We start from the raw sequence: 113,318 nt of genomic DNA, 5'->3' as shown, positions 1-113,318 counted from the left end.
TATGTGATTTTAAATGGCTGCAAGTCAACACCAGTCCAATCCACTGGTTTTGGAAGGGAGAAGTGAAATCCAGCAGCAGGCCTGTTGCTGGTGACAGCTTGTGTGTGTTTGGTTTTGTTTCCAACTCAAGGCTCCCCCCAGCCTGGCTCAGCATCAGGAAAGTGGGACCCAGCATAAGCACAGGTCGGTTCTCCAGCTGGCAGGATGCAGGTGGTGACCAGCCTGCCCTCAAAGGTGGCCAAATAACTTTGCAAATGGCCTTGGGCCTTTACAGAGCTGAAAAGAGAAGATCAAATTGTTGCTGTAGGAAGGGTAAAGCAGAACTCCAAGTCCAGTGCTACAGTTTATCAATGAGCATAAAAGTTACTGTGGATAGAAATACTTCCAGCCTTAGGAAGATCCTGCCCCGGGATAACATGCTGAGATGCAACAGAGGATGGGATAGGCTGCAAGAAAACACTGCACTGACTGTATTTCTCATCTGGTACAACACAGAAGACTTTGCTCAGCAGGAAAGCAGCAGTTAAGCACACGGTGACAGGCAGCACTGTGTGCCAAGTCAGTACAACTTAGAAAAGCTGTCGATTTTTATCCTTACAGAGCATTCACAATGGCATTTTCCAACAGGAGAACATCACTGACAGCAACAGGACATGTAGTGAAACAGATCCCTCCAGCCTAAGCACTATGGACTCTCCTTCCTCCATTCAGATGCTAAGACTGACCTCAAGTGACCTCCTACAAATTCTGGTAGGGCCCAGGCTTGTGTAGACACGTTGATTGCATTTAATCCAATTATACTGAGAAAACGTGTATGATAGCTATGCAAACACACTTGAAGTTCCTGCTGGAACCATGCTGGAAAGAGACAAACACATGCTGGTGCTGTGCAAGCCACAGCCTGTGGCTGGAAGGAGTCAGGGAGAGGAGGAAAGGAGACAGGAAAATAATACGCAGGAAGTACTGAACAAGGACATGTGGTTGTACTTGTTTAATGTCAAAGGCTGTCCAGAGAAAAGAAACTCTCAGTGACCCATCAAAGAGGGAAAAACCCATCAAACCCTAAAACAAAGCCTTCCTCACCTTCAGTCTTACCTGGAAAATGATGTCGTGGCTTTTGTGCCTCCAGATTCCCCAGTATAGTAACACTGGAATGGAGGGCAGGGAAACTGAAGAAACTGCACAACCTTTCTCAAGCAACAACGAAACCTTGGTCTCCAGCACTCCACAGCTCTCCAAAATACCAGATCTAAGCACCCACTGTTAGCAAAGAAGGCATTGAGTGCACAGCAACCACAGCTATATTGCTTTGTAGTTTACCCGGCAAGCAAACAAAGCTGTCTCCTCCAATAGCAACCCTGATCATCTTCACTTCTAGCTTCCCCCAAAAACTAAGCACAGGCTGCTAGGGCTCAGCTGGATACCTTTAGTACAGAGACAAGAGATACCCAGGGTAAATGTAGGCAGCCTTGAGCCAGGTTTTGTGGGTGCATGTAAGGAGTCGTGCAGCGTGCATCACATTTTGGGACCCTGGCTCTCCCCAGGGCCGGGGACGCTGGGGCTGAAAGGCAAAAGCTTCCATCCTCCCACCAAGCAAGCAGAAGGTTTGCTCCTGCCACCAGCAAGGGGCTGGGAGGAGATAATGCAAGAGCCTTTTATTTTCAGTTTAGCAGAGGGAAAACAGCGTTCTCCCTGGGATCCGCACCAGGAACTCCTCCCGGCTGCTCTGCTTTCCAGCACTAACGGAACAGGAGCCATTTGGAGTTCCAAACAGGGATTTCAATACTCATTTCCCTCCCCATGTGCTTAAGACGAAGCAAAGCCCATTTTCACATTAAATACCAAAACACCTGCACCTAAACAAGAAGCGTTCAAGTCACTGTCAGTGACTGGAATGTGCTGGACAGTTTATACCTGGAATTGTTCTTTGGCTCTTTTTTCAGTTATATCCAGGAAACCCACCACAACCTGATTCTGTTCCTATACCACCACTGCCTGAAATCCTAACCCATGGTTCCTCAGACACAGTACAGTACTGGAGAAAAGGGAGGGTCTTAGTTTTCTATTGAGGATATGCTTCCGAATACAGCAGTCCTTCAGCTGAAATAGCATCCCCAAGTCCCACGGTCCGGACAGGATCTTTACACACCAAAACAGGAGTGAAATGGAAGGAGATGCCTTCTCGGTGCCAATGCACCACTGGCTCATCTGGATTTATAGAGATTTTGGAAGGTGCCTCTATCTGGGAGGTCACAAACTCCATAGGAGCTTTAAGAAAGACTTTGGTGGTGTCGATGGTTTCGGTGGCGCAGGCCTGAGTCCCTGCTGCTCGAGCTCCAGCAGCCACAGCAGCAGCCTGGTTGCCCCAGTACCCATCCACAGTGGCAAGGATGTGGTAGGCCAGGGTGTGGAAGTGGATCCGTGTGAGATCAGAGGCCCGCTCCGTGGTCTTCCCGTGCTCCTTCAGGATCCAGAAGAGGATGTCGCTGACAATACCCACGTCGGGAATGCCACTCCAGGAAGTGAGGGATGCGTGAGGACCAGAAGCAGCCTGCGTGAGGAACAGCAGCTCCTGTTCATTCAGCCCAATGGAGTTCACCAGGGGAAAGACCTGCTAACAGAAATACAGAAACAACAGTTCTTCCTCCAGAGGGACAGTCAGACTCTGGCCCTCTTCCTTCAGGGGGTTGTTTTTAGCAGTACCCCATCACTGGCTCTGTCACCAGTGCGCCCAGCAGAAAGAGCACCCTGTGTCCTGGAGAGATGCAGGCCACAACCACTGCACAAGCTGCCCCAGTCTGCAGTGTGCAAGAATGACTTAGCCAAGGAAACCTTTCAGAGTAAGGGGGCATGCTCATTTTGTGCCCTTTGAGAGCAAAGAGTAACAACACATGAAATGCACATGAAACACAGGATCCTAACAGTGAGATTAGCGTGTGTCAAACTAAACAAGGAGTCAGCAGGACCTACACGAAAGAAATCCTGCACAGAAACTGAGGGGGTTTTAAGTATTACCGACTCAGCTCAAAGTCACATCCTGGTTCCTTCTAGACAGCTGCAAGCCTGCTGGATCTAAACCAGCCAAAGGAAACGGTATCTGTGGAGTTGCCAGTATTGCTCCTGGGTCATCTTCTCACTGTGACTGCAAAACAGCCTGAGAAAGAGCAGAGCCCAGGTGCATTGTGCCTGTATAGAACCACAGACTGGTTTGGGTCAAAGGAACCTTAAAGCTGATCCAGTCCAGCCCCCTGCCATGGGCAGGGACACCCCACTAGAGCAGCTTGCTCCAAGCCCGTGTCCAACCTGGCCCTGAACACTGCCTGGGGCATCCCTGAACACTGCCAGGGATGGGGCAGCCACAGCTTCTCTGGGCAACTCTGGTAAGCTCAATCGAGAAAAGAGAAGCATTCAGAATGCCACAGCAGACATTAAACCCACGTTCTGCACTTACCTGACATGAACAGCCCTAATTTTAAGTTTTCATTTCTATATTTGTATACCAGTTTGTGCATTTTGACACTGAAGAAAAGGAAACTGATGAAAAGAGCACATCCTTTCGTTTTCCTTACCTGATGCATTATGTTGCTCATAAAATCTTGGTCGGTCATACTGGCCAGCTCCAGGTGTATGGGGATGTCAGTGGGGATGTCAGAGATGGAGGCCACAGCCTACAGCACACAGGGAAATAAAAACAACGACCCTATAATACAAATTAATGAATAAATGGAACAAAGGGGCTCTGCCTCAGAAATCACAGAATCATAGAATAGTTCGGGTTGGAAAGGACCTTAAGATCATGAAGTTCCAATCCCCCTGCCATGGGCAGGGACACCTCACACTAAACCATATCACCCAAGGCTTCATCCAACCTGGCCTTGAACACTGCCAGGGATGGAGCATTCACAACCTCCCTGGGCAACCCATTCCAGTGCCTCACCACCCTTACAGTAAAGAACTTCCTCCTTATATCCAATCTAAACTTCCCCTGTTTAAGTTTTAACCCATTACCCCTTGTCCTGTCACTACAGTCCCTAATGAAGAGTCCCTCCCCAGCATCCCTATAGGCCCCCTTCAGATACTGGAAGCTGCTATGAGGTCTCCACGCAGCCTTCTCTTCTCCAGGCTGAACAGACCCAACTTCCTCAGCCTGTCTTCATACAGGAGGTGCACCAGCCCCTGATCATCCTCATGGCCTCCTCTGGACTTGTTCCAACAGTTCCAGGTCCTTTTTATGTTGACACCAGAACTGCACACAATGCTCCAATAACCATCCTTGAATCCTCTTGTGTGTGGATTTCAACACAATTCCAAATGCCATGTCTGACAAGAATGTACTGAGGGCAAGAAATAAAAACAACTTCTAGTTGTCAGAATTCCAGAGCAGGAAGCCTGTGTCTAACCCTGATCTGCACCCAGCTCAGCTCCTGATGGACTAATTCAGACCCTCCCAAATCTGGAGCAGCTGATCCTAGAACAGAGAATAATAATGCTGGTGTATAGCATCAAGGGCACTGGGCTGTAAGAGAGGCAACGAGCTGTAAGGCAGAAGGAAACTTGTGTAGCTCCTCTGGGCTCAGATAATAAAGCTGCCTCTTGGATTATCTAACACAGATGCAGCTTAAAGAATGCAAATCTTGATTAGAACCTCGATCATCTTAGTAGCTGGGATAGGAAACACAATGTAATTTAACCACCAGTAAGTACGTCAACATACTCCAGCCAGAGAACCAGACCATACCTTTTATCCCCTAGACAGCCCGCTGGATTCAAGGATGGGTATTGGAGCATTGTGTGCAGTTCTGGTGTCAACATAAAAAGGACATGGAATTGTTGGAACAAGTCCAGAGAAGGGCCACGAGGATGATCAGAACCATCAGTGTTACAGGATTAGGCTTTTGCCATTCTGACAGTTCACATCCTTTTAGCATCCAACACTGAAAAGGTCTGTGGCAGATCTGTAGACACAGCCTGCTTTCAAGTTCCAACCTGGGAAAGGAGGACTCTGCCATGGAGCACTTCCTGGCCTGGAAGTTTAGGGAGACACTGCTATTGGAGCATCTCACCTCCATAAGTCGTCTCTGCCGCATCTCCTTGCTCTGGCCTTCCATCATGTGAAGTCCTGAGAGCACCACCAGGTCTGGCTGAAATTCATCCAGGCTGGACACAAACACTTCCAGCATGTTTAAGGCACCATTCGACAGGTCGTGGGAGAAGATGAAGCGGTTGGCATTGGGTGCTCTCACTCGTCCCCACTCTTCACCTGGCGTGAAACAAACAGGAGCAGGTTAACTCAGAAGAGAAGCAAATCAAACCATGTGACTGGAGATAGTTTTGGGGTACCCTGCTGGAACCAAAGGCATGGTGACACAACGTGACTGTGCCCATATGGCCGGCCATAGGAGAAACCTTCCTCTTGCCTTCATTCATTCTCTTCGCTCACTCCCTCTGCCTCATTTAGATGCTTTTTGGATCAGAAGGAAAATTCAATGCTTGGCTGGTTTTGCAAGCTTTGTGATGTTTTAATCAGTTTAGCATGAGATGAGGTGAGTGTCGCAGCCAGCTCAAGCCAAACACTAGGAGCGTGCAGGATGTGCAGAGGGAGGGGAAACCTTGCCCCTTTGGCAGCCACCCCGTGCTGGCTCGGCTCAAGCTGTCTCATGAAGACAGACCCTGGAAACTCATGGCTCTCACTGTACCCAACTGCACAGCTCCCAGAAACGATGTGAGAAGAGAGCCGCATCAGTGGTGGGTGTGTAAACAGGTTTATTCCAGGGCTCCATCTCTGGGACACTGAACCACGAGAAGTCAGGGTACCGACAGCGAGCCTCCAGAGGAAACAATTACACAAGCCATGGTCCAGCTGGGCAGCCCTCTGCCAGCTCTCCCCATCTGCTCAGGCAGTGCCTTGTGCCAGTTGTGATAACTGGTCAGAAAGAAATGTAAGGGAATAAAGAAATGCAGCTGGAACAGAAAGCTCCTGAGGCACAAGCGTTCTTGAGGCTGTTGTAGGTAGAACCTCTACCTCAGATCCAGCCTGCATACTTCTTCACTCACTCTCCCAGGCTGGGTACAGGTTATACTATGGAGAATACGACCAGCGTTTGTGGAAAAGCCACTAACCCAGCATCAACAGCCACGTGTGCTGTTTCCTCTTAAAGAAGAGTCTTGTCTCAAGGACACAGATCCACAGAGTCTCAGGAGAGCAGTTCTCCCATGAGAACAAAGATGCTGAGAAAAGGAGGCATCATATACTAATGTATCATCTAACCAGGAGCAAGATTTACTTAAAGATCAGAGTATTCTCCATTGGCTACGGAGCTACAGTACTTGTTGGTTGTAGTAACCTTGTTTCAGCCAGAGTGGATGCTCTGGGTGCTGCTCCAGCTTAGTTTTGCTGCTAAACAAGTTTAATTACGATGGCTCTTTTGCCTTCCCTCCTTGCCAAATACTCCCTCTTCTGTCACACCAATGGAAGTCTTCTTTACGCTGTATTTTGAGACAGAACCAGTGAAACCATTCAGAACAGCAAGAAAACACACTCGGATTTGGTTTAGCCTTTACATTAGGGCTACCCTGATTTTCACCTGCATGCGGTTAATGGTACCCTTCTGTTTTCAGGGAACATTACCTGACTGTCGTAGTGTTCGTACAGCTTTGGAATGACACCTGTCAGGTCTGAGTAGGCTATGCATTGCAACAAGATCAAAATCCACTTGGTTTCTTTAGGTTATAGTGTACAGAAGCAAAGAGATGTCAAGGCAGCAGCAGGAGTCTGTCCTTACATTCATCATAATGCAAAGGGAGGTTTCAAAAGACTTTTAGATGTCTGTACATGGTCCCGGAATTAAGTGATTCAAACCCCAACAGCTTTAGAGCCAGGAAGGTCTTTGTGATGCCTGGGGTTCCCATCTAACCTAACGTTCAGCCTTTGGCAAAGTACCTGCTTGATATTCCAAGATAAGATGGAATTCATCTCTTTCCTGCATGGATTCAGGTGGCACAACCACGTTGTCATCAAGTAGTTCATGGAGTTTAGGACCAACTGGGCCACAAAGGAGGATCTAGAAAACAAGAATGCTCAATGCAGGTTTCCCTGGCATGTCCCTTGCCACCACTGCCATGCATTTAAGCATCACCTAGACAAGTGAGTTAAAATAATAATAATTTAATTTAAAAAAATTAGCTATGCTTTTCAGCTTGGAAGACCAACCTAAGAAATAACAGCAACATGGAATCAGGGAATCCCAGCCTGGTTTGGGTTGGAAGGGAGCTTAAAGCTCACCCAGCTCCACCCCCTGCCCCGGGCAGGGACCCCTTCCACTAGAGCAGCTTGCTCCAAGCCCCTGTGTCCAACCTGGCCTTGAGCACTGCCAGGGATGGGGCAGCCACAGCTTCTCTGGGCACCCTGTGCCAGTGCCTCAGCACCCTCCCAGGGAAGAGCTTCTGCCTAAGAGCTCACCTCAGTCTCCCCTCAGGCAGGTTCAAGCCATTCCCCTTGGCCTGTCCCTGCAACCCCCAAGTCTACAGGGAAGCAATGGGAGCCTCATTACAGACAAGCAAACAGTGTGACAGTTTTGGGTACCTTCAGGTCTGGATTTGTTGCAAGCTTCTGACCGATGAGTGCAGCGTTTCCTCCCACGTACAGCTGTAAAACAAAGGGGCAGGTATGGGCACTCCCTCGCTTTGATAGCTTTAGACATGCTTAGTTCTTGGTATAGAGATTTTGGCATTACACAACAAAGCTCTTTGGGGCTGAAGGCCAAACAACCCTCTGTAAGTGCTCAGCGAGTGTGCTCTGACTCCTTTTCAATGCAAATCCTCACCTTCAGGTAACAGCCCTGTAAAACTCCATTGATTCACAACACAAACAGCCCTCACGTCTGTGCAGGCTCCCAGCTGGCAACTGGTGGGATTTTAGCAAGCATTTGAAAACTGCAGCAGTTGAGATCAGGGTGCCTGGGCCCACGTGGAGTTTCCTCAGGTAAGAAAGGTCAAACTTTCGAGTGAGAAAACTCCGGTGTGAGCTTTGAAAGCAAAGAATACAGATCAGCATGAGGATCACAGGCACTCGGAGGTGACAGGAAACAGGCTACAGGAGGCTACAGCTACTAATCAGGCCATTCCAGAAAGCCAGTGTAGCCAATGTGGGGAGAAACAAGGAGAGTCTTGACCATTAAAAGGCATTCAGAGTGATTCCCTATTTCCAGAATGGGAACTTTCCAGGTGGTGAACTGCACAGAAAGTGGCATTTAAGCAGCCTGTAGAAAGTAACACCAAGAGAGGGATCAGTAGACCCAGTATAAATTAAAGCAACGAAGCTTTGCTTTTGGAAAGGGAGACTTCAGAAATAGTATATTTAGTGCTTTTCATGAGTCCTAGAGAGAACTGAAATCCTGGGTTACACAGAGCTGAAGCTGATCGGAGCCTTTACAGCTCCTAATGCCTGGATCTATTTCCTGTCACATCATGACACGATGTCAGAGCCTCCTGGAGAGCATCACTGGCTCCCGCATCACTTTCTTACAGAAGCACCTTAGACTGACATTTCAGTCTGGGGAAAGCAAGCAGGGGACAGACCACTGAACCCCTCCTGTTGCAGCGGGTGCAGAGGTCTGCAGGAAGGCAGGAACGCACTCAAGCTGTACCATCGGTTTCCTTCCTAAATGCCTTTGTACCCTCGCTAGACAGAGCTCGGACGTCACCGCCGGGGCCCAAACCAAAGGTGCTCCTCAGAGCTCCTCCTCAGGCGGGACGCACCTGGGCCCCGGGGTGCTCGGAGGCCGTGCGGGCGATGCGCTGGAAGGACTCGGCGTCGCTGAAGAAGCGCTCGGCAGCCGCCCCCTTGTCCATGAAGTGAGCGAACGCCTCCCCCAGGTCCCGCCGGGAGCTCAGCACCGCGTGATTCTTCCCGTCCCCGGGCTCCACACCCAGCGCCTCCAACAGCTTCACACCGGACAGGACCACGTCCACGCAGGCATTGACGCTGCAAGACAGGAAAACGCAGCCTGGGCAAAGTGCACCCACCCCGCGGCACTCGGGAGGGGGTATGAGCAGAGCACCCCGCAGCCAGCAGTGTTTGCTGTTGGCAGCCCTCAACCTGAGGGGCAACCCAACCAACCACATGAAAAAGAAGCCCGCAAGGGCACGCAAACTTCCTGAACCTCTCTACTAAAGCGTTCTCTTTTTGACGTGGTTTTGTCGTGCTGCAGCACCACGGAGCACTGAAGGCTCTCTCACATCCTGCCAAGCCGTGCGGTCCAAAGGTGGGTGCATCTGGGACAGCATGCGTTGTACTTCATTTGCTGCCTGAGGCTTGCTCAGAACAAGAATAGCGGGTTTAATTCTTAAAGAAGCTTCTAAAATGTCACAAATCTTGGGTTTGAAATGTGCATGCAATTCCACACTGTTCAAAACAAAATGAAAGGACTGAAGGCTAGATCAGCCTCCTGAGTTTCAACTGCTCTAGACGATAAGCACGGCACCCCCCTACAAATACCCCTCACATAGGCTGGTGCTGTTTTTAACAGGTCTAGAGAGCTGTGTGTCAGTTAAACACCTGAAAAGTGCTGTGTCCAAAGGAACATCCTGAATCTCCATAACCAGCACAGCACCTTCCTTCAAACCATGCAGGCAGGAAACCAGTCCTGCAGCAGTCAGGGAGCAAGAACAACTGTTTCAGCAGATCTGGGCTTTACCTAAAGTCTAAGCGGTGCCTCCATTCTTCCAGTCCCCAGTTCTTATCAATTACATCAATTTAAACACAGTCTGATTCAGACCAGAGAAGCAGGAAGTTTCTGGGCTGGAACCAGGCTCCCCAGAAAAATGTTTATGAACACTTGTCCTTGTTTCTGCTCCTTGGTTTCAGAGAGATACCAGTATTATAGAATCACAGAGCGGTTTGGGTTGAAGGGACCTCAAAGCTCGTCCAGCTCCAACCCCCCTGCCACAGGCAGGGACCCCTTCCACTAGAGCAGCTTGCTCCAAGTGCCTGTGTCCAACCTGGCCTTGAACACTGCCAGGGATGGGGCAGCCACAGCTTCTCTGGGCACCCTGTGCCAGCGCCTCAGCACCCTCCCAGGGAAGAGCTTCTGCCTCAGAGCTCATCTCAGTCTCCCTCAGGCAGGTTAAAGCCATTCCCCTTGGCCTGTCCCTCCATCCCTTGTCGCAAGCCCCTCTCCAGGTTTCCTGCAGCCCCTTCAGCTCTCAGGAGCTGCTCTCAGGTCTCCCCTTCAGGAGCCTTCTCTTGTCCAGGCTGACCCAGCCCAGCTCTCTCAGCCTGGCTCCAGAGCAGAGCTGCTCCAGCCCTCGCAGCATCTCCATGGCCTCCTCTGGCCTCGCTCCAACAGCTCCACGTCCCTCTTGTGCTGCTGCCCCAGAGCTGGATCAGGGCTGCAGGGGGGTCTCAGAGCACAGCAGAGGGGCAGGATCCCCTCCCTGAGCTGCTGCTCACGCTCTGGGGGGTGCAGCCCAGCCCACGGGGGCGTCTGGGCTCAGACACACACTGAAGCCAGGTCATAGGGAGCTGCTCCTCACCCAACACCCCAAGTCCTCCTCAGGGCTGCTCCATCTGGTCTCCCCCAGCCTGTGCTTGTGCTGGGATTGCCTGACACAATACCAGCAGTTACTAAGCATCTTCCAGACGTGCGGTCCAGTGCAGTTTCTGCTCCTGTGCCCTGCGCTTCCCGGACAGGGATCCAAATGATGTATAGAAGTTTTGCAGGATCTCCGACTGCATCTATGCCCCCAGGCACCCCTGACGCCAGTGCCTGCTGATGTGTCAGTGTGAAACACGCAGCCATTTATGATCCCTCCTTGTCAGTGACCTTTCATGTGTGATCTGGGCCACAACACGAAGGCCACAACACACAAAATGAAGGACATTAAAACCCCTGCAGGTTTTTGTACCCGAGGTAACAGCTCAGAGGCCCTCTGTACCGTGCATCATCTCATACGCTATGGAGAGGAAAATCCCCTCTCCCGGTAAAGAATAGAAAACCAAAGAAAGAATGAGCTCAAGCAGCACTTTACCCCAAAGTCACTGCAAGAAAAGGCCAGCGATTTGATATTTTAATGAATCATTAAGGGGGCATCACCAAGTCAGGCTTCTTTAAGTGAGAGACCTCTAATCCTCTTCAACTGTCTTCTCTCTCCCTGCTGTTCCTCCGCTAACACCCTTCATGCTTGACTTATCTCCCTTAACAGCAGAGCTACGCCACTAAGGAGCCGTGTTTGCTGCTGAACCTTAAGGCCCCAAGTGTTTGTGCTGTGTGTATAAATCATACCCGTGTTCGACCGCTTCAAACCAGCAAAGAGAACAAGGATTAAAATGAAGATCCTCGGGTCTTTTCCAGCGAACAGGACTACGCGGAGCAGTGCAAAACCTGCTCTGTCCTGCATCGACCATGACACATGACAGACTCCAACTAAAGCTCTGCAGCCACGCCGCCATCGAGGCACACCACCTCCTCCAGCGCCTGAAGGCCCAATCTTCTGCTCAAAGCCAACGTATCCTGTCATGGCCTTGTGTTTGGGAAACAGTGAGTCAACGTTGCATGCAACGGTCAATGTGATATTCCCTAACTTCCCTGGTCCTCTTCCCACCTTAAAATGAGGATGGGGCACCCGCCACCTTCTCCTCTCCCTTCCCTCCTTTGCAGCCTGGCTCCATGAGCTCTCCCCTCTTACAAAGTCGTTATGAACTTGTCTCTCATATACACACACACACACGCACATACACACGTGCACACACACACACACATCCCCATACACACACACATACCCCCATACACATACACACGTGCACACACACACACATCCCCATACACACACACATACCCCCATACACACGCGCACACACACATACACCCATACACACACACATGCGCGCTCACACACACGCACACACATACACGCACCCATACACCCCCATACACACACCCCCATACACCCATACACCCACACCCCCATACACACCCCCACACACACCCCCCATACACACACACCCCCCCCCCACACGAGGGCACACACACACACACGGATGTACGACACCACAGCCCGCCCCGCCGCCAGGGGCGCCCTCCCCTGCCCGCCGCTCCCCTCCCCGCCGCCAGGGGCGCTCTCCCCCGGCCCCGCCGCGCTGCCCGCACCTACCCGACGGCGACGCGCGCCCACCCGCGGGCTGGGCGGACGATGGCCGCCTGCCAGGCCGACACCATGCGGCCCTCGAGCGAGCCGGCGCGCCGCAGCGTGCCCAGCAGCGAGGCGGAGAGGTGCCGCAGGGCCGGCGGGGACAGCTCGGGGCCCAGCAGGCAGAGGTAGCCCAGCGCCAGGGCCAGCAGGCCCACGCACACCGACCGGTGCCACATCGCGGCCTACCCGCCGCGCCTGAGGAGGGACGTGACCAGCCGGGGCCTCCTTACGCCGCCTCCGTAGCGCCCCGCCCCCGCCGGCCGCTGGCTGTTGTAGAGCCGCCTCGGGGATGGAGGCGGGATTTGCGCAACCAGCGTACCGTGCGGAGGTAACGGCGGTGCCGCCTGCGGAGCGGCGTACGGGAATCGGGCGGGAGGCGGAGGCTGCGCCAGCGCCTCGTGAGGTGAAATGGCGGGGTCCGCGGGTACCGCGGAGCCTCAGGTTCTGCTGGGGACGGAGCAGCCCCGGCGAACCCGGCAGCGGAGAGCCGGTGCTGGGCCGAGAGCCTTTCAGACTGGGCCAGCAGTGCGGAGGGAAAGCCTGTTAGGGCATCGTGCCGGCAGCCTCCCCTGTACTGGTACCAACACTCTCCCCTCGTTTGGCTTCTTCCTTGTGGTGCCCCTTTTCCTCTGTCCGTTGTCGCCCAGCATCTTTGTGGGTCTGTGTATTGTATTTCCATTCTGCCCCAAGCACAGCAGTGCCTCTGTCTGACCAGCTCGTGTTCAGCAAACCAGCCACTGACCTGAAGCTAATCAGTGGCCATAGTATATATTCTTCCTTCATAGTGTAGTTTCTGGCCTTGTTCTCTCTCATACCTTCTCCCAGGTTGACTTCATGGGCTCTCTAACCATGCTGCTCCTGAGGCAGGCTGTGCAGGCTGCAGCAGGAGAGCGCACCCTTTGCAGCCCATTGCAGAGGTGGTGTAGCAAGTCGAAAGGGAGGATTCCCTTTTTAATCAAAAGGAGTTTTTCTGGGCTTCTTTAGAAGTAATAGAAACATTACTTAAGGCTTCTGACAGGATCTGCAAGAGTTTGACAACTGCGCACCACAGTGCGTTGGCTGAGGCAGCTGATAATTTCCTTATGCAGTGCTGTGTTGTGAGTGATTGTCATCTCCTTTGACTCTGACAAAACAAACACTAAAGGAGATGGGTTGGCGGAAGGCTTTGTGTCGATGTTTTTCTGTCTGGGATGCAGGGTCAACAGCTGATGTACAGCAGCCGTTCTGGACTCATGTCTGCCCCTCGGGGGTTGTTTGGCTGCCCATCAGGTTCTGTCTCTTGCTGGTCCTTACCAAAGAGGGCTTCCTCATTTAGCTATGATTTTTCTGTTGTGTGAAGTTGCTCCTCAGGGCAAGTGAGGACTGAGGGTGCAGAGCGAGCAAGACAGGCCAGGCGATGGGTGCTGGAACTGCTGGGGAAGGAGAGAGGGGGAAGACCCCTTGTCACTAGCATTGGATAGTTTTTATAGGTACACAGACTGGTTTTATGGGTCTAAAGCATTATGATAATATAATGATCTTTAAGAACAGAATGCTTTAAAACAAAGTAGAGGCCTAGCCACCTTCCCTGTTCTTCAGGAAATCCTCAAACACTCCGTTCTCCCCAGATAACTCCGTGCCGAAGTGCCCTGTAAAGGAGTGATTATCTTCATCTCCTTTCAGACCAACATTCAGCCCACCAGAGTTAGTCTGTTAAGATGTAATCCCCTTTTTCCTTTGCTCAGGTGGTCTTTGAGTTTTGTCAGTAGGCTTTTTCATTTGAACAAATTTACTCTTTCTTTCCCTTCGGCACTTTTCCTGCTAACCTTTGATGTGTATGTGATTATGAAACCTCGCTCGCTTCTGTGCTCCAGCTCCCCTGGGGATAGGCCTGTGAGGCTCGCACAGTTATAAACAGCCCTCCCGTTCAAGCAGGCAATGCTATGCTGGTTGAGAACAGAGCAAATACCTGCCAGAGCCCCTCGCTGCTCACTGCAATCAGGTCTGCACCTGTGGGAATGGGTGTATTTATAGCCTTGTCACAGAACATCATAATCAGACATGCCCATAAGGCAGCCACGACACAGCGCCGTCGCAGCTCGGGGACCCCATTATTAGTACCATGTCATCAGAAGGTTAGGCTGCAAGCAGATAACCTAGCTAATACAGCAGTGCTTTGGGGAATTAAGCCATTTTGGGGTGATTAGTTTTTCACTTGATGCTAATTCAGTGTTCTGCATTGTTGCACTGAAGACTGAAGTTGTCCTTATTCCTGCCAGGACAGATAGAGTCTCCACATCAACAAAATTGAAGCTGCTCAGGAGGAACAACTGCTCTCCATAAACTGCTGGTGTTCAGTCTGCATGCACAGTTCTGTCAGAGGACTTGAATGGGACTGCAAGGGTAATTGAAAGATTTATGAGCCAACAGAAATAAAAGGCTGAAAAAAAGAAAAGAGGTTCCCTCGGAGAACATGTTTGGTTAAAGAGCCAAGCAACAGTTTCTCAGTTGACATTTGTTTTAAGCTGATGTAGATCTAGATTTGCCTCAAACAGCTGAATTAGCGGTAAAATGACAGCTGAGAAGTGGAATTGAGCTCCTTATTTCCTTCATCTGAGCCACCCAGGGCCCCACTAATTTTACTTAGAGGTAACAGAAACGGACACAGGGCTCTTGGATTCACAGGAGTTCACATGGGCTGAGTAAAAGGTATTAATTAAATACCTGTTTAATTATGGAAGTAGCAAGCTGCTTACTTCTGGTTCAGTGCTGTGTGTCATTTCAAAGATGCAACATGCTGGTTTCAAGGGGTTTTGCAGGAATATTTTTATTAGAAGCATAGCAAGAGCAAACTAAGAGTTAATGGGGTTTAGAATGCAAAGAGTTAAATCAAAACTTAAATGTCAACAGTTTTCCTTTGTTTCTTCTCCCTGGTTATATGAAGCCTTTTGTGTAAGAAATCCTTTTCTTGACACTGTTTCATGGTATGAGCTGCTTGTGACTGGGGTGGGGGGGGCGGGGGGGCACAGTGGGTTTAATCAGTCTTCAGTTATTGGAAATGGAGCTTGTTCCCTTCAGCAAAAAAGAAAAAAGGCGAAAAAAGACTTTGTCTGCAGGAGGCAGACAAGAGAGACGTTTCCAGCTTGTTTGAAATTCAGCTATGGAGAGTTGCTCACATGGCACATGCTCTCAGCAGCCGCTTGGAGCTAATAGATGTTTGTGTGGGAGCTTTTTAATGACCTCCCTGAGCTTGCTTTTCTGACCACAGGCTCTGGTTTGAGGAACAGGGGTTTGCCAGGAGCTGGTTAGGCAGGAAGCAAGAGGAAAGGGGATGAATATATGGGCAAGGGAGGGGTAGAAGCCAAAGCTTCCAGTTCCCAAAGGGGCTATGAAGACTTGTTTTTCTTAGTTGGAACTCATAAGCTTGAAGCAATTGTCTTTACTCCTTGGTAGGCTGAATTTACATACGCAAATGAGCTCATTCCCTTCGACCTACTTTGTCCAGCTTAAAGGGTAGAGGCCTGTGCCCAGGGTGGAAGGGGAGGGGTTTTCTCCAGCTATGAATTCCTTTATTGTTTCTGAGGTTGGCCATGCGTGTCTGCAGTGCTGGGATGGAATCTTTAGCTGTAGCTAATAAACATCAGGCAGTACTTGGGGTAGGATCTGCATTACAGATGCTTCACAGTCCTGTTACCTCTTGTCCCTCCAGCACTCCCATTATGTTGCTGCTTCTCTCTTGTTCCCTGGGCTTCATGAAGTCAGTTATTCCAGTTTTGTGTGCCCAGCTCACTCACCCATTTGTCATGCTAAAATCTCACAGCCTCCTGTCTTTGATCACAGGCCTCATTTGGTCTGAGTTGGAAACTGAAAGTGGGAACCGTGTATCAGTCCATATACATGAAATTAGTGTGTACATGTCTGCTGCTTTACATGTCTGTTGCTTCACCCATGATGTTTGTTGGGAGGCAGCAGCAGGATACAGGGGTGAGAGTGGTCGCTACCAGCATGTCTTCACTGGGGGAGGAGTGGGGAAAAGTGGAAGGTAGGCTTTTTGGATGAATCCTAATAAAGTCCTGGAAAATTCAGAAGATGAAAGTTTGTGCTGAGCCATGCAGATGAGCAGAGGAGCTTTGATTAAAATACAAACTCTGTGTTGTTTTCAGAAACTGGGCAACATTCCCCATCTGCGCTCTGCCAATATATCTCAGTCCTGGGCTTCAACACCCACTGCTGCTCTGCTCCATGAGACACCCATTCAGCTTGGCCAGCGTATCTTGATCTTGGGCTGTAACACCTCATGCTGTTCCAATTCTGGGCTCTTTTTGAGCAGAAAAGGCCACTTCTCTACTAAATTGTGCCAAATTGCTTAGTTTTGGCCACAGAACTCATTTTCACTTGTCACCTAATGGGATACCTAGAGACTTTCATCTAACACTGTCAGCAACAGAGGAAAAAGAACATGGCAATACGCAGCCCCCTGCTAAGTCCCCTAATTATATAGTGATGTGTTAATAACAAACACACTTTCATGTCTTGGCAGTTGCAAAACTCCTCAGTAGTGCAGTGCTTCAGAAGCAGAATCACACAGGAGAAATGCAAGTCCCAGTTTAAATTCCTTAATTAGGATCACCAGAGACTGTGCCCAGAATTGGAGTCTGGAAGAAGTGCCTGGTGCAAAGCTGTCACATGCCAGTTGTTGTTTGGATGTTCTGTAGAATCTGAACCACCACATCAGAGAGATTTGCTGTTGCAGAAGCATTTCTGCACAGAGAATCTCTTCTCCCACCCTGCCTCACGATTATAACTCTGCCTTCTTGGAGGCCTTGCCATCTCAATTTGTTCAGAGAACTCAGCAGTGGGAGGTGGTACAGCTTCCATCTTGGCTGAGACACCGCGGCTGGAGCTGGGAACATCCACACCCCAGATGATGGGTTTCTTTGAAGCTGAGCCAAGTTGCTGGATTTTGTAGTGCTGGTGGGTCAGAGCCTGGGGTGATCAACCTGGCTTCCAGCAGAATACACAGAACTGGGGCAAGTGGGAGCTACCACATGTGCCAGTGAATTTGAGTTCATGGCAGGGACTGCTGGAGCTCAGGAGCTAGTTTCTGGAGCAAGCAGTTCAGGTCAACAGGCATGGATGAAGCTGAAAGCTTGGAGGGGAAGAAGAGAGGTTGGGGAGTGGACAGCTTTGGTATGAAGATGGCTTGACTGCATTTCCATTCTTGCCCTTGTGAGACTTCAAGTCCAGCTGTACCAACAGCAATGCTGTCAGGTGCCAAGAGCTGCACAACAGGCAGGCTTGACCTCCTGTTTAGCTGTCAGGTTTGGCCCTGTACACCCTCACATGGGAGTTACTATATGTGTTACAGATGGTGGTGTGTCTATCTGGAGGAAAGGATGGGTATCTGTCTTAACATGATGGACAGAGCAGTGCTTTAGATGCTTCCCCATATTCTCAACTTTAGCAGGCTAGAAGATGAATGACAGATGTCCAATCTCATCTTTGGAAAGGGACTCTGGAACAAAGCTCTCAAAAATGTTCTTTAGTCCCCTAAATCCATCCAGTCTACATACTCCTTGGTGTTACGTGGATTTTATCTCCTAATACATACTTTGGATTCTTTAGCATAGAGGTTACTGTTTCCATTCACATCATTTCAGCATTAACAGCAGTGCCAGTGTCATTGGTATTGGTGTCTATTGAATCTGACTTCACTACTGTGATGCAAAGGGAGTGGCTAAAACTTCATCATGTACCTCAAGCTGACAAACTGGTGTAGTACAACCCCCTCAGCAAAATTGTGTGTCAGAATTGCAACACTTGTTTTTTCACTTGTGCAAGAACACCCCTAAAAGCTGGATCTCTGAACAGCCCTTGATCTGCAGCTCTTTAGGTAATTGAAGCCCTTGCTGTGGCAGAAGACTATGGAAGAAAGATTTAAGCAGGCCTGGAGAGACTAGAATAGAGAAGCCAAAGTGTTTGCTGACCTTTAGGCCTGTCCCTGTGCAGTGCTGAACATGGGGGCCCATGGAGGGTACTTTGCCAATGGTCAGGATAGCCTTAAGGTGGATTTCTGTGAGCATGAGGGAGGGAAAAGGCATAATCTCTGGCTGAAAGCCGTACAGCTTTACTAGGAAAAATACATATTGTATGAAAATGGCTTTTTTTTCTTTATGGTTTCCTGTTTCTGTCAGTGTGTATTATATCCACGTCTGAATAGCCACAGTCTGGATCTTGGGCACAGGAGATGTCTTTGTGGGGAGTGGTTCTCTCCTGCTGCCTCAGCTGCATTTTGCCATTTCAGTCACACACAGAGTTATGGAAGAATTGTGTCGGGTGGGGACAATGTAAGGTGATGGTTACATCAGCTGCTCATCCCTGTAGATCCTGCCTTGCAGCGTGCCCCTGGGTGGGCACTTTCCACAGAGTGTGCTTAATCAGAGCAGCCCTGGGGCCACCTTTGCTTCACCCACCTCAACCCCATCTCTTGTCTTCCTTAGCACCCTCCAGTAAGGTGAGCACAGACTATGCTGCAGCTTCAAAACAGCTCAAGGCTGTAGCAGGCAGGTGCAGAGTTCTGCTTTCTCCTGAGTGGCTGTTAGCTGAGTGATATGGTGTGCCTCGCACAATCCCATAAGGTGGGCAGATTCTAACGTGCTAACTGAAGCCGTGAGTCAGACTTTGCAATACATTTGTGTATTGGTTTACTCTCGTAGACAAGAGAGGCAGTTGTTTCGAAATCTCACTGGTGAGACTGCCAAAACTGTTTGTGTATTTCATAGTTCGTGTTGTAAACTACTGACATACGTTCTCACGTCATATATTAACCAACACAACTCATACATAGTGGTGCCTAGCAAAGATGTCTTCTGTGGATCTGCCTACAGAGGCTTTAACTGCAGAGCTGTCTTGGTCCAAGTTGTCCCAGGTATTTTCCTCCTGTGTGAATGGCAGGAGGCATAAACCATGGAGTGTTTGGTATAAAATGAAGCCAATGGTAGTAGTTGTGGCTGCACATGGAACCAGATTTGTCTTAATTGGCAGAAGCGGTCTCCAACCTCTTCCCCAAAGGGGCAATGAGCAGAGAACTAGAAAATTCTTTAGCAGAAACATGGCTGAGAAGAGTGGTCTACAGTCAGAACACTCTGCAAGTGTTCTGTGAAATGTTTTATAAAACAGAGGAGATGGGGACGCAAGGGGGTGGTGAAACTGGCTGTATGGGGAAGGGCTTGAGCAGGATTTCAAACGAAATATTTTATGCTCTACAAACAAAACTATGAATCACTGGAAATCACAGAAATCCAGAGCATAATCTGTTATAAATATTATTTGAGGTCTGGTTTTACTTATTTGAGTGTATAGATATTGCTGAGGCTCTGTGAGCATGAAATTCCTTTTTTTCTTTGTAGTTTTGTGGCACCTGTAAGTCTTGTGAGGATGTGTTGCCTCCAGGCTAGGCAATGTGTATGACAAGGAGAGGCAGCTAACCAAAAGAGATTGAACTGAAAACCAGGTAGGTTCCCAGGGAAATTGCTTTGTGGTCCTATCAGTAACATACCACATCAGGCTCCAGAGACTTCCTTTTGAATGTCTGCATCTGATTTATGCCATCTGTGAGCTCAGAGATTGTGCTTCATTAATACTGCAGGATTGAATGCTTCCCTGCAGTCTTTTCAGGCTAGTTTGGGTGATTGGGTGGTTGGTCTTACTGCACAAAGCAGGATGAGCAAGGCACATCCTGCTCATAGAAATGGCTGTTCTGCTCATAGTACTGATGGCCTGCAAGTAGTGCTCTGGAAGATGAGGTCCAGTATGCAAATGGGCTCACGAGAGAGAGGCTCTAAAAGCTTTTCCATGATGGATATACTGGGAAAGATTCTTTCTCCTTCACCTTTAGAGGAGTATAAAAGAAAACAGCTGATCCTTTTCTACCTCTGTTGCTTTCCAGATTTCAGAAATGGCTGTGGTGACGTTTCCCTTCTCACTAGTGGCCAAGACAGATTATCACATGTTGCTTTACTCTTTGCCACTCTACCTCTAGCTGAGACTTTGTGCATGCAGAAGACCTCACCAGCGAGTGACTACTCCATCTACTGTCTAGATGAGGTCATTCATCTCTGAAGGAAACACTAGACTTTTCAGTGATGCTCCTGAGGAAGTCAGCTGCTAAACCCTCTTTGACAGAACACTCACTTTAGCCAGGCACAGGCTTACAAGGACATAGATTTGGCTCCCCTTCAACCTCAAAAACTTTATAGTGTAGAAACTGTCCAGAAAAGAGCAACAAATGACTGTTGATCAGGACCTGCTTCTGTACAAAGAATTGAGTGGACAGGAACCCTTCATCCTTGAGCAGAGATGATCTAGAATGATGCTGGAGAGGGCTGTCAAGTCCTCTGTGTCCAGGGTATGACTGGTGAATGATGGCTCTCCTTTTCCCAGGCATCACACTGTTCGCTGCTGTCAGACGTGAGAAGTGGGCTGTGGGGGTCTAACATGCTATGTCTGTCTTATGTTCTGCTCTGGAGACAGAGGTGTTACAGAGAATCATTAGGGTTATGTTACATGGTGTTTAAGTGAAGTCCTAAGATGCCAAACAGGGAGGTGTGTGAGGAAACCCTTCCCAAAGAGAGCTCCCTTACAGAAAAGATGCTGGTAACTCTTTGGAGACTGCTACAGATTTAGCACTTAGCTGGTAGCTGAAGGTGAGAAGGGCGGATCTGGGCAGCTGCCAGAAGGGGCACAGCTAGGCACTGAGCAGCTCATGACCACGCTTACATTATCAAAGCAGAAGAGCCTGGCTGAGGCCTTGCTGCTGGATGAGGAGCAGCAGTCCCGGCAATGCTGGGCGTTCAGTGGTGGTGCGTGTTGCTGTCTCGTTGCATTCAGCTGGAGGCACGTGTGCTGGGGTGCCTCTCGGTGTGTGGCTCTGGAGCTTTTCTGCTGAGCACCTGCCCAGCATCCGTGACTCCTTGGATCTTAGCCATGGAAAACCAAAAGTGATTTGAGAGTTTTCACCGCAGCAGAGGTATCAAACAGACACCTGGCATGCAACACAAATGGAGCGGAATTCAGCCTGAAAATAGATCTGGCTTGTCCCTTGGCTGCTGGGCAAGGGAGCCTGTGGTGGGGCTTCTGCCTGCTCCCCAAGGGGGGGTTGATGGCTGTGTAGGTCAGCTCCAAACAAAAGGCAGAAGCAGATGTTTGGGTGTAAGAATAGTAAAAGATACGGGGTAACTTTACTAAAGTAGATTGAAAGCTGAGGCAGAGGCTTTTCTTTTTTCCACTCTGATTTGATCACGAGTCACAACTGAGTGAGCTCTTCTTTGTGGTACGACTGACAGATAATGGAGGGGGAGGTGAGACTGGCCTTGTTCTGAGTGTGAAACCCACGAAGGGATATGTTCTGTATGAATTAATTAATTTGGAGAAAATGAAGTTTAACTGTTTGTCAAAAGATTCATTGCCACCCACTTCCCAGCTGGTGCTCTGGTGCAGCTTAACTGTCAGATCCCCATCAGCCTTCAGCGTTCCTACTGAAATAGCAACTTGTGCCTGGCATGGCAGTGGGTGACAGTTGTGAGCCCCGTGCTGCTCATGGGTAACAGATAAGAGAGTAGCAGGAGAGGTAGGACTAAGCTCCTTTTGTAAGAGGAGGTGAGTGGTGCTGTCCTTCACCCTGAAGGAAGGATTTCCTGTTCAGGTTACTCAGTACATCAGCACCCACATTACTGGGTGCACAGGACTTGCTGTAGTACCCAAGGTTCTGCACACACGTGCCCAGACGTCTTCAAGACAGAAGCTGTAGCAGATCGTAATCACAAAGTTGTCAGTCTGCTGCAAGAGCTGGGGGAATAAAGCTAAAATGAAATCCCAGTTTGCTATAAGAGTGCGTGGCAAACGCGTGCTGGCTTCCAGAGCTTGGGATGTGACCATGGAAAGGTGCGTGCTGCCTACCCACTGGTAGTGAGCAGTTAGAGACTGTTGGGATGTGTAAACTCCAAATTCCTTCCAGATATTTACAAACCTTTAGTTAGCCCTACCAGAGAGGCAACTGTTCAGGGACATTTACATCCACGTGATGCACCTGGCCCAGAGCACAGTGCAGTGGTAGGAACTGAGATGTAACAGTGGCATCTCTTGCCAGTAAACGGAGTGTCTGGAGAGCAGTGGTTTTCCCATTCGTGCCACTGCTATCAACAGAGCAAAGATAACTCTAAATAGCACAGGACTGTTTAGCAATTGTGCTCTCATGTGAAAAGTTCAGGCTGTATTTCAGGGACAGGAGGTCACCTAAGAAGGAGATCAGATCCCCAAGGAGCAGTTGTCAAATGCCACTGTTAGTGCCCCCCAAATGCCTTCGGCTTATTTTCCTGAAATGCTGTGCTGCAGCTTGTATCTGCATGACAGGAACAAGACGTAAGTGGGCATGGTGGGGCCCCCAAGCAGCCCTGCAGGTCATAAATACAGCAAGGTAACAGGAAAATGAGATCTTTATCCTGGGTAGCAGAGAACACAGAAAAAGAGAGCATCAGCCAAACTGTGTGACCACTGTGGGTGCAGTCAGGAGGAATCTGAGACCAAACTGTGCAAGATAGAGTCACAGTTGTGAGTACTTGCTACTCTGTCAAGATTGAAGGGCACCAAAGAAGTCCCACTTGCTGCCTGCAGATACGTAAGATAGCACAGCCCCCTGAAAGGCTGACCTGGGAGTTGGGTGGCAGAAGACTCTTTGTGTCTTTGAGAAGGGGGAAGAGTTGGAAGGGCAAAGCAAGGAAAAGTTGCTGTGTATCTCAGGCAAGACTGATCTCAGCCCGGTGAATCTGTTCATCTCTTCAGCTGCCTAAAGCAGAAAATACTTTTTTAAGATTCCTTTTGTGAGTTCTATGCCTTTTGATTTCAGCTGCAATGTCACCCTGGAGGCATAAACTCTAAACTTGAGTACCTGGAGAGCTGGGGCTCTTCAAGTGTCCTTGTGGTACTGGGTTCGCTGCTTTGATGGAGAGGGTCCAGGGTAGGACCACAAAAATGATCAGAGGGATGAAGCACATCTCCTATGAGGAAAGGCTGAGAGAGTTTAGGCTTGTTCAGCCTGGAGAAGAGAAGGCTCCAGGAGGACCTTATTGTGGCCTTTCAGAACTTGAAAGGGGCGTATAAGAAAGACGGGGAGAGACTTTTTAGCAGGGCCTGTTGTGACAGGATGAGGGGTGGTGGTTTTAAACTAAAACATGGAGATTCAGGCTGGATTTGAGGAAGAAATTCTTTACACTGAGGGTGGTAAAATCCTGGCACAGGTTACCCAGAGAAATAGTGGATGCCCCATCCCTTGAGACATTCAAGGCTGGGCTAGATGCGGTTCTGGACAACCTGATCTAGTTTAAGATGTCCCTGCTCATTGCAGAGGGATTGGGCTAGATGAGCTTTGAAGATCCTTTCCAACCCAAACCAGTCTGTGATTCTATGGATCGGTCTGTGCTTGGGAGGGGAGCTGTGGGCAGCACAGGAAGAGATGGTTTTGAAGCCTGTCTGGATCAAAATGATTCAGGAGGTGGGTACACAGGTGATGGCCCTGCTGGGAGGGCTCTGTGAGAACAGGGTCACCGTCACCTGCCTGAAGTTCATGCCGTGGTAGTGCCAGTCCAGCAGCTGGGGTGACCACTGCTCCCTTAAACACCACACAAGAGACAAAGCGAACACCAGGGAGTGCTTGGGACTGTCACAGGTGGGCATGCCAGTGTTTGATGTCAGGGTATTTGTATACATTCAGTTGTAAGGTCAGGGCATGTGGACCTTGCCCATGTCTCCTTTGGGCAATATGGACTTGTCCTGTTCCTCAGAATTGAGCACCTAAAGGGGAATTTGCTCACTTTTTGGTATCTGCATGACCCAAAGCTGATGCTCACAGTGACATTCCCAATCTCCTGGTTTTGCTCAGCAGCACACAGGAGGAACCTTGGCCTATCAGCTGGGTGTAGAGTGTGGAATAGACAGCCCTATTGCAACCCCATGTAAGCCAGCTGCCTGTCACCACAGGGCTCATGCTCACCAACACCCAGCCTCCCACATAAAGGTTTTCACTGTGGCAGGGAAGGAAGGGATCTTCTCAAGCCTGGAGAAAATCCCTTTGGAACCAAAACAGCTGAGTCCAGGTGATGTGCAAGGCTGGTGTTGCAGGGAGTGGCTTGGCTGTGCTGGGAGTGTAACGGGGCACATCTGGAAGAACATACAGCGTGGTTTGAGAGATGTGAGCTGGTTTATGACCAGGGCAAGGCACAACAGGCCAGATGTTGTGAGTGTCCAGTGTGGGGACAGCAGGGCTGGGACATGGCACATTGCTGCTGCTGCTTTGTGCTCATAGGGAGCTCTGGGCTTCTCAATTCCTTCTGTGCCAAATTAAATATTCCAGTCAACCAAAAGGCCTTTTACTTAACTAGTAATTTCCTTTCCGAACTTTATTGCTGCAGCCATAGTGTGACATAGCCATATGCTGTGGGTGTAGCTGGGTCTGGCTCTGACGCTGATGCCTTCTGCAGTCCCTTGCACTGAGGAAGGGCAGAAATGTTTCTACTTTTCCAGTGTTTTGATGGCAGTCAGGAGACCTTTGTGTCCTGGGAATGCTGTTCCCCATGGAGGAAGGTTAACTGCTCCCACACACTGTCCTGCTGACAGCATGGAAGCCCTCAGCCAGGCTTGGCACCTCAGGCAGTGCTTGATATCCAGTCTCTTCTTTGTGTCTAATGAAGGGGCCAGAGCTCTTTCTGGATCTCTTGGGGGTCTGAATCAAGGGGACACCTCGTTTTCACCCACTTGGAAAGCAAAATATCAACTGTAGATGACTTTTATTTGTTCCATCTATGCACACATTGGTATTCATGAAGCTCCTTTGTTCATATCCTTGGCTCCCAGCACTAGGAGCGCTAACTTCCCCTTTAAAATGGTACCAATCCCAAGCCAACCAGACTCCCTACAGAGACAAAATTTGTCACCTCTTTGCCTGTGGCTTCGCAGATCTCTCATGTTCCTTCTCCTGAAGTGTGTTGGCTCCTGCGCCGATGGGTTGAAGGCGCTGGCACAGGGTGCCCAGAGAAGCTGTGGCTGCCCCATCCCTGGCAGTGTTCAAGGCCAGGTTGGACACAGGGGCTTGGAGCAAGCTGCTCTAGTGGAAGGGGTCCCTGCCCGTGGCAGGGCTTGGAGCTGGAGGAGCTTTAAGGTCCCTTCCAACCCAAACCAGGCTGGGATTCTATGCCAAACTTAGTCTTCGGCAAAGCCTCTGTGAACAGAGCTCACCTTTATGTGCCGTGCCCAGGGGCTGATAGAGAGCAGTAGGTAGGCAAAGATTTCTGCTTGCAAAATGCCACTGGCCTTGCCTCAAGCCATGCAGAGGTTACTGCTGCTTTGGGTGCTGCCCGTATGTACCTTGCGAAATGCCACCTCCGTGCGCTGGGCCGTGCCCGGCTGCCCGGTTGGAGGCTGGGACTGGCGGCACCCGGAACACCCCGAAAGCAGCGGGTTGCTGGGGCCGCACGTCCCCGGCGCCGGCAGCCGCGCCGCGCGGTTCTCCGGGCGGTCGGAGTGCGGTTGCCCGCGGGAGAGGGCGCTGCGGGGCTGCGCTGCTGCGCGGCAGCTCCTGCCCGCTCCTGCCTGCGCCCTGCCAGTCCCTGCCTGCTCCCCGCTGCTCCTGCCCTGCTCCCGCCCTGCTCCCTGCTTGCACCTGCCCTTCGCCTGCCTGCTCCCTGCCTGCTCCTGCGCTTCTCCTGCCCTGCTCCTGCCTGTTCCCTGCCTGCTCCTGCCCTGCTCCTGCCCGTTCCCTACCTGCCTCTGCCTGCTCCTGCCCTTCTCCTGTCTGCTCCCTACCTGCCTCTGTCTGCTCCTGCCCTTCTCCTGTCTGCTCCCTACCTGCCTCTGCCTGCTCCTGCCCTTCTCCTGTCTGCTCCCTACCTGCCTCTGCCTGCTCCTGCCCTTCTCCTGTCTGTTCCCTACCTGCCTCTGCCTGCTCCTGCCCTTCTCCTGTCTGTTCCCTACCTGCCTCTGTCTGCTCCTGCCCTTCTCCTGTCTGCTCCCTACCTGCCTCTGCCTGCTCCTGCCCTTCTCCTGTCTGCTCCCTACCTGCCTCTGCCTGCTCCTGCCCTTCTCCTGTCTGCTCCCTACCTGCCTCTGCCTGCTCCTGCCCTGCTCCCTGCCCGCTTCTGCCTCTCTGCCCACTCCCTGCCTGCTCCCTTCCCGCACCTGCCTGCTTCTGCCCGTACCTGCCCTGCATCTGCCTGTGCCTGCCTCCCAAGCTGCGGACAGTGCACTGCAGAGAAGCCAATGCAGGGAGGAAATGGGCAGTGGGGGATCCACCCCCAAGCAGAGACATTTCATTCCTTTGGAGGGGGGGAAAATGCTGGAAACTTTACCCAAAGCATCCTGAAGAGGGGAAGGAGCAGATCATTGCTACCTCCTTGTGAGAAACAAGGACCCTGTGATTACCAGACTATATTTAGTGTGGAAGCCTCCTTGCCTTGAAGGATGGTTTTGGTTCAGCTGCTGCTCACCAGAGAGGGTGAGGGGTTTTGTTGTGTACAATCACATATTTTTCCCTTCTTGTTCTGTTTTGATTGTGCTCCTAAAATCTCCAGTCCTGAGGTTGTCAGCAAGAAGGGATGTCAGAAATGGTCCAAATCTGCATCAGAAAAGGTGTGTCATGCCACAGGCACTTGTTCTGTTCCCATTTCCATGGAAACATGCTAGCATGGACTTTGGTGTCAGGCAGAGCAGCTTGGCCTTCCGGCCCGGCAGGACTCTCTCCGGGAGGAGCTGCTGGCAACAGCGCTCAGAAACATGGCTTGGTCTTGTCAGGCTTTTAAAGACCAGGTAACCTGGTCCTTCAGAATAACGCCAGATCTATCACACCAGAAACAACAGCTGGCACAAACATTTGACTCCCAACTTTCCCCTTCCCATCCTACCCTTCCACATCCCATTCCCCATCCAGTCCTGCTGAGAACACAGTGTACACCCCAGGCTGGGATTTTTAATTTCCTGGGGGGTGGAAGGGATGGAGAGCACATCTTGGGGCGAGTGACAGGCTTTTTTGTTCTGCGTCAGTCCTTTTATTAACCCCCTGCTAGATCATTCCCTCTCTCTGCTTAGCTGCCCCCGCTGCGTTAGTGATGAGAGTGTTTGTAACAGCAGGTCTGCCTTGGGAGATTATGGGGATCCTGTGGACAGGGAGCAGTGGGTTGGTCGGTGCTTGCACACAGATTGCTAGCTGCAGCTTTGCCTCCATCTGCCCTCTCTGCTAGCCTGGATACCTTTCATTATCTCTGCAGTGACAGCAGTGGCGTGTCTGGTCCCCCTGCAGCCACCCCGCATCTCCCTGGGGCTGGATGTGGTGTCCCAGCCGTGTGTTGTGAGCGGATAGGAAAGAGAGTCAGGCAGGAGCATCACCCGCTGTCCCCCGCTGTCCTCATCCCTTTTCTTTATCATTCATCTTAGGCAAAACAAGTGTTTCCACTCAGTAATCTTGTCTCTTTCCCTTTCTGTAGTTAGGGCCGCAGCTCCATAAAACATTTGTCCCATCCTGAGGAATTTATGGGAGCCATCTAGATCTTTCTGGGCTGTTGTTTCCTTTTCCTTTTGAATCACTCTGTTGGTGGTGGTTGATTATTCAACAGATTAATTTGGGATGCACACACAAGTTCTAATTAGGTGCAATTATTCACTTATTTCCTCCCCGCTTCCCTCCCACATTGCTAGAAATGAAAAGCTATCACCCTAATTCAATGTGCCCTGTGGTAACTATCCCCCAGGCCAATCCTGAACCTCTCAATCCACCATCAAATCAGCCACGATGAATTAAACGCAGTCCCACTTTCAGGGCTTTGATTCCTATCACCCCAGAACAGCTTCTTGAGTGTTATAATCCAGACATGGTTCTGATGCTGTCCTCAGGTGAAAGGGGGGGGCTGACTGGTACATCAAACCCCAGCTTTATTAAAAAGCCAAGTGATGAAGGAATTCCTGTTGTAAGTGATAAGTAGGTGGGACCAAGTTCTCCACTAGAGCCTGGCTGCTTCACATGGGGAAAGAACGCTGCTGAAATCCAAGATGGGAGCAAGGGGGTTACTCTGTGTGAGGAAGGGAAGCAGAGTTAGGCTCAGCATGCTCATTTGGTTGTGCTGTATGGGGGGGTGGGGGGGTGTTCTGTTCTTTTTTTGGACAGTGGTTGCCATTTGGGAACTCGATACAGTTCTGAATAGTAATGCAGTGTCCACAGGCTGTTCTGAGCTTCCTGCCCCTGGTCTGTGGTGGAGCATGCCTGAGCTCCAGAGATACTGTAAGAGAGCTCTTAAAACCAATGAAGTTGTTTTACTTGAGATTCTTCTGATGCTTTTGCTAACCCTGTATGCTGCGCAGGGAGTGGTAAAAGCACAGAGGGATGTTAGGCGAAGCTGTGCATTGGCAAAGAAAGGATCCGGGATTCAGTCCAGACTGGATCCTGCTCTTTGCTGTCTTCCTCAAACAGGAAAGCAGGTCACATGTGAAAGGAGTGATCTGAATCTGTTCCAGGTCTTTAAACCTGGACCCTTTCTGCTGATCCTGACCACATGTCCCAGCCAGCCAGCTCCCTCTCCTAGGACTTCTGCCTTCAATTCTTTTTAAACTCTGATTCAGTCAGGCTCTTTCTTTCCCTGATGCCTGTTCTTGCGCCTTCACCCTCAGGACTTCAAAAGCCTCAGATCCAGCATCTGGGAGTCTGAGGGCAGCTGCTATCTGCAAAGGGCAGGCAGCTCAGCAAATCTTCAGGCAATAACAGACAATGATTTCCGACTTCAAGCCACCTGGAATAAAGTGGAGCTGATGATGTTGCAGAGAGTCATGACCCCTGGACTGGGAACAGCAAATCTAACTCTGCTTGAGCTCTCCAGCCATCCTCAGTGTCCAGTTTCATCAGTGCAACTATCCGGGGGTTTCCAGGACATCTTCCAAGTGATAGATGTGGTTTCTGTTCTGCCCTTGTAGGACAAATGACTTCAGAGCCATAATCCAAGGGGAACAGGCAAGTTGTGTAGGTCAGCTCTGGGTTTGTGCTGCGTGTGTTAGAGGAGAGCAGTGTTTGTACAGCCCAAGCAGGAGCTGGGATGTTACACTTGGCCTTCCCAGCAAAACTTACACCTCAGCTGTACGTGATGGAGGGAGGAAGCAGCAGGTACGGGAAACCTCCCGCTCTGCCCGCTTCCCTGTGTGGTGAAGGCTGGAGCCCAGAGCTGCAGGAGCACTGCCCGAGGGAGCTGCAGAGCTGCCCACAGCCCCGCGGGGCCGGCTTGGCAGGCCTCCTTGGATTTGAAAGCTCATTCCAGTTCTGTGAGGCAAGTGGTGCTTCGTGCCTGCTGTCTGCACGGGGTTCTGCCATTTAAGCTGTACCAGCATGCCTGTTTGCATCCAGAAATGATGGAAGCTGCAACATTGGCTAGGCAAATTCTGGAAGTTTGATAGGACATTCAGTTAGGGGAGAGAAATGAGCCTGCCCCACTGGCAGAGCCCCCTGAGAGTTCCACAGTGCCTGAGCAGGGAGCAAAAACCAACATGTGGAACTCGCAAAATAAAGAACTGGTTGGGGTTTTGCTGCCTGGCTGCTTGCAAAACAGAATGAGACCAGGCTGTTAACTTTTTCTGCACTTTAAGTTTCAGCTTCTAGATAGCAAAATCTCTGTGATCAGAATGATTTTTAGGTACAGGCAAGCCAAAAAACGCCAATTTCTCTGCTACCCACCCTAGAAAACGGAGTGGTGGGTTTGTAATAGAGCAATAACACAGTGCCTTTGTGGGTGAAAACTGTTAGCCTTAGGCTCAGTGCAAGAGAGGAACAAAGGCTGCTCTGCTTTCAGCAGCCACTTGAGAAGTACACACCCCCCCCCCCCCATGGGGTGAAGGGCTCTGCCGTGAGTCCTTATTGCCTGTAGAAAAGAGCATTATACACACAATGTAGCTGAGCAAACGGGGATGTGTGCGGTGAGCGCCGGTGACATCACTGCCAGCCAGTCAGTGGGCTCCCTTTGTGTCTGCCTTTCTAATAGCAGCCACTTCATCAGAGTCATTTGCAGTAGGAATTTACTCACCTAGGAATGCCCGCAGCTGAGAGTGCCCAGCCGGCAGGCACTGCAGCGCCACACACCGGAGCTGTGCCCTGGGCCGCTGCACCTCCAGCGCTGGCTTCATGAGAGCTGTCTTCCATTGCAGATAATACAAGTGATTCCTGGAGTTAATTAATTACCCTGTAGTTGAGCACCCCTAAAGGTGCTCAGTGCTGCAGGCACCCAGAGCAGAGAACGGGCTCTGATGGCAAGCGTGGGCTCAGCAAACGTGGGCAGGGGGTGATGGATTCCCCGTGCTCTGCAGGGGTGTACAGGGACATGGGGACTGGTAAGGATTGGGCCTTTTAAAACTGGGGGGGGGGGTGGTTATCTGAATGAGGGGCAGGGAACCCAGCACTGCGGGGACAGAGGCACTGCAGTGGTGTGTTCCAAAGGTCTGAACACACACAGAGGTACGTGGTGGATATGGCCTCTGGCAGTTGTCACTCAGGTCAGCTCAGAGCATCCTGCTTTCCAGGCTGGGAGGTCTCCAAGCTCTGCTGTGATACCAAACATGGCATCCAGTCTGACATGAAATGAGTACTAGCTTAGTGAACACGTGTAAGGTTCAGGGGCCCTCAGATGCTGATGAGTGAGGACAGACCACACTAGAAAGGGAAACAGAGTCTGTAGGACCTCTCCCTGAATCATGAGAAAGTGCTGCTTAGAGCAAAGTCCCACAGTGCTGTGGGGCTGAGAAAGCCTTTGCACAGGAGAGGTGAGGGCTGCTTGTCCCACACAGGACATAGGAGGGGCTTCACCATGCCACTGTGCTGTGCAGGAGGCTCTTCCAAAGCCATCTTAGTCAGAGCTCTGCTGTTTGGGAAGAGCATCTAGGATGTATGCTTTGCAGGTACAAATTCCCCTCGTCAGGCTCTGCACAGACAATTCTGGACTTGAAAGCAGAGCACAGAGCCTCTGAACAGACCAAACCATGAAGGCAACCAAAATAAGAGAACACATCCACCCTGAGTAATGTGCTTTGTTTTACAGTGAGAGGAAGCAGCAGAGCTGGGAACAGCACATGAATGTCCTGAGTCAACCCAAGGAGCTCCAGACAGACACAGCAATACAACCACCAGCACAGTGACGCAGGTAATGGAGATCTCCATCGAAAATGCAGGTAGTTGTTGTTAGGTGGCAGGGTGAAGGGCTGTTCTCACAGTGTGCAGGCAGCAGCTCTCCTCTTTGGCACCAGAGGGTCTGTGCAGCCTTTGGAGGTTCTGAAATGAAAAAACCCAAGTCTTATGGAGGTAACTCAACTAGTGGAGTTAATTTGCTGTGTAAATCCTTCTGCAAGTGCATTCGAGCAGGCTTTTCGTCATGGCTTTCTCCAGTGGTTAGCCCTCACCCTGTGTGCTGCATTGATCCTGGAGTGCAGCACAGCTCCACATGATGAATAACCTGCCTCGCTGCTGGTTCACACCAGTCCACACTGACTGCACCCATGGGGTCTGTCGTGGTTCAGCTTGGAGGAGCTGCTTGGGGAGGTATAACCTTGTTAGCTTCTTGGAAGGCTTCAATGGACCAGAGCCTGTGCCTGCAGGGCTGTTGAAGTCGTGGGGAGCACAAGGAGCCACAAGAAATGTAAATGAGGTTAGGGGGGAATATGTACTCCGCTGGGGTTCCCAAGTGAATCTACTCTGTATATCCTCTTCTTGGATACATTGCCCTCTGTGTGACAACAAGCCTGAGGCACCCTCAATGACTTCAGTGAGAGTGGGAGGCATATGGCCCCTTTCTGAATCCAGATTTGCCATTCCAGCCCCTCACTGGGGTTGAGGTGTTTCCTCAGGTGTTTCCAGGACCATCCGTAGCATCCAGGAGACGCTGCCTGCAGCCCACCCATGGGTAGAGCAGGCTGGCAGAGGTAGATCCCTGTTGATGGGCTGTGAGAGAACCTCACACCGGCCCAGATCTGCTCTGCAGCAAGCGATCATGCTGATCTGTGTCTACAAGGACTTGTGAACACTGGAGGTGCTCTTCCAACTGCAAGGCAGGCCCTAGCCTGTACTCCCAGCTGTAAAGCAGCACTGGGGGCTTCAGGGAGTGTTTTACTGTTTGGATTTTGCACATTTACTTAGTTGGGTTGCACGTATCCTATCTAAAACAGTGATTTGGGCTGGAGAAGCAAAGCAGAGTGCAATTGAAGGTGGCAGAACTCCAGAGCAAGAGTTTATAACGTATTTTCTGAGAATTGCTTGTCATATCTAAAGGGAAAATGGAAGGGTAATGAAAATGCTCACAGAGTCTGGAGTAATGGCTATTACTGTGCAGAGAAAGTAGTCTCAGAGTCTGGAGTCATCTGATGAAGTCTTGTAATGGAATTTGGGACAAAGCTGTGCATTGCAGACTCGATTCTCTTTGGAAATGAAGTTTGTAAAACAATGTCCAAATTGCTGGGGCAGGTGAGCAGGCAGTGTGAGAACCCAGGCTGCTGGGTCTTGACTCTTCATATCTTGCTTCCATGAAGGTTTGTGCAGCTTAAACCTAAAGGCTGTTTGTCTTTGCTGTGCACATGCAAGCAGAATAACCTCTACACTTAAGGGTTAAGTGTCTCACCTGCTCTTCTCCATTGACTTGGCCAGGCATTTCCAGATTGTCAAGACACTGACTCGTCATCAGCCTCAGATTAGGCAGCAGCAAAGTTGCTTAAACCTGGTTTAAGTGCCAGAGTAGGCCCCCTTAATACAGCCCTATTGTTCTTCCAGCTGAGTTCCACTGTCTTTTCCCAGCCCTCTTTTCCCCTCTCTCTGCCCAGGATTGCTGGGCTGGAAAAGAGCCTCTCTGCCACTGGAAATGGATTCTTTTTTTCCCCGGAATCTCTTTGTTGTTCTGAGCTCTTGGGGTGAGTGCCCAATGCTGCAAAACGCCCTCTGCATCCCTTTGGAGACTCCATGAGTCCCTTCCTGACACAGAGGCCATTGCCAGTGCCAAGTTAAGCTGGACTTCTCTGAGTGCTGCCTTCTGCTTTCCAGCAGCACCCACAGATAAAGGGGTGATCTCAAAAGGCAGCTGCCTGGGTAATCCAGGGTCAGTTGTGACTTTCAGGACCCCACTGCTGCTGCCCCTGAACATAACAGAGGGAGCTCTGCCTCTTCCAGTGCCTGGGTGGCAGTGGTTACATTGGGTATGCTCCATTTCCTGACATAAGTCCCTGCCAGCATCAGCTGTGGGGTTGGTTTTTCCAATCTAAGGCTACCAACAAGGTGCTTTACCCTCTTTTGGGTTTGTGGTGAGCTTGTAGCTGTCTCTGGAGGGGGGTGCTTCACTGCCCCTTCTTAAAATAGAGCTGCCAAAAGCTCAAGTGCATTACAGCCACCAACCACTGGAAGGCTTCTCTTCTTCTCTACCCTCCAGATGAAGTTTCTGCAGCTGCAGGAGCCAGGTGGCTCGAGGGAAACTGAGGCAGAAATTCACCTTTGGAGAACCGGGACCCAGCAGCTTCCCAAGCTCTTTCCAGGTTTCTTATCAGTAACTGGTATGACACACTTGCCCCCAAGGGAGGGATGTTTCTTCCCCTCTGCTCACAGAATGGGACAGGGTTGACGTAATCTAAGGCTGTGCCTGTCCTGCTTGACAGTCCTCAAGTAGTGCCTGCTCACTACTTCACCTGCTCCATCCCTTGCCTCCTCTTTGCCTTCTCTGCACTCCCTGTCTGGGTGACCTGATTTACCAATGTTGCATCTATAATCCCCTCCCGCTGCCTCACAGCAATCGCTTTCCTCCTGGCCTGTCCTGCACTGTCCAGATTAATTTGCAGTCTGTCTTTCTGACAGCACTTCATGGACACCCACCTCCTGGCTTCAGCTCAACACAGTCAAAGTGGAACGTTAAATCTTCTTGTGCTTGCTCTTCCCTGCTTCCTTTTTTGATGTCTCTTTCTTACCATCTGCTCAACCCCTTGGTCCTCTGTAACTTGACCTCTCTCTTAATACCTATATCTGGGCCCTGCTGAAAACTAGCCAGTTCTTCCCACAGGATATCTCTAAGATCCACCTCCTCCTCCCTGTCTACCCAGCTGAAATCCCTTTGAGGTGCCCAGATTTCCCAGGACAATCAGATTTCCACCACACTTATCAGTTCTGAGCAGAGTTCCACACGTCCTTATCACAAGGATTTTCACTGGGAAGCTCTGACGGTGCAGTGCTGGAGTCCTGCAGAGTGTGTCTCAGCGATCCTGTAATCCTTCCTCTCATGTGAGCTGCACAGTGTGTGTACACTTCTTCTGCAGACGGCCTGTTCTTCCACCCTGCTCCATCTAGCTCTGAAAGTTTTTCTGCTACAGAGATGCTAAGTCATGCCTGTGTGCCAGCCATGCCAGTTCCTGCCTGTTTCTCCCAGGTTACTCCTCCCTCTGCAGCAGAGAAGCAACCTGCAAACACCAACAAAGCATCTTCTCCTTCATCCAGACCCCCTCTAAAAACTACTGTGTTACACAGCCTATGGCAGCAACTGCTCCCCACCGTCTGCCCTCATGCCCGTTAGTGCTTCTCCACCTGCCTGCGGTGTCTTTGTGGCCTCTAAGCATGTCCTTGGGATGTACATTCACTTCTGAGCGTGGGACTGTCCCTCTGCAGCATTCCTGCAGCGTGCTCAGCAAGATGAGACCATTACCCAGCCCATAATGAGGGAGGAGAGTGTAACCGTTTGGAAGCCTCAATTATGAAGTCTGATCATTTTGGTTTCTGGGAGCAATGAACACAAGATTGGATTGTAGGGCTTGCAAATCTTCTGTGTAAGCTTCTGTTTCCCAGGCACATCACTGTTGTGTTGCCTCTGTCAAATGTAGCAGCTTTGGCTCTCCTCCCACAGATTATCCAGGCATGTAAATGACCTAAGACAGATACACTGTCATTTTCTCATGCTGTGATTTTACTTACACCCCCCTGTGGTACATGACAATAAAATTACCCCTCTTGTTCCTTTCCCACAGACAATCTTGCAGGCTTGTCAGTCAGCATCACGTGTGCAGTCCTCCATCAATTGCTTTGGGGACCTGGAGGGTGATTTGGGAAGGATCTGTTGTGCTGTAATTCACCTCTGTTTGCTGTTAGGAGAAGGATTCTGGTTTCCATGCTGTTCCCTTTTGTGCCTGTGTGGCTCTTTGATTTCAATGTGACTCCTCAGGCCTGCAGAATTACAGCTCCCTTGTAAGGTTTGTCCATGGTCCTGGTGACTTCTTATTTCCTGACATGCTCCAGACTTTGCTTGCTCCTGACTCATGATTAGTGGCTATTTCTGATGGGCTCTGTGATCCTGCTGGTGCTGCAGACTGCCTCTTTCTCACCTGGATTTGGGTGCTATTTGGGTCTAAAATACTCCTCACCGTTGCTGTTGCTGCTGTCTGACCTTTCACATTTTCACTTTAAGGAAGATTTAAGTACTAAACCCACTTCTCTCTTTCTTGTTTTTGTCCCTTCTGACCCTTTTGCACAACATACAACCAGACCTGCACCAGTAACTCGGGTGGAGAGCCTGCTGCACTCACCAGCACTTGTTACCAAGGTTCCTGTCTTGAAAACACGAGCAGCAGAGCTCTGACATGCCGGTATCAAATATAAACCCCTAATGCTTTCTCATCTCCCTCCCCAAAAGACTTTATACATACATTGAAGTGTATACTCTAGGGGCTGAGTTTGAGCGAGGATCAGAATTGCTTCCAGGCAGGAAGCTTTTTAATCAAACATTTCTCCCTGCTTTTTATGCAGTGTGTGCTTCTGATACCAGGGGACAGGGAGCAGGGTATCACAAGCCAATGGCCATGTTGTTCTTTCCAGGGCAGACCCTAATGGTGAGAAACCCCCTGCTCTTGAACAGCGCCAGTGGTGTGTGGAGCTGCTCTGGGAATCCTCATCCACGTGTTGTGCAAGTGATGGGGTGAGCGAGTGGCTGTGGACAGCACTTGCTGAGTGTTTCAGCATGGTTTGTAGATATCTCAGTTCAGCCTCGAGGAGCAGTTTTCAAAACAGATGAGCAAGGAGGAAGGCAGTGCCAGGGCAGTGATTCCCAGCCCTTGGGCAGTGGATGACTCCTGTAGAGACAGACGCTTTTCAGTGCATTCACACCCGCTGTGCAGAGGCCAAGTCTACAGCAGGGAATTTTTTTAGAGGCCTGAAAGTTCTGAGCATCCAAGTCACCCTCTGGAGGGAGGGAGGGAGGGGAGAGCAGCAGAGGAAAGCTGAGGAAGACAGATCGCCTTGTTCACAGAAGTTCAGTGTACCCAGACCCACAGAGGTTGGTGAGTTTTGAAGCTTTCTCTCAGAACATACAAGTTTTGCTTTACAGGTACCATGGGACCACCACATTCCTTACCAAGTTCCGAGCAGGCAGAACCACCGTGAGGGCTGGGGAATTGGGTCTAACAGAAGTAATGGCTTGTAGGTTAAAATGAGAAGATGATGCTCTTCTCACGAGTGGAGGGCTTAGAGGAGAAGGTGTCTGGCTGTGCAAGGAGCTTCGTGAGCACAGGACGCAGCTGTGTCCTTGCACTACCTGCCCCAGAGAAGTGATGTTCAGGTTTATTTTCCCACCTGGGTGTCCAGAGCCAGTGTGAATGCTGGAGCTGAGCTCGGTGTTCTGCTTCTCTCCTCCACCTCCTGCTGTCTGGCAGAGAGGGGGGAGTACACCAAGCTTTCCCTAAGAGCTGTTGCTAAATCACATTGCTGTTAGCAGCTCTTGGACTGAGAGCCCCAGCCATTTGTGTTCATGTGTAAGAGGAGCAATTATCTGTGCTTCGACCTTGGAAACAGAGCATCCAGCTGAGGTCTTTGTTCAGAGCAAACTCATAGACCTTTGCAGGGAGCTGCTGAACTCTGCATCCATCCCATGTCTGGCAGATGGATCAAAGCCTGCTCTGACAGCAGATGCTCTGGGGGCTGGAGCAGCTCTGCTCTGGAGCCAGGCTGAGAGAGCTGGGCTGGGTCAGCCTGGACAAGAGAAGGCTCCTGAAGGGGAGACCTGAGAGCAGCTCCAGTGCCTAAAGGGGCTTCAGGAAACCTGGAGAGGGGCTTTGGACAAGGGCCTGTAGGGACAGGCCAAGGGGAATGGCTTGAACCTGCCAGAGGGGAGACTGAGATGAGCTCTTAGGCAGAAGCTCTTCCCTGTGAGGGTGCTGAGGCGCTGGCACAGGGTGCCCAGAGAAGCTGTGGCTGCCCCATCCCTGGCAGTGCTCAAGGCCAGGTTGGACACAGGGGCTTGAAGCAAGCTGTTCTAGTGGAAGGGGTCCCTGCCCATGGCAGGGGTTGGAAGGTCCCTTCCACCCAAACCCATCTGTGGTTCTGATCTCCCCTGCATGTTGAAGAAGTGAAACACAAGTTCATGTTGCTTTTCTCTTGGGTGTTCTGTCCTCATGTTCATAAAGGAAATAACTTCCGTTTTCTGTAATATTTTTCATATTTCCTAGGATCAGTAGTGACCTCCTGCCTTGGGAAATGTAGTGACCAGCTGTGAGGAGGGACCTTGGCTTCACCTTCTGCCTTCCAGGCTCGCATTACTGATACATGCAGCAGTGCTACCTGGGGGTTACTAAGGGAAAGTTTTCCTACGTGCTTCTAGTCCTGCCTGAATTGTGGGCAAACAGGATTCACAAATCCCTATTTGCTCAATCAGGAAATGTCATTGGTCTGTTCAGTTCTAATCCCAAACTTAAAAATTAATTGAGGCAGATATTAAATGAAGCAGGTTTTCTTTGAGTAAATATTGCCTGGTTTGGAGCCTAATCTATTCACCTCATAATCTGCAGCAATTTTGGTATTTTTTTTTTATTGTTTGGGGAAAAAGAAAAAAAGAATTCTGTTCCATTAGGAGCTGTCAGTGGCTTAAGAGGATTTTACTCCCATTTTATGGTTTGGTTGAAAGAGAATTTATTCTTGCAATAGGTTTAATGATTCCCAGCTAACAGGGACTTCCCAGCTGCACTTGGAGTGTAATAAAACCCCTTTGGCTTCTGTTAGACTTGCACAATCTCGCTGCCAATAATGATTAATCTTTCCCCCTAAGATCCCCTTATTACTTGGGCTTTACTTGGGAGCTGCTGTTCCCTCTGGAGCTTGGTGAGGGTTTTGTCCCAGAGCAGCTCTGGTGCAGCACAGGTCACCTGCCATGCCTCCCTTTGTCGTCTGGTTTTGGCCCTTAATCACTGCTCTGTGGTGCTGTGCTTCCCAAGCTCCTCTGCACAGGAATGCTGTTTGGGGATGACAAGGAAGGAATTGCAAGAGGAATTCCTGAACATGGCCATGCGTGTAAGGGAGGATTGTCTGCACAGACTACTTGGTGAGGAGGTGCCGGGGTGAGGGCAGGCCCCCGCTCCTCTCTGACCATAGGCAAGCCAGGGAGGGCACTATAGAAGGACAAATAGAGGCAGTGATCAATGCCACTGCCACCTCAGCAGCTCTTGGCAGGACAGGCCATATCCCAGCCATCCCAATACAGAATCTCCTGTTTGTCTTGACAGGGCATTTTTGGGTCAGTCTCCTCTTGATCAACAGGGAGGGATGGGGATGCCCCTCAGAGGTGCAGGAGGAGGCTGCAGGTACAGGCCTGGTCTGTGTGGATGTCTGTAAAAGCGATCCAGGGGATGGTTTTGGTGTATCGCCAAACATATGGGAGTGGAGCTTCATGCTGAGAAAATGTGTGGTTTAATTCATGGCCATCTTGGCAGTGTTTTAATGGTTCATAGTAATAAAACCCCTGAGAACAGGAAGGGAATTGATGCTTAACAGACCTGAGAGACCTTTGGCATTAACAGCACACACGTGCTTTCTGATCAGCTTGTCGCATCAGACATAAGAGTTGTGATAGATGAATTTGCTGTGCTGTCTCTCCACCTCTGCCTGTGGGATCCTTTGGGCAAGCTGATCCCGCCAGAGGTGCTTCATATGCCTGTGCTCTGGGAGGCAGCTGATTCTAGGTCTGATTCTAGAGAAGTGATCCACAGTACCAACAATTACAATTGAAGTGGAAAATGCATGAGACTTTTGGGCTAGCAACTGGAGTTCTTGTCCAAAGCCTTTGCAAACGAATGTGAGTGGTCAGGGCTGTTGTTTCACATCCATCAGAGCATCCTGAAGAAAAGACTCCTTTTGGACAGTGGTCATCAAGCAGTAAGAGCTGCAGAACTGGTGCTAACAGAGCCTCACCCTGAGCGTGGACAAAGGCAAGCCATGTTCAGCACTCTTTCAGAAATCAAGGTTGTGTTGGGCTGCTCCAAGCAGGTTTTATAATCAGCCTTAACATAACAAGCCCATGTGGGTGCAAGGGGGGAGTGTGAATGCTTTTTGGAAAGTAGAACTGCTTCACTTTGCAATTTTTAAAGGCTTATCATAGAATCAGAGCCTCAGCACTCACAAGCAGAAGCTCCAGTGGCTTTGCTGCCCACCTCGCAGTGAAATGATGGGTGTGGAGGTGAGGTGGCCCTGCTGGGAGAGGCACCCTGTCACTCACAGCTGCCCACTGCGGCACCAGAAGGAAGCTGAAGGATGTTGGCACCTATTTCAAGCTGTGCCTAACCACCTGCACAGGGGGATTCTGTAGGTTTTGGGATCACTGGGGTGTCCCTATGGCTCTGAAAGGACTTGAATCAGAAGATGCTTTGTCACTGTTACTGAGCTGTGTGGGGTCAAGCAAACGTATTTACAAACTTCTGGTCACATTGAGCAAGTTGTCTCAGGCAGGGCAGACCACCCAGAACTCGTGTGGGATCACAGCTTCAGTCGTTTCTGACTGCTTTAAATCCAACATTGCTCAAGTTTTCATTTGGAAGAGTCATTTCATTCAGAAGTTCAGCTGGATGACTGCTTTGAACTGCACAAAAGCTGCTGAATCCAAACCCAAGCACATTTGCTTTGCTTTTGGGCGCGTGGTTGGCTCTGAAAAACATCATTGGTTTGGGTTTTTTTTTGCCTGAGCAAGGAACCTGACAACCCAGTGTTAGCTGGGAATGGTTGGTTGGTTGGTTGGTTGGTTTATTCCCCCCATTTTTATCTTTCAGTCCATTCTGTGAGAGGTCCTGCAGATGCCTCTGACATTCCTGCTGGCTGAGATGGGCAGCTCTGCTTGGAGACCCCTCCCTCCTATTCCTGGTCAGGAAGGGGACACAACTGGGGGCCCTGGAAGACCGACTGAGTGGAGAGCAAAGGCAGGGCTGGCTCTGAGAGGACTTCTGGTGATGCAGTCGAGAGTGAATGTGGATGAACATCACTTACCCCTTGCAGATGGAGCAATGTGGTCTCCTTGCCTTTCTGCCTGCCCTTCAACACCAAATGGGTGAGTTTGCCCACTTGCTTTTTTATGTTTTTGCCATTGTACCTGTGTTCCTTTCTAACTACCGGGTCAGCATTGCTGCCTCATGTGTAGAGAGCCTGTTTTCACTGTCCCTGCTGCTCCAGCTGGCTGCCCATCCCCAGTGCCCCTCTGCCACTGTTTCTGGGCTCAGAGCACTTATCACCTTCCTTGAGTGAAGGCCGCATTTTCTCACCTCCTGCTCAGCCATTCAAGTAACATAAGGAACCCTTTCAACTGTGAGCAGGGCTGAGGGAGGCTGATAAAGGCTCTGCTTTCCTTTTAACCCTTCTATTTCTCCCACCAAAGCCTTTCAGGCCCTGCATTCAGCCCCCAGCCTGGCTCACTGCATCAGCACCCCAGGGCTGTCCTGGAGCCAGGGGAGGTTCAGCTGAGCTCAGTGGGCTGCACTGACACACTGGGTATGCACAGGCACTTCAAAGAGGCTCCCATGGACAGGAAGCAGGGCAGATTAGAGGTACACTGAGGCTTTTATTTTGTGCCAGGACTTCAAAATGTTCTTGCTGGTATTTCTGGGGCCCCATTTTTAACCACTCTTAAATACATGTCTATAATATGGCAGGAGGCTGGCCTCTGTGAGCCACACAGCACTTCTTCATGGGCTGAGAGTCACAAGACACTTCACATGCGTCGCAGAGCCCATGGGAGATTCAGAGCTGGCTCCTTCAGGTCTGCTTCCTTGGGCAGCAGGAGCCAGCTCACCCAGCAGCATCACCACCCTTCTGGAGCCTGAGGTTGGCCTCCCTGTGCAGCTGACCTGGCTACACTGCTTTGCCCCCCAGGGACATGCCACCTCCCTCGGGCTGTGCTCAGGGAGGCAGTGTGAGGTGGCCAAAGGTCCTGGCAGGCTGCAGCAGCCGCTGGTGCTGGGGTTTTGCTGCCTCCTCTTTTCTCTCCTGTGTGTGCACCCTTTGCAGACACGCATCAGCTCCACTCCCACAGGAGCACTGAGAGGGACATGCCCCAGCTGCTCTTCCTCCATGGTTTCTCCCTAGCAATGTAAACTGTTTACAGGGACTTTGTAAACAGCAGATTTGTTTAGGACATTGTCTGCATTCCCACCCCGGCCTTCCCTTATCCAGCAGCACAGGGGGAACACTGGCCTGCCAGCTGTGGGTCTGTGGCTGCATTGTCAGAGCGGGAGATGGTGACAACTGGGGGGATTGAGCTGTGCACACTCATTCCTGCATTCCCTGTGAGCATGGGGGTTTAGGGGATCACACCAAGGGCACACATGCACTGTGGCTGCGTGGCAATGCTGTTGTATCCAGCAGCAAGGAGAGGTATGGGATGGAGCTGCAGGATGTGCGTGCGAGCAGGAAGCTTGCTGAGCCAGTGCCCAGGGCACTGGGAGGTACATGAGAAGCCTTCAAAGACAGGAGCTTCATGTCAGAGAGTGCTGCCTAGTTGAAAGGTCTCTGAGCATGGTCACTGGCTCCCTGGGGAAGCTAAATCTCCAGGCAGGGGAAGGAGGCTGTTAAATCAACTTGGCCTCATCCCATGGGAGTAACATCTGTAGATGTCTGCTCTGCCTTCAGAGCTGGCACGCAGGGGTTCAGCCTGTTCATCAGGAGGAGCTTGGCTTCCCTCCAGCACCCTTTGGCCTTTGCAAAGGGAGAGGGCGATTTCTACCTGAGCTTCTGCATCTGCCACAGCAGCTTTGTCCAACTTGAGCTGGACTTAACTCCCAGATAACCATTAAACCACAGAGGCACACTCTGAAGCCATGGGCAGTCGCAGGTATGGATGAGGAGAGCTTGAAACAGAGGTTGATGTGCCAAAAAGAGGGCCTGGGGTGGGGAGAGCAGCAACAGGAACATTTAGAAGCAGTGAGGAGCTGCTGGGTGAGGGAGGGATGTTCCCCAGGCCCCCAGGAGGGGTAACTGTTGCCTGCTGCCCTGTGCTGGGCTGTCAGGGACTCACAGCAGATCATTTGGCTGTTTGTTTGCCCCGTTCCCTGCCAACCACAAGTTTGAGTCTTGAATTCAAACATCCTGACTGGAAAGGACGAGACCTCTCACTGACACCTCGGGTTGTTGCCAGGCAGGACTTGCTTCCAGGAGACACAAACAGCTCAAAGACAAAGCCAAACATGGGGAGAAGCAATCTGACCCCATTTTCCATAGCGTTGGCTTCCCAAGTATGTGGCTGCTGGTTGCTGTTCAGAGATGGTCTCCTCCTCCTCTGTTGGTGTGGCTGGGTGAGGGGCTGGTTGCCCACTCTGGCTATGTCCACATGGTCACCGTTATTAGAAGGGAAAAGCCATTAAGTTCCTCCTGCTTCCCTCAGAGCCATGGATGTACAGCACAGACCCAGCCTGGAGGCTGGCTTTTGGATGTCTCTGTATGTTTTAAATACCACATAACCCCGCTGTTTTCCTCTGGGGGATGTGAATAGCTGAGGGTTGTCCAGCAGAATCCTGTTGATTTTCTGGTGAGCTTTAACTGTAAATGTTTGAACAAAAACCTCTCTGGTGTTAACCTGAGCAGCATCTGATCTCTCTGTACACAGTGAAATCTGGCTCAAGTCACAAGTGAGAACAAGGGTGGTAGTTTCAGGTGATTCCCCAGCAGAGGTGATCCACATCAGCACAGAAACCAGCGTGTTGCCCATCATGGATGGCAGCTCATCCATCAGGAAGGGCTGAAGGGGCAGCTGGAATTCTGGGCAGGATGGAGGTGCCTTGGCTGAGCTTAATGTGGCCCTGAACAGGAAAGCAGGAGAGCTTTAGGTTGTGGTGGACGACTGAGATGGAAGGTAGAGGGCACAAGGCTGTCAGAAGAGTTGCTAATTCTTTTCTGGGTCTGGAGTTTGCCTGTAGCCTGGGACCAGGTTTGCTATAAACCCTAAAGTTCAAGGAGGTTTTCAGCTCTGCCTTAGGTAAAACCCCCTGTGCTCAGCTCGCTGACCTGCATTGCTCCCTCTTGGGATGTCAGTAGATGTTATAGAAAAGGCTCAGTTCACTCCTTTCTTCCTTTGGACTCTCACCTTTGTCATGGTGGAAAGGAGGCAGGAAGCTCTCTGGGAAACTGCCTTCCCTTCATCTGCTCGCTGCCTGGTTCATCCCTGGAACAATGCTGTGGCCTGGCATAGGGATGCCAAACTCCAGGGAGTAGAGCCATGTCCAAGGGAATGAGGAAGAGTACGAATTCCTGAGGAGAGGCTGAGCAGATGCATGGATGGATGGAGACAGCACCAATACCACAGCACAAGTGGGAAAAACAGTGTGGCCATGGGGACCATGAGACAGATGGGAATGAGAAGAGTGCTCACACAGACCCACAGGACCACACAGGACCAGCCTGGACTCTGGGATTCAGATACCCCCAAGCAGACCCAAACGTGATCCTTATAAAATATCTTCGTTATGGGAGCAGTCTGGGGTTCCTCAGAGCTGGCAGTGTCAGTGGGGCAGAACCAGGCACTGCCACAGAGACTCTGTGGTTCTGCTCACAAAAGCTATTTTGAGCACTGATGTTTCCAAATGAGGAGCTGAGAGCTGCCCCTGCAGCCCTCGAGTGCCTTGAAATCCCACCTTCCTTTAGGATAAACCTGTGCTTTGCTCAGTGAGGTCCCTGGAGTGCAAACATCTGGAAGGTCCCAGCCTTCACCCCAGATTCACCCTGCTCAAGACACCCAAGCAGGCAGGGCTGTTCTTTTGGACCCATCTTGCTTCCAAAGGGAGTGAGCACAGGTCTTTTGGCCTCCCTTTTGGAAGGGAGGGCAGCTGAGGTGGCCGTGGCCAGCTGGTTGCTCTGTACTGCTGCCTGAGCTGGCTGTATCCCAAACCCACTCAATTGCTCTTTGTGCTGTGGGAGTGGGAGAGGCCACGCCATAACATCCTGCACACACTGGCATGAAGGGGAAGGATGCACAGCCACACTGCTGGTGCTCATTATCCTTCTTTTCCACCTGGATATAGGGAGGAGGCAGGAGAAGGAGGGTGGCAAAGCCTCTGGAGCTCCAAGCACCTTCCACCAGAAGGCAGGGCTGTGAGTGCAGCGTGTGTCCAGAGCAGCTCCTGTGCACTGAGCCCTGGGGGTTCCACCTCCAGGCCCGGTGTGATGAGAGATTCCAAAGGCAGAATTGGAAGCAGGCTGGCAAGCACTGCCTAACGAACAGGGAGGTTGACTGTTAACCACCTGGGGAGGGTGGCCCCTTGGGGGTGGGAAGGGCTGATGATGTGGAGCCACTCAGAGCCCTGTGAGTACCTGTGGGAGCTCAGTGTGTGTGTATGTGTGCAGGCTGGAACAAGTCCCATTTAGGTTTGACCTTTTGCTGGATATTAAAGCCTTGCTGTGGCTCAGTGAGATGAACGCTGCGGCAAACACAATTTCTCAAGATGAAATATCTCTCCAGTGGGTAATTCCAGCCTCATTTGAGGGTGGGTATATTTTTTTTTCCCTTTCCCACTGAATCATTTATTCCTGGTGTCAGGAATGACTTTCCCCACTGGCTTTCAGAGCTCCATTGATTCTTCAACTCCCACTCCTGCAAATCTGCTGGAGCAGCAGCCCTTTGCCTCTCCAGTTTTCCCAGGAGGGGCATGGGGAAGGGGAGGGTCTGAGGCCTGGGGGAGCTCTCCAGTGACCCCAGCCACAGCCTGGGGGAGATGCTGTCATGGTTTAAGCACCGTAGTCCAGAGGCAGTGTCTTAATTTGTAAGTTTTTTGCCTTAAAAGCCTTCTCAGCCCTCAGCTGTGTGGGGAAAGGGCACATGGAAACTGTGGTGAAAGCAAGGTCTGTGCTGAAGGATGGGGAGTGGGCACGAGCCTGAGTCTTGGGCCACCCTGAACACCACTGAGACATGGACACAGGTCAGCAAAAGCATGGCGGGTCCCTGCCTGGCTGAGCAGCCTCCAGAAAGCAAAGTGTGGTGCTGAGGGGGGCAAATGGGTGTAAAATGCAGAGCAGTGCTTGACCACTCAGCCTTTCAGCAGGGCTGAATGGACACCGTGTGTCCAGCAAAGCTGGTCACCAGGCGCTTGCTATTGAGCTCCATAGCTTTGATGTAAGGAGATTGAAGCAGTCTGACCATGCCCATTAATGCTTACACCATTCCATTGCCAAGTAGTTGTAAATGTTTCAGTTCCCAGCTTCTCCTGTTTGTTATCCTAAATGCACACAGGACATGGCTCTGCTCCCCCCCTCCAGCACTCACTCCAATTCCATTTAATTTCCACTTCTCCCTAGGAACCGCTGTAACCATTCAAAGGACAGAAGAATGAAGGGAGGTGGATGTTCACAGGGATGGTGTGCTTTCTGTGTGATCAGGCCTTGTGCTATGGCATCAGTGTTGGATGGGCTCAGGCAGACGTAAGGGCAAATGCACAGGGGTGCTGCTGGGTGGCTGCTGGGGGCTGGAAAGTGCTGGAGGATGCTCAGCGCTGGCTGATCTTTAAGTCCCTCTTTATTGCAGTGCTGCAGAGGAACAAGATCAATATTTATTAGTCACAGAAAGCATAATTTTGCATGAAAAGCATCGATCAGAGTGTCAGCTGAGACAGGGTTATTACATCTGCTTTAAGATTTGGTCAGCGTCCCTCTATGAGTAAGGACATTGTTCCCCATGGTAAATAGAGCCAGGGCATGAAGGAAGAGCTCAGATTAAAGGGGAGCAAACCAGGGGCTGCAGTAGTGTGCAGTGTCACAGGATGGGAATAAGCAGTTTGGCTGTTGTTCTCCACCTCATCATTCTGTGTGGTGAGTTTGTCACTGAGGTCTTAGGTCCACTAAGTACCACCAAAGGACTTTAATGGTTTCAGAGTCAGGTTCTGGTGGTTTAGTCTTTTTTTCCTAGTGAAATAAGCTGTTTGCCACCTGAATCAGGGTGAAAGCTCCCCCAGGAGGTGGTCCTGTGCAGTTATTCACTTTATGGGGTGCTTGTACCATCCTTTAAGGCAACTCAGCATATGTGGTGAGCATGTCTGTCAGTCCCAGCTCTCCCCCAGTCATTCTCGTGCACTTTGACTGACTCCAGCTCAATCTGACCACTGGGTAGAGGTGTCAGAACACAGGCCTGAGGACCACATCCAGCCAGTCTGTGTGCCCAGGTGTGGGGAGCCTGGCACTCACCCAGCCAGCCAGTGGGACTGGGTGGGCAGGGGATGCGGGAAAGCGCTGTGAACATTGCCGAGCAGAGAGTGGGAGGCAGCTGGGAATGGCAATGGCATGGAGGAGGCAGAGCAACTCTGTGGCAGCCTTTGGTGGGATGGAGAGGCAGTTGAGAGGACGTGGTGAAAGGAGGAAGATGAGGAAGCTGGAAGTTGTTGCAGTTTTACAGCTGGACACAAATACCACGGGAAGAGGGTTCTGGAGCTCCACTGCCTGGAGACAGCTGCTGCTAAAACCAGTCCTTGCTACAGGTGCTGAGGAGGGGTTATAGCCCTCAGCACATGGCCGCACTGATTCCCTTATGCCTCTGCAAAAGCAGTTCACATCCTGCCATCTCCAGCACTGGGCTGCCAACAGCAGACACAGGAGTACAGAGATGGGCATGGAAACAGAAGACTCTGGGTCAGGCTTCCCAGCAGTGCCAGTGACTCCCTTAGGCCAAGCCATGGGTCAGCTGCACACACTGCAACTGCAGAGCTCACTTTTCACTTAGACACCAAACTGCTCAGCTCAACAAAACCCCTCGCTCCAGTCACTGAGGGCACGGTGTCCTTTCAGAGGAGTCCTGCTGTGAAAGTCATGGTCAGAGCAAGCACTTCTCCCATCTCCAGCCCTGTGCTGGGTGTAAGCCAGGACAGCGTGCCCTTGGCTTGGTAAAAAGGTCCTGACCAGTTCACAGGCTGGTCGTGAGCCTCAATCTAAGTGTTGGTAGATTAAAGGGGTCCTCAAGTGAAGATGAGTGGCTCTGTCTGAGGTGTTGTTCCATGCAAGCAAGAAGGACTGCAGTGTGGATCCTGAAACAGAGTTTTTAAGACAGCTGTTTCTGCCTCCACAGCCCTCCTGTCAGCAAGAGAGGCTGCTGAAGGGGACGCAGGTACCTGCAGCCCATCTGCATTACAGCTGCTGCTGGAGAGATTTGTGGCTCTGGTATCCCCAGCGTAGGAGGATGAGGCATCTCCTGAGGCACAGGAGCTCAGGGGTGCAGCATCAGTGTGCTGATCCTCAGGGAGCATGGGGTGCCTGTATTTGGGGACACAGCCTGGGTAGGGTGTGAGGGTTGTGTTGATCCAGGAGTGTTGCTGTGCTGGTTGCAGCACACGGAGCAGACAGCTTTGCTGCATGGAGCTCACTGAGGCTACCATTAATTTTGTATTAGGACATAAAACCTGCTTGAGCTGAACAGACCAATAGTGCTTCCAGCCCAGCCTCCAGTCTCCACCAGAAGCCAAGACCAGATGCCTTAAAGGGAGGCATAAAAATCCCATAATGCCTACCATTGTGCAGTAAAACCCTATGGGGGGAGCTTCCCCTGACCCCAGCCAGCAGCTCATCCCCTGGAGCAGGATGATCAGAGCTGTTGTGCTGATTTTCATTTGAGCCTCTGTCACTGTGGGTGCTCTTCTTACCCACATGAACATCTGATCCTGGTGTGAAACTCCCTCATGCTCTTTGTTACATGGCTCTTTTGATGTCCTGGAAAGGAGCTGATGTTCTTGGATACCGTGGTCAGGATAGGTCCTGGATGACCTTTCACAGGCTGCACTTAGGAGAGCTGAAGGGGAGTATAGCCCCTTCCCCACCACCCCAGCTGGTCCCTGCCCCTTCCTGGGCTCTTCAGGTAGAAGTGGAAGCACTTTCTTGTCTGGCAGTGCCCTGTCAATCTCCTTTTCCTTGGACCTCCCAGCCAAGCTTCTTGCTGTTGAGTGAAGCCTGGGGAGCTGAGCAGGAAGCGTGTGACAGAGGCTGGAGCAGTTGGATGCCAGGACAGTGGCCCACTGCGATGTTTGGGAGAGCTTGACACAACATCACCTCTAATGAGGACTTTTGATGGGACTTTCACTAAGTGAAAACTTAGAAGACCCACTCCCAAGGAGGCATCTTTAGGGTGAGATTCCCAGACCACGGACTGCGTTTTCCACTGCCTGTATCCCCCAGTCCCCGCCAGCCTAAGCATGGAAGAAGCTGAAAAGAAGACTACCCATGAAGGAACAGCAAAGGTGTGTTTACCTGCTAGCAAAACAGGAGAGGGAATGAAGGCAGGGGAGCAGGTCTCAGCATGCAGAAGGGGGAGGAGGTGACACAGCCGTGATAATTTGGCTATTAAATCCAGCAAAGGCATTGGCACTGCACAGTGTGGCTCAGGGAAACGGGCGTTCTGTAGGAGCAATAACTCTCTGGTAGCAAGCACTAATGAGGATCTGCAGTCATTTTTCTGCTGATCCAGTGCTTAATCCTGTTGTTCAGACTCCAGGTCAAACTGTCCTCAGAGCACAGTGCAGGGGCCGCAGAGCTTTACAGAGCTGCAGGTGTGCCTGAAAGGAAATTCTGGCTCGGAAATCCATTTAGAAATGCCTATCAAATGTCCATTACTTCAAATGTCCAAACTTTAGTATCCTGTGCTGCCTCTCTGCCAGCCCTTCCACCTCCAGAGACCTCTGCACCAGAGGGAGCCATCCAGTCCTTGTGGTCAATCCAGTTAAGTCCAGGCTCTGTCCAGGCCTGGAGCTTGAGGCAGGTTTAACCTGGGGCTGAAAGCAAAGACAAAGAGAATTTTACCTCTCTACTGTCTTGGGGTTTTCAGCTCTTTTTCAGCTGGGTAGAGGACATGAAAGGGCAGAAAACCTCTTTTTCCATCTCATGTCTGGCCAGGCAGGAGATTGCATTATCATAGAATCACCGATCGGTTGGGGTTGGAAGGGACCTTAAGGATCATCTGCTTCTTCCAGGGATGGGGCAGCCACAGCTTCTCTGGGCACCCTGTGCCAGCGCCTCAGCACCCTCCCAGGGAAGAGCTTCTGCCTAAGAGCTCATCTCAGTCTCCCCTCTGGCAGGTTAAAGCCATTCCCCTTGGCCTGTCCCTACAGGCCCTTGTCCCAATCCCCTCTCCAGGTTTCCTGCAGCCCCTTCAGGCACTGGAGCTGCTCTCAGGTCTCCCCTTCAGGAGCCTTCTCTTGTCCAGGCTGACCCAGCCCAGCTCTCTCAGCCTGGCTCCAGAGCAGAGCTGCTCCAGCCCTCGCAGCATCTCCATGGCCTCCTCTGGCCTCTCTCCAACAGCTCCACGTCCCTCTTGTGCTGCTGCCCCAGAGCTGGATCAGGGCTTCAGGGGGGGTCTCCCCAGAGCACAGCCGAGGGGCAGGATCCCCTCCCTGAGCTGCTGCTCACGCTCTGGGGGTGCAGCCCAGCACATGGCAGGGGTCAGAGCTCAAGCGCTCACTGAAGCCGGGTCATGGGGAGCTGCTCCTCACCCAACACTCCCAAGTCCTCTCCTCAGGGCTGCTCCATCTGGTCTGGGTTTGTAATGCTGCAGATGTTCCAGCTGTGCTGCTCAGGTGCAGATGGCTTTGCAGGGTGTTGCTTCTGTCTTGGTTTACTCTGGGTTTTGGGCTACCAGGCTGTGAGGAAGAAAGGGCTGACAGGTGTTTTGTGTTGACCCTTATTTCCTTGGCCTGAAAGCTGCGCAGTCCCCAGGACTGACCAGAGCCTGTCAGAGGTGTGCCTTTTCCTGAGTGCAGACACATTCTAGAGCTACTGATTCAGCATTCACATGATGCTTCTCCCCAGAAGCATCCTTCCTGCATAGCTCAGCATTCCTGAATTGGAGTGAATGATGCTAATGTGTGAGAACACCTACTGTATTTTTACTGTCACTTGCCTGATGGGATGTGCCTCCTTTCCTCCGTAGGAGGAAAGTAGTAATCCAAGCTCACTGTTCCTATATTGCTTCTGAATCGACTTCACTGCTTTGCTTGCACAATCACATAGGTCCTGATAGCAGGGCAGGAGTGCGACCCTCCACTGGGCAGGAAGGGGTTGTGCTGGGACAGAAAGAGATGCCAGGCTGTGTGACACAGGTGTTGTGAGATGCTGAGCATGATGTGTTCCTCAACACAGGGCTGGAGCCTTCTTGATGCAGGATGACCTGATCATAAAAGGTTTGGGTCTCCCTGGAACTCATTCCCTCCCTGGGGCTGTCTGAACTGGTCTGTAACTTTCCGGAGGAGTCTGGCAAAGGGAAATGCCTGGGATATATTTGTTTTCCTCTCTTTCCCTTTGATGCCTCTTCCCTAATTGTGGGAGGCTTGTGCAGCTTGGCATTGACCTTCTCTGCTTGGACTGGACCAGTGCTCCCTTGGTGAGTAGGCCTTAATAGGAGGGGAGGGCAGGACCTGTGATAACTCAGTCTGGCAGCCCCAGTCCCGTCAGCACTGATGTGATGGAATGGTCTTTGGAGACCCAAAGAGCTTCAGTCAGCTTTTCTTTGTGAAAGGGGTCGTTGTAAAAGGAGTAAAGTAACAACACGGAGGCCTGAAACTCTGGAGGAGGGGACAGAAGCTGAGACAGAAGATGCTAAGGCAGGTTAAGGAAAAGGTTAACATGGTGCCATCCCTGTAATCCGGGCCGATGTTTGTGAATCTGGATCTGATCCTCCTCTTCCTGCCAATGGAACTCCTGCTGGTGCCCAAGTAGTGCCTTGGTGAAATGCGTGTGCTGTGAGCAGGGAGGCCCCAGGTACCCCTGGCCCTGCTGAGGAGCCCCTTAGGAGGAGAGGGACGTCTGTGCAAGGTTGTTTGGGCTCACTTCAGAGCCGGTCCCTGCAGCTGCTGGGGACCACTGATCCCAGGGATCGTGGTTGTTCCTTTGGGAGGTGTGACTTGGGCAGGGGCCTGCTGGGAGCAGCATGGCTTCACTGGGACAAAGGAATTAAAGAAGGGAAATGGATTTTCCTTCTGCCAAAGATCATACACGTCTGTCTCACCCCGACATCCCACCATGTCCCTGAGCCCCAGGCAGACATCTGAGAGCTGGTTCTGCCTCATTTCCTGCAGCTTGAGACACTGCCCCATGGCATTCAGTTGGGCTTTGGGTTCCCTGAGTTCAGACCTTGGACTGTGGCCAAAGCACAGCATGGAGCATGTTCTGTGGTGGCACAGGCTGAATGCAGAAACCTCCTGCTTTGTTCTCTTAGTGATGGTGGTGGTGATGTCAAGGTGCCATCCTGCTCCCTGCATAAGGTTTTCATCACCCTCGTATTAAGCTAAACCAGCTTCTTAACACAGAGCACATCCCAGGCCCCAGATCTGTCAAACAGATCAGCTGTTCTTGCTGCAACATGTGGTCGATTAACAAGATGATGAAATGTTGCAAAGTGATCATTCCCTCATGTCACATCAGCCTGAAATGACACCAGGGTAGGAAGCACCTATAGTTTGTGAGGGGGGTCCCAAGTCTGTGAGAGGGTTACCTCTCTTTCTGTTATTTCTATATCCCCTACAGTGATGAGACAACTTGGTGTCTGACCATGCAGCTCTGTGTTAGGACACCTTGTCACCATCATGCATCCGGAGGTCAGTGATCTGCCACTGCTTGGCACACATCCACACCAGGTGTGTTAGAGGGATCTCTGTTACCCATGTGTTTCCACAGGCTGGAACAGCTCTGGTGTGGGGCTGGCAGAGTGGGAGCCAGGGCTGCAGCTGCCTGGGCAAGGGAACAGCTTCACTCATCGCACCGGAGCTGTCCCCAGTCAAGTGTCTTTTACACCGATTCTTCCCAGTCTTGTGGCATCCCCAAATGAGGCACAGGGGATTACAAAGCAGTCAGCTTTCATTTAAAGCCTGACCTTGGCATCAGGCTGTTAGCATGGCAAGGAAGAGAGATGAGTTAGCTGGCAGCCTGCCTGCATGTAGCAAGGGCTCTTTAAATCCTCAAAGGATGCATTAGCTTGATGTCAGAGGCTTTGTTTGTGGCATTCCCCGGAAGAACCATCCTCCCTCTGCCTGTGTGTGTGCATGTATCTCTTCCCTGCCTGCATCTCTGATGCTCCCATATCCCGTGTCCGAAGAGCCCAGCTTGACAGCATGGCTAACTCCAGTGAGACAGATGGAGATGGATCCAGGCCTCTGTGGGGACAGCTGCATCCCTGACAGTCCCCTCTGGTCCTGCACCTGTTAGGAACTATACTTAGCATGGGAAAAGTTTCCAGAAAAGGGGAAAAGTGGGAGGCAGAAAGGTTGGGAATTTGGCCTCATTCTCCCCAAGCAGGTCCTGAAGCTCCAGAAATGCCTCTCAGTAACAGCATCCAGAAATGACAATCAGGTGAAAAGCTGGCACGGTTCGGAGACAGCCTGAGCAAGTGACAGCTTCATAACTGCTGGGTGGAATGCCAGGAAGCCTGGTGTGTTTGTCCTGACAGGCCCCAGTGGTCCAGATCACTCTGCAGCTGCCACATGGGAGCTCTGGTAGACACTGAGCGAGGCACGTGCTGGGGGGTCACAGGTTGGGCCTTCGCTGTTGTGCGATGTGAGGCAGTGCAGACTCCGGTGTCCATCACCTATCACCCAGGGCTGTGGCACTACCCCTGGTGCTCCGTGATTCAAACCTACAGCCCTCAGCAGGCTGCCTGCCCGTGCTCCAACCTGTCTGCCACGCTTACAGCCCTCCATCCGCCTGTCCATCATCCCTGTGTGTAACCACCTACCCGCAGAGCTCATGGGGAGGAAATCCTGCTCTCTTTGGTGCTATGCAGGGTTCTCTGCGAGGAGACAAGGCTTTTCAGCTCTTCTTTTTATGAAAGAAGCAGCTGAAGTGAGGTGCCGTGGTCTGATGGTGAGGAAATGTGCCTTGCCCCTCGCTAAGCCCTTCTTGCAGCCAGGGCTCCCTGGGAGCCTTGCAGAGAGGCCGGCTGTGCTGTGGTGTCTCTCCTGAGCACAGCAGCAGATCCAGGTGGGTTTAGGTTTCCTTTTTCCTTTGGTGAGGGACGAGTTGCATTTCCACCACACGATACTCCCGTTGGCACAGGAGGCTCCCGAGGGGGGTACCTGATGGATGCCCCTCTCTGCTCTGTCACTTGCAATGTGCAGCAGCGGCTGCAGCCTCTTGACACCACCCCTCATCTTCCTCCCCGAGGAGGAGCTCCAGCTCCTTCTCCAGAGGGAGTCCCCTGCCCCAAGCTCCAGCTGGTGAGGACTGAAACTCTATCAGTGCTTCGGAAGTGCAGAAGCTTCAGAGGAATGGGAATGCAGCAGCTCCCAGATGCCTCCTGTGCAGGGCCCAGCTCCGAGCACCGCTGTCAGCTGGCATTCCCTCCCTGGAAGGCCACTGCTCCGCTCTCAGCTGCTGTCCCACTGCGCACACCCTCTCTGAAACCTGCCCACTGCTCCTGCAGTGGTTGTGGCTACCTGGGCTGTTGCTTAGTGGGGGGGATTTGCTGGATTTAGATGGAAAATGCAACAGGAACTTTAAAGTGCTTTGGGGCCAAGTTGAGTTCAGTTTTACAGTCCCTGCCCTGCTGCCCTCTTAGAGAGAAGCAGGAAGACTGTTGTGTTGCCCTTCAGAGCCATTGAGCACTGTGGGTTTTACTAAACACCTTCCCTGAATGATGTTGTAGTCAGTGTTTTCCTAGCCTCAGGGGGGAGGTCTGGGTGTGAAATCAAGGATGGAAGAGGAAATACAGTGTATGGTGAGGACATCAGCAGCGTCTCCAGCTGGTAGGATACATCCGTGATAACTGGGTGATCTTTAAGGTCCCTTATAACCCAAAGCATTCTATGATTCTGTGGTTCTTAGCTGCCTAACCTACATTTTTGTGGCACTGAAGCAGTTTGCATTTACTGTGCAGCAGATGTGAATAAGGGCATCTTATCCTTTCCAGGCGCTTGAGCCCTGCTGGTTCCTGTGCCTGCTCTGAGGCCACAAGATTGCTTTCTGTGCCATCAGCAGTGGGAAAATGCTTGTCTCCTTTCAGTGGCCACTTGGCAACTTTTTCCTCTCAAGACTGAGAAAATCCTTCTCACATTTCCCAACTCTCTATGTGGTGCGTAGAGAGAATCCTACCTATTGCTGCTTGTGAGTGGGAGAAACAGGAGCTCGTTCCTAATCTCGGTCATGGAGATTGTTTGAATGAAACTGGTAAGTGTGGGATAACTGGATGACCTGTATGTTACATGCCAGGTCCTTAACTTCTCTTCATGTATGCTATGGAAGCTTTCCTAGAACCAGAGGCACTAGCCAGCAAGAAATTGCTTCTCTCTGTGCTCCTTATTGGACTGCATCAAAGTAGAATTAATAAAGAGTTAAAAACCCCACCAAAACCGGGCTTACTAAGGCAGACCAAGTCGTAAACAGCTTTGAGTGTGCCGAGGTCAGGTTTCAGTTGGCCTTCCTGAAAACAGGGGGGTTCTGGCATTGGCCCGTGATTCATTGTGCTGGAACATTCCAGTACAGGGGTTGTTAATGCAGAGAGGGGCTCCTTGTGTGTCGGGTTCCTGCCTCCACGTTCGCTGCGGCAGATCTGTACTGATAGCATTTCTATCAGCATAAGTTATCTGTTTCCAGTTAACCCAGATGAAAGCCAGAGCGTGGTTATTGCATTCTAAGGTTGCTGGAACTTGTTAATAATTCAGAATAATAAAGTCAGTCAAATGAATTCACTTCTAAAATGGAGCTTATTTGCATTGGCTTGTCTTTTTTGGGAGCAGAGCTCTCTGCGGGCATATGTTTGTGTAAGCTTTTTGTATGTGCTCCTGAGTGTTTGTGTGCATACGTAATTTTCTTCACCGTCTTAAAACCAAAAGAGGCTGAGCTGGATTTAAATGTTGTACAAGAAAATATAGGTTCTCCCTGACTGTGAATATATTCAGTGAAGGTCCACCCCGAAGCGAAGCCGAATAGCTATGGTATAAATCCATGGGGAAAAATGGGGTTTGTAATGGAAATGCTCTCTCATTTTAAATTATAGGCATATGTGAAGTTGAAATTCACGCTGCAGCATCCAGACGGTGCCTCAAGCTGGCTGCACATTCCCAGAAAGGAAGAAACCACACACACCCCCCCAGCCTACCTGCAGAATGACCTTTCTTCTGATGCTGACTTGCAGCTCAGGAGCTTTTGTGCTGTGAGAGGCAGGGTAAGATACATGGGGTGACAGATTGCTGCTGACGGGGAAAGGCTCATTCAGCTGCATTTCTCTGCAGCCCCAGTAATAGATCCAGGGGCTTGTTAGAGGAACAAGAGCAGCAGCCAATAACCAGTTGGTCTAAGCCCTGGAGATAGACCGTATGTCCCACACTCTGTTTCCTAATCTGCGAGCGTGGGGTAAATTCAGCTGCGGTGTCGCCTCTCCCCTGCGTGTTACACAGCAAAGAAAGACACCAGGGTATTTGTCTGTCTGTGGCAATGCCTATGTCTATAGAAACTAACGTTTGTAGCTGTGCACTCGTGTGTGTGCATATTGATGTGGCTGTGTATTTATCGTGGGGGAGGCTGGTTGTCGAGCAGTCCAGAAAACGGGAACCCTGTTGTGCAAATTGTGCTTTCTTGGAGGGAAGTTGAGCCAGGAGAGCAGGGGGATGGATTGGCCCTGCACCACGAGGAATAGCCTTTCTGTTTTTCTAAGTCAGAACAATTTGAGGGAAAGGGTCTCCCAAAAGAAGTCCGGTTTCAGGAGAGGCTCAATTGAATTCCTGGTTCCTGGCTGCCTGCCTGCAGGGCCTCTTGTCACTTCTACTTTCTTCCAACAAGGCAGAAGGCGGAATTGACAGCAGCCTTCCCACCAGGCTGTTAGAGGCACAGGGAAGCCAGATGCTTTGCATCCCTGCTCCCTCCCTCTGCTGCAGCCCAAGAGCCAGAGGGTGAAGTTGCTGAACTCCTCCATCATCGCTTTCCCGTCTTCCTGCTCTGACCCAGTCGGGATCCTGAGGGATGGAATAGTGCCGGGTATCGGCAGCGCCTGTGCGCGCATGGCTGAGGGGTAGGACATCACATACAAGGAACTGTTACCCTTTCATACAGGAAAGTTAAATTCCACTTTTGTACAGATGATGCAGAGGGGCTCGCTGGGGAAGTGGGCTAATAGAGGAGCCTCTTCCTTTGCGCAAAACCAGGGCAAGTAGTTGTATAATGCAACTTCAGAGCTTCCATTCCAAATTCACTCCTAAACTCACTCTGAGCCCATGCTGTTCCTGCAACTGCATGTTGGGTACACGGTAGGTGAGAGCTAAAATACTCTTCTGATTTTTTCTGCAAGGACAGTGTGTTCAGCCCTTCTTTTCTTCTTTGTATCAGTACAAAATGTGAGGTTTCAGTTGCTGAATTAACCTTTCTATATGCATCATTTAACTGGATAATTTGCTGACTCCGAAGTTTTTGTGTGATCAGATTAGTTGGCTGGTTTAAAATTGTTCAGTGGGAGTTACAACCATGTGGAGAATGGACCCCTTTACATTTAGGGCAGTACCAGGTTCTCGAGTATAGTTCTTTGAGACAGGACCTGCTCTGAGTCAGGAGCTGGGCATTTCTCTCACCAGCAACTGCAAATTGGGTGACACATTGGTAGTGGATGGCTACGAAATGAGGGAAGAACTTCTCACAGGGAAAAACTTCTGCCTAAGAGCTCATCTCAGTCTCCCCTCTGACAGGTTAAAGCCATTCCCCCGTCCTATCCCTACAGGCCCTTCTTGTATTGCTTTTTCTATGCTGTCTCCTCCACTGCTTGGCTTTCTAAGTCAACAGCCTGGTATTTATGTGGGTATCTCCCACAAGGCTCTTACGGCAAAGGTTATTCAAAGCTGCTCTCTCCCTTTCCATGGGGAACTCAAAGCCTTTCTAATCCTCCTAGCCCACCACATGCCCTGCTATCCAGCTAGGAATGCGGTGGCTCCATGCCACAGCACAGGTCTGTAGATGTGTCCTCTGGGAGAGAAGAAAGCAATAGGAGGGAGACGAGCAGTGAAATCAAATGGTTTCATTCAAATCCATACAGTCCTCTTCTTCTCCTGGGGGCTTCTTTAGGTCTTCTCTATGCCCAGAAGTTGTATCACTGCCTATCCAGTGTGTGCTTGTTCACTCCTTCCTTCTGCCACTGATCTCTTGGTCCCTCTGCCTCTTCCCCAGGAAGGCAGGATGATGATGGAGCAGGCAAGCATTGCTGCCCATACAACCCAGGCAGGAATGAACACCAGCCCAGGGCAAACCAGGAGCATCTGTAGCCTGCAGGGAGGCAAAAAGTGTTGCCCAGAGCAGCCTGTGGAAACATTTTAATTACCCCTGGTTAACTGGCACTCAGCTAACTCCAGGGAAAGATCACAAGTGGAGACAAGGTAAGGGGAATTTTCTGCTTGGAGTCAAATTTCAGCAACATTTTTGCAGCAGTTCTTGTTGGGAGGGTTGAACAGCCTCCCCCAGACATCCCCAAATCAAGCCAGGTCTGATGTATATGGCAAGCAAATCACAGTCGTGCAGCCCTAACACAGTACTGTGAGGTAGGTGAACATGGGGCTTATAAAAGAATCAGCCTAAGCACCGAGGTCTTTCTGAGCAGCTTTATGGCCAGGAGACTTCTTTAACAGCCTGTGAATGCAGAAATGAGATTCAGTTTTGTTTCTCCAGACTTGCCAGTGAGAGAAGAGCTTGTGTCTGCCTGACTGCCTTCAGAGCAAGTCAGCTTTGCCAGCCAAGGCAGATTCTTCTGGCCTGCTTCCAAGAGGCATGAGCCTAAACAACTGGTCTCAGATGGGGTGTCTCCACAGTCTTAGCCATGAAGAGAGGTGATTATTTCTCCCTGATAATTCCGGTTCTCATAAGGAAATCCTCACACACACAGAGCGTGCACCTTCCCCTGTGCTGTCGACGTGCTCTGCTGGAAAGATTTATTCCAGTAATAAGACCTTTGCAGTGAAACTTAACCAAAATGAGGGGGCACGTTTATTAATTATATATTTTACAGTTAATGAAAGATAATATGTAACAGGAGTAATTGCAGGCGCCTGCCTCCCTGGCACAATTCACTGTCAGTAATAAACGTCTGTGTCCCTTTGGTGACTGATCAGTTACAGACACAAACCCTGCCTTGTGCTAAGCCCCTCTGATCTCTTTTCGTTTGCAGATGAAGTGTTTTCCCGTTCAGTGTATACAGAAGAGTCTGGAGCTGAGCTGCTATCTCCCCAACTGTAAAACTACAGTGAAATCCAGAGTCTGTCTTTGTGTTCATCGCCTGCTTTGAGGAAAACAGTGGTCATGAGATCAGACATCAACCTCAGGGTGAGTATAGATACCACCCACACCAGCTCTTCCAACACACTGCAACCTATGTCTGGTTCTCTCTGTGCTTGTCTATCCCTTGCAGCCCTGCTGCAGGCTCTGGTAGGTATACAAGGCATAAACCTGAGTTCTACAGGACTTGAGTATTTCACTGCTCAAGCTGCCTCTTCCCTTTCTGCTGATACACCATGGTGGAGCACTTGTCACTCATCTTGGCTTGTGTTCCAAAACCTGGTCATGGATATACATTAGCCATCCATGTGGTAGCTTGACTGGTTATCAGAGCATAAGCCCCTTTGATACCTGATACAATGGGTGGCTTGTATACCTGGAGTAGAGTGGGAAGGTTTGTTTTGCAGTTTCACTGGTATGTTTATTATGCTCCTAATATCTTTTAAGCTGGTTGGTAGACTCTACCTCATGTGGGTGTCCACCTCATTACCTTCCTGTACCTGAGGTTCACTACAGAGCCTGTGACACATGGTTGAGTGATTTTTATTCCCTCCACTTGAGGGGAGTATCTTACAACATTTTAAACTGGTCCATTGTGATTGACTCATGCCACCCACTTCTGACATGCAGCCAACAAGGTAAGAGAAGGTTTAGGAGCACTAACAGCATCCAGATCAGTTTAAGACACAAAGTAAACCCAAAAGTTGGTTAAAACATTTCAAACAGGCAAACCCAGCTCTAAACACTGAGCCATCCATGGCAGTGTGACATTCCTTCCTTCTTTTCTTTAGTTCTTTAAAACCTGTTGGTACAGTTGGTTGGTTCTCCCCATGGGGCCCATGCAGTGTGGCAAGTGAAGTCATCATCTCTAACAGGTGTGCCCAGCCCAAGACAACAGTCCTTCTACCTAAGAGGTTGATAGGAACATTTCAAGGAGGTGTTTATCTGATGATATGCCACAGGCATCAGGGTGAGGTCCAGTCTTCTTTAGTGTCTTCATTAATGAGCTGGAAGAGGGGAAAAAACGGCATGTTAATGGTGTCTGGAATGAAACCAAGAGAGAACAATGCAAAGGGCCTGAGAGGTCACTGGTGCCAGCCCACCAGCAGTGAGTAGGACTGGGTTGTATCTGCCACGGGCTCTCAGCCTGGCTTCAGTATTTGCCACGGGCTCTCAGTCTTGCTTCACATTGGCCTGGTTTTGTGAGTGAAATGCAGAGACTTGGGGCTGGGGCTGGGCAACCAGAGCAGTGGGCTGGGTGTTTGGAAGAGCATCTGTTAAGCTGCAGTGTTGGCTACTCTGCTTTAAGACACAGGATTTCCAAGTCCACCTTGTCAATATTTAAAAGCATGAGCAGCAGAACCAACAAACCTGGGTGAAGGTTTGCAAGCACAGAGGGGAGCAGAGTGTGTGTGTGAGCTGCATGTCTCTCTCTCATGTGCTGCTCTCATTATGTGCATATCTTCCAGTGCCTTCCAGAGTGATTCGCATCCAGGGCACTCTGGGAGCCTCTTAGGCATCAATCCCATGAATGCTGCAATAGCCCTGCAAGGTCAGGAGGTGTTGTCAGGTGGGGACAAATCTGTGTCTTTGTGGTGTTCCTCAGAGCAGCAGTTTGTGCCTCAGCAAGGAGAGGGGTGGGGACTCCTGCAAGTGTGTGCGCGCTTGCTACAACCAGAGCTTTCTGATTCCTACAGCCAGGGGTGGGATCCAGGTCTCCCGAACCCCTGTTCTCTGCCTTGACCACTAGAAGCACTTCCTCCCCACAGAAACCTCACCATGAAACCACCCACAGGAGAAGGGCTTTGTTGCTTGGCAGGAGAGCAGCGGCGCTGCTCTGCCCAATCCGCAGGCACATTTTTGGGGGTTGTGTGTTTACAACATCTTGGCTTTGCTGGTCTGGAGAGAAGAAAAGTTGATTGTTCCCCAGCCAGGGAGCGGCGTCTCCCTGCCTGTACGTGTAAATAGCTCTGGAGAGCCATACCAGGCCATGGGGAATGTCTGTGGTGCAGCAGCCTGCTTGGATTAGAAACCTTGTCTCTTCTGTGGTAAACATGTCTCTTGTTACCTGTTCTCACTGAAGTTTTTCTGGCTTCTCCTATCCTTTGCTCGGCTACTTTGGTTTCAGGGCCTCGTGATAGCTGGAGTGATTTATTTATTCAATAATAAAGCTTAAAGAACTGGTTCTTTTCCAGATTGCTCTGTCCCAGGCAGTGGCTGTCTCTGAGGAGCTGGGTCATGATGGGGTTAGTGTGGAGGGAAGCAGGGCTGCTTGTGAGCCTCAGCTTTGCCAACCCACTGATCCTTCTGCCTCTCAGCCTTCTCCCCCTGCATCCTGAACTGGCAGGAAAACTGTGCAGGCTGTCCAGGCATTCCCAGGTCTGTCTCTCATTTTAAATGGTGCCAGTGGGAGTCCAGCATGAGAATCTTGGGGTTGTGAAGTTGGATTGCTTCTCCCATTCTCCAAACCAGCATAGCACACAATACTGAGATTGTGCAAGGAGAACCATAATGGGAGAGACCTGAGCATCGTAGGGAGAAGACAGGCAGGGAGCAGGCAGGAAAGGGAAGAGGGAATGGTTATGGTGGAAGTGAATACTTGATTGGAGATAGCAGGAAGGAAGGGAGGAAGGAAGAAAAGACCTCACTCTGGCCAAAGTAAAGGGGAAGACTGGCTGAGGCTGTAGAGCTTCAGTGGCCTTATCCCATCTTCTGTGAGGGATGGTGACATCCTTCCCCTAGGGGTTAGTGTTGTCTGTTTATTCACATGGCTGGGAGGTGACTGCAGTCTTTGGGATGATGGATTGGTAAGTGTGTTGAAACAGAAGTTAGAGGTCTGTGCTTTGGCATCCAATCTGAGGCATCTCCAGGTCCTAATCTGAAGGTAGTTGACCCCTGGCTGGTGTGGGAAGGGGTTTCCCCAGCTTCACATATGGTACTGACAGGTCTGATGTGCCGTTTTGCTGCTTTAGAAGACTTGACTTTATTCAGGTTCCTAAAATCCTGAGCTCTGTGATAGTTGCAGGATAGCAGGGCCTTGAGCAGAGCTCAAGTGAGCTGGTTCCTCACTGCTGTTTTCCTGCCTGTGGGGTTTACAGCTGGATAATGAAATCCACTTCCCAGCACTCTCTGACCTTGGGGTTTGGAGAGTGTTCAGGGACATCTTAAAGACTTCACATTTTAGGAGGCAGAAGCCTGCCACAGCTCACTCTGTGCCTCAGCTCTTTCCCTGCAGGTTTGGCCCTTGCTTTCAGAGGATTCTGTATCTTCACACTGCTTCTGCTCATGGAACAGATAACACTGAGATGGTTTCACACAGTAGTGACAGAATGAAAAAGTAGAGGTAATCAGGCCCCAAAATAATGCTGTTTATCATCTATAATCATCACACGGGGTCTAACAGCACATAAGTGGCTGCTTTCAGGAGCACAGAATGCAGGCAGTGTTGTTGGATTCAGTGATTATTTAGAAGGCCACTAGCCAGGCACTGTGTGTGGGGATTCTCTGGGTGCAGGCACACCTCTTGATCACATACATGCAAGCAGGGGCATATCCAGTGCTGAGCCCATGTCTGTGCACATGTTAGTGGGTGCAGTTTCCAGAGTCAGGTTGTGGAAACAACAGCTCAGCCTCTTTCTTAGTGATCCCAGGGATTTGGAAGGTATAATCTGGAAGAGCTGCTTGAACCCCTCTCCATGGAAGGGATTATTCCGAGAAACTCTGATGTTTCCTCTTGTGGCTCTGGCTGCTCCTCCCTAGTTTCATGCCAGTCCTGAAATACATAGCCCTGAACAAGGACTTCAGGATTGAGTTTCCTGCTGGCAGAACTCTCCTCTCCTCCACCACACTGCTGCACAGTCTCAGGGTCCAGGCAAATTCAAGTGCTCTGAGTTCAGAAGAGGTCCTGAAAACATTTGCAAGCAACAAACCCCATCATTCTTGCACCCATATCCCTGCAGCTTAGTCCTCGCTCTCCACATGCTGCACTTTTAGGGAGAGCTAAGCTTTGCAGTGAGGGAGAAAAAGCCAAAGAAAGCCTTGGCCAAACTGAGCACAGTTACTGCATTTAGCCATTTGGTGGAAGCTCTTAGTAACAGTCTGTTTGGAAGTAAAGGTCTTAGAGCTGAGAGCACAGGAAGCGTTTAAGCCTGATTTGTATGTGTAGGGGAATTGGTTGGAGTTTCACAAAAGAGATGAAGTCAGGCACTGGGTTAAACAGGGTATGAAGTCAGGCACTTCATCTCTTCAGCAAAACATCTGAGATGCTGCACATTTACTTGCTCTGATGTTGGGAATTGTAAAGGAGCTCTCTAAATCCCTTGTTTTCAATGATGGTCTCCAGATGAGGGTATAAAATCCCTCCTTACAGGACCCCAATCCAGAAGTGTCTCTATGTGTAGAGGAGGGATATTTCTCATCCTCTCAGTGTCGATGGGTGTTTCTCCTGCAGACACCACCCCACTGCCAAGAGCTCTGCTTCATAAGACTCTTATGAACTACTTTCAACCCTTGAAGAGGGTTTTCTAGACCCAAACATTGATGTAAGTGCATTCTTACTATCATTCAAATGCAAACCAATCAGCATTTCACTCCAGCACCTCAATTTTCCTGCAGATTGTTTTTGCCTCTCCTTTTGGCTGATCTGTGAGCCCTTGGGAATGCTGTCAAGAGAGGAGCTGTTCTTCTGGATCTAAAGGGCAGCCAGCTTATGGATGTCACCAGATGCTTCAGTAGTGTGGGTATCTCATGCCCAGTGAACCAAGGAGGAGAGCTGTGCTCCGTGGTGTGCTCCGTGCCTGCTCAGAAGAGCCCTGCTGTTAACTGAGCAAGTGAGGTTCCCACTCAGGGGGTCTTCAGTCCAGGTCCCAGCTCAAAGCACAGCCAGCTTCAAAGCAAGGTCCATGTGGTCTGAATGTGGTCCAGTCAGCTTTTGTGCATCTTCAAGGCCAAGGATTGTTCTGCCTCTCTGGGCCCCTGTCCAGGACAGGAGGGTTTTCCTGGAGCTGAGTGCTTATAGCTGAGTGCCAAATCTTTTCCAAAACCTTTGCCCTTTTCTGTGCTAGGAGAGGTACTGCTGCAAAGCAGGGTTATCACCAACCTGCCACCCCATGGGCTTCCCTGGCCTCCTAAAGCTCCTCCAACCTTTTCCAAATGCAGAAAGGACAGTGCTTGCTCTCATCCCAGTGTCTACCCAGCGTGGCTCTTCTGCTGCTGACACAGAGGACTTGGGGCCAGCCTAGACCATTGGATCCCCTGGCCCAGTGGTGAAAGGAAAATGAGACTATGGGAGTCAAGCAGGGACTTGTATTGTGGCTGTAGAGCCTGGAGCAGGACAGGGAAGTAGTGACCCTGAGTGTGTGCAGAGTTGCTTTGGTGGTATGTTTGCCTTTGCTTTGCGTTGGGGAGTACAAGTAGTCATGTTCTGAAACAGGTTTGGGGGTGGGATCTCCTTGGCTGGGGATGAGGGTCCTGTGGGTCACCCCTGCATGGCTGAAAGCTGCTGCTTGCTGGAATGGGGAAGTTCTGGAGCAGTGGGGCAAAACCTCTGGACCTTTACACTTCAGCTCAACCAGTCTAGGAAGGGAGTGGGACTTGTGTAGTGAGGAGCCTGAGTGTCCCTCCCGTGGTCCTTCAGGGGAAGAAATGGCACAGAAGAGGGGAATGCTGAACCAGTGGTGTGGCTGTGGGAGTACCTGTGGTAGGCCCCCAGCATGAGAGCTGCAAAACAAACCTTGTGGTATGGAAGTGTACAAGGAGGAGACTTGTCCCAGAGCTCCCTACTGAGTGTGAGACTGGTGGAGGTGAACAGCGGAGCAGTGAGTGCCTCTGACTGAGAGCTCAGTGCTGTGCTGTCAAATGTGCTGCAGGAATCGGAGTGAAAGAAGGTTTTGAAGAAGACAAGTGAGGAGCTTTGTGGGTGTTTTTCCCTTCTAGAAACATGAATAAAGAAAAGCACGACAGTGCTTCCTTGGAAATCTGGTGGGTGGCCTGGTGCTGTGAGCTGATAGAAGATGGGGGCTGCTTCCTTCATACTGAATGAGAGATGACAGATGGGAAAGGAAAGGCCTTCAGCACTAGTATAATTAGCTTACTTCTGATAACATTAGGGTGGGCTTTTTCCTCTTAATATGAAGAAGAGAGAAGATATTTGACTGAGAGTAATGGGATAATGGGAACTGTAGAGGTGAATCTATTGGTCCTCTGATCCTGAGACACTTGAAGTAAAGCCCCTGTACCAGCTTCAAGAGCAGAGAGGGAAGATGGTGTCCCTCTCTTTGAGAGGGTTGGCTGCGTGGGGCTGGTCAAGCTCCTCCTTGCTTCATCAGTGGCCTCGAGCTCTTGTTTTGGAAGAGGAGGTGAAAGGCAGTGCCCCTTCAGGTCCATCAGTGCCCCTTCAGTGCCCATCACAGCTTCATGCCCTGCTTTCCCCCCCCAAGCCTTTTCCCTTGCACGCTAATGAGCCTGAGCCCACTGCTCTGTGCTGCAGTCATTGCGCTTTTCATTCTTTTCAGTGGCTCTGACCATCTGTTGAGCTCTTTGCAGATCCCATTTCAGTTCTGAAACCCCTTTGGAGATGAAGGGACCATGAGTGCATGCGGCACCCAAGGTGTGGATGAATCAGAGATGTTTCTGTTCTTTTATTTTCCTCTCCGAATGATTCATGCACTTGATCTGTTTCTTGATGGGTACTGAACGTGAAGCTGACATTTTCATGAAATGACAGTTTTATGTGGAAAAATGGGGGCCTACAGGGAGCAGTGGAAGTGATGTCTGTTGGAGAGGGATATCATGATTTCAAGATGAGGTTGTTTGGACAAGGGGTATTACAGGAATCTGAAAGGAGAGGTTACAATAGCTCCTGGAACAGAGGCCACCTGTGAGAGAGGCCAGTGTCAAGTTGATGGTGTCAGGAAGATGCTGTAACTTGCCCATAAACATGTAAGAACTGGAAAGGGAGAGGGAAGTCAAGCTGGGAGAGGGAAGTCAAGCCAGGAGAGGGAGCTGGAAAGGCTCCAGCTTGAATGTAGGAGATGAAGAGAAACAAAATGAGCCAGAGAGCTTGTTAGGAAGAAGGTGCAACTGCAGGTTTGGGCAGAGGGTGTAGAGCAGCATCTGTGAGGGGGCTTGCAATGAAGTGGAGCAGCAGCAGCACGGCCTTGTGGATGAGATGGTCCTCCCCATGAAGGCCTGGGGTGTGTGTGTGTGTGTGTGTGTCCAAGAGGCAGGATTTGTCCAGTAGAGCTTCTTGGAGGGTGAGAAAGCGTAGCATTTGGTGGGTGAAAGGAACAGCCTTGCTGATGACACATTTGGTGCGTAGGACAAACATAGCTGAAGCAGAGGGCTGAAGTGTACAGGAACAGTGGCTGGAGTTGGAGGAAGACCAGGAGGTGACCACCTACAAGCAACCTCTTCTACTTTTTAGTATAAGGGAATAAAACTGTGCCCTGGGGCAACTGGTTATGTGGTTCTGGCAGCTTTGGTTGTGTACAGGGCATCTTTCCCTTCACAGGGAGAAGTTAAATCCAAGTAACTTCCTCTTTGTCATGTCAGCCCTTGCTCTGGCTCCTTTCTCATGGTGGGCAGGGGTGTTCTGGCCGGTCCCACTGCTGCCAGGATGATTCTGTGCTACTTCAGGCTCTGATACCCAGGAATACCTTGTTCTCAGCAGGGTGACCTCTCTGTTGTGTTTTCTTTGCCATCCAGAGCTCTGTTATGCGTTGGGCCTATGAATCCAGCCCTGACGTGCAGCAGAGTTTTCAGGTGGTGCTGGCTTTGCCTCAGTACAGTGCACATTTTGTGCAGCTCCACCACGCTGCAGCTGTGGCTCTGATGGGGGTTTGTGCATGGTGGCAGAGTGGGATGTGGGCAGAGTGCACATTCAGAGATCGTGCCAGCCCCTCAGTACCCTTAGAAGAGCCTTATTCCATCCCAGGCCACAGAGACCATCCCTTGACCTCTGGCAGCTGCTCCTTGTCTTGTCTTCTGAGTGTCTTTTAAAGATACCTTGGACTGCCTTGATGTGATTTCTTAATGCCCTTTTTGACCTTCCTTTTTCCCTTGGGCCTGGTGCTTAGATGTCACCCATCATCACCGCTCCGTACATGAGCACTGAAACAACCACCTGAGTTTTCACTTGCTGTCTCTGCTCCAGCTCTCAGCCACCTTTCATCTCCAGCTTCCTGCTCTAGGAAGGAACTGTGGTGTTTGGCGTCATGGTTATTAGCCAGGAAGCAGGAATCACACATAACTAAAATAACCAAATCTAATTCACATTACAGGAGAAAATTTCCTTTGCTGCCTTCTAGCCCTGTCTGAAAGAGAGCAGCTCCAAGGATGGAAGAATAAAATGATGTGCACAAGCAAAGTTACCTGACTGAGGTCACTTGGGGTCCATGGAAGATTAATTGGCATAACTGCAATGGTTAGTTACTCAAGCTGAGACATCAGAGACAATTTAGGAGCCCTGGCTGCTGCTTGGAGGGGTTTCAGACTAGATCCATGTCCATATTCAGTGCCCTAGCTGTGCCCCTGGGCAGCTGCCTGTGTCCTGCTCATTCCCAACCCCTTCCTGACCCCTCCAAACAGAATATCTTGGTGCTCTTGGCATGTTCTGGTTTAGTTCTATCTTGTGTTCTAGGCAGAGATGTGAGTTGCCAGGTCTGAGTCTCCGGGAGTGCTGTACGCTGTACGCTGCTGTGCAAGGCCTTTCTCTGACATCCTTCTGCTCTTGCTGTTTTCTTATGCGTGGAGAATGGTGACCATAAATAGCTCACCAAATTACTTAAGAGGCTCTCTCTTATTCCTGAATGCTGCAGGCAGGTTCCTGTCCAATGTAATCCTGTCCCTGCAGGGTTAGGTGCCAAGCATCAGTCATGCAAGAGGTCTGTAAGTGAGCTTCCTTCAAAAACGAGTTCTGTTTGGCTGAAGGCCACAATGGGGAAACTGCTGTGTTGCCATCAGATCCCCTTTGTATCAGTCTCAGGAGCTCGGCTGTGGGTGAGAGGGGCTGGGTCCCAATGGACCACTGATGAATTACCAACCCACATTGTCTCCTGGCAGCTCTGCCCCCTGATAGCTGATCCAGGGGAAAGCCAAGGAGAGGCTCCAGTTCTGTAGCCATAACTTAATATTCCCTATGGCTTTATTCCTTGCAGATACATCTTGGCATTGTGAGAGGAAGCCAAGAGTGAACATATGGCTCATTGTGGAGCTCTGACCTTCTCAGAGTGGGGCAAAGCCAAGCAGCTGGAATTGCCTTCCAGTGCCAGAATCACAGAATCACAGAATGGTTTGAGTTGGAAAGGACCTTAAAGCTCATCCCCTGCCACAGGCAGGGACACCTTCCACTAGAGCAGCTTGCTCCAAGCCCCTGCGTCCAACCTGGCCTTGCACTGAAGGCCAAATGAAGAAGCAGGTTTGAGTGAGGAGCAGGAGTTCAGAACCTGTCCAGCCATTCTGGGCCTGAAACCTGTGACTGGCTGGCCTGGGAGAGACCTTGCGTAAGCAACACGTAACTGCTCACAGGGGCTTGCCAGGATCTGGGTGGGAAAAACTTCCCTTTAGAGAGCATTTCCTCTCTTCTCCAAAGGAATCCCCAGCTGCTGAGCTTGCTTTGGCCTTGTGTCTGGGATTTGCTTTTCTCAAGACCTTGAAAGCCATTCCCCTCCCCAGCTCCTCAATGAGTTTGCTGCAGCCTGTTCCCTGTAATGCAGCTGTTTGCTCCTTCTCTGCCATGTCTTTGCGCTGAAACGATTTCTCCTTTATTTCCTTTTAACCCAATTTGTTAACTTTCTATTGTAGCTTCTTCCAACAGCTCTTGCCAAGGGGCTCATCAAAGCCTCCCTGCCCTGGCTCTGAGGGAGGAGGATTATTAGTCTCTGTGTTCAAGGTTAGAGGAGATGATTCCCCTTCTTGTGGACTAGAAGTCTTCCAGCCAAATCTTCCCCCTCTCCATTCAAGAGAGAGGCTCGCTGGAGAGGCTCCAAACCGTGTGCAGTGGGGAGGGTGTTGGGGTTACACTCATTCATGTTCCCTTTAAGTGACTCTCAGCCCTCCCTGGCAACCTGAAGACAACGTGAGGTCACCCTTGGGCCAGCACAGCCTGACTGGGTGCTGTGGTCACCAGTGTCATGGTGGCCTTGTTCTGGGAGCCCTGAGGCACCCACATTCCTCCTGCCCTCCGCATCAGGAGGCTGGTGGAACCTTTGCTGCCTGCTCAAAGGGGCAGCTCATGGTTCGTCCAGAGGCTGTGCTTGTGCCTAGTGTCATGCAAGTGTCAGCCTTGGCTTTTGGGAGGATAAATAGCCAAAGGAAAAGGCATGGGCAGCTGACGTTGGTTGGAATAGTGAGCTGAGATGTGTGGGAATGCTGGAGGCTGAACATGTACTGTGGGGCTTGATGACTGCTGATCCTGTTCCTTCTGCTTTTACCCTCAGCCTCTGACAGGTGATAACAGCAAGTGTTTCCAGAGTGGACTTTACAAAACATTGCTCCAGGCTGCACTGGAATATCACATACTTAATCCTTTGTATAAATGGATCTGTTTGCTTTTGGGATGACTGGAGGAGTGTCTGGTCTCCATCCTATTGACAAAATAAGGCCCATAAATAGCCATATTCCTCTCGTGTCAGGGTGATGCACATACCAGATGCCAAAGTAGACAAAATATATCACTGCTCGCTGTGATTTCCAAAAGATGTGATGTCCTAGAGGTGTGGCAGTGCTCTGAGCAGGGGGCAGAGCCTGGTTGAACACCCATTGCCTACACTCAGATTGCACATGCACAAAACAGCTGCTCAGGCCTGACTGTGCTGGTGTCCCAGGCCACATGGAGCTCTGCAGCAACAGGAATGCAGCATCTAGGAATAAGTGTCAGACCCAGGAGCAGTCTCCCCTCTTCAGAGGGGTTGTCTGAGGGCAGTGTGGTGCAGAGCTGCGCAAGGGGCCAGGACCAGCAGTGGGTCTAAACCCCTTTGGCCACTCAGTGACTCAGGAGATGGTTTTGGGTAAGGAAAGCAAGGGCAGGATTTGCAATGATGACTAAGGAGAGGGAACTGGAAATTGAGCAGGAGATGTTGGAAGGGTGTTGGAAGTTGCTGTCAAAGTCAAGGGAGCTGGGTCTGACTGATGCTGGAAGAGATCAGAGATGACCAAGGCAGAAGACAGGTTCGATGGTTAAAGTCATCCCAACCCTTCCTTACATGAGCAGCTCTGCCCACTGCCACTTACTCCCCCAGCATCACCATCATGGGACCTACTGCGCTGTGCCCTGTCAAGGGGCTCAGGTACTGTTTTGCCTCCTTTGGCTGGAGAGCAGCACATTGCTTCCTCCATCACCCCTGCACTCATGGGGCTGCCTGTATCTGTGTGGGGGCTGGCACAAGGCACAAGCCTCTGCTCCTGGGTTTACCTGCTCCTGGGTTTACCTGCTCCTGGGTTTACCTGCTCCATTTGCAGCTGGTAAATCCATTTGCTCAGCAGGTGCATTCTTGCATTCCCTGGGAGAACAGGCCCTTTGGATGGGGGGAGGAAAAGAACAGAGGATAAACTGGAGGGGGACAGGAGGAAATAAAGGGAAGTAGGAGAGAGGGAAAAGGCAGCAATGTGACTGGAAGAATTAGAGACGGGGTGTGGAAAGGGCTGCATGTCCCCAGTTGCTTTGAGCACTCAGCAGATCCTGTGGTGTGTCTGCTTTATTACTGACAGAGTTTTCCCTTCTGTCGGCTTGTTTCCTAATTGCTGGTCTTGTAAACTGCTTGATTTATGGCTCTGCTCATCAGTCCTGGCCCTCGGGTATAACATGCTTTCCTTCTAGGCTGGAAGTGAAGATGGAATTAACAGCCTGCTTTAGGTTCAATTAGAAGCTGAGCATTCAGGGATCTTTATTATGGTGCACGTGCCAAATCAAACTGCTTCATTTTCACTCCTCATTCATGGAGGGTATTCAATGACTCCTTCCCCAGGGCAGCAGCAGCAGCATTGTGGATGCATGGTGTCTTTGAAGTGTCCCACAAGAGAAGCCACCAGGGACTGGTTTCACTGTTGGTTTGCACAGAGAACTCAATCTGTTTCCTCGCAGCTTGCTCTGGAGCTCTCAGTTTGTGCCCTACTTGTTTGTCTGGGACAAACTCCCTTTCAGTACAGCTGAGGGATGAAGATGGAGTCAGAGAGCAAACAGCCCTGCAGAGCCTTGCACACCCCCAGTGTGCAAGCAGCCATTGAGCCAAGCCCTGGCAGTCATCCCAATGTTCAGGGTCTGTTCTAGACCTGGAGTAGGGACCCAGCATCAGTGCAACCCTAATTTTTACTGAGGGACCCGAGCACCTCGTCTTGCACAGCCCTTGGTGGCAGCCCCGTCCGTGCAGCTCTGATCCATGTGTCTGCGTGGTCACACCATGGTGCACCAGGTCTATGGAGCATGCAGGCCTTGGTATGATAATGTTGGTCCACACCTGACACCCCAGAGGGTTGTGAGGATGGCAGCTCCCTTGGGATATGACTGTTCTGAAGTTCAACATAACCTGTTAGTCTGCACTTGCAGGCCAGAACCCCCCGTGTGCTGGGCTGCACCCCCAGAGCATGAGCAGCAGCTCAGGGAGGGGATCCTGCCCCTCTGCTGTGCTCTGGGGAGACCCCCCCTGCAGCCCTGACCCAGCTCTGGGGCAGCAGCACAAGAGGGATGTGGAGCTGTTGGAGCGAGGCCAGAGGAGGCCATGGAGATGCTGCGAGGGCTGGAGCAGCTCTGCTCTGGAGCCAGGCTGAGAGAGCTGGGCTGGGGCAGCCTGGACAAGAGAAGGCTCCTGAAGGGGAGACCTGAGAGCAGCTCCAGTGCCTGAAGGGGCTGCAGGGAACAAGGGATGTAGGGACAGGCCAAGGGGAATGGCTTGAACCTGCCAGAGGGGAGACTGAGATGAGCTCTTAGGCAGAAGCTCTTCCCGGTGAGGGTGCTGAGGCGCTGGCACAGGGTGCCCAGAGAAGCTGTGGCTGCCCCATCCCTGGCAGTGTTCAAGGCCAGGTTGGACACAGAGGCTTGGAGCAAGCTGCTCTAGTGGAAGGTGTCCCTGCCAGTGGCAGGGGTTGGAACTGCAGGAGCTTTAAGGTCCCTTCCAACTTAAACCAGCCTGATTCATTCTGTGTTTCTTCTTAACCATTTCACAGGACTGTGGCAAGTCAGTAATGTCATATTCATACCATAGCTCTGCAGCACAGCAGGCACACTGCATCGGAAGCTTCATGAGAAGGAAAATGTCTGTAAAACAAAACGTTTGTGAAGGAATAAAACTCTTGTAAAGAGCAGAGAAGCTGTTGTATGAGTGTGGAGCTGTTCTGAAGCTAACACTCTGCAGGTACTAGCTCAGCGCTTGCAGGTCTCGAGCAGATAAGTTTAAGCTGACAAGTTGCCTCAGGACTTGGAGCTCTCTGCCATCCTGCCCTTGAAGGGCCTCTTAGGATGCTGTTGCTGTCTCTGAACTGCTTCTTGTCTTCATCAGGTAAATCTGATCTGCCTGAAAAGGGACTCTCACAAAATGGCTTTGTGCCTCTGCATGCTGCTGTAGGAACAGGGAGTTCCACTCTGCAACACGTGAGGCCAGGAGTGAAGGAGAGAGCATGGAAAGTCAAGTGGAGCATTGGCCTGCTCCCCCTCAGGTACTCTCAATTAGAGGGAGAGTTTTAACACAGCCGCTTAGTGCTGCTCCAGCCCTCACTTGTCTGCAGGAGCTCAGCCAGCTGGAGCTCAGCTGGATGGGGCACGAATCCTCTGGCAGTGAGAGTTGCTGATGTCTGGTTTGCCTCTTGGAGCACGTACAGTAAAGTGAAGCAGAAATGAACTACAGGATACAGGTTTCTTTCCTTGTGGCATTAGCAGTACAACTTGCTTAGATCATCATGGCCATCCTCTGCTTTGTGTCTTGCTCTTCCTTCCCTTGATGGCTCTGCAGATGCAGACAATGTGTTGCTCCTGAGGAGCAGGGAACTGGTGTCTGAGCACCATGTGCTGGGAGCAGCTGCCCAGCCCAGACCTGGCACTGCAGCAGCTCTCCCAAGCAGTCTGGATGCCTCCAACTCTTGTATTGTATCCTTCAGCTTCTCACAAGGCTGAAGAGTCTGTCCAGCCCTTGCAGTGGGATAGACCCTCCTTGTGTATGTGTCATATCCAGCAGGATCCCTGGTGCCAGCTTCGGTTTTGTTTAAAGTCCATGAGTTCTCAACCAGCTGTCTCCTTCCAGGTAACCTCACAAGCCTGAAACAAGACGGCAGATCTTGGAGTGCAAGGCATGAAAACACGATTCCAGCCTTCTTCCTGGGACATGAGCACCCACCTGCCATGTCTGTAGTCAGTCAGTTCCTCGTGCCTCATAGTCCAGGATCCGAGAGCACAAGGACAGATCAAAAGAGCCTCTTGCTTGCATTTCACCTGTCCTATCACTGAGAATTTTAACTACTAGTTACTGAACTAATCTGAATAGGCACTCAAAGTCTGGATGTTATCACTTATTACTGATAAAAAGCTTGAGCTCTATTTCTGCGGGTGTGCTCACACCCATGCATATCTCCTAAGTTGGATGGCAGGCAGATGGTTCAGATACTATAACCACAAGAGATTCCAGGTCCTAGTCCTGTCTTGCATCTGGACCACATGAGCCAACAGCCGAGACCAAACCAGCAATAATCTGGGATCCATGTCCAGGATGAGCAGAGGAGATGCCTGCACCCATCCCTTCCTCCCATGCAAAGATTGGAGTACTTTCTAAGCTTGGGACCAAATCACCCCCTTTCTGGACTCTGTGGTGGGTGTCAGCTTCTCTTCAGACCTGTTCTTGCTGCTCACACTGCACAAAGGGCTTTAAATGGGATCAGAGGGAGATACTTCTCTTTCCATTCTATATTCACATGGCAAGATGGTCTCTGTCACCCCTGACCTCTCCCTCGCTGGCTGTGTGGATCTGAGTGCTACAGCATTCAATCACCTTCTGGACAATTGAACAGGAGCTATTCCAACAACGTCGCTTCCCCTCTCCCCTGCCTGGGAGCAGGAATTATCTCAAGCAGGTTGTAGTGGTGTGTGTAATGATGACTGTGTCAGTGAACGTAGCTCCTGTTGCCTGGATGCAGGTGAAAAAAAGGATGGCTATAGGGAGGGGATATTTTACAGCTGCAGATGTGACAGAGGAGCATCTGTTCCAGCTTTCAAACCTTTCTTTTTAGAGTTCTGTGTTTCAGCTAAAGGTGACTGCCCCTCTGCTGACAGATCTCTTCCTGCAGCTCGGGTGAGTGACTGTTCATGCTTCTGTTCTGTGCAGCATAAAGACAGGCAGTTTGTGTGAAAGACCTGCTGACACGCTCTTGTTCTGAATGTGATGTCGGGGATCCCACCTGCCACAGGAGTTGGCTTCACAGTGCGAGCCCTGCAGTCACAGCGGTTGCCTCATGACACTCCCAGCCTCAGCGGGCACTTCTGTCCCTCCAGTCAGCTGTAGCTGGCATGAAGGGATGGAGTTGGTGAGGTTTCGGGGGCTGAGGCCTCGTTTCATGTGTAAACCTCAGGACTGTGTTGATTTTCAGGTCAGAGATCACAGCTGGTTGTGCACTGGACAGAAGAGGCTTCTGGACCTCATAGCAGCTGGTTGAGGAGGCTCTCTTCTCAGGCAAGTGCTGTAACAAATGGCTGGTGTGAGAGCTGTGAGCTGATTTGTGTCCTCCTAGGACAGGGAGCAGGCTGCAGCCACCATTTTAGTGGCTATCAAGCACCAAAGACCTGGGCCAGATGCTCTTCCCCACTTCTCAGGTTCATCAGAGAATGACTTCAGCCTTGAGGGCTCCTGGGCAAGGGAATAAGGGTTGTCAGAGCCTTCCTCATCAAGCTGCAGCCTTGGGTGACTTTATGTGTCCATGATGCCTTTGCCTTGTGGCTCTGTTGTACCATCTGGCAGCACAAGATTGCCCTAAAGTACCCAGAGGGAATCCATCTCAAAATGGCCTTGATTCTGGTATGTTTTACATGGGTCTGGATTGGGAGGAGCAAACTGGGCTGTGCTTGTCTTCTAGAACCTGTGGGGACCACAGATGTGAAATGCCAGTAGTACTGCTGCGAATTCTCATTTACCCGAGTCCATCCTTCCCTGCCACAGAGGGACAAGGAGCAGGAGCAAAGTGTTTACACACGTTTGGAGCGTGGCAAAGATGGCTCATCTGGACTGAAGTGCATTAGGAGCAATCCCAAGCACCGCCCAGCTGGCAGGTCTGCACTGCGGTGGTCTCTCAGGGACGAGGTGTGGGAAGCTGGCTCACTTGAGCTGCCGTAACAGCAGCTGAGCTCTGAGTTCAATGCTTGTTTGCTGCACAGTGCACTCTTCCCTTGGCAGCAGCTTGGAGCCTACATCCCTTCTCCCTGCCCACAGGATTGCTTGCAAGCTAAAGGGAGAAGCTGGTGGCAGGCCCCACAAACATTTGGGTGTTTTCCAGATCTCTCCTACTCTCTGTAGCAGCTCTTGACTTGCTTGAAGTCAAGGACATGCATTAACTCACTGTTTTCTCTCCCCCACGCAGCACCTTAGCTGTGCTCTGGCTCTGAGATGTGCTCAGCTTGAGCAGTAAGTGCAGGTTATGTGCAGGTGATAGGAGACTTCTCTGGTGTTTTTGGTGATACAAATAAAAACGTAGACTCACAGAATGGTTAAGCTCCTCCTTAAAGCTCCTCCAGCTCCAAGCCCTGCCACGGGCAGAGACACCTTCCACTAGAGCAGCTTGCTCCAAGCCTCGTCCAACCTGGCCTTCTTTATTTCTCTTGAGCCATGTGGGAATGCTGCAGTGGTGAGCTTGCGCTGAGCATCGTGCTTCCAGATCCTTGGATCATCCCCAGTGCTGGGAAGGGAGAGCTGCTCTCGCTCAGCATGTGCTCACCTCTCTTGCCAGTGTGACCAGCTTGCAGGTAAGCTATAGCTGATCCTTAGCTAAGACAGCCCTGGCTTTTAGATCCAGGGCTTGGTCCCTAAAGCCAGCCAAGCCAGCAGCAGTTCTGATGCCTGCACAGAAGCAGTGGCACAAGTTGTAGCCCTCCCAGCAGACCAAAGCTCCGGGGCTGGAAGAGCTCTGCTGCCTACAAGTCTTGCTATGGCTGTGCCACATCTTCCTCCTGACAAGCCCGGCCTGCAAGGAGGCACAAGGCTCCCCTCTCTCTGGTGACCTCCAGCAGGTCTCCAGCTCCTGCAGGGAGCCCTGTATGGGGCAGCAGGAGGAGATGATCCCTTCCTGACTATCAGTGCTGCTCCAGAGATGGAAAGTTACAGCCAGGCCAGCCCAGAGAATGGGAGGTGACTTTCATCTCTTGGTTGCTTTGTTCATTGTTTAGGTAAGTGGGTGGAAGAAAGACTTTGCTGACTATGTTAAGGAAGTTATTGTTTAGTTGATGGCTTATTTGTTCCTTTGGGGAAGAAGATTGTGTTTGCCTTTGGGGGGGATATCATGCAATGGCAGTTCATTTTAATGAGCTGCTCTTTCTTTACCTTGGCTTCATTTAACCAGAGAAGGAATTTCTGAAAGGGGAATTTAAAAGGAGAGGGAGAGAAAAACCCAAACCCACAACCCAAATCCCCGACTAGGGCTGGGATCTGGGATCTGTGCTTCCCACTTGTCCCTGGTGTGTACCTGCTTAACAAGAAAAGCTTTTACCATAGAGGCAGAGGATGTGCCTCGTTGCTTTCCCTCTCCTCCCAGCCTCGCCAGTGACTTTAGGGAATGAACGAGGGAAGTGCCTTTATCTCTGTGGTGGGGTTAATGGCCATATGGAGATGAACTGAATGTATAATGGCAAGATGGAGATGAATTGAATGTATAATGGCCTGTTTTCCAGGACAAGAGCCTGTACCAGCAGCACTTGAGCCCGGATGTCAGTGAGGGCTCTCTCTCTTCCTTCTTTCCCTCTCCTCCCTTCATATCCATCCTCTTTCATTCACAGGCTCATGGGGAGGTGCAGGGGGAGGGCTCCCCTCTCTTCTCCCACCCTGTCTCCAGGTTGCAGCTGCCCATGAGGTTGGGGTGGTGGTGGGGCTCTTTCAGCTCTGGCTCTGCCTCTTCTCTGCTTCTCCCCCCTGAGCTGGAGGGTGACGTTGTGACAACAGCCGGCAAGCAGGGACAGGCAGCTGGGCTGTGGCAAGTCCCAGGGCAGGGCAGGGTTTGCTTTTGTGCAGCCATGAGGAGAGGAGCCCTCCTGGTACGAAGAGAGTTAAAAATGGCTCCATTGAAGCCCTCCTGGCTGCACAGAGCTCTCAGAGCGTACCTGAGGCCGGCAGCCCGTGCTGGCAGGTTGCTGTCCTCGGAGCAGAACTGGGTGGCTTCTGTCCCCTCCATTTGCGGTGAGGGCACCTCCCCGCTGCTCAGGTCTGAGTGAGCCGGGGGTCACTCCCGCCTCAAGCCTCTTTCTCTCCCCCTTCCCTTTCCAGCTCCTTAAACAACAAAGGTGTTGAGGGAATTTACACCCCTGCCTGGTAACAAGACAGATCAGCGAGACGCTGCCACGGTTTTGTGAGGGCTCCATAGATTTTTATGGCTTTTCAGTCCTTGGGTTCCCAACCTTCCTCTGGCTTTTAAATTGCTCACAAAACGCAGACACAGCTCCTATTCTCTGAGTTCCTTTGATGATTTTATTTATATCTCTTGCTTTGTCTTGTCTTCTGTTACAGGGAGACTGCAATTAATTATTATCCCATCAGCTTCTATTTAGCCTGACAGTACAATGCGACACACAGTGTCCAACCTTCCTCTGCCCCTGTGTGCACGAGCAGGCAGCTATTCTCAGGAAGAATAAAGGCTCTGGCAGCTTCAGAAAGGGACATGCAGCTAAAGGGCAGCTTAGGGGACATCAATAGCAACAGCAAAGCATGGTTGTGATATGGCTGAAGTGACCAGACATCCCAATTTAGCTGTGGTGCTCCTGATTTTGTTTCCTCATCCAAAGTGTATGGGAGACTATCAGCCTTCAAGCGGGTCCAGGCTTGTGGTTAGAGCAGAGGCTCTGGCATCTTTTTCTCCCATCTCTGATTGACCAGATCGTTTTCTCACCCCTCATATGAAATAGGAATTGTGGCTGCAAGATGTTTAGAAGAGACCCTGCTTGTTCAGTGTGGGCAGAGACTCAGTGGGAAGGCCAGAGGTGCACAGTCCAGAGAGGGGTGAGCAGCAGCCTGGAACAGTCATAAATCCAGGGAACACTTGCCCAGGGAGCAGACTGGAGGAGCTGGCAGGAGCAGGGCAGTTAGAGGACACCTGGGAACGCTCTGGCAAAGAGGAGGGGATGGGTCTGTTACATCCTTAAGGGAGTGGAAGGGTAAGAATGGACTTAAATGTACAGCGAGGGATGTTCAGTGTGGACGCTGGGGAAGTGATGAGAACAGTAATGGTGTGAGCAGATTTCCTGGGCTAGAGAGGGAGAGTCTCCAGTGCTGAAGCTTCTTAGGAGCAGTTTTGGATCCTGGTTTGTGTGTGCATGTGTCACAAAGAGGTGCTTCTGTGCATGACTGTGCGGGAATGGTAATGACTGAAGACCTCAAGAACAAGTGTGTGTTAGACTGGGGGATGTTTGATGGTGGTTTCAGGACTCATTTCCTACCCAGTCTGTACCACCAGGTTCTGTCCAGGGAACATAAGTTTTCTCTACCGGCCACCCTGGCACTAGAAACCCAGCAAAGCTGTTCCATCTTTCCTTTCTCTTTGCATCCTGCCAAACTGTTTCTTTGCCCCACAAGCCCCTGCATGGCACAGTGTTGTTGCCAGGCAGTGCTGGTCATGAGATAAAGATGTTTTGACAAGATGCAGTGCCAGGTGCATGGAAACTGCTGTTAAACCAAATGTTTGTTCCCTTCACTCCTGCTTATTTCCCTCATCATTTCATTTGTTCTTGTGCACCTCATTTTGGCAGCCTTTGGCAATGTAGCTTGTGGTCTGACCCCCCCAGACCAGCTAATGACAGCGGAGCAGAACCTCTGGGCCAGTGTCCTTGGGAAAATGTCCATGGAGTTCTTCCACACCCACGTCCTCTCCTCTTCTTCCCAGCAGAGTCCTCTCCATGCTTCAGAGGAAGCTGCAAGGTTGGGTTCAGAGAGGTGTTTCTCACTCCTGTCCTCCACAGATGGCATGTGCTCACTAGCCCACGTGGCTACCAGCCATTACCTGGGTTAAGTGTTTCAGTCCAAGTGCATGTAGCTGGGGGGACCTATAGGGAATGAAGGGCAGGTCTGTGCAGGGAGGACAGGCAGGCAGAGCTGGCTTTGCCTTACTGCTGCTAGGATGGAAGTGCCAGGATTTGCAGGACTGAGATGCTGAGTTGGATGGTAGGAAACTGGCTCAAGGTTTGGACTGTCTGGGTTTAGCCCACTCGATCAGCCTTTGTGAGAGAGCAGCGTGACTGGCTTGGGGCAGTCCTGCTCAAGTGTCCTAACCCGCTCCTGAGAGTGAGCTGGGATGGTCTTGGAACCCTGTCTTGTGTTGTGAGAGCTTTGCTCAGCTCTGCATTGCTTCAGGTCTCTCTCCCAAGCTTAGAAGATGAAGCTAAAGGTAAGAGCAGTAACTCCATGTCTGATTCCAGGTCTCCCATTTGAAAACCTCGCGTGAGCTCTTCTTCCACCTCCACCCCAGGTGCATTTCTACTGAATTCATGATTACTGTGATAAAATTGCAACTAAATCCTGTCATCTCTGAAGCATGAGCTGGGGAGGGTTGGTCTTTACATCAGACATGTAATTACCTGTCTACCAAACTGAAAATGTACGTGCAAAAAAAAGAGGGAAAAGGAAGATCTCTGTCAAACGAGAGAAAGGCTATCATTTTCCCCATTAGTTTTTGGTTTGTTTTCCTCTATTCACAGCAATGCTCTGCTTAATCCAATAGGAACCTGCTCCAGGGATCAGTCTGCCTGGATAGCTACCTCATTGCTCCTGACCCTCAAATCTGTGCAAGGACATAGGACTTCATGTTTGAAAAGCCTGGAAGAAGAACTCTCCAACCTGCAGGATCTTGGAGGCAAAGAAATCTGTTTTCCTGCACAAGAAGAATGCATTTTTATGGTGACTGAGTACTGCATTGCAATCAGAATGGCAGAGCTATTTGTTAAATGCAAGTTACTTAAATAATTCATTTTTCTGACTAATTACGCAGTACGTGCTTAGCTTCAGTGATCACATGTCAATAAAGAGAACAGTTTCTGCAGCACTGTCATGACTTTGATGGTGCTGATCGAGAAGAGACTCAGCTTGCCTGGTAGTCTACAGATCATGTGTTGATTGAGGGATTTACATGGGGTGGCATGTGCTTGAAGACAGACCTTGGCCTCAGGCAGCATGACCTTATTTCCTAGAGGTCCTTTGACTTGACCAAGGTCCCAAGTTATCAGAACTGCTTAATTTTAAATAGGTGCTTAAAAACTGTTGAAGTCGATGATGCTTAAATACATTTAAGTTAATTTACATGCTTGAGACTGGTTAGGGATGAAGCCTCACTGGTACCTGTCCTTCCCCAAGGACACATCTTATCCCCTTGATTAACCAGTCCAAAATAACAGGCTTGAAACATGTTGGTGACTCTCATTCTTTAGCTCATTATAAATACCCAAAGAATAGGCAAACCCCAAAGAGCACGAAGAGATTCACCCAAGAAGCTAAATGAGAGTATATGTAGGAGGAAAATGTATCATCTCTGGCTATATTATTTTACCATGCCAGCCAGTGGAAGCCTTATGGAGGATTAATGTATGGGGGAAAAGGCTTGGTTTTCTGTGCATGCTTTAATGACTGGACCTTTGTTCTGCTTTTTAACTGTGACCATTTAATAACTACTTGACTCACTTTGCCCTCAGCAGGATGTTGCACGTAGCTTCTCTGCGTTGAAGAATACAGTTGAAATTAAGAATGTACTTTAATGATTTGGTTGGTAACAGGCAGTTCCCAACAGCCTACCTGTGGAGTCGACCTTCGGAAGCATCTTCAGTACGAGGATGCTTCCCTAGACCAAAATTAACCTTGAGGTGTTATGCAGTAAGTTCCTAAGTTACCTCCTCAGCAGTCCTTAAATCCTGTGTGAAAAACCTCTCCTGGATGTTCAGCCAACAGCAAAATGAAAGGGAGTTCTTGCCTTTAACAAAAAGAGTTGGGAAATGGATGGAGTTGTCTGGTGGACCCTGAGAAATGCATGAGTTGGTCTCTGAAGAGTTCGGGGTTTAAGCATACAAGTCGCACTCGAGGTGGGAGGGGAAGATGGCTCTGAGAGGAAGGTGATGCGCCTAAAGGTGGCACAAGAGGACAGAGCAGAGCTGGAATTATACCCCAGGGCAGCTCCTGAGGCTGTGTCAGCAGCAGCCCCTGTGGGCTTTGGCTGCTCCTAGAGGTTTGACAACTGCAGTCAGAGGTGGGCAAACCCTACATGGAAGGACACTGTTATCTGCAAGCCCTCATGGCTTACAGTGTTCAAGGCCAGGTTGGACAGAGTCTTGGGTAACATGGTCTAGTGTGAGGTGTCCCTGCCCATGGCAGGGGGTTGGAACTGGATGATCTTAAGGTCCTCTCCAACCTAAACAATTCTGTAATACTATAGGGGGTAAAGAAACTGTGAGAAACCATTTTGCATACCCAGAGCAAATAAGGAGGCCTCCTGAGCTGCTTCTCTGGACTTCAGCTCAGTTCTTGCAATGAAATCTTTCCAGCAAATTCCCTCAGAGGCCCGTTTCATTGGAGAAAGATGAATTACCAGTGTGATTGTGATGTCCATCTAGGCTGCAGGTCCCAACCAGACACTGGAGCGAGGAAATGAGGCTTCAGCTTGAGTGAAAACTCTTCTGGTGCCCCGGGGGAAGAACAACAGGTTCTGCCTCTCTGGAAACAGCAGTCACTGACTCTCCTGTCGGGCAGGGATAGGGCAAGGGTTTGGATTGCAGTGAGAAAGACTTGGGTTACATGGCAGGGAATCCTACTTTTGTGGAGATAGTTTGGCCATGCAATAGCTTTTTTCTTGTTGTTTTGGGTTTTTTTTTTTTGGTAGTTTTATTAGATGCAGAAGGTGATAATGCTTTTTGTGGTTGGAAGCTCCCAAGGCAGACCTTAGTGTTCCTGCTCCATGCTCTCTCTTACTCAAGGTGCTTTGTCAGCATCCAGAGGAAGTTGGATCAGATGAAATCTCACTTTGAGTGTATTGTACCAGGCTTAATTCCTTGTGCTGTGTCTGTCTGTAGAAGGAGTTGGGTGTCCTTGAATGAAGCAGCCCTCCACTTGTTCCTATACCCTCTGGCTCTTCTTTCAGTCCAGCTCATCCCCAAAATGACACAAAAATGAGGGTGCTCCTCCACAACAGGAACAACAGGAGGCAAAGACTCAAGATGAATGTTGGTCTTAGGAAATCATTTACAGTGAGTTTGCAGCCAGGCTTTTTAGAGAGATGAAATTTACTGTAACGGGAGTGAGTCAGCATGGATATATTGCAGGTAAATCATGTCAGACTAATTTGATCACTTATGCTAATGAAATAACTATCCGTCTACATTGCAGAAATCCATCTGCTTGTCCAGCAGGTTCGCAGAAAACGTGGTGTGATGGATTATAGTCCAAACTCCCTGCTCGTAGGTTAAAATAATCTGCTCTTGAAAAGGGTGAAATGCTGGCAAGCAGCAGAGCCATGGCTTGAAGCTAAGGGCGAGTGTCAGCACGGAGGTGACTGAGGAGCAGATCCTCCGCTGGGGCTCTTTAATATTTGTATTAAAGATTTACACATGCCGCAGCGTGGAGGGTCATTAAATTTGCAGATGGTACAGAGCTAAAGGGATCAGGCAGGGCTTACTGGGCTTTCCTTGCACAGAAATTGCTTTTTGGCAGTGTAATCTTGCTAAATGATGTAAGGAGGCTCAAAACTGCAATATCTTGACTGGACCAAGATGCTTCGTGGCAGGTGCAGGATTGGAGGTTCTTTGCAGAGGAGATGAGGGGGTTTGTATCGTGAGGTGTGGTTGAGATAAGGGAGGAGAGGAACCACCATCAGCAGAGAGATCTTTCCTTCATTTTTAAATGTTTTGAGCCCTTAATACACTCTCACCGTAAGCTGCGTTTGATAGAAAATACTGGGGGTGTTCATGTTTTATTACAGCATATAAAATGTTATATATTCTATTTGGCCCTGTTTTATTAGAGTATATAAAATATGTATTCTGTGTGTAGCTGAGGTAGCAATTACACCTAAGAGAACTTGCATTTATGTCTCTGAGTAAGGACTCACCCTCCACCTGCAGTGGAAGGAGGGGGACTGGATAGGAACAAAACCTTATTCTCATGTGTCCACACACTAAAGAGTTAACTGGGAGCAGATACTACTCTTCCAGCTCCTATACAGTTACAGCACACAACTGTGTTGGTGTGTAGCTGTCTCCCAGCCATGTTTAGCTGTGTAAATACTACTCTTACTGTACCTATCATCTGAGCTACTGAACTTCATGTTCATCTGGGCTTCTGCTCCTCATTAAGCAGCATCTGGGCAAGGTCTCATCAGTTCGAGGCATTCCTCAGCTTCAGCATGCTCCCATTGAGTGCAGAGGAGCTGAGCTGTCCAGCAGGACGCTCGTGCTGCTTCCCAGCAGCTTTGCTCCCAGTTTTGAAGAGGGCTGTGGTGACTCTGCTGCTCCAGTGACAGCGTTACCCACGCTTCTCTTTCTGGAAAGCCACCTTCAGCCTTTGGAAGGTGTGCTGTGAGTAGGGGAAGAGTGAAAATAACAGGAGAGTGGTTTTTCTGCTGTTTCAGTCTCTGATTTAAATCGGCTCCTGAGACGGGAGCCTCATTTCTGGGAGTGATGCTTTTGGGTTGAGATTTCTGCAGTGGGAACAATCTTCTGGCATAGCGAGCGCTGCTATTTCAGAGCTAGCAGAGATGTTTAAAGGTGGCCAGTTACAGTAAGCGCAGTAAGTCACACTCCTCATATCTTCACCACTGAGAAGGTGAACTGTAGATCCCCCTGTTGTCATTAATAGAAAGACAAAGATTAAAATGTAACCCACAAAATAAATCCATTAAATAAACCAAAGATCCAAGCAAAGAAGAAATGTGAAATCCTCTTGTAGGAGTTACACCTCCTTCTTCCTTCCAGTTGAAAATCAACCCGTGCAAAAGAATTTAATGATACCATTGTTTAGTGAAATTAGACTTGACAGTAAGCAGTTACCTTCTATTTTGGTTGGTTAAGATTTGCAATTGTTTGACACTCCTTAGAAATCACAGTAACCGGTTTTAAGGGCAGGCAAATGAAGATTCCCTCTCTGCGTACAACATTACTCATCACTCCACAGCTACATGCTAATTGGAAAATAACTGGTGGATGAGCATGTCTCACACAAGCTGTCATCTGAGCATGGCAGGTAACGCACCAGAGCTGAGCTCACACCAAATTTGCTCATGCACACAACAGCTAACAAAAAAACCTGCTGCAGGAAATGAACGCTACGGAAACTTCTCAGATGCCAAAGTAAGTCTCAATCCATGATGATCCTGGTGATTTCTTTAGGGGAATCCACCTGGTTTCCTCTTCCCTTCAGTGCCCCCAGCATGACAACACATGGTTTCCTACCTGAACCTCAGCCCTGGCTTTCTGTTTTTATTCAGAGCCTGCTGTTGGGTTAGAGGAGCCCTGGGGTTTGCTGGGCCAAGCCAGGCTTCCGAGGAGAAGACCTCTGAAGGTGACACTCACAAGGTAGCAGGGTAGGTGGGAAGCTCCAAGCATACCTCCCTCTATCTCCTGCTAGAGGAAATCTTGTTTAGCCACACCAGAACAGAGGAGAACGGGGGAAAACCTTCACTAATTCTTACAAAGGGGCCTTGTATGGCAAAGGGCTGGCCATGAAGCATCACGAGGTCTTGCAGGGACAGAAGCAGATGCAGAGAGAAGCTTTCTAGTGGTTGCAGTTGCATTAGGGAGCAGATCTGGGGAGTGAAATGCTTGGTGCTATATGCACCAAATATATGGGGTGCTGTATTGCTGTATGCATGTTGGGGTGATTTCCTTGGAATTAGCCTGGTCTGGCCCCATAGCTTGGAACGTTCAATGGCAGCTGCGACATGCTGTGTGGGTCTCTGGAGCTCAACTTGTGTTTGGGCTTGTGTGAATGGAATCCAGTCCTGCAGTGTGGGCCTAAAGGTACTGAGTGAGGAAGGTCAGGGGAGTCACCTCAACCAGGCTGTGCTGCTCCAAGCTAAACCAAAGGCTGACAGAGGTGTAGAAGAGGCTGCAGGAAGCTGGTCGAACCAGGAAAAAGATAATGGAAGTTTTATTAAAGGCCAAGAAAGCAGGCTGTACGTGTCCAGATTAGTGACAGTGAATGAGAACATGCACAGCCTGTTTTGTTGTTTTTATAGCATGTTCCCTCTGTTCCAGGGCAGCAACACTTTGCAATTAGGAAGTTGCTTGTTTCACGATGACAGTTGCTGCTGCCCCCGAGGAAAGGGATGGCACTGTCTGAGCAGACTTTGGATCCACTGAGAAAACTTGGAACTTCACCTGAGATCCAAGTGGAAAAGTTGCCTGGTTCCCACTGAGGACTTGGGATTTAGGAGCCGAGGGATGGTGTGATGTGTGGGGCAAAGAGAGTGGTGAGAAGCACGGTTCACCCACTAGCTGTGACACTAGTGTCCATCTCAGCTTGGCAGGAAGATGTACAGGTAAGATCAGCTTATTCTTTGCAATGTGTTCACTTATTTTAATCTAGAAAATCACTCTTTGCATCATACTGCCAGAGTCTTGAGTGTTCCCTTCAAACAGAAGATGGATTTTCACTCCTGACAGCTCAGTTTGCAAAAGCAAGGCAGAGGTGGAAAAAGACCCTTTTGTGTCAGCGTGATGATTGATCACTTCTTATTGTTGCTCAGATGCCAGGTCCGGGTTTGAGAGAGAAAACTAATATGCTTATTTTATGGAGTTACTTTAGGAGGGAGCCCTGAAGGAGGAATGCAGAGTGCTGGAAGACAGGGCTGGAGAGATCACACAGGAACCAGCAGAACAAAAGCCGCCTCTGTTAGAGATCTGGGAGTTGGTGTTGGATGAAGCGGGGCCTCCCGCTGTTCCCTGCTCGCTGTTGCCGTGGCCGGGCTGGCATCACTGTGCAAGGGGGAAATGCAGGCAAGAGCTAATCTATCGAAACAGAAGGACAGACTTAGCTGGAGAAGATGAGCATGCTGAGCTGGTTTCTGCTCTGCTACACCCTGAAACCTCACTGATAGCTGCACAGCTCCCCAGCTGTAACTGGGAGCAGACAGGGGTTCTTTATGCATTTTCTCCAGAGCCAGGCTGGTGAGGATTTGGTGAGGACTGGAGAAACTGATACTGAGATTTTCAGCTCGGCAGGGGGGAGTCTGTGTTTGCTTAATTTGGGAAGAGACAGCCATATAACTTACAGTACTTAAAGCTTAGGCGGTGGAAGTATCCCCCTGAGCACAGTGTAAAGTTTGAGGCAGCTAGGAAAAGTCTTTCATGCTGCCCGAGCCTTCCTCCATTCTTCCAGAATCCCTGCTCCAAACAGTTTGTGCAAGAACTAGATTCCAGTCTGGTAATCTAGGCATGACAACAGCCCCGTTTAGTCTGACAGCCTGTGTATTTTCTCACAGAAGGTGACTTAAAGAGCCTTCTGACAACCAGCTCATCTCATCATTTCACCCAGCTCTCTGACAAACGTGGTCCAGCATGGAACACCCTTCACTGCTCTGTCTGTCCTGTTCTATTTCAAGGTTCCATTTCTGATTGCTGCCTTTTGCAGTTGTCTTGGAGGAGGCATCCTGATACCCAAAAGCCCTCTCCCACAACCGCCTTTCCCCGTGGGCAGTGCCTGTAGCAGTAATCAGATCGTGCCTCAGTCATGTCTTCAATAAGCCAACAGCCTTGGGCCCCTGCCTTTCCACAGCTCCTTCCTTGGAGCTGTTTCAAGCTCCATGGCCCTTCTTTGGCTTTGCCTGAATCTCTTCTGTGTTTTCTCTTTATGAAGGAAGGGGCATAGCCTGAACCCCAGGGGGGGTTTGGATGGAGCTGAGGACCAATTCCTTCCCCAGAGGGTGCTCAGGCATTGGAACAGGCTGCCCAGGGCAGGGCTGCAGTCACCGTCCCTGCAAGTGTTCACACAGCGTGGAGACGAGGCCTCAGTGCCATGGGTTAGGGGTGGCCTTGGCAGGGCTGGGAACGGTTGGACTGGAGGAGCTGAAAGGGCTTTTCCAGCCTGGTTGATTCTGTGATTCTATGATCCTATGAACACGGCTTCCCAGCAGCTTCTCACCAGAGCTGCGTGAGAAGGAGCTCTTCCTGCTGGGGTCTGTGATTGCCCTTTCTGGACATCAAGGGGTTAGAGGAGGCCCTTTATGACAGAGCTCCGTGGTGTCCTCTAAGTCCTTTTCAAGGCAGCATGCTGTATGTGTAACCTGCGTTTCTGGTTTCCAGTGGCTTGCCTTGCGTTGGACTTTTTCAGTCGTGTTTCACTGGAGTGTGGCCAACTCTCAGTTAGTTCAGATCACTGGGTATTGATAGCTCCTTGGTTCCCTGCTGGCATATGCAGACTTGGCCACAGCAAGGATTTTCACAGCATCATTTAGATCATTGATAAAAACAGGGAATAAAAAGGTACTGGGAGTTTCACTCTTCTTTTATCCCAGCTATTTTTACCCGGTGTAATATTGCTCTACATTTATTCAGTCGTGGCTATTGGAACATCCAGTAAATATGCTTTTGAAGAATAGCCAGTTTCCAGCAGTGCTTTCCACCCTAAATGTATATTCCCAGAGCATTATGCCGGCAACTGAGGTTAAGGCTTGGGAAAAGAGAACAGTTAAATGCACAGGGGTGTGCGGCACTGTCTGGTGCCGGGTTGTTTGCACAAGTGTAAGCAGACCTTGCCCTGCGGCATTGAGGCAACTCGCCGTTTGTAGATCAGCATTAAACTCCATGGCCTTCGGAGGGCCAGCAGAAGGTTCTCCCATGCACTCTGCAGCAGTTTCTGGGCTGGAGACACCGTGGTTGTGGAAGAACTTTTGTTCCCGGCCTCACTGTCCAGGAACCTGCTCCTGGGCTGAAGCTCACCACAGTAATGCGACTTTGCCTCATGCCATGGGGTGCAGAGGAAGTGACAGCCACGCTGGGTGTTTCCCTTGTGGTGGTGCCCACCTCATTAAACAGCATTGCCACACGTTTTGAATGTTTCTTTTCAGCTACCAACTTAGATCTCAGCGGGGTGCAGGCTGCTCTCACTGCCGTGAAGCCACCTGGATCTGCAGCCTTATCCAGAGCCAGTCCGGGTGTGCGCAGGTAAGTGTCAGTGTTCCCAGTGCGCAGAGGAGGCCATGGAGATGCTGCGAGGGCTGGAGCAGCTCTGCTCTGGAGCCAGGATGAGAGAGCTGGGCTGGGGCAGCCTGGACAAGAGAAGGCTCCTGAAGGGGAGACCTGAGAGCAGCAACAGTGCCTGAAGGGGCTGCAGGAAACCTGGAGAGGGGCTTGGGACAAGGGATGTAGGGACAGGCCAAGGGGAATGGCTTTAACCTGCCAGAGGGGAGACTGAGATGAGCTCTTAGGCAGAAGCTCTTCCCTGTGAGGGTGCTGAGGCGCTGGCACAGGGTGCCCAGAGAAGCTGTGGCTGCCCCATCCCTGGCAGTGTTCAAGGCCAGGTTGGACACAGGGGCTTGGAGCAAGCTGCTCTAGTGGAAGGGGTCCCTGCCCGTGGCAGGGGTTGGGAATGGATGAGCTTTAAGCTCCCTCCAACACAAGTCTTGGATTCTATGTTTCTGTGCCCTGTTCTGCAGTGCTCAGGCTGTCTCTGAAACTAATGGGGTTTCAGGCTCTATCAGCTGTGAACAGGGAAGGCCCTGATGTAGCAGAAAGACACCACCCTCCTTACATTTTATGGGTTGCTCAGGACCTCCAACGGATGTATCCCAGGGGCTCATTTAGGGGCTTATGAGGTTACGGGGGTTGCAAACCCAGGAAATTGTTCATAAATATCCCTTTCACCCTTTAAATCTAGACTCAGAGCCACTACCTCCTGGCCTTGGGAGGGGTTGGCATGCTGGGATCTGCACCTTTTGCAGAGCTTCCTAAGAGGAGTGGTGTCACTGCTGCAGGTCGGGATGAGGGCAGCTCCCCTGCCAGCAGCCGCGTAGGAAATCTCTCTACAGAAATGCCTCTCAAAATCTCAGAACTGCTCAGCGTGCTCCAGCCAAATACCCCCGGGCAGAGCAGGAGGGATATTGGTGGTGTGCAGAGCCTGGTCTTCAGGTACCCAGGACCTGGAGCATCAGGCGTGTTTGTACCTCTGGGGAGAGAGGTACAGGGAAGCAGGGCAGCCTTCAGCACGGTAACAGGAGCTCTCTGCTGCAGGGCTGAAGGCAGAACCGTCGTCATTAGAAGAAGGGTTGTGGCTGGGGAGCTGTGCCCATGCAAGACAAATAGGAGTCCCTTTTGGCAGGAACTGGGGAGTGCATCTGATTGTATGCAGTTACAGCTTCATTTCAAGCCTATTGCTCGTGGCATACAGGCACGAGCCTCCCTCCGCTCAGTGCAGCCAGGGGAAGCTTTGGGCCGCCTATCCCCCATCTCTGCTTTTCCTTATTGTTTTTATAGCCATAAATAAGAATTTTATTGGCTTTATTCATGTCCTATCAGAGGCCAAATCACATCTGGTGATACAGCAATTCGGGGAATGCTGACCTAGTGAGACCCAGTGGAGCAAGAGGTGCTGAGGAAGGTCTCCATTCCCCACTCCCATCCCTCACTGCCCTTTTAGTTATCTTCCCAGCCAAAATAGGATGTGTATCCCCACCTCACCCTTGCTGCCTTGAAACCTCGCTGGGTTTCAAAGCTCCTGTGGTTGGAAGGCATTTGAGAAAACATCTAGGGCACGGAGGATAGGGGCAGGAGGAGATGGGGTGTCCTGGAAGCTGCTCCTGTGCAGTGCCCAGCCAGTGTGAGAGGGACACACACAGCAGGGCAGAGATGCTCAACTCCTCCTCCTCCCTCGTGCCTCTGGATTTGCGCTTATGGACTTGGAACTTAGGCGTAAACATGCAGGGATCCTTCCTGCAGGGGTTTGGTAGCGTTTCCTGCAGGTTAGGAGATTATAAGGTCTAGCAGAAGACGGAATAGAGAGGAACACACTTTATTTACTTGAGTGCATATTGGACTCCTAATAAAATTGAGGTGTAACAAGCCAGAGGCAGGTTTTGTTCCATTCTGAGGTGAGCCCGTGTGCAGCTGCTCAGCAGGTCCAGCAGGTTCCCTGTCAGATCCCTGGGCTCCCATAGCGGATCCATGGAGCCCCCTTTCCCCATAGGGGCCCGCCCTGCTTTCTCCCCCAGGTGTGGGTGGCTTGCTCTGTGCTGAACTGTGCTCCCTGCCTTTTCCCAGCTCCCTATCTCCTAGATTCAAGCTGCAGCCGCACAGGGCAGTTCCTCCCTCTTCCCTGCTAGGGTCTTCTCCCCACATTCGGGTCTTGTTTTGCTGACCACCTCCATGGGAAGTTCCCTCCTGCTCCTGTGGCATTCTCGTCCCTCTGGGTCACTGTCCTCTCCCAGACCAGCTGCTGTTATGTGCTCTTCTGCCCACATCTCCTCCTCGCGCTCTGCAGCCCCCCTGCAAGCTCTTCCCATACCTCTACCTTGAGACAGCATCTCACCAAGGCCACTTTGTCACAGCGCCCGAGGGGCCTTTGCATGTGAAGAGCAGAGCGGGCTCCCCCTTCCTCCTGCCCAGAAGTGGAGCTCCTGGGAGAGCAGATAGCCAGGGCAGATGGGGTACAGCTTCTTCCTCCTGTGCCAGAGCCCAGCTGGGCTTGGGCTTGGCTGTCGTCCTTGGAATAGCAAACCCTGCTGTGAAACAAGGCCAAACCCCTCGTAGCCCTCAGTGATCCAGGTGCCTCCAGCCTGGTGCCATCCTGGCCATTTCTGGAGCATTCAGTCTCCCCAGATGCCCTGTCAGGTGTGCAGAGCGGGTATCTGCTTGTCCTCAACTCCAGATCTGCAGTGAGAGATACAGATGATTTAGAGACAGGGTCCTGGGCAACGTGCCTGATCAGATGCCCACTCGTGTGAGCAGATGCCATGAGTGGGAGCTGAAGCATCATAATCCAGCCCATAATGTTCTTTTAAAGACATTTCAGCAGCTCAGTGAACTTTCCACGTGTGTTTTCTACACACACACCCACACCCCCCTTTGCTTTCATGGTCATTTAAAACAAGTGAGCAGAGCAGAGCAGTGTGATAGCCACCAGTTCACTCCCTCCCCGTGGTATCCCCATCACTTGGTGATTCAATGGCAGCAGGGGGAACATTTGTCGAAAGGGGGGTGGGAGCTTCCCACGGGGATGACAGCTCGCAAACCAGGACCCCTGAGCACCTAAGAGGAAATACGTGCCTTGGGTTTGCCTTTGAAATCCCATGGATGTGGTGGATGGAGCACCAGAGTCCAGCCTTGGAACGGGAGCGGCCACCCCCATCCCCGTTCCCATTGCATGCATGTCTCAGTGCCCTCGCTGTTCTGGCGTTGTCAAGTGGGGATGAAGGCCGGTGTTGGGGATACATTTCACGCTGCTGTGCAAACCCAGTGTGAGATGAGGAATTCAGGCCCTTGGACGAGGAGACAAGAGTGGATTTTCCCATAATGGAGCAAAGCAGGCAGATCAGAGCCTGCCATTTTCTCCTCAGCGCTCCCCACTTCCCTAGGAAGTTCAAAGGAGCCAAGCTTTTAAACTGGCAGAGAGAAGTCCTTTGTGTTTATTTGAACCCCCACACAAATCCTTTTGGATCCTTATTTTTTGCGTTGTTCTCCCAACCTCTCCCTTGGAGGGTGACTTTCCCGGCTCTCCCCTGTTTGAGCTGCTGGGACTGCAGAGGTGGCGGAGGAGAATGCCACTGGTTTATGTGTTTGTGAACAAGTAATAGAGGTACCACGTTTCACTGGAAACCCATGTAAAAAGCGCCCCAGGAGGGCAAAAAGTGACAAGGAACCAGATTGTTCAGCAGTGCAGAGCTTTTGCTGTCCTGCAGGAAAACACAACGTGGGGGACTGCTTATTCATCAGCAGCAGTAAATAATGGGTGCTCACCTTGAGCTCTCCTTCAAGCCACTTCTCCCCAGCCTTGGTGCTAGCAGAGAAAGGAAACAGGTCCTGGAGCCTGGATGACAAACTGGGGGTTTATGGCTGTTTAGCTCTTTGTTTTCTCCCCGAAAAGCTCTGTTTTCATTGCTTGGTCTTTGTCTTCGCCAGCATCAAAAGCCTGGCCTGCATTCTGCCAGTCTGACACTGAAAATTAGTCCTGAGCCATTTGCCTGAACCTGTCAGCCCCACATCAGAGCCCACACATTGTGTATGCAGGTGCTTTGGCCTGGGAAGGACGCGTCATGCGCGTTACTCATTTAATACCTGCATAATCTCATCTCTCACAACAGCACCCTCAGCAGTTTCTCTTACCCCTCGTGCAGTCCCTCGGGATGTGTTTCCATCCCTGTGCTAGGAGGAGCTATTGGCTCACCCAGCGCCGGGGTGAACGGCTCCACATTCCCTTCTAGAGGAATGACTGCCTGCCCTGTGAGCCCATAGCCTCTTCACTGGGGTCAGACCCAAGAGCTGTCCCGGGAGTCTCCAGCACGTGCCTTGCCGTCACAGGTTCACAGCATCCCTCTGCATGCAGGTTTCCACGGTGCCCTCAAGCTGAGCCTGAGCCTGGAGGCACAGAGGTTACAGAGCTCTTCCCTCCCAGCCATCTGCACTCCAAAGTCACCCCATCCTATATAATTTTCCAGTGGGGAAGAGATGGGCCGGGCAGTGTGGATGCACCGTGCGCCTTGGATGTCCCAACAAGCCATGAGTGGCCGAGACCTGCCGAAGCGTGTTGACCAGGAGAGCTGGAGGCAGCGGCTTCCTAAAACCTGTGCTTTCCCTAACACCTTCAGAAAGTTTCCTGCACAAAAACGATTCAGGAAACACATTTCCAGGCTGTCAGTGCGACGCATTCATCACTCCCCTGCATATGCACCAGATTGTTAATGCTTCGGGCCAAATACCGTGTCTTTTTTTAATGCCTACAAAACGTGGAACGTGTTGCTGGCTTTGTACTCATAATAATTATAAAAGTAACGGGAGTAGCTGCATTCCTATAGGCTGGAAATGGCCAGGCACAAACAAACCCCATGATTCATTGTTGCAATTAATGCTTGAGCTTGTACCTGTGATTCATTAGTCTGGCGATAGCAAAAGAGCAGGGTGAGAATTAAGGGAGATAAGTGCCGGCTGTTGAGATGGTTTGAGTGCTGTTTAGTGCTCCCTCCTCGGGCTGCCTCTGCCCCTTCAGTTAAAGGCACTGATAGACCCATAGGCAGGTGGTGCAGGGTATTTATATAACAGTGCTCAGTACAAAACTTCAAACTTAAATTCCCATGCAGGTCTCTAAATAGAACTTTGAAATGTCAGAGATGCTGAGAAGAATGCTGGCACCGGAGGAGCTGCCATCAGCGAGAGGCAATAGCAGCCAGATTTATGCTGGGCTAAATACGCAGGTGACTTTTCAGCTCTGGTGTTGGCGGGAGCCTGGAATGCTCTCGTGGACGTATTTTGTGTGGTGGGAGGCAGAGAAACCAACAGGAACACGTGCTGCAGATTTGTGCACCTGGAGGTGGCGGTTGCTGGTCCCTATGGAATACAGCTGCTGTGATCCAATGCCAACAATAGGTTTAGGTGTAATGGCTGCAGGGGGCCAGGGCAGGAGCTGTGGGGCTTTAAGCAGAACCCAGTGTGCTGTTCCCCCATGGTGCTGTGTCCACAGCACGGCACATGGCAGATGATACTGGTGTAGGGATGGCACCTCGATGTTTCCTCCTCACAGGTACCACCAAGCATAGCTGCGAAGGGATAGGGTATGGAGAATAGAGCATTGACAAATGCAGCCTGTTGAGATGCTGATGGGGAGAAGGAGGATGAGAGTTGTTCCACTGAGACCTGCCCAGGGGAATGCTCTCCATGGAAAGGGCTTTGGACCCTTTCCTGGAGCATCACATCAGTGCAGGGCTGCAGTCTGCCTCTCTTAAATGACCTTTTGCTGACTTTGATCTCACAAGGTATTTCTCCCTCCTCCTCCCACCCTCCTTTTCCTCCAGGTGTACCCCTCAGTGAGGAACAGCTTTGTTCTGTTTTTACAGGTGACTTTGATGGGTGAGATGGAGCAGGGGCAGCTCCCAAGAGCCTGCAAGTTCCTATGAAGCACAAACCACTCTGTAGCACCGACCTTCTAAGGTGAGTCCTGTTGGCAAAGTTTCTCCTCCAGGTTTTATCCATCACTCTTTCTGCTGGCTCATTACCTTTCCCTTCTGCATATTTGTGCCTCCCAACACCCCAATTCATTTCCCCAGATGCAGCAGCTATTGACCGGGTGATATAGATGGGGTTTAACCAGTCCTCCCGCTGGCTGCTCCTGAAGCGCTGACGAGGCCGATTTGTCTGTTCACCCATCAATCTGAAAGCACATGCAAAGTTCTAGCTCAGCTGACTCAATTGTTAGAGCTGCAACCCCAATGGCTTTGTAAATAAAATAGTTTAATCTCATGGGGTATGCCTGGGAGAGAGTGGAATAAATACATCAATATGTAAATAGACCCACGGAGGAGGATGAACTGGGACTTTGCAAAACTGATAAAGCATCTTAGGAGACGTGTTGTCACTGCACTTCTTGCATATTCTGATGAAGCAGACAGCAGTGCTGGGTTGCAGGAGAGGAAGGGAGGGAGGAAGCAGTGTGGGCACGAGCGCACCGTGACCGAAATCCTTGTATGGATTGATTTGACTGAAATGTATTCCGAGGCTGGTCTAATTGCTACTTTAGTCTCAGGCTTTGATTCTCCTCTTGTTTTCGCATCTTTGCTGCTGAGTCTTTCCTGCATTTCAAGCAGCCCAATTGGGGGCAGAGTCCAGGCCTGAACCTCTGCTAGACCAGAAGAGACGACGCCTGTCTTTACTGAACCCTTCCACAAAGCAAAGAGGGCACAAGTGAAGGGCAGTGAAGGTCAGACTTGTTCTGGATGGGTCTCCATAGGCACAGCCTTTACTTTCTCCTGCTCTGTGCAGCCCCGTTGCACTTCCACCGCACAAGTGGAAATACTGAGGTTCAGTTCACGAGCAGCAGCTCCACCTCGGGCACTTCTCTGCTGATTTCCAGGGCAAGGAGAGGAGGAGAAACCTCCCCCTGCATTGTCTGGGCACTGCCTCCCTTTCTGCAGGCTGAGCTCCAGCCCTTGTTTTGCAGCGCGCCACGGGGAGTTTTATCACCTTCCACAATGAAATCTGTCACCTTCAAGCTGCTTTATTGTGATCTGGGGACTTGTGCCCTGTCCGCTGTCACCCGGCGCAGGGCTCCTGCCTTCCTCCCCGCACCATCGCTAGCATCTATCGACCAGGCTCCTCGCTGCAACCAGCGGCGGCAACTTCAGGGACCACATTCATACTTGTGTTCTCACTGGGATCAGGCCATTAATTGAGCTGCTTTCTTTCTCTTTGCCTCCTTCTGTGCATCTCAATCCCCCTTTTCTGAGGCTTTGCCTCCCCTCGCAGCCCGCTCCAATGTGGGGAATAAAACCCAATCAGACATGCAGCGTAGCCGGTATTCCGGAGGTGATCCCGTATTTTAAAGGGGAATAAATACACGTTTTAAACCACGATACCCTCGTGTTGCATCAGTTGGGAAGATACAGATGTTTGAATCAGATTAACTGCGTATCTTCTCTTGGAGAAAGCAGTACCAGTAAGCTTGGGGCACCCCTTCAGCAGCTGTGGCTTGGGTGGCACAGTGTGGTGGTGTGGGAGGCTGGCAAGTTTGGCGTGCCAGGATGAGATAAACTGACTTTAGGAATCTGCTTTTATTATATGCTAAGTTCAGAACACTCCTGCTTTCCTGTAGCTTCTATTGTAGATGCCTTTTTGCTTTAGGGAGTCAGTAGTTTCATTTGGAATGCAGTTCTGTACATTTGCATACACATTTGGACAGGCTAATTAAAAACTTACCGTCAGAGTTGGTTTTGTGCTAACAATGGCTCTACAAAACGTTTGTAACTCTTTGCAAGTGTCTGCTTTGGTGCAGAAATCTGAACTTTCTGGCAAATCATGTGGTCAGATCTTCAAGGTTTAGCTTTTCAATGAATAATCAGAACCTGCAATAACAGATTTGAACAAAAAAGGTGTTCATTGGAGTTTCTCCACAGGGAAAAAATCTATAACATGTATTATTAAATATGAAGAGGCTTATGTCTTGTGTTTCATTGTGCTAGAGCTTATAATAGCCCTTCAGAAGCTTGAAATGGGGTTTCTTTCATTAAAACACCGCGTTCCCCTGCTGCATTCATTACAGGCAGCATATTGGCAGGTGCCTGTGCCGGGCAGGCCTGGCCTGGAGGGCTGATCCCGACCCTCTCCATCAGCGCCAAGGGTTATTTCATAAGCAGTGGAAATGCTCGTTTCCAAAGTGGATGTGGAGGGGACGGCAGCAATGGACGTGGGAGGAGCAGCAAAGAGGGAGCTGCATTTTCTTGGTGGCATTTTTATACATCTGCCTCCTGAGCAGCTAAGAGGGAACTGAGAGAGGTCCCTGGGGACGAAGGGGGTAGTTGAGGATGGGTGCAGCTCTTGCCCAGCTCTCCCTCTAGGCAGTGCTCTTAACTCTGACCTGTGCAAGTCCCTGCCTCTTATGCATGTGGATGTCTTAGGGAGCGTTAGTGCTCCAGGCCTGGGAATACAAGGATTTCCAGCACCACCAGCAAGGAGCTGCAGGAAAAATCTCATTAGTCTGCATCCCTTCAACTGTTGCATTCGCCAGAAGTGGGACGTGCAGGCCAGTGCTTCAAAGCGTTGCTTTGGCATCCAAGCAGTCTTGGAATGAAGAAATGCTTCATGTTTTCATTCCCCATGACTGAGTTCCAGCATCCAAAATGGGATTACCAGAAGTGAAATGCAGTTGAATTTTGCCTCTGCTGATGTTCATCAGCTGCTGTTCCAGCTCTGGGTCCCTGGAGAGCTCTCTAGTCTGATATTCATAGGATCCCAGACTGGTTTGGGTTGGAAGGGACCTTAAAGCTCATCCAGTTCCAACCCCTGCCACGGGCAGGGACACCTTCCCCTAGAGCAGCTTGCTCCAAGCCCCTGTGTCCAACCTGGCCTTGAACACTGCCAGGGATGGGGCAGCCACAGCTTCTCTGGGCACCCTGTGCCAGCGCCTCAGCACCCTCACAGGGAAGAGCTTCTGCCTAAGAGCTCATCTCAGTCTCCTCTCCTTAATAATCCTGTCCTAAGCCGAGGCAGCCAACTACCATACCCAACTGCAGAGGTTTTGTGACAAGGCAATGCAAACCTTTCCTCCAGCACACACAAATGTGTTCTGCAAGATAAAAATAAGCAGTAATGAAAATATTGTACTCTTCTGCTTTCCCTGTGTTTTTTCCTCTTTGCTTCAGGAAAGCAGGAAGAGGCAGGAAAGGATTGACTCTGTCCTGCCGAGGGCTTTTCCGAAGATGCCTGCTGGGAACGCTGGCTGTATGTTTCTCTTTAGGAAGTCGCTCTTTTGATTTTCTCACTGCCTCGCCTGTCACGCTGAGGTGCCTGGAGAAGGATTTGCTGATGAAATCCATTCTCCCTTGAGATTCTGCTCGTCCCATCTTGATCAACTTTTAATTCTTGCTTTCTAATAACACCCAGGGACGGTGTTTTATGGCTTTATGAGGATTTGGTGATTGAAGTTCATCTGTGCTTGCAGGAGACCAGTAACCTCATTTCATTTTTGACAGAGCGTCGGGGGAAGAGCTCTGTACCCTTCGCCCTTCTTGGTCATGTATAAATGAAAGAGAAAGTAAAGCGGATATAATGTGTCCAGACCTGTCAGCCCGGCTCCCTTGTCCTCTCTCACCACACTGGTGAACTTCTGACACTGTTTCTCTCCCGCCTGGCACATGGGCACGTGTTTGAAGGACACCGTTGGCTCATTTTTGATATCCTTCCATGATCTTGCTTTTATTCTTGGTTCTGCACACCAGCGGCTGGGATGGTTGGAAGTAGCTGCTCTAAGCTGGCGTGGGAGTAGATTGCTTAAGCATTACCTCACAGAGTCAATGTAAATTGAGAGCAGATAAGACTTGGACCCCAAATGCCTTTTTTTGACCCATTACTGTCTTCTTCCCAGTTCCATTCTCTCTGCTCTTTCTGATTTTGAGCAGGTTCAAGAGGAATGGGACTCCTGGTTCACGCTCAAACCAACCTTATCTGCGGTACCCAAAGGCATACACACAGGTACCCACCACTGGCAAAGGATTTGTCAGTAAAAGAAATGCTGGAGGAAGAATGCCCACAGTGATGAATTGAGAGACAATGCACAAAATCCTGGCCCCAGATAACCTGGTAATATCATTCACCAAACTGTGACTCTGTTCTCGTAGAGAAACGGCATTTCCCTTTACAAATCCATTTTCTCTCCTTAGGAGAAAGGACATTTAGAGCATCTCTAGTGAAAGGGAGAAGGTGGAAGAGGCTGTGAGGACGCCGTGCTTCCTACACTGGTCCACAGATTCTAAACACAGGTTTGGTTATTTCTGATAGATGCTTATTTTTCCTCTCTGTTTTTTGCTTTCAAATATGTGCTTGTGTTCTCAATGAAGAACAGCTGAGAGATCAGGCAAATGGCTTAAGAATTCAGCGGGCTGTAAGCTATTTGGATTTAAAATAGTGCCTGGGAGAGAGCTTTTTACACTGCCTCGCTAAACAATCCTCCTTCTGTCACCATCTGAGGTTGCCATCCTTTGTTCCTCACATGTCGCCTTCCCTCTAACTCTCCAGAGCCTCCAAGGGAAGCAGGAGAAGGGCTAACGAGGGTTTTTCTTTTTCATTTTTAAATCCCCCCAAGTCCTTCTTTAACGCAGCCCCCCCCCCCCGGCCATCTGCCTTTGTTTCAGTTGTGCTTCTTGGCTTTGTTTCTTCAGCATTACCCCCTCCTTGTCCCTTTGCAGGGCCCTGTTAAACACTGTGGGAGAGCTGTGCAGAGGCAGCTCAGCATCCCTGGCCTCAGCCACAGCACTTGTAGCACCAGAGCCTGCTCGTCTGACTGTGGCCAGAGCCATCCCTGCTGCCTTTTTTGCTTCCCTTTCCCATGGCAGGGGGTTGGAACTGGATGAGCTTAAGGTGCTTTTCAACCCAAACCATTCTATCATTCTGCTTGCAAAAGCAAAGCTGGGGCTGCTCTGCTGGGGGAGCAGGGTGCTGGCATCAGGCACAACAAACCGGGCACCCCACTGCTTGCCCCGCTGCTCCCCAGCCAAGGCAGGGGAGGGAATCGCTGTCCCACCACGCTCAAGGCCTCCGCTGCCTCCCCTTCACGCGCAGGCAGGCGGTGGAAGAAGGGTCCCATCACGCTCCGGTCCCCCCTGATTCCCCCTGCAGACGCAGACGGGCAGGAGGGTGGTGGTGTCCGGGGCTGACAGCTCATCCTTTTGCCCCTGATTTGCAGGGGATCGAGAAGAGGGCTGTGCCAAATGGATGGGCTCAGCTCCACGCACACAGGTGAGATGAGGCAGCCAGGGGGCCCTGACACCTTTTCATCACAGCCCTGGATCCACGGGAGCTGTGAGCAGGACCCATGTGCCACCCTCAGCTGCCGGTCACCCTCTGCGTCCTGCCAGGGGCAATCTGCCTGCAGGACACACAGGCTCAGCTTCTGGAGCGTTTCTAAAGCTATTTTTGTTCCCCAAGTCCTGTCGCTGGTTTTGCTGACCTCAGCAGGCTCCACCTTTTCCAAATGTTTCTGACGTTTCTCATGGAGCAATCTCTTCACATTGCAGACAAGGATTCTGCTGACTTCGGTTTGGCTTCTGTTTCCCATTGGATGGGCTCCTCTCTTGATGGGGGAATGCCTCAAGCCAAAGAAGAGAGGGGAAAAAAACCCCAGCCCCTGAGCTAACTGAAAACAGGCCCAAAGGGAAGCGCTTTCCAGCCGCATTGCTTCTCGCCGGCTGGCTTCTGTTCTGCGCTTGGGGACGTGCCAGCCTTCGGTGCCTCCATGCTTTTGATTCCTGTTTACCCCCGGCAACATGATTGTCTATAATTACATATAATCTCCCCCTTGTTTACTCTTCTTCCTCCAGGTCTGAACACAAGCACGATGGCAACTCTCTGCTCAGGCTGCCGAGGCTCCCGCTCCCAACTGCATCCTCCACCTTCTCTTGCAGAAGTAACAAAGACGTTTGGTTTCCTCCCAGCCCTTCTCCCTCCCCCTCGCTGGCACTGGCGTTATTTAAGCAGAATGTGGAAACAATTTGCAGGAAAGTGAACAATGCAAGCTGAGGAGGCGAGGGAGGCAAGCTCAGAGCGCGTGCTTCCAGCCCAGGAGAGGAGCGCTGCTGTCCCGGGAGGGATGCAGAGGGAAGGGACTGTTTTCCCTTCTTTTTCTGCTCCTCTCTTTCAAGGTCCCGCTTTCCGTCTTGCCAGGGTTGGGTCCAAACCAGAGCAACCAGATCTGACTGCGTGTTTTGGAGGGAGTTCAGGTTGGATCCCTCCCTGCATCACAGCCTGATGAGGCAGTATCTGTGTACTTAATCCTTGCGGAGGTTTTGCTCTCGGATCATTGCTGCTCCTGGATTAGCATTAATGAAGAGCATGTGTGGTTGAGAGGTCCTGATTCAGGCCCTGAGAGCTGCAGCATTGCTAAAGGCATTGTTTTCTGTTCTACGTAGCTATTCCAAAGAGCAGTTTGGCTGGAAGATGAGATTCCTCAGGAGTTAAAGAGACAGCAAAGTCTAATTTCAGTTTCTCTTCCCTCACCCACTTAGCATGATGTTCTCAGAACATCCCAGCACCTTGCTAGCACCAGTGTGAGTGTCCTTGCAAATCAAAGTTTGCTTTAGTGCCCACCGAATAGCTGAGCTCTGCTGGAGCCTGGGAACATGCAGGGTGTCAGCCATGGGAAGCTGGACCAGCATTAGATTTGGTACCGCTCAACAGGTCTGAGGTCTTCAGATCTCACTGTGCACTGGGCTCCGTTACTGTGAAGTCCTCAAACAAAAGCAGTCCAAACCCACACACCTTTGGGTGTTGCAGAGGGAAGGAAATATTCTCCACAGGTTGCACATCCAAGTGCCTGCCTTGGCAAGCTCCTTCCTTCCCAGGAGCTTGCAGCCTCCTTTCTCAATAGCCTCAAGACCTGGGACGTGATCCATGCAAGTTGTGCTGAGCTGGTAGGGCAGGGCTGGGAAGCTGCCAAGTGGGACACCGTGTTCCTCCCTAAACCAGGAGAATTTCCAGCTGTGAGCTGGTGCAGCAGATACACTGTGATCTGATGGCACAGAGGGACAGTTGGGAACCTGTAGTAGGGCTGTTCCTCTGTGAGGTCTTGCACTGGGGCTTCCAACACAAGAGGGTCGTGGAGCTGTTGGAGCGAGGCCAGAGGAGGCCATGGAGATGCTGCGAGGGCTGGAGCAGCTCTGCTCTGGAGCCAGGCTGAGAGAGCTGGGCTGGGGCAGCCTGGACAAGAGAAGGCTCCTGAAGGGGAGACCTGAGAGCAGCTCCAGTGCCTGAAGGGGCTGCAGGAAACCTGGAGAGGGGCTTGGGACAAGGGATGTAGGGACAGGCCAAGGGGAATGGCTTGAACCTGCCAGAGGGGAGACTGAGATGAGCTCTTAGGCAGAAGCTCTTCCGTGTGAGGGTGCTGAGGCACTGGCACAGGGTGCCCAGAGAAGCTGTGGCTGCCCCATCCCTGGCAGTGTTCAAGGCCAGGTTGGACACAGGGGCTTGGAGCAAGCTGCTCTAGTGGAAGGTGTCCCTGCCCGTGGCAGGGGTTGGAGCTGGAGGAGCTTTGAGGTCCCTTCCAACCCAAACCAGCATCTGATTCTCTCCACCTTCCAGTACTTACTGCTCCTTCTCAGCCTTCGTCCATACATGAGGTGTGAACTTCTAGTGCTTGTTCTGTAAAGCCACACATCTGCTCTGCCACATGGATGTCACATGTCTCTGGACAGGCTGACCCTCCTAAAGCTAACGCCACGGCACTGAGACCATTCCAAGTGCTGCTTCTTTCTTTAGTTGGTTCTTGGCCTGAGTTAACAACTCTAGGTGTGAAACACAGAAAGGGCTGGAGCAAAGATACTTTTGCCACCTCTGTTTTCCGGTTGGGGGCAGTTCAGCTCCTTTCTTTGGGCTCCTCTAATTTCCACTCTCTCTCAGAAGTGCCCAGGGACAGCAGCAATTTGTTTTCTCTTCCAAGCCAGGCAGCAGCACAGGGCCTGGAAGCCCATGGCTGGGAGCAAGGAGTGGTTGTCGCAGTCTGCCCATCCGTGTAGGAGCGCAGCCTCTCTGCGGCGGCTGTGGCCCCACGGAGCAGTGCCTCTCACAGGTATCCCTCCATCCACAGCAGTGCCTGTGAGCACAGCGTGCTCCTCAGCCTGGCTGCCTCCCACCCCTGCAGCTGCCCCCTGCAGAGGCTGTGCATGTCTGCTGCAGCCTGCCCAGGCACGCCGCATGGGTGCTTTAGCTGGCTCGCAGCGTACTGCATTATGCAGAGCCCCTCCGGTCCCTCCTGCAGCCACGCTTGCAGGCTCAGGCTGTAAGGACAGCAGCTCTGCTGTTAAGGGGTAGTCTCTGGAACCCCCCCCCCCGAAGGCTTTAGGGCCAGACAGACATTTCCAATCTCTTTCTGGCTCCCAGGAGTCCCCCTATTACTCCTGGAAACCTGTGGCATTGAGTTAAATTACATGGAGAGCTCGCGACTAAACAGCTTACAGCAGCAGTACAGGTTTGGGCAAAGCACGGTCTTGCAGCTCTGCCTAGAGAGACTTTAAAATGCCGAGAGCAGAGGGATCAGTGTGAGTTCAGGGAAACAGGCATTGGAGCACTTGTGCTTTTTCCCTTCTGGTTTTAAATGTTGGAATTCTCATAAAAAATATAAGAGAAACTCCTTAGAATGATTGTGCTGCTGAAACCATTGCTGGCTTTTTGGCATTTCCTCCTTCGTCTTGTTCTCTTTCTTCTTAAATCATTGCTTTTAGGGCTCTTTAGGTGAGAACAGATTTGTGGTGTTCTTTTCCTGCTGCTCACCTGAAATCCTCATCTGTTTTGTGCAGCTCCCAACACAACCATGAGCAATCTCCTGAACGGAGCGTTCTAACGTCAGGTGAGGAAAAGCAACCGAAGCAGATGGGCTTGTAAACAGCAGAGACTCGGCTCTCCCACAGAGCTCCTTGCGGAGTGGAAGGGAGCAGAGTGGTTAGTAAACACCGAGCAACTTTCATTTTCTGGGCTGAAATGGGATGATCTGAGGGGAGTAGGACAGCACAGGAGCAGCAGCTATCACGTCCTGGCACAATCAGCTGCTCCCAGCAGAAGCTGTTCCTGTTTGAACTCGTAGCAAACTGGAGAATATGGGAAAGGGGGGTACGTTTTCCACATCAGGGAATTTGTGGGCAAGGAAAACAAGATTTCCAGCAGCCCTTTTGCTCTAGCATTTTAGTCTTGGTTTCTGAAGAGGCGTCCTGCTGTTTATCTGCCATCCTTCCCTCCCCGTGAATTACTTCTCAGACTGTCAGTCAATCAGTGGCTTCGTTGAGAACAGAATTCCCACAAGTTACCTGAAGCTTTGCAGCTGGACAGAGGAAAGAGAAACCCAAAGGAGTCCCCACTGATGGAAGGAACCTCCAGCACGCATCCGTTTGGGGTAGCAGCAGCAGCCAGCTGGCCGGGCAGCTCCAAATGAGCGTGCACTGCTCTTTGTCCAGCCAAGCACATGCAGGGCTTGGAAGTGAGCAGGAATACTGCAGGGAATGGCAGGGGGAGGAGATGATCTGTGGGATCTAATTCCCTAATAACCCAGCTTAGGTTTCTCAGGGGTGCGCTTGTTGCTGCAGTGTTCCATGAGTGCAGTGATGGTGAGGAGCTCCAAGGTGCATCAGCCTCTAGTGGGACATGCAGGGACCCCGTCTGTCCATCCTGCCACGTCCTCTCCTGCAGGTGAACCACGGGGACAGTCACAAGGGAGATGGGCAGAAAAGCCTGGTGCTGCCATGGACCATCAGGGCCTTCAGAGCAGGCACTGGCAAACCTCTGAGTACATCTGGCTGTCCCCCAGAAGCAGCACATGAACTGTTTCCTGCAGGGACACAGATCCCTGACTACGTAAAGTCCATGTTTTCTTGCCCTTTCCTTACCCTGTGTGTAATGCAGCCTAAGCCTGAAGCAGGCAGGCAGGTGTCTTCCCCTACTTGAGGGCTGGGGGCTCCTTATTTTTCTTTCACGCTTGGACAGGACCCTTTTTCCTGCCATTTCCAGCCACCCTTCGCTTCCCAGAGATTCCAGGGGGATTTGGTTGCTCAGCCTTAGAGCCAGGAAATGAATGAAGAGGGGCAGGGAAAGAAAGGAACCAGAGTAAGGAGGTTCACTTCCATCGTTTATTGAGCCCAGAGAGAGTTCTCGAAACCACATGTTACCAGGTGTAAAAGAAATGAAAGATGATAACCAACGTGGAAGGATGGAGCAGCCCAAAACTCCCACAGGCCGGTGAGTCTCCAGACACGCTGGGGAGGCTTCAACAGCAATTTAATGTGTACCTGCTGGCAAAGAGCAGCCCCTCCTCCTTGTGCCTGTCAAGAAGAGGTCCTGATTCATGTCAGTGTTTTCCTTGGACAGGGAAACTGCTGCAGATCCTGGGGAGTGCAAGGGTCACGGAGGAGAGAGACCTAGGAAAGATGGTTCCGCATTGGGATTTCAGAGAGGTCTGTGCTTGATCTAGGGTTGAAGAGTTTGTGTTTCTGCTGTTCTTGGGGATTGGGAGGGGGGAGATCACTGAGTCCCTGAGTCCTACTGTAAAATCGTTAGAATCTGGAACAGATTCAAAAAACCAAAGACATTTAGGGACAAGTAAATGTGCAGAGCAGCTTGAATTTACCTTCCACCAGAGTCCTGGATAAAGCCTCTGAAATGGGCAGTGCTTTCATCATAGAATCACAGAATGGTTTGGGTTGGAAAGGACCTTAAGATCATCCAGTTCCAACCCCTGCCATGGGCAGGGACACCTCATACTAAACCATAGCACCCAAGGCTTTGTCCAGCCTGGCCTTGAACACTGCCAGGGATGGAGCATTCACAGCTTCCTTGGGCAACCCATTCCAGTGCCTCAGCACCCTCAAGTACCCATGTCCGGGGACTGAAAACACAAGAAGGAGTGCTGAGGGGGAAGGGATAACACTTTCTTTGTTCTTAGAAAGGGAGAAAAAGCCCCAAAGTTCTTTTCCTGGGGATGTCTCAGCTGGACAAGAACCACTACAGGGTAAGGTGTCCCAGAAGCTGACACCGGCAGGACTGGGGGCTCACTTTGTTCTGGCACAAGTCCTTCTGGCAGTTCTAGGGAGATCTGTAATTGCAGGCAATAACCTCGGAGGTTAATCGAGGTCTGACAAGCAGGTTTGCTGGTCGGGGGGCCAGAGGGGGCTTTAATGAAGTGTTTAGCTCAGTGTTGCTTTAAGCATTAATTGCGCCTGGGAAAGGGAGCTGCAGTATGAGCAATGACACCCTCACACGGACCTGCAGACAGCGAATCAGGGGGGCTGGTGAAATCCCATCGCCTGTTACAGCAGATGGAAAAGAGCTCTGAAGTAAAGGAATTGTTCCTGTTTGGTTTGGGCCCCACATAACTGGACTCTGGGTAAGGCCTGATTGCCTGAGAATGGGCGCTCAGCAGAGGGAAGCTATCCAAAAAGCAGACTATAACACATCTGAATGAATTCCTGTTGCCTTATTTCTCTTTTCTGCTTTGCCTGTCATATTCTCCTTCCAACTTTCCAGCATAGAGTGACTCTTCTACTTGTTCCCCTTTGCCTCCTGCTGACTCAGCGCCTTTATTTTCCACCGTTATTTGTACTGCAGCCACTCCTGGAATCTGGGAGATCTTCCTCAGAAGTTTCCTTGTCTCCTGAGCTTGCTGCCAGCGCTCCCACTAACACTTCTGATTCTTTGTTATAGAGAAGAAGAAAAGGCCACAGAAGTGTGCCATGACACCCACTGAGGTGCCCTTACCCTGTAATTCTTTAAACACTCTCTATGCATTTGGCTGCCAGAAAGGGACACTTCATCAGGGACTGCAGTGATAGGACAAGGGGTGATGGGTTCAAACTGAAACAGGGGAAGTTCAGGTTAGATCTAAGGCAGAAGCTCTTCCCTGTGAGGGTGCTGAGGCGCTGGCACAGGGTGCCCAGAGAAGCTGTGGCTGCCCCATCCCTGGCAGTGTTCAAGGCCAGGTTGGACACAGGGGCTTGGAGCAAGCTGCTCTAGTGGAAGGGGTCCCTGCCCGTGGCAGGGGTTGGAGCTGGAGGAGCTTTGAGGTCCCTTCAACCCAACCCAGGCTGGGGTTCTGTGATTCTATGATTTATATTCGCTGAGAAATGCTGGAGCAGGAAGCTCATGACTGAACTGGCGTTGGCACCTGAAGAGAAGCAAGTGCTGTGGCCAGGTATCGGGCACCAGGCTCTGGTTTTGGTTTGGACACTGACTCACGCGGTGAGCTCGGGGAAATCATTTCCCTTCTCTGTGCACCTGCTTCCACTCCCCACCTCTAATTACCTCCTGGTTGGGCTCCGTGCTCCTCAGGACACGGCCCGTCTCTCACTGCATGTACATACAGCGCCTCAGCACAATGGAGCCTTGTCTTGGTTGGAGCCTTAAGGTGTTCGTGTCATCCAAACAGGAATAAAAGGTATGCCCAGACAACAAGGCAGGCTTCCCAGATGTGCTGCTCTGCAAGCATGTCTGAAACCCAGTGTGCTGGGAGCTGCCTCTGTTCCCAGTCCTTGGCTTCTCCCAGGCGGCCAGCAATGCATTACCTGGTTCCAGTTACACTGCAGAGGTGAACTGGCACGTTCCCAGTTCCACTGGGAGCTGCTGTGAAATCACTGAACTCATTTTGCAAACTCCAGCAGAGCCTGATAGGATCCTCCATCCCTGCAGCCCCGGATAGGAGCCTCCATCCCTGCAGCCCCACATAGGATCCTCCATCCCTGCAGCCCCACATAGGAGCCTCCATCCCTGCAGCCCCGGATAGGATCCTCCATCCCTGCAGCCCCAGATAGGATCCTCCATCCCTGCAGCCCCACATAGGATCCTCCATCCCTGCAGCCCCACATAGGATCCTCCATCCCTGCAGCCCCGGATAGGATCCTCCATCCCTGCAGCCCCGGGTAGGATCCTCCATCCCTGCAGCCCCGGATAGGATCCTCCATCCCTGCAGCCCCGGATAGGAGCCTCCATCCCTGCAGCCCCGGATAGGATCCTCCATCCCTGCAGCCCCGGATAGGATCCCCCATCCCTGCAGCCCCGGATAGGAGCCTCCATCCCTGCAGCCCCAGATAGGATCCTCCATCCCTGCAGCCCCAGATAGGATCCTCCATCCCTGCAGCCCCAGATAGGATCCTCCATCCCTGCAGTCCCGGATAGGATCCTCCATCCCTGCAGCCCCGGATAGGATCCTCCATCCCTGCAGCCCCGGGTAGGATCCTCCATCCCTGCAGCCCCAGATAGGATCCTCCATCCCTGCAGCCCCAGATAGGATCCTCCATCCCTGCAGCCCCAGATAGGATCCTCCATCCCTGCAGCCCCAGATAGGATCCTCCATCCCTGCAGCCCCAGATAGGATTCTCCATCCCTGCAGCCCCGGATAGGATCCTCCATCGCTGCAGCCCCGGATAGGATCCTCCATCCCTGCAGCCCCGGATAGGAGCCTCCATCCCTGCAGCCCCGGATAGGAGCCTCCATCCCTGCAGCCCCACATAGGATCCTCCATCCCTGCAGCCCCTGATAGGATTCTCCATCCCTGCAGCCCCGGACGGGATCCTCCATCCCTGCAGCCCCGGATAGGAGCCTCCATCCCTGCAGCCCGGGACCTGCTCCACCTCCCTGCGGGTGCGGAGCTCTTCACTCAGCCCTGAAGCTCAGAGCCAGGCCGCCCCACTCTTAGTCCACACCGGCCTCAGCCTGCTCCAGTTTGCCAGGGGAGAAACGAGCAGAGACATTTTCCTCCCTCGCCTGACGAGGTGTGTGCACGTCTCCTTGGCTCTTCTTCTTGACCACGGGCTTTTGCACAGCCCCTTCCTCCCGTTGCCCGTTCATTCCCTGCACTCCATCTCGTCTTTTGCATTCCTCCCTGGTTTGATACAGCATCTCGCTGGTCCTGCTTCACACCAAGAGAAGGGGTATTAGATGGATTCCCCATAGAGTATAAATTGAATGGAGAGAAGTGGCTGGTTTCCCAGCAATAATTTATCTGATTAAAAAAATACTTCCCAACCTCCCCCCCCCCGCCCCTCTGCTGGTCCCGCGCCCCCTCCAGCAGGAACACTGGCACTCGGGCTAGCGTTTGAACTGCATTATTCACATTGCTGGAAGGGGGATTTAGATGGGAAAATAACTGTCAAAAGATGGCTCTCGGGGGACTTCCCCGGAGCGTGAGCTCTGAAATTTGGATCCTGGGTTGTTGGATGGAGGAGGCAGAGAGTAAATAATTGTGAGTCAAGGACCACTGCGATTGCCAGCTTTGCCCTCATCTAACCAACACCTTACACAGCTAGGCGCAGATGCTCACACACATGCTCACACACGTGTCCCCACACACACATTTCACAGAGGAAGCCATTCGCAGGAGCTCCAGAGCACAGCAAGCTGTTCTGCTCTTCCCTTCTCCCCTCTCTTTTGTTTTACCTCGCTTCAGGGCTGATTCCAAATACAGGAAGAAATCTGCTTCAGAAAATGCCCGTCTGCCTGGGCAGGTTTCATTCCTTCCACATCAGCGCTATCCAGAGCTGCTCATTTTCTGCTCCTGCCACCAACATTCCTTTACTCACATCGAGTGCTGTAATCGGGGAACGGGAAAGTCACCCTGAGCCCCCTGCTCATCACAGCAGCACACGGGGGTGACCTGAGCTCCTCATTTCTCGCCTGTCTGTATTGCGCTGTTGCCTTTTCCTTCGCGGGAGAGCGCCAGGTATTTTACATGTCATCCTGCTCCCACAGACTGCAGTGATTTATAACAGGAGCTGCCTTATTAATGTCAAGGGCAGAACTGCTACCAACATTCCAGCTGCAAGAGCGTATGAAGATCATTCCGTTAGCTGTGGCGTGCTCCCAGCACCCAGGGCTGTAGCTGATGTTCCTCTCTCTGCCCGCAGCATCGGCCAAGTCTGGGTGCTGGTTTCTGGGCCACTGGGTGAAACATGAACAGGCCCAGTCCAAGCTGGAGCTTTTTCAACCTCGGAGCAGCCCAAAGCGAGTGGTGGGGGCTCAGGTTTCCGTGCTTTTGACAGAGGCACTGCTGGGATGGAGCCTCTCTCTGCTCCTTCTGGAGGATTTACACTGCCACAAGGCTTCATTTTTTCCAGATGTTTTACCTAATAAATCAAGGAGTCTCATCAGAGGATTCGAATCCAAAAGCTGTTACCATGACTTCAAAGCGCAGGCTGGAATGGAAAGAAGCAGTGCAGACATTTTGTACCACTCTAGACACTGATCATGAAAACACACTCCGCTTCCAGGGTTCCTTTCCCTGTGGATCCCAAAACTCCACTGGCATTAAATGAAAAGGTGCTGTGCTCCTCCAGCCAACCTTTGCTTTAAAGAATGGAGCTGCAGCGCTCCCAGGTCCTATGGTTGGCAGTAACTGAGGATGGGGCTGGTCCTGGGTGGAGGTGAGCTCTGCCACCCCCTGCCCCAGACTGGGGGCTGTTCCTGCAGGTTTGGACTCGTTCTGCATCTTTTCAGCTCAGTACAAGGCCTCGTGTTCTCCCTGAGAGCTGGTTTAAGCTATTCTCATGTAAAGGATTCATTCACATGCTTCAGATGCTTGGGAGAGGGGAAGGTAAAGAGTTACATGGCTGCAAAATGTGATTGCTCAAATTGGTTTGTTCCTTGGTGGAGAATGTAACTCTCGAAAGATAGTGAACCCTTTCTTTTAACAGTGTCTACACAGTGTCATTTGCTTTCACTGTTACACTGCTAAAGATAAATGCTCTGGTGTTTCGAGAAACTGCTGTGTATGTGTTTCTAATTACTTGATAGCAGGGTACAGGTGGAGAATGTAATGAAGGAAAGCAGCTGAAGGAAGAAAAGCTGTTCCTGTGGGTAGGTGAGCAGAACACCTACAAGGCTGTGTTTCGGCTTCCTGCGCTCCCAGAAAGTGCTGGTGTGGCCCCAGCTGCCCATTGGAGCTGCCCAAGTTAGGATCCGTTCTGCAGCAGCTCCTCCTGGCAGCAGTACCAAGGTAAGCTGCTCTGCTTCACCCTGTCCCTCATCTCCCCTGCCCATGCACATACCTGAGGGGCCATCCACCAAACAGCTTCCCACTTGGATTTGTCTCAGCACTCCAGCACTTGTATGAGCAGGACCGAGTGGGTGGTGCCAGCCAGGAGCAGGCTGCTGGTGGCAGGAGGGAGAAGGTGGCACGGCTGGGAGCCCCTTCAGCCGTGAGGAGAGGTGCCCAGGTTCAGTTTCATGAGAGGATTTGGCTGTCTCTGCCCCAGGGCTGCCCTGTGCTGCCTCCCTGCAAAGCCACGAGGAGGGGAAGCCTGGACAACCCCCTGGGGGTACCTGCAGCCGGGGGTGTGAGCGGTGACTCTGCCTTGTGCTGTCTGAGGGTTCTGCTCCGTGAATACGTTGTCACTTATTGTTGGCTGCAGAGGGAGGGCTGAGCTACCCCTGTCTTACACTGGTTGCAGGCTCAAAGCACACGGAGAGCTCTTCCTGCAAAGGAGATGTGTGGTAAAGTGCTTGTGGGGCAGGTCTGTAAGGGGAGTGGAGGCTTCAGCCCTTGGGGTGCTGTGAAAATACAGTGCAACCCCCAGTAAACACTGTAATTACATAGAACAGACTCGGGATGTGATTTTACTCCAGTTAGATCATATTCCATGTGTCCCAGGCAGCAAGCAGGGCATTTCGTCCTGCAGTGTATGTAACCACCATGGGCGCCCAAGAGGTGGATGTTTCGGAGAAGGGGGCGTCATGGGCATTGTGGTGGAGGGCTGTCAGAGAGGGAGGAGCCAGGTACCTGTCTCCTGGGCAGTAATGGTGCGTTCAGGCTGAAAAATAAGCTCATCTACATGTTGGTGATGGAGTAACAGTTACCGTGATGCAGCTTCTTCCTGCCACAGGCGTAGAGAAATTGCTGCTTGCCTTTTCCTCCCCAGGATGCTGAACCCAGCACCCCAAACTGTCCACGGCTGCTCGGGATTGGTGACATCGAGAATGCAACATGTTGGGCTGTCAGAACGGAACGGGAGCAGCACAGCTTGGCTTCGGGAGCCAAAAATAGGTACCGTCATTTGTGAGCTGGAGCCTCTCTTCACGCTCCCCACCCAGCCCTGCCTATTTGGCACATGCAGCACATAATCATAAGTGTTCATGTTGCACCAAAGAAAAACACGTTCCTAAAGCAAGCAGTGCGTTAAGCAGTGGACAGGCTTTGGAGGCAGGGTGTGTTATGACATGGATCCCGGATTGGGGAGCATCAATGATGATGGTTTGCAGATTTTCTGTGGGCAATGGGTATAGAAAGAAGCACAGCTCATCTCCTGCATTGCCATGTGGAAAGACATCAGAGATGTTCAGCGACGTGCTGTAATAGGGAGCTTGAATTCCTTTCACCAAAGAGCTGCTCAGATACTTGTAATTGAATGATTGAGTGATGAATATGGCACATTTGAGATTTCTCTGGATCTTTTCTCTCTTTTATTCTGCAGCTCTGTGGATCTGTCATGCTTTCACCTTTGAGTCTGCTCTCTGGAATCAGTATTTGTCTGCTTCTGCCAAACCCCAAAAGCTGCATTTCATTAAAACCCCTGATTATTCAGGAAGAGTGAAGTTTGATTCACAAGGATAACGCTCTTTGAAGGTAGACTCCTTTAGTGGTGACTGATTTAAATGGTTCCCATTTTAGCATGCCTGTTATGCTGTTCTCAAGGCCACACAAAGGAGGAGGAATTGTGCAAGGCCATATAAATCAGGGTTAGTTATAGGGATGTCAAACACAACTGCACCATGGGGTGTTAATAGTGAGCAGGCGCGTAGTCAAAAGCAAGTCAGAACCAACTAACAAAAGCCACAAAGCTAATCTGTCTGGTTCCTGATGCTTCCCAAAAGCTCAGTGTCTGCACACTCATGCTCTGTTCTGGGAGAAGCTTGAGGTGTTAGACTGATCCATATCACATTTTCAAAGTGTTCCAGTAATGGGATGAGCCGCTTTGGTGGAACATCTTTGGCTCTCAATTTCTCCCATCAGGAAACATCTAAAAATGAAGCAGTGTGAACACGTAACCAGGCCACGTCTCTTCCTACTTACTGACGCCAAGCTCTCTCCACTGGATTCATGCTCAACTAAAGCAGTGGTGGCCCGGCCGCTGGACACACAGCAGGGACCTGTTGGGTTAAACTTCAATTGAGGACTTCGTCATTGTGTGGAGGAAGAAAACTCCCAATCTTTGGCATGGAAATAAGAGATTCCTCCTGTCCCAGCAGCACTTTGTGGGCAGGGTGGAGGGGGCAGCCAAGGAAATGGAACCAGACTGAGAAATGTAAAAGCCCTTTCAGTGCACACTTGAAGAGAAGGCTCTGGGACATCGTTTCCCGTGTGCCCGACCACAGGTACTGCACATGCCGGAGCGTACGGGAAGCTTTGAGCCCTTCAGGTTTGCAGAGGTTTCTGCTCACTCTTTCCATCACTTGCTCTTGTCTTTAAGACTCAGGGCTGCATGAAGGACTGTGAGTCTTGAAAGCAAGTTTATGGGCACTGAGCATGTCATGAGGGGACAGTTTTCTCTCCAGAATGATGGTGTGATTTTTGCACCTTTCCAGATACCCATTAGTCCAGAAGAGAAACTGAGCTCAAACCTCCTGAAAAGCGGTGTTTTCTAGCCCAAAAGAAGCTGTTAGAGCTTTCAAGTGGGCCACGAGACTTCATTTTTACCGAAGGAATTCAAGACGGTGGCAAGTTTCAGGGGTTGAATGTAACTTGTGAGCCAGGATCTTGGATGATCTCATGAGTCCATTGGGCAGACTGCACACACAAGCATGCACGTGCGCCTGTGGGCACATACCATTGTGGTTTCTGAGTTAGGTTTTGTTATTTCTCAATATTGACATTAATATTCAATGATTTATCTTGGTTGCTGGTAATTACAGCAGTGAAAGTGCTGACTCTTCAGGGACGTGACATTGGCTTGGGACACCCCAACATTTTGTGGGGGCCTGCAAAAACTGTTCTGCCCATTACCCTCCAGCCCCAAGAACATTCCTGGTTCCTCTGATAGCATCCTTAAGCACAACTCTACATCTTCCATGTAGATGAATGACTTGACACTTCCAAATATTATTTCTTTTCCAGGAGTTCTGGGTCATCACTCTAAGCTGTTTGAGTTCTACCTCTTCCTAGTAAGAAGGGCTTCGGCTATTGCAGCTCTGCTCCTGCAGCATCCCTCCACTTCATAGATTATGTTGTGGAAATAAACACATTTGGCAAGACTGGTGAGCAGGGAATGAGGAGAGCCTGATGCTGGTGCCCTGATGTGGAAGACAGTAAATGGAATAGGAAAGGAATAGTCCTGGTAGGGAGGA

The 113,318-nt window shown here is 50.9% G+C and overlaps 1 protein-coding gene and 3 long non-coding RNA genes across 14 annotated transcripts in view; 3 read left to right on the top strand and 1 right to left on the bottom strand.

The window, feature by feature from the left end:
* Positions 1-978: 978 nt before the first annotated feature.
* ADPGK (ADP dependent glucokinase) lies at positions 979-12,379 on the bottom strand. Of its 2 annotated transcripts, none has more exons than XM_061447422.1 (7): positions 12,151-12,379; positions 8,758-8,983; positions 7,583-7,645; positions 6,941-7,061; positions 5,064-5,260; positions 3,570-3,668; positions 979-2,614 (listed from the first exon to the last, which is right to left on the bottom strand). In XM_061447422.1, exons 1-7 carry the CDS (start codon positions 12,363-12,365, stop codon positions 2,063-2,065), a joined length of 1,473 nt encoding a protein of 490 aa, XP_061303406.1. In that variant the 5' UTR covers positions 12,366-12,379; the 3' UTR covers positions 979-2,062. The 2 variants fall into 2 exon arrangements, with proteins under 2 accessions (XP_061303406.1, XP_061303407.1); XM_061447423.1 differs by having other exon boundaries at positions 979-2,611.
* Positions 12,380-12,389: 10 nt separating this feature from the next.
* On the top strand, positions 12,390-58,311 carry LOC133266190 (uncharacterized). The gene is made up of 6 exons (XR_009742281.1): positions 12,390-12,517; positions 31,278-31,379; positions 40,276-40,550; positions 54,351-54,607; positions 55,437-55,604; positions 58,085-58,311. It is a non-coding gene; the product is annotated as an uncharacterized LOC133266190 (long non-coding RNA).
* A 242-nt stretch (positions 58,312-58,553) lies between these two features.
* Positions 58,554-100,026, top strand: LOC133266189 (uncharacterized). Of its 4 annotated transcripts, XR_009742280.1 has the most exons (5): positions 58,554-58,735; positions 93,550-93,781; positions 93,863-93,956; positions 97,160-98,275; positions 99,833-100,026. It is a non-coding gene; the product is annotated as an uncharacterized LOC133266189 (long non-coding RNA). The 4 variants fall into 4 exon arrangements; XR_009742277.1 differs by lacking the exon at positions 99,833-100,026 and having other exon boundaries at positions 97,160-98,988; XR_009742278.1 differs by lacking the exons at positions 58,554-58,735; positions 99,833-100,026 and adding an exon at positions 82,642-83,402 and having other exon boundaries at positions 97,160-98,988.
* Positions 100,027-102,017: 1,991 nt separating this feature from the next.
* The window catches only part of LOC133266176 (uncharacterized), a 19,415-nt gene continuing 8,114 nt past the window's right edge, over positions 102,018-113,318 (top strand). For 2 of the 7 annotated variants that reach the window (XR_009742268.1, XR_009742267.1), the window contains exons 1-7: positions 102,018-102,075; positions 102,803-102,948; positions 104,361-104,446; positions 109,773-109,974; positions 110,629-110,753; positions 111,449-111,600; positions 113,089-113,279. This is a non-coding gene — a long non-coding RNA (uncharacterized LOC133266176). Of the gene's footprint in view, positions 102,076-102,802; positions 102,949-104,360; positions 104,447-109,772; positions 109,975-110,607; positions 110,754-110,860; positions 111,022-111,448; positions 111,601-113,088; positions 113,280-113,318 lie in introns of all 7 variants that reach the window. The other 5 variants (XR_009742273.1, XR_009742269.1, XR_009742271.1 and 2 more) reach the window with 5 other exon arrangements.

This window comes from Pezoporus flaviventris, unplaced genomic scaffold (assembly GCF_033815535.1).
Source record: "Pezoporus flaviventris isolate CSIRO_AGI_PZ_B2104156 unplaced genomic scaffold, CSIRO_AGI_Pfla_v1 ptg000006l, whole genome shotgun sequence".
Taxonomy (NCBI): domain Eukaryota; kingdom Metazoa; phylum Chordata; class Aves; order Psittaciformes; family Psittacidae; genus Pezoporus; species Pezoporus flaviventris.
Note: the sequence above shows the minus strand (reverse complement) of the source record. Positions and strands in the feature narration are given on the sequence as shown.

Excerpts from the sequence above, each read along its gene's own strand:
- ADPGK (XM_061447422.1), bottom strand. The coding sequence starts at position 12,365 with ATGTGGCACCGGTCGGTGTGCGTGGGCCTGCTGGCCCTGGCGCTGGGC. Across the intron at positions 7,646-8,757 it reads CCGAGCACCCCGGGGCCCAG|CTGTACGTGGGAGGAAACGC; the intron begins GTGCGTCCCGCC and ends TTTGTTTTACAG. Across the intron at positions 3,669-5,063 it reads GGCAGAGACGACTTATGGAG|GCTGTGGCCTCCATCTCTGA; the intron begins GTGAGATGCTCC and ends TGTGTGCTGTAG.